This window comes from Heloderma suspectum, chromosome 17, assembly GCF_057233095.1.
Source record: "Heloderma suspectum isolate Gila_16-S chromosome 17, 16-S_ref, whole genome shotgun sequence".
NCBI lineage: Eukaryota > Metazoa > Chordata > Lepidosauria > Squamata > Helodermatidae > Heloderma > Heloderma suspectum.
The window spans coordinates 3,926,325-4,068,125 of record NC_139474.1 but is presented as its reverse complement, the minus strand read 5'-3'; the positions used below and the strand labels follow the sequence as shown (position 1 = coordinate 4,068,125).

Here is a 141,801-nt window from a genome sequence, read left to right as displayed (position 1 = left end):
GTCCAGCGACGTTGATGTTGGAGAATCATTGTTTCAACGCTGGTGATCTTTGCTTCTTCCAGTACGCTGATGTTAGTCCATCTGTCTTCCCAAGTAATTTGCAGAATTTTTCGGAGGCAGCGTTGATGAAATCTTTCGAGAAATTGGAAGTGGCGTTTATAGATGGTCCATGTTTCACAGGCGTACAGGAAGGTCGGTAGTACAATGGCTTTGTAAACAAGCATTTTAGTCTCCCTGCGAATGTCCCGATCTTCAAACACTCTACGCTTCACTCGGGAGAATGCTACACTTGCAGAGCTCAGGCGATGCTGAATTTCAGCATCGATGTCAGCTTTTGTGGAGAGATGGCTGCCAAGATAAGAAAAGTGATCAACACTTTCCAGCATCACACCATTAAGCTGGATTGATGGCGCTATAGAGGGATTGGTTTGTGCTTGCTGGTAAAGCACTTTGGGTTTTTTGATGTTAAGCAAGAGGCCGAGCTTTTCATATGCTTCTGAGAAGATGTTTAGGATAGTTTGGAGATCTTCCTCTGAATGTGCGCAGATTATGTTATCATCAGCATACTGAAGTTCTATGCCAGAGGATGTAATTACCTCTTTTCAGAGATATACCATGATAAAGGGCTGCAGAAGAGACCTGATGAGAGATAAGGAAAGGGTTTCCTTTGCTTGTGCTAGTAAGAAAACCCCCACGCTCTTCATAGCCAGTGGCAGCGAGGGAATTCCATCCTTATCCCTTATCTCTCATCGGTGACTGGAGATAATGGATTCCCTTGCCAGCAATCATGCAGTAACCCCCAGGCAGTGCCAGCCTGATTTTATTATTCATTTATTATTACATTTATATCCTACCTTTTCCTCTAAGAAGCCCAGGGCAGCTTACCTGGCCCTTCTCCTCTCCACAGAGAAACAGTATGGTGGAGTGGTAACACCTTTATTATGGCAGAAGCGTTTGTGGACCTCTTTCGCTGCCCAGTTCCTCTTATCTCCTGACTGAGAGGAACTCCAAGAATTGCATGTTTGCTTTCCTCCTGGTGATGGCGGTTCAGATACCAACTAACTCTGCAGCCACCCACGGGTAAGTGGGTTCAGCCTGTTTCCCCCTTTACATCCCTTTTGTCTAAACCACAGGTGGGCAGACATCAGACTATGTTTTCTTTACTAGACTCTAAGAGTGTAGCATGAACTTGCCATCTGGCATGCAGACGTTTGTCTGTGGCTTCTCAACAGTATACAGTCAAAACCCAAGTTCCAAATGAAGAAGCTTTCTGAAGATTAGGGACTGAGATAAAAAAAAGGATGATGGAGAAAACAGGAAGCGCAGAAATAAATTAAAACTTTGCTCTCCAATGGTGCAGTCCTATGCACGTTTAGATAAAAGTTATACAACTCCCAGCATTTCAATGATGCATAAGTATTCCCTCGCATACTTGCTAAGAATAATCACATGAAAACATTCATTGCAGCTACCAAGCTTGACTAATATTGTAATTGCAATTGTTTGTAAAGAAATGATTAAATGGAAAGTTTTCTGTGGAATGCAAAGCACTGGAAAAATTCATCTTCCATTTGTAACCCTCCCGTGTTTTTCCACCGCTGCTTCCATCTTTTCTTCTTTCCATAAAAAACAGTTAAGGGCGGAAAGACAGAATTGCTGCCATGTCTTTTGAGCCCTCCATCTGGAATCACCCATAATCTTTTGTGGCATTTTGCTTAGTCCTAATAAAAGTATTGCCTAAATATAGATGCTGGATTCCCCACCCCCATCCCCCACCCTGGGATTTTGGGCCTTTTAGTCATGAACCAACACAGCTAACTTTGTTTTCTATGAATCTCAAATTTACTTACGAGAAGAGTCACCCATGTTGTTTGGTACATGAAACACTGTCATAAAGAATAATCCCCATTTTAACTCTGAAGAATCAGGGGAGGGGGTTGTAGAGGAGAGGATCTTTCGATCAGGAACCAAACAACCATGTATTGTACCTCTACTAAGTATGTTGGAGAAATTTGCAATGGATTCAAATGAGTTTGGATTCTGCAACCTGTGGATTCTGCAACAGACTCTCTTTTTCTGAGTCACGTGGACTTGTGGACTGGTTTTTTTACCTTCCAGACTTGTACACAAATTTAGTTGTATAAAAATACAGAGCATTTAAAAAAAACACCAGCTGAAAACATGCATTCCTCCCCCCCCCCCCCCCGGCTAAAGTGTGAAAATCCAAATTTGGAAGGGATTTGTGCATTTGTGCAAATGCACATTTTCAGAAGTGTGAAGAAAAGGCGGGATAGAAATACTTAAATAATAAATATAATAAGCAGGTGACTACTGATCATGATGACTATACATTACCTCCAGGATCAGGGGTGGTAGTGACAACCTTTCAAGTCCTTGAAGAGCGCTATCATATCTCCCCTCTGTCTTCTCTTCTCAAGGCTAAACAGGCCCAGTTCTTTCCATCTCTCCTCACAGGGCTTTGTTTCCATCCCCTGATCATCTTCGCTGCCCTCCTCTGAACCCTCTCCAGCTTGTCTGCATCCTTCTTCAAGTGTGGTGCCCAGAACTGGACACAGTACTCCAGATGAGGCCTAACCAGTGCTGAGTAGAGGGGAACTAGTACTTCCTGGGATTTGGAAGCTCTGCTTCTGTTAATGCAGCCCAAAATGCCATTTGCCTTGATATCTCTTCTGCAAAGAAGCCAGCAGAGAGCAGCAGAGAGCTGCGCTGAAGAGACAGAGCAAGAAAAAGGAATTCTGCACTCAAGACATCTGCCTTTCCTAGCCTGCACTTGGCTGCTCTCTGCTGGCTCCCTGGTAAAAGACTCCAGAAGAGACCAAGGTTCAAATCCCCACTCAGTCATGAAGTTCGCTAGATAACCTTGGGGCCATCACCATCTCTCCGCCTAACCTACCTCACTGGGTTGTTGCAAGGATAAAAATGGGGGGGTGGGGGGAGAATGAGGTATGTTGCCTTGAGCTCCTTAGAGAAAGAAAACAGGATACATATGTAACAAATCAGCTGCCTTGCATTTCCGTAATTTTACAAAAAATAATGAAACATTAACATGTGTTAATTACACTCTGCTAAGAAATGGTAGCTTTTCCCAGTAACGACTTTGCATCTTGTAAGTTCCCCTGCCTCGTGACCACTTGGGTCTAGTAAAGCTGTAGTGGCTGGAGTGTTGGACTGGGAGTCGGGAGATCCGGGTTCTAGTCCCCACTCGGCCACGGAAGCTCACTGGGTGACTCTGGGTCAGTCACAGACTCTCAGCCCAACCCACCTCACAGGGTTGTTGTTGTGACGATGAAATGGAGAGGAGGAGGATTATGTACGCCGTCTTGGGTTCCTTAAGGAGGAAAAAGGCGGGATATAAATGTAATAAATAACAATAAATAAAAAATAATAAATTAATCTCTATTAATCTCTATTAGTCTCCAACCCATCCGGATGCAGACGTTAATGGGGAGGGGCCAGGCCTCAGGGGAAGAGCACATGGTTTCCATGCAGAATCCCAGGTTCGATTTCCGGCATCTCTAGGCAGGTCTGGGAAAACTCCTGCCTGAAACCCTGGAGAGCCGCTGCGGCCAGTCAGCGTTGACTGGGCTACATGGACCCACAGTCTGAATCTGTATAACGCAGCTTCCAATATTCCTATATGGATCTAAGTGGTTCTCCCCGCCACATGCCCTGTGGGGGGGAAATCAGCCTGCTCTACCCCATGCGAACCCTTTCCTTCCTAGGGTAGTCTGAGCATCCTCCAATTATTTGGGGACAAGAGATAAAGGAAGAGGAAACAGAGAGGGACCCCCTTCTGCCAAGCGGGGCTTGTGTCTGCACATTTGCACACACACTTTTAAAAATAAGGATCCCCTAAGGATGCAGTTCATCAGATATATCAGAGTGACTAACAAAGCAGGGCAATGGAAATCTTCAAGCAAAACGTTTCGGCTTCCACCTTCTTCAGCTGCCCTGATATGAATCAAAGTGTGATGACATATGTGTGTGTCTCTACGCCCTTCAACATTTCAGTCGACAAAGTTACAAAAATATTACCAAAGATACAATTAAAAAGAGCAATCAGAAGCAGCTTAAATCAGAGAATTAAATTTTAAAAGCTCGAGAAATGTTGTTAAAGTCTTTGCCTGGTGTCCCAAAGGTTACCATGCAGGTGCCAGGCAAAATTCCCTGGGGTGAGAATTCCCCAACAGCTGCAAGTGAGAATGCCGATTACCTTAGTGCACAGACAGGTTGAGGTGGGACCAGGCATTCCTTCTGTTACCTGGGTCCCACACCGCAGGGAGCTCTACAGGTAAGCACCAGCACCTTGGATTGTGCTCGGAAACACAGCAGCAATAAGCAGAGTACTTTCGACACCAGGGAGAGGTGTTCCCAACAACTAGTCCCACGTAGTACCCTAGCAGCAGAATTCTGCCCTAGCTGCAGTTTCTGGGCTACAATGCATTGCAGTAGGAAGATAACTGGGACTCTGTCTAGAAGAGGTCGGAGTTGGCACACCAGTTTAAGATGGAACCAATTGCAACGGTGTTGGGGGCGCTCTCCCTCACTGGACACCTTCAGGCAAAGGGTGCATAGCTATCTGTTGGGGAAGTGCCATTTGTTTCTTTAATTATTTAATGCACAACCCTATGCATGTGAGGACAAGGGAGAAGGCCTTCTCTGTGGTGGCCCCCACTCTGTGGAACTCCCTCCCTAAGGAACTCCGTCATGCCCCCTCTTTAATGAGCTTCCACCACACTGAAAACTTGGTATTCAGGCAGGCATTTGGAATGGGTTAGGGTATTTTTAAATAATGTTTAATTTTCCTGTTTTAAATTGTACTGCTGTACATCGCCCAGAGTGGCCGGATGACCGGCCAGATGGGCGATTAAGAAATTTAATAAATAAGTGTTTCAGGCACAATCCTATGCATGTTTAAGGCACAATCCTATAGGATTTTTTCCCGTCTAAACACGCATAGCATTGCATCCTTATTCATTTCATACCTGGCCTTTCCACGAAGGAGCTCTGGGTTTCCTGTATGAAACAGGGGGTTGGACTGGATGACCTTTGAGTGCCCTTCCAATGATTCTGCCATCATGCAAAGGGCTCCCTGCTCTGAGCTGGGTGCTGTCTGTTAGAGGGGGGGCTCTTTGGACAGAGCTTCCTCACCCCCCCCCCAATATATGGCTCTTGTTTCTTTTGCCCCAGGGAACCTGGGGACCATTCGCTTATTTTGCACTGCATTGGGGAGGTCAAGCAGAAAAGGTGCAACGTTTCTTCTTCCACCGCCTCAGTCGTCTCGGACTGTAAAATGGGTCTGCTTGTCAAGACGGATGAGGCAAGGCGGCGAGTTGGGGGGCACGCCCCAGGCCCCCTATATCTGTGCACAGGTGTGCGTTTGGCCACTTGGAAGACCTTTCCGGCCGGGGTTCTGAGCAACCAGCGAAGGTAGAGGTTAAGTGTGCAGTCTTAGTCCTACTTACAGTAGATCCATTGAAACGAATGGGACTTAACTTAATCATGACTCACTGATGTCCCACGCATTTCCACGGGTCTACTCTAAGTAGGGCTTATGATGGATCTTGCCTTAAGACTGTAATGGCGAAACAGACGCGACGTTAAACGCGCGAATGCATCCCGTGTAACATTTTTGTAAAGGCAGTCGCGGGGAGGGGTCAGCAGGATCGGGGCCACGGTGGGCGGTAGGGAGATTTAACCCTCCCGCCGCCGCCCAGTGTTGCGGCCCACGGAAAATCTTCCGCTCCTTAGCTCCAGAGCCTTTGGCACGAGGACGCGAAACCCCGTCCGTTCACACGTGCAACAAGCGCCTCTGCGCCTTGGAGCGGAGCAAACGCGGCACCCGGACCGCGCGCCGCCAGGCGCCGGCGCTCCGCCTCCCTCCCCTGGAATGAATAGCTTAGGGGGCGGATTTGTCTGGCCCCCCTCTACTCACGTGATCCAGAAGGAGCCCAACATGGCGCAGTCCTAGGCAGCTTCATCCTCACTGAAGCCCAGGAGGGAGGTTGAGGCAAGGGGGGAGGGGGGCATTACACTGCATTGCATAGAATTGCATAGAGGAGACGCAGCCAGGAGCCCGGCCGGTGAGTGATCGGGGTCTGCTGGGCTGATCCAACGGGGGGGGGGGCTTTGCACGACCCCCAGCCCTCTCCCTGCCAGTCCAGAAACCAAAGCCTCGCACGTTTGCCCCCAAAGTGCGCCCTCCTCGCTCGCCCTTGGTCCTCAGCCCACCAGCAGGCTGCCATCCTTGCACCCTTCCGCATCGGGCCCCTCGGTCAGCCCCCCCCCCCCAACACCACCTTCCCTGGCCCCTGGAGAGGCTGAGCTCCGGCGGGGGGGGGGGAGAGAGAGAGCGGGGGCGACTCCAGAAAAATGAGTGGGCTGGAGCGAAGGCGAAGCCCCGTCCCGATTACAGGGGAGAGGAGGCGGGGATGTACATGAAGCCCTGCTAGGTAGGACTGACCTAGACCGAGACGCAGAGCTGGGTCATAATTTGGGGAGCAAACGGAGTGGGGGGGGGATGTTTCCAGAGAGTGCCTGCTGCCCCCTGGAGCCCGCCCCACGCTGAGCTCCCCATTCGAGCCAGGCTGCATTGGACCTAAGGCCTGCTTGGGCCAGTGTTTTGTTCCCACAGTGACCCACCAGCTGCCCCAATGAGAAACCCACAAGCCGGACAAATGTGCAACAGCACCCTCCTGCCCATGTTCCCCAGCAACTGGTATACATAGGCAGACTGCCTCTGGTACTGGAGGCAGCACATCGCCATCAGGACTAGTAGCCACGGATAGCCTTTTCCTCCAGGAATTTGGCTACCCCCCTCTCAGAGCCATCCAAATTGGATGCCATCGCTCCGTCTTGCGGAAGTGAATCCCAGAGATGAACTTTGTGCTGTGTGAAGATGTCCTTCCTTTTGTCTGTCCTGAATCTCCCACCCATCAGCATCATGACCCAATTTGGTCCTAGTATGATGGGAGGGGGAGAAAAATGTCTCCACATTCTCCACATCAGGCATCATTTTGTACACCTCTCTCATGTCTCCCCTGACCCTCCTTTTTTCCAAGCTCAACAATCCCAGTGGTTGTCACCTTCCCTCATAGGGGAGATGCGCCAGCCCCTTGGTAATTTGAGTTGCCCTTCTCGGGACTTTTCCCAACTCTACAGTATCGTTTTTTAGGTGTGGGAAGGCACTACAGGCAACCTGGCAAGAATGCTCCTTGGCCTGGCTTAGCTGGCCTCTGTCTAGCACTGTTAAGAAGGGTCCCGGACTGGTTGTGCCACCAGCCCTGAAACCCTCATGGTTTATCCCAGCTGTGAGGCCATCAGGGCTCCTGTCAGGCTTCACGAGGGGAGAGGGCAGGCTAGCTTTTTCAGGGTGCTTTTCTGCAGCAGTGGTAAGTTGGGAGCGGGGTGTGACAGCTCAGTGTGAGTTCACATGCTTTGCAAGCGGAAGATCCCAGGTCAATGGTCCAGGTCAGTAAGGGGAAACATGGTGGGACCGTTCAAAATTATGCCTGGTGTGGAGAAAGTGGACAGGGAGACATTTTTCTCCCGCTCTCTTAATACCAGAACCAAACTGGGTCATCCCATGAAGCCGATGGGTGGGAGACTCAGGACAGATGAAGGGAAGAGCTTCTTCACACGGTGCATCATTATGCTATGGGATGTGCTACCACAACACGTAGTGATGAGCACCAATTTGGATGGCTTTAAAAGAGGGCTGGACAAATTCCTGGAGGGAAGGCTATCAATGGCTACTAGTCCTGATGGCTATGTGCTTCCTCCAGTATCAGAGGCAGGATACCAGTTGTTGGGGAACATGGACGGGAGGGTGCTGTTGCATTCATGTCCTACTTGTGAGTTTCCCGCAGGCAGCTGGTTGGCAACTGTGAGCACAGAATTGGAGAGGTAGGTTTTTGGTCTGAACCAGCAGGGCCCTTCTGATATTCTAAGGATGCCACCCTATGCCTGTTTAGACAGAAAAAAGGGCACTCTCTCTATTTTCTCCTATCTAGCTACATCAGGACTACACAAGACTTTTTCATCCTAAACCTGAAGGTTGGTTGGAGAGTGAAGCCCTTCTGTGAAGGGAATCTAGGCCCATAGGAAACTGCCTTATGCTGAATCAGAGCTTGAGTCCATGTAGCCCAGTATGGTCGATACTGACTGGCAGGATCGAACCCGGGACCTTCTGCCTGCAAAGCAGGGGCTCTACCACTTAGCTACGGGCTCTCCCAGGGAAATACGGGTGGGTAGGTAATAGGAGTCTGTGTGTGTGTTTCTTTGGGCTACCCTCTTTCCCCTCTGTTTTCCTCCAAGTGAGTCCTGGCAGGGGGCCCCCGGTATCACCATGGTGAAGATCTTCGTGGGGGGCCTGTCTCCCGTCGTCACAGCCGAGGAGCTGAGGAAGCTCTTTGAGCAGTATGGGCAGGTGAACGAGTGCGACATCTTGAAGAACTTCGCTTTTGTGCACATGGAGAAAGAAGACGAGGCACACCAGGCCATCAGCGCCTTGCACAAGAGCGAGTTTTACGGGGCCCACCTAACCGTGGAGTATGCCACCTCCAAGATCCGCAATGCCACCAAAATCTATGTGGGCAACGTCTCAGCCAAAGCCACCACCTCCCAGATCCGGCAGCTCTTCGAGCGCTTCGGCAAAGTGGTGGAGTGCGACATTGTGAAGAACTACGCTTTCGTCCACATGGCCAAAGAGCGGGAAGCCATGGACGCCATCTTGAACCTGAACGACACCCCTCTGGAGGACCAGAAAATCTTCGTCACCCTCTCCAAGAGCAACAGCTCCCTCCGGGCTGCCAAGGGGGCTGCTGTGGCCACCCCGCCGCCCACAGCCCCAAGTTACTACTTTTCCCGGGGGCGTATCCCTGCTCCGGCCCCGGCCTACACCCCATACTGTCCCCGGGCATGGTATGACAGAGAATACTGCGACCGCTACTCCTACGAGCTCTACGACCGGGCCCGAGCAGCCTATGACCGGGCCTTGCCTCCCCCCCCTCCCCCAGCCGCCTATAGGGAAAGGAGCCCTGTGGGCAGGCGGACAGCTACCCCCACCGCCGTCGTGACCCAGTACACTGACCCTTATGCTGCTGCAGCTGCTGCTGCGGCCGCCGCCACTGCGGCCGCCAACCAGACATACAGCCAAGCCTACAGCCAGCCTGGGTATGCAGCTGCAGCTGCCGCAGCCGCCACATACTCCCAGTACAGCATTGGCACGGCCTATAATGTGGCAGAATACTACGAGAGGTACGCCAGCGCCTATGCCGCCCAATACGCCCAGAGCTTCTGAGGGTGTTGCGTCCCTTCCAGCAGTAAGTGTCCAGAGATCCTTGTTTGTGTGGGTTGTGTGGGGCGTAGACGCAGGAGCTGGGGGCGGGCAGAAGCGTTGCTGGTGGAGGAGGGCCTGAATGCTCCTGGTTGGAGGGCTTCAGCTGTACAGTGCATCCCCACACACATCTCTGTCCACCTGATGTTGGTGGGAAAAAAATTATTGGGAGAAGGGATAAATAGCCAGCAATGCAACGAATGTCCCAGCTCTCTGCTGGAGTGAGGTACCTCAGGCTGCTGGCCAAATCCAGCCCTCCAGGGTTCCTCAGAGAGCTACGCCCCTTTCCCCGGGTCCCGTCTTCTTTCTCCCAACCAAAAGTCATTTGGCGGTTTCCCGTCTTTTCTGCATTCCCGCCACCCCCCTCTAAAAGGTTGAAATGCCTCTGGCAGTAAGAGCCTGAAACTAGAAGATGCTGGTATTCTTGTGTTTAGACCTCGCCCCTTTTGTCTTTGACTCCACCCACCACTAGAATGTGGGCCCCCAAGAGCTTCTTGAAATTTCATCCGCCCCTCCGCCTGAAAGAAGTTCAGCACCCCTGCTCTAACTTTTATCCCGCCATTCGCCCAAGCTGGAGCTATGCGCAAATGGCCTCCCAGAATTCTCCATCCTATTTGTGGGCAGAGAAATTGGGGGGACAGTCTCACTGAATTTCTCCTAGGGGACAAGAAATTCTCCAGCAGTTTCTCACAGACAGGGCTCACTATTGGCAGAGGTTGCCTCACAGGCCCTTTCTTTTTCCCTCAGGGTTTTTGGTTTGTTGCACTGCTCCTGCAGGTGGCAACAGCATCAACTGTGTTGAGGCTTCCACTCTTCCGAGGCAGAATTTCGAATGTCTTTTGCTGGTATTTTTGAGCTAATCACTGCGAGGGGGCTGAGGGGGCTGCGTGTGTTTTCTCTCTCCGTTGCACATCTTTCCGTTGCTCTGCAGCCTCCCAGGCCACCTGCACTTCCTGAACTGAGAAAGCCCCATGGGAGGAATTGCCTCAGGATGTCTTCCTCACCACGGCTTTAGCTGAAGTGTGGGAAGCTGAGGAGGCTGCAGGCTGCCACAGAGATTACTGTACAATGAATCTCTGTACACTCCATGGCCACCTCATAAGTAAATTAAGCTCCGTGGCCACCTCGTAAGTTAAAGTAATCACAAGAACCCCAAACCTAACCCATGAGAATTTCTCCGAAATTTCTTCTCCTTTGAATTTCTTTTCGAAAGCCATTTCTTTTCCATCAAATTGAATGAGGATGGTCGAAAAAAATGTGGGAGAAATGTTTGGCATAGCACTAGTTCAGGCAACTTAAGGAAGGCTCCTGGGTTCTCCCTCTCCCTGCTTTTTATCCTCACAACAACCCTGCGAGGTAGGTTAGGCTGAGAGATGTTAGCCGGCCTGATGTCACCCAGGGCATTTTGTGGCTCAGCAGCCATTTGGACACAGTTTCTAGTCCCACTAACCTAAGCCAAAAAAAAGGCTGGCATTTAGTTTTGTCGTTTGGGCCCTGCCCCGGTTCACTTTGGCCCTGCACACAACCAGATGTGGCCCCTGAGAGTTTCTCTGAAACGGGATACAACTCCCAGGCTGGAAGGGGTTTCCACCCTGCTGTATTGTCCCCAGCCTGTGTGTATGTATATGCGTGGTGTGGATATACATATATGACTGCACACACCTGAACTGTGTAGATTTCTTTGCAGGTTCCTCCCAGGCAGCGCCGGAGCAGTGTCTCTGAGGCCCTTTGCTGAGCACACTCTAACCTGCACTGACATTTTCCTTCGGCTTCCTTCCAAGGTTGGTGATGCGGCATTTTTGGGTTTTGCCTCCCCTCCCCTCCCGTCCCCTCCCCTCCCCTCCCCTTTCTCTTCCTCCCCTCTTCCCTTGTTTTTTTTTTTCCGTTTCGATCCGGTCGTTACCCAAAACCACCCCCTGCCTCGAAGAGCCGTCGTCTGCCTCGCCAACCCCGCCGTGCGAATCCGTGATGCCGCCGAAGACGGTTTTGCTTGTAGAAACCTGTCCGGTGTTTCCGAACTCTTTCCTCGTGCCCCGAGCCGCCGGCATTTGCAAACCTCCGCACCGTCTGCTCGCTGATTCTTTGCTTGCTCCATGTCTTTGCGTGCCGAGTTCTGATCCCTGCAGCCGAGTCACTGGGCTCCATAGCCAGGGAGGCTTCCTTTGCTTTGCTGTATTCCTGGGTACTCTATTTTATTTTATTTTTTGCCTTTGTACAACTGGTCAACAGTTTGTTCTTGCCGTGGCAACTTGTTCACTTTTTATTTTTCCAATGTTGATTAAATGGCTTTTACAGAACCTCTCGCGTCTCGTTGTAAAATCAGCGTCGCTTTAATTATATCTCCGTCCTCTGCCCCCCCCCCCGCCCTCCCGATCTGACCTCGCCTCTGCCTTCTCCGCCCCTCTTTCTGCATGGGGGAATCGGCCACTTCGACCTCCTGTGATTTCGTCTCTGGCGTTCGTACCGCATTCCTGCCTCGGTTAACTTCCTCCCCTCCCTGTGCTTTGCATAAAGAGCAGCATCTCCTCCTGTCTCTCTGTCCCTCTTGGCACTGCCACTAACTCCATTCCAAGACAGTTAGGGAACCCTTGCAAAACCTGAAGCCGTGGTCTTGTGCCAATTCTGGATTCCGCCTCTTCGGCTGTGCCTTTTAAAAACACGGGGCTGGCTAACGCACAGCCTGTGCCGAGCGTCGGATGTTTTTTTAATGCTGTCTTTTTCCCCATTGACTCTCTCTTTCTGTGGACAGCTGTTTCTGGAAGGAGCAAAGGGATCTGGGAAGCCCCCCAGAAGCAGGCAAAGCTGACCCTGAAGCAACGCCACGCCATCTGTTTCTGCCCACCGGCCTGCTGATGAGACCGTGAAGCTTCTCCATGCAACCTCTGAGTGAACATCCAGCGTCTTCCCCTACCCTTCTCTCTTGCTCTTAGGGCAGGCACTGGAAAGAGATGTGTGGTGGGTGGGAGGTCAGTGGGTGTTTCTTCCAGGCCGGTCCCTGGAAGGGAATTGTCCCTGTAGGATTCTTGCTTGTCTATATTGTGACATGTTTTTTCTTTGCCCCCCCCCCCCCCCGCAAAGTAGAGCAAGGGCGGGCAACCATGATCTGGTGGAGTGGCCAGATGACACCCCTCCCCCGCCCTCCATGGGCCATATGACATCACCCCCTGACATAATTTGTTTCCCTGCGGCCATGTCGCAAGGATGATCCCCGCCCAATGCAGCTCCCAGGAATCGATTTCCCCTGCCCCATGCCTTCTTCTGTGGGGAGAGGACATGGAACAGATGAAGCCACTACCCCTCCATGTCGCATGTTCTCTCCAACCTGCAATCTAGTTATCTCCAGATGTCTTGGACTACAACTCCCAAGCATTCCTGACCATTGGCCATGCTGATTGGGACTCATGGTAGATGAAGTCTTGGTTAGCTTGAAACAAAAGGAGGGTAAGGGGAGACATGAGAGAGGTCTACAGAATTATGCCTGGTGTGGAGAAAGTGGAGACAGAGACATTTTTCTCCCTCTCTCATAGCACTAGAACCCAGCGGGGTCACCCCATGAAGCTGATTGGTGGGAGATTCAGGACAGAGAAAAGGAAGGACATCTTCACACAGTGTGTAGTTAAACTATGGAATTCGCTACCACAGGATGCAGTGATGGCCACCAATTTGGATGGCTTTAAAAGGGGGTTGGACAAATTCCTAGAGGAAAAGGCTATCCATGGCTCCTAGTCCTGATGGCTCTGTGCTACCTCCAGAACCAGAGTCAGTGAGCCTCTGTACACCATTTGCTGGGGAACATGGGCGGGAGGGTGCTGTTGCGCTCGTGCCCTGCTTGTGGGTTCCTGGTCAACAGCTGGTTGACCACTGTGAACAGAATGCTGGACTAGGTGGACCCGTGGTCTGATGCAGCAGGGCTCTTCCGATGTTCTTATGCCAAGTGCTGTACCACTGAGCTACAGGCCCTCTGAAACAGGCTAACTGAAGGCTAGCAGGCAACCTTTTGGGGCCATAGGCACATTCGGCAATTGGAGAAGCTGTCTTGGGCACCACCACAAAATGGCTGCCATGGGAGGCATGGCAAAGGACAAGTCACCTGCCCAAAAGACTGGCAGAGGAAGAGTCTGAGCCCCAACACACTGAACGACTCCTTTGAACCCACAGTTTTCAGCTGCGACAGAAACCTCTTTTTACCAGCAGCGGGTAAGAAAATGTGTTCATTAAAAAGGAAAGTGGGAAATGTTGGGCACCTTGTTGGCTGCCATGTGAGGTGTCCAGGGGGTGCACGAGTGCTCACGGGCACATTTGCTTACCTCTGGTCTAGCAGAGAGCAGGGCACTAGGACATCCGAGTGGTGGTTTCTCGGCACACACACACGCCCCGGTCGCATTGATGCTGTTGCTGCGGGGACATTTTCTGGGGAAACTTTGGAAGCTGCCTCAGCCTGGGTCAGACGCTTTTGTGTCCAGCGAGCTGGTGGCAGCTCTCACGGGTTGTGGGCAGCGAAGGCCCTTTCCGTCGCTGCCACCTGATCTTCTTTTAACGGGAGATGCTTGGGATTGAACCTGAGACCTTCTGCGTGCCAAGCGGGTGCTGTGCCGCTGCTCTGCCTTCTCTCCTGTGTGCACACTCAGCTCGGGCCCTCTCGCCGTCCACCAGGACCAAACACTTGCTTTGCCTCTGGGCCTCGGAGACGCAACGCCAGCTGGCCGCCTCCCGGTCCCGCCCTGGTTCGTTTTCAATCCTCCCGCCACTCCCCTCCCGCCCTGCTCCCTTCCTCAGTGATGTGCGGCCAGGGGAACTGAGCTGTCCGCTGACGGAATCCCTGTGAGCAGGACTGGATTCGAACGGGAGGCCTTGTGTGTGGAAGCCAGCAGGGTGAGGTCGGCGAGGTCAGCACTCTGTCCTGTCCGATTGCGGGTGATCCTGAGGGCTGGGCCAGACGCTGGGCGCCCCGCAGCCCAGGGATCCCCCAGATGACCACCCAAGAGATACAGTTGATAGGGGCAGGCAAGCCGGCCGGAGGGCAGCACCCACAGTGCCGTGTTTATGCCGCAGCTCACGGGGGTGCAGTTGCTCTCCGGAGCGTCCTCGCTTCCTTAGTATTTTTTAAAGGATTGTATCTAACGAGGGGCTAGCCAGCCCAGAATTTACATGGTTCCAGATGGCTCGTTTTATTATTTGTACTTTAAAAATACATTCTCCTCTTCTGCAACAAAATGGTGCTACTTCCCAAGCAAATGTAGTTGGCATAAAGGCGGCGGAAGCCAACTCCCATTTCTTCTCGCAGTTGTGATGGTGCTATGGCTTAAGGGATGCAAAACTGCACATGCTCAGAGTATTTCTTTATATAGTAGCAAACAGTTTTGCTTGTTTTTTTTACTCTTAACGGATTTTATTATTTTATTACATTATTTTTAATTTTTTAATTTTTAATTTAATTTAATTTGCGTTTTTATTATTTCATTTTACTTTATTTTTTGTCCGTCTCTCAAGGCAGCCCATGACCATTAAGTAGACCGATACAGTAATAAAACAATTAAAATTGCATTAAAGCAACAAACACCAGCAATAAAACATCTGGCTTGTTTCTGGCTGGGTCAGGCTTGGCTTTCCTTCTGTATGGCCCTAATTCTTTAACTCTGCCTGCAGCGTCAGTCTGGGACCTTAAGGCAGAGTGGGCAACCTACAGCTCTCGGCTTAATTTCAAAAGTCCTCTGCGAGCAATTAGTTCAGACGTCTAGCAAGAGCAATCTGTCCCTCCTGCTAGCCAAGAGGGAAAAGAGGGTGGAAGCAGGGCCAGCCCTCCCATGAGACAGGGTGAAGCCCTCACCTCAGGTGGTAGATCAGGAGGGATAGTGCCGCCCATCCCTCTTCCACTATCAGGAGGACAGCCTGCTGGGGGAGGCATAGAGAGGGAGGCAGCAGTCCTGCCTCTGGCAGTGTGTCCTCTTGCACCACCAGTGGGTGGCAGAGAGAGAGAAAGAAAGAGGATGCCCTGTTCACTTTGAGCTGTGATGCCACCCATCACTGGTTTCAGCCCTTCCCATGGAAACCCCCCCCCCAACTGATTGCCCTCTCAAGGGAATGTGGCCCCCAACAGAAAACAGGTTCCCCGTCCCTGCTTTAAGAGAATAGGTAAGCAAGGAGATGGCAGGGGTAAGAAAAGCAAGAGGCTTCCTTTCTGCTTATATAGTTTCATGGCAGGGGTCCCCAACCCTCTGGGATTGGTGGGCACATTTGGAATTTTGAGTGGGTGCTCTCATAAAATGGCTGCCAAAGGGCCACCTTGCCTATGGGCAAAATGATGGTCACGGCCGGTCATAGAACACTCGTTTCCCAGAAGGCAAACTGGTAAGAAGCAAAGAAAAGTCACTTGCCCAAGAACGGAAGTCCACGGCAGAAGTGGGGTCTGAGCTACTAAATGCAGAACCGCACCATTTGAACCCAAAAGGAAGATGGTGTGGGGGCGGGGGAGAGCGCTGTTTTGTGGCATGCTGGTCTCCCCATTTTTAATAATTTAAAATTCTTGAGAAGATGGAAATCAGGCGTGGCAGGGAGTCTGGGCAGGCACCGAGAGGTGCCTGTGGGCACGTTGGCACCCACAGCCACCATGTTGGTGACCCCTGTTCTGTGTGGTTTCCTTCCCTCAAAGGGATGACCACATGAGGTACTTCTGTGGGCTGTTGGGTTTGCTTGGAGTTATCTGGACTGTGCTGGGTTAACTTTCAGTAGGGAACATTTTCTGGCCTCGGTTACATCTCCACATGGCAAAGCAGATGGTGAGTGGGGTTATCTGCTCCACTTGCCTGCCCCCCTGCTCTCCCTCCCTCACACTCACACTCACACACACACACTCACACTCTTTCTTACTTTACCCCATTGGAGCCAGTTGCCACACAAGTGGTGATTTGGGTCGGGGGGTGTCACAGTGTGCGAAGAGAGGTGAACAAGGATATAAGCCATTGCTCTCAGGCAGGGGCCTCGGACGTCTGGCCCCAATCTGGTTTTGCACAGTTGAGTTCACTTGAACCAACCGAGACTAATTGGAACAAAAACTGCAAGTACAGCAATGAGAAAACTGCAAGGAAGTGTGTTTCCCGCAGGAAGCAAACTAAAGAAAGGTTTGCTTGAAGAAGTGTTTGAGGGATGTTTTTCTGAAGGAGTTTTGAAACAAGTTATTAACCGGTGACGTTAAATATATATAAAAAAATATTCATCCTTAGCCATATTTTTGTGAAATGCTTCGATAGTGACTTCTAGGGTTCCTTGTGCTTTCTGCACTTGTTTGCTGTCCTGCTGCTGAAAAGACAGAAAGGACGGCAGAACGATGCGCCTTAAACCCCAGGATGGGAGAAACCAGGTCAGCTGCAGCTGAGCAAAGTCATCGGAAGAACACTGGAGACTGCATTGGCCCCAGCATGCCCTTTGTCCATCCAGCCCAGTAGCGTCGTTTTTGACCCAGAGGGGTCCAGACAGAGAAGGGTCTTTCCCATCAGCTGCTAACTGATTCTTCTAACCTGAGATGGGGGGAATAGAACCTGGGGCCAATGGAGGCTGGTGGATCCGCTCCAGGTTTCAGTCTGAACTCTAAAGGAGCTGACCTTGGACAGCTACTTCAGCGGTCTGACTGAAACCCAGAGCGGCTTGAATGCCCCACTGACATCAGAGCCACCAACCTCCCCTGCCTGAGCCCTTCTGCACGCAAAGCTGCACTCTTCCACTCAGCTGTGCTCCTGTTGACTAATATAGGAACATAGCCCAGTATTATCTGCTCTGGACGGCAGCGGTGCTGAAGCCCTTTCAGCCAGCAGGTGAGCTCCGTTGGAGTCCGCTGGGAGAGCTGAAGAGCTGGATGGTGGAGCACACGACTGGTCTCGGGTGACGAGATGGTGTGGTGGGGGGCACAGGGATGAAAAGGGGCCTGATTTTCTGCACTCCGCTGAGGTGTCCCAGGAAAAGCACCCCTCAAAGGTCCAAAGTCCTCCCCAAGCGCTGCCTAAACTCTTTTGAGGTGGCTGGAGGAGAGCGTGTGGCCCAAGGTGCCCCGCGAGTGCTGAAGACGTTCAAGCATCGTTAAAAAAAAAAATCCAGTTCAGACTTGCGGGGTGTGTGTGTGTTTTTCCTGTTTCCCTTGGTCACTGGTGGAGAAATAGACCCTGATATGGTTCTCTTGCTCATAACTCAAAGGAGCATCGGAAGCTGCTTTATCAAAGGAACATGGGAAGCTGGTCAGACCCTTGGCCCATCTAGTCCAGTACAGCCAACACTGACCGGCAGCAAAGGCTCTCCAGGGTTTCAGGCAGGCATATTTCCAGCCCTATCTGGAGATGCCAGGAATCGAACCCAGGACCTTCTGCGTGCAAAGTGGGGGCTCAACCATGGAGACCCTGCCCTCATGTTACAAGGACGGAGCAATTCTTGTGATGTGGGGGCTTGGAACTGGTCTTTCCTGATTTGTGGAGTAAACTGCTCCATTTTTTGCAGGGTCGGGAAAAAGCCTAGGAGGAGGTTTCCAGACTGGGTGCTGTCAGTCCCCAAAATAAGTGGGCATGGACCTGGTTCACGTTGCAACAACCCAGGGTGACACACATTCTTTCCCTCCCCAACAGTGTCTGTTTGCCCACAGCTCAGGGAGAGAACTTATAAACACATGGCCTTTTTGCAAAGCCTCTTAGGGCACAATCCTATGGCCACTAGTCAGCGGCTAGACAGCCATAGGATAGATCGGTTCCCTGAGAACCGACCCCCACCCACTCCTGCACTGCCTCGTACGCAGCGTGGATCGGCCCCGCGCTCCACGCTTGTAAGAGTTCCAGGGGGCAGGCCGGGGCAGGGAGGGCGGAAGTGCCTTTCCGACGCTTCCTGTGCATTGTCTGGCATCTGCCCCTCACTCCGACTTCCCACAGCTAGACAGCCGAAATCGGCTGTCTAGCCATGAATGCAGGGTGGCTGAAGCACAGAGGCGACAATTCCCCATGGCAACCTGCGTCTTCACCTGCCTCTCACTCCAGCCCAAACAACAGTGGTGGTGAGAAGGAAGAGCAGGAGACGCCACGGCCCACTTGCTCCCTGGCTCCCCGCCTGCCAAGCAAGCAAGTGGCAGCCATGATGAGGAACAGAAGCAAGAGCTGCTGGGGACTGCGGCAGGGTGAAGGCGGACTCACGGAGGGAGGGGACCCAGTGGGGGCTCCCCAGAACATGGCACTGGCACTATTCCCGATCTAAGCTTAGTGGTGGGGAGGAGTCCTCTGTGCCCTCCCCATGTTGAGGTTTGGGGTCGCCCAACTCTGGAACCTGTGAGTGACCGAGACCCGGCCACCCACCAAACAGCAAAGAGCCCCGAAGCCAAAGCGGTGAGCATCATCTGAAAGAAGATTTACAAACGTGTATTTTACAGGGTGGATTGAATGCCCAGCATACGTGGGGTGCAAGGACCGTGAAGTTGAGCTCCCCAATCCACTTCAGCCAGCCAATGCCAGGATGAGGCCGCTGGCAGCTGAAGAGGCAGGCGGCTATTCCGCTGACGGCCAACAGATGCCCATGGCGGGTCGCAGGCGTCTGTCTGTCAGCTTCGGTCACAGCTGTAGGTGCTTCAGATGTTGCTGAAAGATTTCCTCAGCTCTCTGTAGGTACTCTGCCGTCTTCTTCTTCACAGCCTCCCTGCGGGCCACGTCTGGGTCCCCTGAAAGAAGAAAGACATATGCGATCTTGCCATAATTTTGCTTGCTGCACGTGGCCCCTTTTTGTGGCTGTCCCTGACCCATGCAGCCCTCCGAACAAACAAAGGGAAGCCTGATTTGAGCCATCCCCAACAGCAACTAGAAGGCCTCCCCAACCTTTTTTGGGTCAATGGGCATGTTCAGAATTTTGAGGGATGGTTACGGGCACTCTCACAAAATGGCTGCCATGAGGGGGGTGCGCTTGCCCAACCACAAATTGGCTGCCATCGTGGGCACGGCGAACTGGTGAGGCTATTAAAAAAAACAACTCGCCCCAAAACAAGTGCCAGGCAAAGGTGGGAGCGGAGCTCCGAAACACAAAACTACTCTGCTGAGCCCTCACTTTTCTGGACAAAAGGATGAGGCTCAGAGTCAAGTAACTTGGCCATGAATGCCATGTGAGGCCTCGAAGCATTCTGGGAAATAAAGATGGAGCTGAAGGCCAGAGCCTCACTTTACAGCACCTCAGCCTCCCAGCTATTTTTTCTTAAATTAAAAGCTATCTAAAATAATATAAAAATCAGGAGGAGCAGGTAGCCTAGCCGGTACTAAGAAGGCTGTATCCGGGTTCAGTATCCACCATGCTGGAGACCCCAGGCCTAGACTGAAATTGCTCTGCTATCGAGGGAAAACCAGGAGACATGGCTCTTCTTTATTACTGCGTTTATATCCCACTTTCTTTCCCCTTGCAAGGAACCCAAGGCGGCTGACGTGATCCTCCTCCTCTCCATTTTATCCTCGTAACAACACGCCGTGAGGTGGGTTGGGCTGAGAGTCTGTGACGGGCCCAAAGTCACCCAGTGAGCTTCCATGGCCGAGTGGGGACTAAAACACGGATCTCCCGGTCCAACGCTTTCGCCACTACTCCACACTGGCCCTTGCTTGGACAAGCCCCACACTCAGGGGTCAAGCTGCACTACCCTGGCCCCCAGCCCCTCTGCATGGGGAGAAGACAGAGGCCCAGCCGTCCGAATCATCCAGGGGCGTTTGCAGCCCAGGTTACCTTGCAGCCCCTGGAGCAATAAGTCCACGCCGCTGCGGTAGCCGCAGAAAGCTGCTTTGTAGTCCTCGGTCGCTTCACTCTCCAAGGCCTGCCTGATGCGCTCCGTGGCCAGGGGCAAGTACCCACCGGGGTCTGCCGTGGCTGCTGCTTCCTCGGCTACCTGCCCCACTCCTGCACTGGGGGGAGACCCATGGACCACAGCAGCAAGAACAGCCAGCTCTTCCCCATGGGAGACGCTCGCAGCACCAGAAGCTAAGCAACAAAGGAAAAGTCTGATGAAAGGACGAGCCACTGTCTTTCTCTGCCTCCCCCCCTCGCTCCCCCAAACACACTCCTGGCCAGTTCATGAGCAACGGCTTGATAGGAACAGCGTGGGGACAGCACAGGAGGGGGGGAAACCTGAAAAGCATGGCGTTCCCTAGCAGTCACGTGGCGGTAAATGCGGAAATGCCTCATGACCGTCCTCATCGCCACGCTCCCAGAGAGATTCCAAACTCGCAGGCAACTGGGTTGATCCGGATCAACAAACCAGTTCTAGTTTCCACGTCCACCAGGAGGAGCAGGTCTTTTGCCCGTCAAATGGGTCTCAATTGCCCACTCCAAGCCACCCCAAAATACCTGGCAATACAACAGGGAACAAAATATTGCTCCTTGGAAAAGTCATTTCCCCCCAGCTGCCGTGAGGCTTGCAGCTAAACGAAGAGGGAGCAGGGAAGTCGGGCAGGGGGGCAGATAACATCAGCGTCCCTGCTCATAAAGAAGTATCAGGGCCGCGTCTTGGAGAGCCCAGGCTCCACGCCACCACTGTCCCCCAGGTATCTCCTCACTTTCCCAAGCCAAATTGGGCCAGTGCCCACAACTATGGAGGGACCCACACTTGGCTTCCTGCCCCCTATGTTACACCAGCTGCCCCACCACTGGTGCCCGCCAACCCACCTACCTTCCTTGGAGAAGGGGTCAAAGAGTGCTAACTCCTGGACTGACAAGAGGCAGCGGGGAGGCGACCCCAGGCACTTCTCCTCCTCCTCCTCTTCTTCCCCGACAAAGGCAAAGAGTGCGTCCAGGGCCTCGTCCTCATCCGACTCCGTGGGTAGGAAGGCCCCCCCTGTGCCAAGGGGATTCGGTTAGGGTAAGGGACGAGGGGAGGGACCACAGGCTTCTCACTATCATTGTGAGAAGCCTCCCTCCTCTTCCTCATCGTGGCTCCCGCTTGCTTGCTTGGCAGGCAGGCAGAGAGCCAGGGAGCAAGTGGGCCGTGGCATCTCCCGCTCCTCCTCCTCGCCACCTCCAAGTCTGGGCCAGAGTGAGAGGCAGGTGAGCAAGCAGGTTGCAATGGGGAAGAGGAGGAGCAGATCCAGGGGGCTGGGGTGTAGGCCCTCGACATGTGCCCAACCAAGCCTACCCTTGATGCCGGCCCTGCCCATGGGCCCAGGCCTAGCAACGCCCCTGCCTCCATCCCTGCGATTCCTGGACAGTGGCTACGAGGAAGAGGGCCTTTTCTGCTGAGGCACCCCAGTTGTGGGCTTCCCAGAAAGGTTTAGTTGGTGTTGTGCTTGTTTCAGCACCAGGTGAAGACCTTTTAATTCTCCGGGGCATTTTAGTTTGTTTTTAATCTAGTGCTGTATTTTAAATCTCTTGCTGCTGGCTTCTGTTTGATTATTTAATTTTGATACTGTCCTTTTAAACGTTTATTGCGTTTTTTCTATATTTTATTTGTTTCGTATTTTATTGTTTTCATTGTTGTGAAACGCCCAGAGAGCTTCGGCTATTGGGAAGTATAAAAATGGAATAAATAAGTCCCCTCCCCACTCGAAGCTCAAAGTTCCTGCTGTGCTTAAGACCGAAGCTCTCCCCTTTAAGGGTCTTGAGACCCTTAAGACTGATGCTCACCCCTTCAGGTAGTGGATTCCGGAGCGGCCAAATCCATCTGAACTAGCAAACCCCATGCAAAACGGCCAAGGAGAACAGGAACCAAAATACCAGAGCCATTGTCCCAAATGAGGAACCCAGTCGTCCTAGCTCCAGGCCTCACATACTTTGGGTGGGGTGAGGGGCTGTGTAACCAGCACCAGAGGGGCACGTGTGCTGTTTCGGGTACAAATATAAAGGAAGGAACAAGGCAAGCCTTCCGCTGGGGGTTGGAAGAAGGAATTGGCCATGGACACTGGGCAAGTCCCCTCTGGAACTTAAAAAGGATCCTTTGGGAGGGAGCGGGGAGATTTGGGCTCAGAGAATGTGTGCCCAGAACACACGCTCCTGACTTTGGATCCTAGGTAAAAGAGAAGGGAACCAAATGTACCATGACCAAATCCAGTTGGAGCTGCTGTTGCCAGAACTGGGCCACATGGGTGAAGCTGGAGGAGGATAGAAAGAAGTGGGGGACGATTCCTTTTTTCTGTCCTACCCAGCTTCTCCCCAGCCCATACACACATAGGGCTATATGAGAATTTCATTTCAGTTTGCAAATCATTTGAAAATGCCCCTTTCACAACCCCAAATGTAAACAGGAGTGCACATTTTTGGAAAATGTTTGCAAAGGCCCAAACGTAAGTTCGCAAAATGCACTCTTTTAAAAACACACAATTTTTGAAAAAAAGTACCACTCAAAGTGTGTATTTTTAAAATATGCAGAACTTGAAAAATGCATGGCTTTTGAAAACCATCTGAAAAATGTGCACTTTTCCCATTCGAATGAACCGAAAAGCAGGTTGCAAACAAGAACAGGAGTGAGCCAAAGCAAGCTTTGAAGTAAGATTCGGAGAATTTCAGCAAGCTCAAGCAGCCTTGGTTCTCTCATCACACACACACTTTTTGTTGTTGTTGACAAGTCCCAACTTGTGTTAGGAAATTGGCAAGGATGCACGTGAGCATCTGCAGAGTGCCTTTCTCTCAGTCATGGAGATAACAGGTGTTTCACACAAACTGAACAGGAGAGAAACTGGAACCCCACCCCTCTCGTTTTTGAAAACAAGCAACAGAAAGCCGTACCTCTTTCCTCCCTTTCGGGCTCCGAGCCACATTCTTGGCTTGTGGTCTCCGCAGCTCCACACGAGCCCTGCTTCCACTCTGGGAGTCCCTGCTCCGCGACAGATCCCAGCGCATCTTCCCCTGGTTCAACTCCTTCCGACGGCACCGGGATCAGAGGGGGAGGCAGGGACAGCAGGCCAGAGCTCTGTGAGGGGCTCGTTCCCTCCCCACCCTACAAGACAGAAGCAGCAGCAGCAAAATGGGTCCAGAGGTCAAAATATCAGGGTGAAACCTGGATCCTCCCATCCAGGGACTAGGGCAAGATGTGAGCCCAGCTCCACTTCTGCAGCCAGGGATGGGACCCAGCAGTCACAGCGAAAGGGGGTGAAATCCCCAGCCCCTCTAAGGATGCACACTGGGGCCGCCTGGGAGGAGACCAGCATCCCGGGAACCTCTCAGCGCCCTCCCACCCGAACGACCGGAATACCCGGAAGAATTCCTTGAGCTGAGGGCTGTTGTTCAAAGCAGGGATGTGGACCGTGAAACGCAGCATGACTTCGGCTGCCTTGCGCCGCTCCTCGATCACCTCAGGATCAAAACGGCCTGCAGGGAGGAACAGCTTTGCATCAAACGAGGATTGCCCCCACCATCTTTGCATATGCGCCGGTGGTAAATTTTGAAGCGCAGGAATTTATCACGACAGTGTGTACATAGAATCATAGAAAAGTAGAGTTGGAAGGGGCCTCTAAGACCATCGAGTCCAACCCCCAAGCAACAGCGCAGACCAGCACCAGTACACACCAGCACAGACCATGATACCCAATTTATTAGGATCAGCAGGACTGCGATCCCTTGCCTCGTCACCACTGAACTCACTGGCGCTGACTCCTGACGGCAGAGGTTCAGCTAGTACAACACTGAGCTTTAATCCAGGGGTGGGAATCTCAGCCTTGGGGGTCAAATCCGGCCCTCTAGGATGGCCACACCCTTTCCCCCAGCCACAAATGGTTTGGTGGTTTCACAGCTTTGGTGCAGTTTTCCCCCCATTCTAAAAGGCTGAAAGGCCTCACCAAAGGGTTTGTCGCTGGCAGTGAGAGCTGTGAGCTACAATACGCTGGTATTGAGCTTCTCGGAGCTTCTCAGAAAGTGAATCTGGCCCACAGACTGGAAGAGGTTCCCCACCCCTGCTTTAACTGAAGATCTGCAGCTAGCTGAAATGCTTCAGCTTGTAATTATTATTATTAGAGATGCAGACAATCTTGCAAAGACGTGTTACCATCTAAATTGCTCGTGTTAGGTAGGAAACCCACCCAAGAAAATGAAAGGACCATCCAGACTCTGCTCAATTATTGTTTTCCTCATTCCTCCCAACTTCCTCTGTGCTAATCTCTCCCAAACAATAATAAAATTTGAAAGCCTCGTTATCACCTCATTCACTTAAAGTCCTGGAGCTTCTCTCCCCTAGATTTCCACTACACTCTGATACACACACACATTTCCAGGAGGCCGCAACTTTTCCATCCTGGCAAAAATTCATTGAACCCTCAACCCCCAGCCAGAGACCTCCAAAGATGCACTCAGTGCCTTCTTCCTTTTGGGGAGCCATCTGTTCCAGCACCCTGTCTCCAACAGTGGTCAGCAGATGTCTGTGGAAAGTTTCCAGGAAAGTCCCAGGCAATGCAGGAGAGGAATTTATTTTTTGGCTGCAGTGCTCCAATTGTGCAACTCCATTGCCAAGGAAGTTTGCCTGGCACTTTCAGTCACCAGGAAAGGCTTTTTAAAAACAAAAAATCTCCCAGGCCTTTTAAGTGTTTAAGGATGCAATTGTATGCATGTTTAGACAGAAAAAAGTCCTACAATTCCAAGGACTATAGGACTCTTTTCTGTCTAAACATGCATAGGTTTGCACCCTAAAATACCTTTTGATAATTCATTCCTAACTTTGGTTTTATTGCTGTTTGGACTTGTTATTTTTCCTTATTGCATTTAATATATCGTTAGCTGCCCCAGAATCAATAAGAACATAAAAAGAGCCCTGCTGGATCAGACCGAGGGTCCATCTAGTCCAGCCTTCTGGTCACACAGCCAGCTGCCCACAGGAAACCCACAAACAGGACAGGAGTGCAACGGCACCCTCCCGCCCATGTTCCCCAGCAACTGGTGTAGCTCTGATACTGGAGGCAGCCATCAGGACCAGTAGCCATTGGTAGCCTCCTCCTCCAGGAATTTGCCTAACCCCCTTTTAAAGCCATCCAAATTGGTGGCCATCGCTACATCTTCTGGTAGCGAATTTCATCCAAATGATGAAGGACTATACCAAAATCCTTTTGGTATAAAGGTATATTTGGTATTTGGTATATCCTTTGTTTAAAAGGACATTTAAATCCTTAAATGGAAATTAAAAAAAATAATTTAATTTGACAACGGACAACTCCTGCTCTTTGTGCCAGCATTTAGTATTTGGCAGGAACATGGGCATCCCTTTGGGCTACTGTGGCCAACAAGCCCCAACAAGAACAAGCCTTCATAAAGGCCAGCAAAACAGTCGCTCAGGAGGGGCCACACAGCCCGTACCCCTCCAAAACGATCCAGGTACGGCATCAGCGAGGTCAGGCATTGTTGGGGACTCAAACGTTGGCTGGGAGTGGCCCTCCTCCCGCCCAACCCCAGCCTCTCACCAAACACTTGGGCCTTGGGGAAGGAGGGGAAGTCCTCCAGGCGCCGGAAGAGGTTGCGGTGAATGTAGGCCAGGTCTCCATGCAGCTTCTTGAAGTCGCTGTACCGTTTCCAGACCACAATCTGTAGGACGGAACAGAGGTGAGAGAGGCCGCTAGAACCATTGTGGTACCCGCCCCTTCGCAGGACATAGGCAGCTGGTCCATCCCAACTCAGACCACCGGTCTATCTTGTCTGCACCGACTGGCAGCAGCTTTTCTGGGTTTCAGCCCTACCTGGAGATGCCAGGGATTGAACCTGGGACCGTTGCATGCAAAGCAACTGCTCTACCCACTGAGCTATGGTTCCCTCCCCTTCCAAGAGAGAATGCCTCCAGAAATACCCCTCCGCCGCCACCACCACTCCATCCCTTTGCAGAGTCAACCTGTTTGACGAGTCCCACCTACATCCCCCTCTTTGGCAATTCTTCCCAGGCATTTGGCAGCACATGACGAGTTTTAATCGGTCCTGGATGTGTCTTTAGTTATGACCAACTGTTCAAAGTTGTTTTTAGTTATATGATGTTTGTGTATATTGTCTGTGTGCTGTTATGTAAATGGCTTTTCAACTTTGTATCTTGTGTTTTAATGTTTTGATTTCTATAAACTGCCCAGAGATATGGGGTGGTATAGAAATGCAATAAATAATAATAAATAATAAAACAACTGGTGCACAAACCCATTCCTGTTTACTATATTTATATCTCGCCTCTAAGGGTACGTCTGTCCCCCACTTCTATTTTGCACCCAGCTCTCGTTGGCGGCCCTTGGGGATCTAGTAAAAAACAAAGTTGATCCCTGAAGCCTGAGATCTGCCCACCTGGGATGTACATAGCACTGACCTCTTTGGAGGAACAGAGGAATACAAATGAAATTTTTCACATATATTTTCTGAGCGGGCTGGTGATGAATGGGCCTCCCTCTCTCCCTGCCACGCACTGGACATACCTCTTTGATATCTTCTGGATTCACCTTTGACACAAACTGGAAAGAAGAAGAAAAGTGACCGGTCAAGAACGAGCCATGGGTCTCCGGGGCCTGCAAGGGCGTGGCAGAAGATCCTTCCCCCTTTCCGTTCTTCTCGACTGCAACGTGCCCCCTGCCAGCCCGTGCTCCCTTCCCACGCACGCCACCCCCCAGGGGTGGTGCATCACCCAAAATATCAGTGAACCACCTCATCTTTCCGGGGTCTGCCCGCAAAGGTGGCCTGAAAATAATTCTAAATAGATCAGTAAAATAAAGATCGCATCTGTTCCACGTTCCGAGAGGCCCGACAGGGCTCCTGCCCAGGTGCAGAGGACGCGCAGCCCTGCCAAGGCGCGACTGCTCAGCCAAGAGCCCCCGAGGTCAGCCAGGCTTGCTCCCAGGTAAGCCAGAGCACGCAAAGGGTCGCACCCCTAAAGTATTTCACCCAAGAGGGGCTGACTAGAGGCGGGTGCCGCCGCCCGCGTGACCCTGCGCAGGTGGCACTCTGCACGTGCCCAGAGGCTCGAGCGTGGTTCGGTTTCTCCCCATGCTCCGGGCGCCAGGGTGGGCCAGGGCCGAGCCCCGGCTCAGATCTTCGCCCCCGCGCCCCTGCTGCAAGGCCGAGCGGGGTGGGGTCCCTGCAGCGCCCTCCTCACCTGGGCGGTGACCCTGTACTCGGTGTAGCCCTTGGGGTGGCTGCGGGGGTCGCTGACCGTGTAATGCCGCCGGCGCTCCTCCTTGGCCCGGCGGGACATCCCGCCGCCCCCGGAGCCGTCGCGGCCCCTTTCGATCCAGGGCTGCCGCGGGCCAGCCGCGCCGGCCGGACAGTCGTCCGCGCCCGGGCTCCCCCTCCGCGCCGGGGAGCGTCCGCACAGGGCCCGGCCGGGCGCGCGCTCCGGGCGCGCGTGCACGAAATAAAGAGTCACGAAGCGGGAGGGAGGAGGGAGGAAGAGGAGGTGCTGGAGGGCGGGGATCGCTGGCCCCACGCAGTTTACTTGCAGCTGAGCGTTCTGCTTTGGGCGCATGGGGCTCAATAAGGAGTGGGATGGTTGCCTTACAAAAAAGGGAAAGGGAAAGGGAAAGGGAAAGGGGCGGGCAGGGAAGGGAGGGAAAGAGAGAGCTCTAGCGTTCCCTTTCAGTTTCCATAATCCTAGGCTAACAATATTAGCAAAACTGGGGCAGGCAGGATGAGGAAGAGGAAGGCGCACCCCTGTGCTTTTCAAGGCGCTTTCGGTTTTCTTCCTCTTTTTCTTTCTCGCTTGCTCTCCTCTCCGGGCTCGCGTTCCTCTGCATCTAGCTATCGCCCTTCCTGCCCCTCCGTTTTCCCTCTGTTCATTCTCATGCCTTTTTCCCTCTATTTTTATTTTTGTTTGTTTGTTTATTTCAAATTTAACAAAAAAAATATTTTATTTATTTATTAAATTTATTAATCGCCTGTCTGGCCGGTCACCCAGCCACTCTGAGCGATGTACAAAATGTATAATTAAAACAATGAAATACACTATATTTCTAAAAATACCCTAACCTACCCCAAATGCCTGCCTGAACAACCATGTTTTTAATGCGCGGTGGAAGTTTATTAAAGAGGGGGCATGGCGGAGTTCCATTCTCTATTCATTCTCTATTCATTTTTTCATTCTCATTCCCCTTTCCTCCCGTATTATCTGCCATTTTCATTTTCTCTTTTTCTTCCAGGACAAAGTTCCAGGGTGCTCTAATTGGGGGTGTGAGGCTCCCGCAGTGGCTTGTGCAACAGGGGGGAAATCCTCTTTTTCTCTCTCTCCCCAACCCCTTTCAAATTTTCAGCACCAGACCTAGGTCCTGGCCCAGGAGCAGGCACGCTAAAGACAAGCATACACAGAGTACAGTAATGATGATAATGACAAATTGTACTCTGAGCGTGCGCAGACTTCCTGCCCTTCATTCTTGAGTAACCTCAGTCACTTGAAAGGTTGTCGCAGAGAGGAAGGCCAGGATCTCTTCTCGATCATCCCAGAGTACAGGACACGGAATAATGGGCTCAACTTACAGGAAGCCAGATTCCGGCTGAACATCGGGAGAAACTTCCTGACTGTTAGCAGTACGACAATGGAACCGAGTACCTGGGGAGGCGGTGGGCTCTCCCACACCGGAGGCATTCAAGACGAGGGTGGACAGCCATCTGTCAGGGATGCTCTGACTTGGATTCCTGTGTTGAGCAGGGCTTGGACTCGATGGTCTTATAGGCCCCTTCCAACCCCATTCTATGATTCTATGATTGTCACCTGCACACCCACAACTGTGGGAAGAGGGAATTTCAGCAGGTGTCACTTGCATGACAAAGAACACTTGCTCAAATGTCCCTTTTCTACAGAAGGAGAAGTGCCTCTTTTGCATCTGCCTACCTTAGTTAGACAGGATTACAATGGATCATCAAGTCACCCACCACACATGGATGCTCGATGTGTGTTTTTTTCAGGAAAAAACTTTTTTTTCTCATTTTTCCCAAGGACTGTTTTTGTTTGTTTTTCTGAAAAATTGGAAAAATTGAACAGCTTTGGATTATGAAATATTTTCTTTTAGAATTTAAGACAAAGTATTTATATATTGTTACCCAGCCTTTCCTGCCCGCAAAATGATTTCTAAAAACTATGTAATAAGAACACTTTTCTAGAAAGACTAGAGATGTAAAATGCCTGGAAATAATCAAACCATGGGGGAAATTATTTGCTTGAATTCTCTCTGTAAGATTTCCAGCATAGTTAGCTCTTTCATTCCGTATTAAAATTATTGATCTAAAGTATATTTTACTGATAGACATTTATGCTCAGTTTCCCAACATGTGAGCAGAGTCACCATTGTGCATTCTTGGCAGTAAATGTGCATTCTTGGCAGCTTGGGTTTTGTTCTATAGAGTCCTGTGTTTCTGATGCTGTAGCAGTCATTTAATGTTGTTCTAATCTATTCAGACCATAATTACAAATTTGCTAATTTTTCTTTTTAAAGTTTAAAAATATAATGATGTTATGAACGAAATAAGTCATACATAAAATACCTTTAGGCACAGAAATGCTGCTTTATGTTCCTAAAGCAGCCCTCCCCAACCTGGTGCCCTCTGGATGTTTTGGACTACAGTGCCCAGCATTCCTGACCATTGGCCATGCTGCCTGGTGACTTTAGATCTGTAAAGAGCACTAAAAAAAAAAGTATTGCTTATTTTTCAAATTTACCAAAATTTTCACTTTTCCAGAAAAAAAATACCCAACAACATTTTTTTCCATGGCCTCAAAGTTTCAGGAAATTTTATATCTCTTGCTCGATGTCAGGGGTCTCCACCCTTTTTTGGAACAGTGAGCATTCTCACAAGATGGCTGCCATGGGGGGAGGGGCTTACCCATTCATAACATAGTTCCCAGGGTGGGCGTGGCTGATCACAAAACTCTTTTTCCGGGGGACGAGCTCATGAGGCTCAAAGACAAGTAACATAGCCAAGAAATCGAGAAACACACAAATAAGAACAGAAGAGCCGTACTGGATCAGACCAAGGGTCTATCTAGTCCAGCATTCTGTTCACACAGTGGCCAACCAGCTGCCCATGGGAAACCCGCAGCAGGACAGGAGTGCAACAGCACCCTCCCGCCCATGTTCCCCAGCAACTGGTGCACATAGCCATACTGCCTCTGAGACTGGAGGTAGCATAGAGCCATCAGGACTAGTAGCCATTGATAGCTTTCTCCTCCAGGAACAAACACACATTTTCGAGCGTGATTCAGCTGCCTTAGACAGCTGATTTGGGGTGTCATGCAAAAGCAGCAAATTATTTATTATTTAATGTATTAATTATTATTGTCTTTTTACTGCCAGGATGGGGGAGAGGTGCTTGTAGGGTTTTTTCCTAAGGGCCCCAAACACCTTGACTGGCTTTAAGTACTACTATGCCCCTTGCTGGGGGTGGGGTGAGGGGTAGCTAATATGGTACAGGAAATTATGTGGGGTAGGGAAACAACTGGGGGTACACAGAGAACTGTGGATGGGGGAAAATGTGCAGGATTACATCAGACTTATTGTGTAATCCTAAACATGTTTCATCAGAGCTAAGTCATACTGAATTCAATGGGATTTACTGACCTGTATGTAGGACTGGAATCTTAATGTTTAATAAATGTGCTCAGAGCTGCAACCTGTCTCATCCACCCTGAAGACAGTCCGAAAATCAGAATTGTGGTAAAAAGATGTAACCTAATGCCATTGTATGTGCCTTAAGCAGGCGCAGCATTGTAAGAGCTGTGCATGCCTGGAATGGGCGGACAGTAACCCTAAGATAAAGTAGCCAGGCAAACCGCTGGCAACCAATCAAAAGTAACACGCTGGCTGAGGAATGCAAGCTAAGTGATAAAACTGTAGTGCGGGGTTGCCCAGGGTCGACTCTGCTTTTGAGCGTGAGCTCCTTTGTCAAACTGTTTGCAAACAATAAAATCGAGTTGGACCCAGCCTGCAGTTGACTCTCCTCTTTGGGGCAAATTGGACTAGCCTCCAGGGGGCGAAACTGGCATTTTGTGCAACAGAATCTAGAAAGAAGCATGGGGACTGATAACTTTGGTAATTTAAAAAACAAACAACCAAAAACAAAGGGGAGCTGTGCTGGTCCCTGAGAAATAAAAACCCCAAATCCACAGTTGGGCAACAGCTTTATTAGGAATTTTGTCTGGTCCTAATAAAGGTGTCCAACTATGTATTTTGGTACTTAAACAGCACAATCCTGTGCATGCATTAAAGACTCTATTATTCTGGCAGGCCTTCCCTTTTAGAAGTGTTGTTCCTTTTGCTGACTTTTGTATACTGTTTTTAAGCTGTGTTGTTTTACTGTTGGCTTTTTAAAAAATTGTTTTTAGTTCAAAGTTGTTTTTAGATATATGTTGTTTGTACATATATTGCCCATATGCTTTTATGTAAATGGTTTTTAAATTGTGTATACTGTATTTTAATGTTTTAACTTCTGAGAACCGCCCAGAGAGCTTCGGGTATGGGGTAGTACATAAATGTTAATAATAACAATAACAATAATGTTTAGACAGAAAAAAGCCCTCCAAGTCCCAGCCATGCTGGGAGTTGAAGGACTTTTTTTCTGTCTAAACATGCATAGGATTGCACCTTAAGAGACTTATGATAAAGGGTGCTAGAAACTTAATATTGCAACATTGGTGTGGATTTTAGGATTGCAAGAAGTTAGAACTCAAGAACTGTACAAGAAATGTATTCTAGAATCCCAAAAACAAACAAAATATTTGTAATAAAATGAGGAGCTGCTTTTGATGGTGGCTCTCTCTGCCTCTTCTCCGCTTGGTCGGAGGACCGGGAGCAGCAAAGCATTGTCCTCCCGTCCCGAGATCTCTGTCCGGTGCTGTTGTGCTTGCTGGTGACGGGTGGGAGAGGTGAGCGAGGATTTACCCAGAAGTAAATCCTACCACATGTAATGGGGCTTCCTCCCTCGTAATGGTGTGAGTTTGCAGCCTAAGAGCACAGGTTATTATAGTCTACCAATGTACTGGTGTAATGGCAGTTAAAACTATCATCATTATTAGGGCCTTTAATTACTGGCTCAAGATTTTTTTCTCACTTCCAACCAGATTACCCAGACAGTGTCTTTTAGAGCAAAGGAGAGCTAATCCATCAAATATAGCACCTTGGTTTCGGAGATTAATTTCCCAAATTAATTCTTATGGCTTCTCTATCCAATATTTTACCATCTTAAATATAGCAGTAAAGAGGTTTTTAAGGAGAGGGTTTACAGTGTCTCTGTCAGATTGGATCTTTGTGCAGTTTCCAGTAATAACATAGCACCCTGGTTTGCAAAGACCATGGTTAAATTTGAATGCAAAAGTTATCTGACTCTTATTTCTAATCCTTGCCTCAGGTCAGCTTTAAAGTGATTAAGGATGCAGCAGATGAAAATGGCCGTTTTGGAAGGGCACTTCAATAAAATGCCTTAGGTGCAGTCTGAGCCTCAAACCCCAAATCACAGATTTGCCCCTGCAAAGCACAACTTATTTCCTAAAAACAAACTGGTGATGCTCAGAGAAATGAAGCCCATACCCAGGCACATACATACCAGGCTAGACACACAGTACAACCCATCCGGCAAAACGCCCCTCTCGCCTCCCAGGATATTCCTTGCTGCACCCCCCTCAGCTTACTTTTCAGTTACATAGAATTCTTTGCTAGCCTGTACTGTAAGGGAAAAACTGGAGGCTAAAATTTCAGGGTCCCTGGTATTGGATACCTGGGCACACTTACTTTAAACAGCCTCAGCTTGGCCCTGATGTTGTAGGCAAAGCTCTTTCGGAAAACTGAGATGGAGTGTCCACATGGACTCGGATTGACTTAAACTCTACAAATAAGGACTAAAACAAAGACATAAACTGGATGCATTTATTAACGAAAGATAAAGACAGTTTAACAAACACACAAACCTTCAGCCAAGCCAAGCAAAGACATTACTCACACATCCTGTCACTGTATGCCTCCCATACACCACTGTACTTTACCAGCAAGGGTAAACGGACTCTCTCCTTCCCCAAGCATGAGCTGGAGTCACTGATGCCTCAGTGACAGTCTCAGAGTAACGTCTCTCGTTCAGGGTGAAAGAAGAAAGACAGACTCGGATCTCTTCCATGTATCCACCTATATATTCCATGTATCCACTTTTCACGTCTGGCAGTTCAAGCCAACACGTCTTTGCTCAGAACTCAGTACGTAGGACTGCAGCCTATTTCCAACGGGAACAACATAAATTTTTACTATCTACCTAGCATGGTGTAGCGGTTACAGTGCTAGGACTTGGGAGACCTGGGTTCAAATCCTCATTTTGACAAGGCCAGTCAATAGCCTAACCTACCTCACAAGGCTGTTGAGAGCATAAAATGGTGGGACGTAGGAAGCCATCTCTACTCCCCTGTGCTCCTTGGAGGAAAAGTGGGTATAAATGTAATGAGTAAAAGCAATAATGTCCTCCTTCGTACATTCTCGGAGATTTTTGCCAGGGGCTCACATGAGTCATGTATGGTTGTCAGTTAATTAACACTAATATAAAGCAATCGGCCAGATGTTGCAAAATTAAATTCTGAATGACGTTCACAAATGTTAGCATGTGAGCCCACCGAAAGATCTCCACCTGGGCCAACGCAAAATACATGCCTCTCCCACCCCTGCCCAAGACGGGATGTTGCAAAAACCGGATCTCTGCTATGTTCCACACCAGCAGAAGCTGGAGGTAGCCACAGCAGTCCAATCCAGGAAGAAAGCAGCCTGCACCACAACCTAGAAAGCCACGAATATGCCAAACCTTTCAGCAACAGCTTTATTAGTATGCTCTCAATTCAGCCCTAGACAGAGAACTGGGGGTGGGAAGACCCCAATTTCCCTCTCCCCGGTGCTCCGTCAGCACAGCCTGAACCCAGGGACCGCACTTGGCAGAAACAGTGAGGCCTTAGGAGCTGAGTGGATCCACAAAGGAGGGCCACGCTCCGTCCAGGGACAAAGGCAGGCCCGAAGCCACCTGGGGGAAAAAACCAGTCCAAGCTGCTAGCCACACAGAGGGTGTTGGGGGGAGGGCAGGAGGGGCAGGAGCCACAAATCCCCTCCCGCTGCTCAGTCCGCTGTGAATATCCGCCTGGAGATGTCGTCCAGCAGCCAGTCCACGCCCGCCAGCAGGTTCTCTCCGGTGTACGCGCTGCAGCCCTGGATGCCCCAGTGGTGGCTCTGGATGCTGTCGAGGTCCAAAGCCTGGAGAGGCAGAAAGATAGGGATGGGGTGATGCTCCCGTGAGGCCTGGGAAGCCCTCCAACGGGGGAGGCCTTCGGGGAGGGCCCCATCACCGCATGCTGATGGGCGAGGAGGGCAGTGGCGAGGAGGGGCCATCAGAAGCGCAGGCCTCATCACGGCAGCCCCAGTGCCACACCCCCACGGAGAGGCCAAAGATGCAGACAGCTGCATGGATCCGTATCAACAAACCTGTTCTAGCACTCATTTATGTATTTGGAAATGATACTATTTAAACTATAGATAGTACAAAATACATTAGTGATTGTATTTTTTTCCTTCTATTTTTTATCCTGTATATTTTTTTCTCTTTAATTATTATTATTATTAATAATATTATCAATAGTATGATACTAGGATTAGTAATGTTTATGGCTGGTTGATTTTAAGCTTTATTATTATATAACAGTATAAAATGTATTAGTGATTTGTTATTATTATTACTTATCCTTTCTAATTTCCCTCCTTTTTATTATTATTACTATCATTATGAGACTTTGGTTAGTAATATTTTTGGCTGGTTAAATTGTTAAGCTCTACTATTATATGTTAACTGAAGGGCAATATATGGTTATTGGAAATGAATTGTAGGCCTGCTCCCTTGCTATGAGACTGACGATATGATATTGAAATGTAAGGTTGATTATCTATGCTGTACTGAATTGTAATATTGGTAATGTTATAGGTATAATTTTTAAGGAGAATGGTATTTGAAGTTTGTGTGTAATGGAGTTTAAATTTAATCCTTTTAAGTAACTTTTTAAATATTTTTTCTTTTTTTTTTTCTTGCTTTCTTCTTCCTTCTTCTGTTCCCCCCCCCCCCTTTCTCATTACTGCTGTGTCCTCCTAAGAATACTGTATTGTTGGGAAACTGTAGATAATGATTAGGTTGTTGGTACTGTTTATTTCATTTATAAAGATAAAAAATAGAATAAAAACTTAAAAAAAAACCCCAACTGTTCTAGCAGTGTTTGTCTCTGACAGGAGCAGGTCTTTGGTAAAGCAAATGGGGCTGAATGGCCCATTCACGTCCAAGCCACCCCAAAAGGCCCTAAGAACATCAGAAGAGCCCTGCTGGGTCAGACCCGGGGCCCATCTCTCGAGCCCAACAGCACCCTCCCGCCCATGTTCCCCAGCAACTGGAAGACACAGGCATACTGCCCCTCTTACCGGAGGCAGCATAGAGGCATCAGGACCAGTCGCCCTTGAGAGCCTTCTGCTCCAGGAATTATCTAACTCACTTTCAAAGCCCTCCAAATCGGCAGCCATCACTGCTGTCAATTCAGCGGCACTGCATTACAACAGCGAACAACATCGTCTTGCTGGGAAAATTCCTTTCCTCCGAACTACGGTGAGGATTGCAGCTAAGCTCAGAGGGAACAGGGAATTCTGAGAGGGGTGGCGAATGATGCCTGCCTGCACGACACCACTGAAGGGCTCTGTGTTTGCCAGCAGGGCTTGGCTATTTCCACTTTCCCCCCAGTCCTGGGAGCCTTCTTAAGGGAGCTGCTGCTAATGAATGAGAGAGAAGGGTTTGTGCTGTCTCTGGGACAGCTTGTGGACATCTGTTCAGAGAAAGGCTATGTCCACCTTTCCTCTGTTGCCAAGAGAGAGTGAAGCGGGGGTGGGGGAGATGCTGTGAGAATGGGGGTTCCCTTTCTGGTGAGAGGAGGGTCTCTCTCTGCTGCCTGCAGGTGAGATGCTTGAAACATAGAATAGTAGGGTTGGAAGGGGCGTATAAGACCATCAAGTCCGACCCCTGCTCAGTGCAGGAATCCAAGTCAGCGCATCCCTGACAGATGGCTGTCCAGCCTCGTCTTGAATGTCTCCAGTGTGGGAGAGCCTACCACCTCCCCAGGTCATGGGTTCCATTGTCGTATGGCTCTAACAGTCAGGAAGTTTTCCCTGGTGTTCAGCCAGAATCTGGCTTCCTGTCACTTGAGCCCGTTATTCCATGTCCTGCACTCTGCGATGATCAAGAAGAGGTCCTGGCCTTCCTCTCTGGGACAGCCTTTCAAGGACTTGAAGAGCACCATCATGTCTCCCCTCAGTCTTCTCTTCTCAAGGCTAAACATGCCCAGTTCTTTCAGTCTCTCCTCACAGGGTTTGTTTCCAGTCCCCTGATCATCTGCGTTGCCCTCCTCTGAACCCTCCCTAGTTTGTCTGCATCCTTCTTAAAGTGTGGTGAAGTACCTGATTGTTTTTTTCATTCCTTTTTTCACTGCGAGTGTGATGTGGAGGAAGTATCTTACCATCTCCTAACATGAACCGTTTAGTGAATCATTTAATGCGATTATAGGTTCTTCTTGGTACTGGATATTGTTAACTGGCCTACTGGTGTGTTCTTGCACTTATTTCAATGTTTATATGTTTTAAATAAACAGCAGCTGAGCTAATGGCGTATTATGGTGACGAGGATTGCATTTGTTTCGTGAAACCACTTTAAGCACAATGTATTGCAGAAAATGCGGTACGCCGATGAATGGGCTATGGCTCACTGCCTTCTGTGGATTCTGCACCCGTGGGTGGGCACCCTGCAGAGCCGGAGAAGGCTACGGGCTGGCAGCCCATGGGAAAAACAAAGCTAAACTTTTCAGGTTGTAGAATTGGGCCAAGAACCCACAAGAGGGGGTCGCCACCTTCTCCAGCGCCAAACCACCCTTCTGTCCTTGGGCAGCCCAGGCAGCAACGCTGCCCCCACCTGTGACCGACAGGCAACAACGCTGCCCCCTCTCTCCAACCCTGGTTCTTACCTCCTGGAGGGCACTGGAGCTTAGGGCACCCGGAAGGTCCTGCTTGTTGGCAAAGATGAGCAAGGTGGCTCCGGCCAAGCGCTGTTGGGAGAGAAACAACCGGTTAAACATGTAATCTAAGAAGCAGCCTAACCCCAAGAGAGACCCTCAGCCCAGCTGGGAGGCGGGGAACAGACTGCTACTTGCAGTGGGGATTTAGGATTGCAGGGGCGGCGGGAACAGAGGCTTTGCCTTTGTCCCCTCCCCAGTGAAACTGATGAATATCAGTGGGGAAACAGTGAACTTGAGCAGATTTGGTGGGGGGAGAATTGAGATTAACCCCTCCTGGGGAGGGGGAGGTATTCAACAGTCATCTTGATGAGTTTGCTGAAAGGGGCAGGACAGGTTAAAGTCTCTCTCTTTCCCCCAGGGATCCAGATGAAGACTGACCGGGAGAGGAGAAGAGGGTGTCTCTGTATGTGTGTGTGCATAACAGTGTAGGGGTGTATGGGGTGCAGGCCTGAGCCGCTACCCATCACCACACGTGGCCCGGGGGGCAGAGGGAAGGCACATCGGAAGCTTCCTTACACTGAGTCAGACCCTGGGTCCATCTAGTACGGTCAACATGGTCCGGCAGTGGCGATCCAGGGTTTATGGCTTATTTATTAATAATACTTGTATGCTGCTTAATAATAAAATCTCCAAGGGTGCAATCCTATGCATATTTAGACAGAAAACAGTCTGACAACTCCCAGCATGCCCTGGCCAGCACCCTAAGCGGTTTACATATAAACATGAAAAATCCCATTTAAAGGACACGACTGACGCATCATCGACTGCAATAGCAACGCCAGCAGGAGTGTCAGGCAGGAGTTCCTCCTGCTCTGCTTGGAGATGCCAGCGATCAAGCCAGGGCCCTTTCTGCGTGCAAAGCAAAGGTTGCCGGCTCCTGCCTTACCCGGGGCACTGCTCCGAGGAAGGAGGCCTCCCGTCTCCTCTCCTCTCTTACCTCTTCCACCAGAAGGCTCTGCAGTTCCCGCTTGCAGTCTTCCAGCCGCTGGCGGTCAGCGCTGTCGACCACCCAGATGAGGCCATCCGTGCTCTCGAAGTAGTTCCGCCAGTAGGAGCGCAGGGACTTCTGGCCCCCCACGTCCCAGATGTTCAGCTTGAACCTGGAAAACAGATGAGACGTGGGGCTGCGTGGGAAGGAAAAGCAGGGTGTGTGTGGAGGGGGTGTCTGTGTGCCTGGGCTAGGCTGGAGGCAAGGAGCTGAAGGGCAAAGGAAGGCCTCACTTGGCCATTTCTTTGTCCTGCCACCACAGCTTGGGACAACGTGCTGGACTGAAGGGGGGGCCTCACCCACGATGTTCCAGAGTCTTGATGTTGAACCCCAGCGTGGGTGAGATGGTGTCAATCTCGTCCCCGTTGAACTTCTTCAGGATCGTGGTTTTGCCGGCATTGTCCAGGCCCCTGGTAGCGGAAGACGTTAAGAGCGACTACCGCAGCGGAGGAGAAGGCGGGAGCGGGGGAATGGAACGCCTTAACGTCTTCCCTGAAATTGCCCATCCTTGCCAGGAAGCCTGTGCCGTGCACCCAGGAGCATGCATACAAGGTTGCTGGCTGCAGCGGAGGCAAGGGCACTCTGCACATGCACAGCAGCACTCTCTACCCTCTTGAGTTAACATCAGATGCTGCATGGAAATGCCAGACCAAGCCAGGCCCGGTTTTCTCGGGGAGGCAGAGTCATGCATGAAGCTCAGCCCAACTAAGGCGCTGCCCTCCTCGTCCCCCTCCCCCAAGTCCGCCCCCCGTCTCTCTCCCCGCCCTCCTTTTCCCCGCGGAAGGATACAGCATCAGCAGCCGCAGCTCGCGCTCCTTCTGCCGCATCTTCTTCAGGATGCTGAGCAGCCCCATCGCACAGGCGGACGGACCCGCCCGCTCTCCCTCCCGCCCCCTGCTGGGGTTCCTCGGCTCCGCCCTCTGCCGGGCTCCGCCTGCGCCAATCAGGAAGGCCGGGGGCTCGTTTGGCCAAAGAGAAGCAGAGAGAGAGGGTGGCTCATAACTCGCGCTTCCAAGCGGCCTTCTTGAAAATCCTTCCTATGCAGGGCCGGAGTGGTGGTGGCGGCGGCATTGTGCCCACGTAAGGGTCGATGGCAAAAATTAAGTAAAAGAGGGTTGCGTAAGAGGCTTTCGTTGCAGAGCTTGGAAATAACGTGCTCTTGGGGGAAACTCCAACAGAAATCCTACTTGGAGTAGACTCATTGAAATGAATGGGCCTTGTTAGTCATGCCTAACCAAAGTCCCATTCATTTCAATGGGTCTACTCTCAGAAGGACTTATGTTGGATTTTTATCTTAGGTTTCCTTGCTGGACAATTTCCAGGGGTGAAATTCAGGGCAGGCCTGGCCCGCTTAAGGCGCAATCTTACGCATGGTCAGACGGGAAAAAAGTCCTACATCTCCCAGCATTCCCCAGCCAGCCATGCTGGCTGGGGAATGCTGGGAGATGTAGGACTTTTTTCCCGTCTGACCATGCGTAAGATTGCACCCTTAGTGATTTTAAAGGGTGGGCCAATCTTTTTATTCTATTTGGACCGCAGCATTTAACCTTTTACTTGTGTTAGGTTGACAGAAAAGAATAGAAATCTTTCAGAAAGTTAAACTTCACTGAGTTTTGTATGAAACGGGTTCGTTTTTTTTCTGGCCCATCTAGAAAAATTGCCCCATTTTGCCAATGCGAATACATGCATGCTGCGTCAACGAAAAGTCTCAGAGAGTAATAACTCGTTCAAGGCGCAATCCTATGCGTGTTTGGACAGGGGAAAAAAAGTCACAGGATTCCCCAGCGGTGGCTGGGGCACGCTGCAAGTTGTAAGGGCTTTTTTTCTGTCTAAGCATGCATAGGGTTGCGCCGTTTGCGATTCTGGCTGCAATCCTACGCCCACTTAGCTGGGACTAAGCTCCACTGAACTCAGTGGGGCTTAATTTTGAGTAGCCATGTACAGGTTTGCACCGTCCACCCACTACTCTTGCCCCGCACATGGAAGCTTACAGCAACGAGAGAAGAACCGGAAGTCGAGATAGAGAACGAGTCAGACGGCTCCCCCTTCCTTTTTGTCGCCAAGACCCGCCCCTTTCCGGGAAGAGAAAGTAACTTGCCGGATATGGTGGCTGCAGCATAGACTCATACAATGTTAGAAATGAGACCCAGGGTCAGGTTCCGCGTTCGATGCAAAGTTTCTGATTCGAGGCGGAAGTGAACTGCCCATAAGCAATCGATGAAGAAATCCAAGGAAGAGACAGGAAGGGGGGAGGTTTGGATATGTAAAAGCAATATTCTAAACATATATTGAATGCAGCAAGAGGCTTCTGGCTGCAACTGCACGCTGGATTTGGGCTGGGAGGGGGCAACTGAAAAAACTGACGCTACTTGCAACTTGAGGGGTACTTTGTTCTGGGGGCTGCAAACCCAAACCAGCCTCCAGAACGAAGTACCCCTCAAGGTGCAAGTACTTCTGTCGTGCAGTATTAACCACGGGCTGCATTGCAGGGCTGTTGTACACCGCTCTTGCTGAACCTCCGCCCCGAAAAACTCATCCAGGTTGCGCCTGCTCAGAAGCCAGTCCCGGGAAGTCGATCGGGACTGACTCCCAGGTCAGGGTACGACTGCAAGCTTCAGGGGCGTCTGGGGTGGAGAGAAGGAAGGACAAATTCTTTGGACACCGGTCGGCGCCCTCCAGATGCGTGGGGCTACAGCCTCCAGCATCCTCCAGCCAGCAGACCTGAACTGGCTGGGGGATGCTGGGAACTGTAGTCTTGGACATTCGTGCGCAGTCCAACGCAAAAATGTGTAGGACTACAACTCCTAGCTTCCCCCAGATAGCTCCGATTTTTTTCTTGTGTAGTCCAACACAAAGCGCAAAATTCTTTGGACACCGGTCGGCGCCCTCCAGATGCGTGCGACTACAGCCTCCAGCATCCCCCAGCCTGCAGACCTGAACTGGCTGGGGGATGCTGGGAACGGTAGTCTTGGCCATTCGTGCGCAGTCCAACGCAAAAATGTGTAAGACTACAGCCGCCAGCATCCCCCAGCCAGCAGAGCAGAGCAGCGCAGAGCGGGCTGGAGCTGCGGCCCTGGCCATTCCTGCGCCGCCCAACACAGCAGCGACGCGCTTCGGAGCGCCGCCGCAGAGGCGCAGAGCGGGCCGGCGGGTGCGGGCGCCGCCGTGCCACGCAGCTGGAGGGCGCGGCAGGCCGCCCTGCCAGCGCCGCGGCGCGGGAGCCTCGGCGCGCCCGGCGCCGCCCCGCTCGCCCGCGGCATGGAGGGCGCGGCGGCGGGCCCGGGGGAGGCGGGCGCGCCGCGGGGCACGTGCCCGGGGATGTGCCCGGCCGAGGAGTTCGCGCGGCGGCGGCGCCAGGGCCGGCTGCACCGCCTGGAGCTGGGCCCGCCGCCGGCGCGGGCCGTGAAGGAGTACTCGCGGCCGGCCGCCGGCAAGCCCGCGCCGCGGCCCGAGGAGCTGCGCCCGCCGGCCGTGCTGCTGGCCACGGCGCGGCACCTGCTGGGCGCGGCGGACGGCGGCGCCGAGGGCGCGGCGGCGGCGGCCGAGCGCGCCGCCTTCGTGGCCGACCGCCTGCGCGCCGTGCGCCTCGACCTGGCGCTGCAGCGCGTCCCCGGCCGGCCCGCCGCCGCGCTGCTGGAGCGCGCGCTCGTCTTCCTGCTGCGCGCCGCCGCCCGCGCGCCCGCCGGCCCCGACGCGCCCCTGCTCCGCGCCCAGGCGCAGGAGAGCTTCGCCTCCCTGCGCCGCGCCTACCGCCGCGCCGGCGCCGCCGCCGCCCCCGCGCAGCCCCGCTTCCAGGCGCTCTTCCTGCTCCACAACCTGGGTGAGCCGAGGCGCGGAGCGCGGCCGGCGGTTGGCCTGCCGCTCCCGGCCGGGCGGGGGGCGCTGGGAGTTGCAGCCCGACGCCTCTGGGGGGCCCCCGGGTGGGGAGGCTGGGAGTTGTAGTCCAACGCCTCTGGGCCTCCCCAGGTTGGGGAGGATGGGAGTTGCAGTCCAACGCCTCTGGAGGGCCCCAGGTTGGGGAGGCTGGGAGTTGTAGTCCAACACTTCGGGGGGGGCCCGGGTGGGGGAGGCTGGGAGTTGTAGCCCGACGCCTCTGGGGGGCCCCTGGGCGGGGGAGGCTGGGAGTTGTAGTCCGACGCCTCTGGGGGGCCCCCGGGTGGGGAGGCTGGGAGTTGTAGCCCGACGCCTCTGGGGGGCCCCTGGGCGGGGGAGGCTGGGAGTTGTAGTCCGACGCCTCTGGGGGGCCCCCGGGTGGGGAGGCTGGGAGTTGTAGCCCGACGCCTCTGGGGGGCCCCTGGGCGGGGGAGGCTGGGAGTTGTAGTCCGACGCCTCTGGGGGGGCCCCGGGTGGGGAGGCTGGGAGTTGTAGCCCGACGCCTCTGGGGGGCCCCCAGGTGGGGAGGCTGGGAGTTGTAGCCCGACGCCTCTGGGGGGCCCCTGGGCGGGGGAGGCTGGGAGTTGTAGTCCGACGCCTCTGGGGGGCCCCTAGGTGGGGAGGCTGGGAGTTGTAGCCCGACGCCTCTGGGGGGGCCCGGGGGGGGAGGCTGGGAGTTGTAGCCCGACGCCTCTGGGGGGGCCCGGGGGGGGAGGCTGGGAGTTGTAGTCCGACGCCTCTGGGGGGGCCCCGGGTGGGGAGGCTGGGAGTTGTAGCCCGACGCCTCTGGGGGGCCCCCAGGTGGGGAGGCTGGGAGTTGTAGCCCGACGCCTCTGGGGGGCCCCTGGGCGGGGGAGGCTGGGAGTTGTAGTCCGACGCCTCTGGGGGGCCCCTAGGTGGGGAGGCTGGGAGTTGTAGCCCGACGCCTCTGGGGGGGCCCGGGGGGGGAGGCTGGGAGTTGTAGCCCGACGCCTCTGGGGGGGCCCGGGGGGGGAGGCTGGGAGTTGTAGCCTGACGCCTCTGGGTCTCCCCAGGTTGGGGAGGATGGGAGTTGCAGTCCAACGCCTCTGGAGGGCCCCAGGTTGGGGAGGCTGGGAGTTGTAGCCCGACGCCTCTGGGGGGGCCCGGGGGGGGAGGCTGGGAGTTGTAGCCTGACGCCTCTGGGTCTCCCCAGGTTGGGGAGGATGGGAGTTGCAGTCCAACGCCTCTGGAGGGCCCCAGGTTGGGGAGGCTGGGAGTTGTAGTCCAACACCTCTGGAGGGCCCCAGGTTGGGGAGGCTGGGAGTTGTAGTCCAACGCTTCTTGGGGGCCCCCGGGTGGGGGAGGCTGGGAGTTGCAGTCCAACGCCTCTGGGGGGCCCCAGCTGAGGGAGGCTGGGAGTTGTAGTCCAACGCTTCTTGGGGGCCCCCGGGTGGGGGAGGCTGGGAGTTGCAGTCCAACGCCTCTGGAGGGCCCCAGCTTGGGAGATGCTGGGATTGTTAACACACATCTGGAGGGCGACTAGTTGCAGAAGGCTGGTGCAGTCCCCGTATTCCAGTAGACCCCGGGATGCGTGGGACCTCAATTCCCATCATTCCCGACCATTGGCCATGGTGGCAGGAGCTTCTGGGAGTTGAAGTCCAAACCTGCCGGAGATCTATTTTCTGCCCATGTCTGCTATAGTGGTTAGAGCAGGCTTTACTAACTAGGTGCCCTCCCAGTATTTTGAGACTACGCCTCCCAGCATTCCTGACCAATCCTATGCTTGTTTATGCAGAAGTAAGCCCCACTAAATTCAGTGGGACTTATTCTCAGCTACATACATGGTATTGCAGCTCAGATGCACTTTATTGATTTTTATATTATTATTAAATCCGCTCCTCTCCTAAATAAAATACTTTAGTTCAGCTGTGTTTGGCTACTGGAAAAACGTCATTGAGATACTGATGCTGCTCATAACATTTAACATGGCATCATTTTGAAAGTTTTTGTTAGTAGATATAAACCAAACAGACATTTTAAAACAGGTCCCAATCAATTTAGGCTATTATAAAAAAAAACCCCACCCCAATTCAGATGTTCTGGAAAATCTATGTTATTGCTTTTATCACAGTGTTCAGTACAGTGTGGCGGGCGGGGGGGTGAATCTCAGGATCAGACCAGTTCTTCAGGTACCCATTGTGACTAGGCCCCCATTGGTTAGCTGCAGGGACTGCAAGGTGGGAATGATTGGCCTGGTTCGCACATAACACTAAGCCATAGCGTGGTTTGTTGAAATCTAGGTTGTTGTGTCTGAACCCACCCATGCAAACAAACTGGTTTGTTAGCCAGCTATAAACCACAAACAGAACCCATGGTTTGGTGCTGGCTTATAGAGACTGGGTTTGCATAATCGCAGAGGGAAAATAAGCCAAGGTGGCTTATTTCCCCTCCCAAGTTTGCCAGTCAGAAGCCGCCTCATTAGCATAGTTACCCTCACTGGGTAGTGGTTGTTGTGACATCTGAACCTAGCGAGGGTGGCTGGCTGGGATGGTTTACAAACCACCCTGAAACCCATGGCTTGATCTAGGGATTCAGGGTGGTTTGTAAACCACCCCAGCCACCCAACCTCACTGAGTTCAGACGTCACAACAGCCTGCGTCTGGAAATTGTAATTATGCTAATTAGGCAGCTCACAACCTGCACACATGGGGAGGGAAAATAAGCCGCTGTTGCTTATTTTTCCTCTGTGATGGTGCAAACTTGCCTATAGTCTGGCTTGTTGAAACCATGGCTTGTTGTGACATCTGAACCCAGAACCATGGCTTACCCCTGGCTTGTTTGTTCTGCTGTCCACCCTGAAACAAAGCTGCCCAGCAAAAGCAGCCTGAAAGCTAACTTTCTCTGAAGGCTGGCAAAATGAGTGGGAGGGAAACAACTCCGAAACAGGGAAAACAAGCTGTAGTTTATCTGGTCGTTTGCAAGACAGTTCATGGCTAAAGTAACAAACCATGGTTAAAGTAAACCATGGCTTAGCGTTATGTGCAAATGCAGCCATTGTGACCATGTGCTTCTTTTTCCTCCTTTTCCTCTTCCTGCTCCCCACCTCCACCCCAAACAGGTTCACCGGAAGCTCTCTGGCAGATCCTCCAACTCCCGGATGACATCCGAGCTGCCCCAGAACTCTGCACAGCCCTGGCTATCAACTGGGCTTTCCTGGAGCGAAATTTCGCCCGCTTCTTCCGCCTGGCCCGGGCGCTGCCCTACCTACAAAGCTGTGCCCTGCATCAGCATGTGGGGAGAGCCCGTCGTCTGGCCCTTCTTACCTTCAGCCACGGCTTCAGTGCCCGGAATTGCCGCTACCCTTTGGCGAAGCTGGCCCAGCTCCTGGCCACAGACTCCCTTGAGGAGGCCGCTGAGCTGTGCCGGGCGCACGGCCTGGCCGTCGGGGACGGGGACGTCGTTGTCTTCCAGAAGGGCTCCTTCAGGGACTCCGGGCCCCTGGAGCACAGGCCTTCTCAGCTGCTTGTAGACGGGAAGTCGGGGGAGGCGACTCTGCTGGAGCTGTCGGAAATGGTCTGCAGCTGATGGGGACGTGTGTGAGGGGAAGGTTCCTGGGTTCAGGTTTCCCACCCCTCTGAGAAGCAGAATGAGCCGTGGGCTTCTCCCCTCCCCGAGCCAGATTGTGGCTGGCTCTCCACATGCAGCCGAAAAAGGGCAGGGGGGAGAGAATGGATTGTACTATTTCATAACACTGCCCAGACCCTAAATTAATCTTCAGAGGCTCTTCTTCAAGTTCCCCTGTTGAATGATGTGAAGCAGGCGGCTGCTAAGGAGAGGGCCTTTTTAGTGGTGGCTCCCCCATTGTTAACTGTCCTCACCTGGCCGCCTACGTTGTAGTCTTGTTTGGTGCTAGGCGAAGACTTTTTTATTTCCACAGGCTTTTTAGTCCTGGGAAATGGTGTCATTGCGTTTTTACATCTTCGCACTGCAGCTGGCTTTGATCTTGGGTTTTACTTTGGTTTCACTCTGTTTTTAACTTACAGTTTTTAATGTTATGTTGTATTATGTTATTGTGTCTTATGGTTTCAGGGCAGAAGACCTCCCATTTAAATGCTGCCCTCCAGTAAAACCACAACAAACCTCTCCCTGTATGTAGAAAGCTAGCACATCTGGGAGAGAAGTTCCAGCAAAGCCCTTTGCCCTCTCTGCTGGTTTCCTTTCTGTGCGGAGTTCTCAACAGAGGAGAGCATTAAAAAATGTGATTCTCTCCCCCACCTGGAAGTGGTGCAGTCCATTCTCCTTTCTCTCTCCCCCTACCCCCCAGTCTGCTGCATGTGTAGTCCCAGCCTGTCTTTGCTCCTTTTGCTGAAGTGCTCTGTGGGAGGGGGCTGGTTACAGGCCGCAAATGCCATTTACAGTGTATTTTGTCAGTCCTAAGTGCCTTTTGCCTCACTGAGGCAATTTTGCAAATAAAAATTCAGGGGGAGCTGCTAGAGCTCCGCACCGCAGGCACACTGCACACTATGGTGCACTCTTTTCACAGTGTTAAGCCAGCCCACAGAGAAGCAGCCATAGGCAGCTGGGATGGCCTCCATGTCTGGGCACATGCACGCGCTCTGTATGCGTGGGTCTCTGTTTCCTTAGTGCCTGGTTGTGGGAGAGCATTTGTACTCCCTGAAGGCAGCCAGCTAACAGGTAAAGTCAGGCTGCTTGGGCTGGGGTATGCTTCCTACTAAGAAGGTGGAGTAGAAGGAAATAAAGCCCCCTCCTTTTATGGGAAGGAGTATTCAGTACTGAGCAGTGGAGGCTGGTAGCTCTGATGTCAGTGGGGCAAAGGAGCTATTGGAGAGGTCCTTTAGAGTTCTGACTGGTTCTGAATGAAACCCGGAGCGGATTCAACGCCCTTCTGATATTGGAGCCAGGAGCCTCCACTGGTATTCAGCAACGCTTTTAGGTGCTGAACCAATACCGGCATCTGGGTGGTTCGCACAAACACACGTGGTGGCTTGATCCTTCAACGGCAGCAGGTTTTCCTGGACCTGAATGTAACGAGGGCCATAGCTCAGTTGTAGATAACCTGCCTTGGTTGCAGAAGGTCCCAGCTTTAATCCCCAGCCTGTCCGAGTTGGGCCGAGAAACTAAAACCCTGGGAGCGGCTGTTAGTCACTGTAGACTCTACCAGGATGAAATGCCCATCATCCCTGAATATTGACCATGCTGGCTGGGCTGATGGGTGTTGGGAGTCCCAGCAATGTCTGGAGGGCCACGGGTTGTACACAGACTAGCACAGGCTTCAGACAGGGTCCTTTCTCAGCCCGACCTGGAGACTGAATCCTTGGCCTTCTGCACGCAAAGCAGTTGCACGACTGCCATGGTATGGCCCTTCCCTAAACATAGGAAGCTGCCCTAGACCAAGCCAGACCGCTGGTTTGTCCAGCTCCGTATCTTCCACGCTCTGCTGAGCTGCATGGATCCTACCAAAGGCGAGGGGGGAGAACTTCTGTGTGTTCTTGAGGTGGCCGCCGTGGGTCTTCATGTTGGCTAATAGTACCCCCAAGAGTGATGGAAGTGGTTCAAGAGTTTGGGAGTACAGTTTCTCCCATCACGGGAACCCTATTCAGGTGTTCTATATCTGAATAGGATAAATGCACGACAAGAAGGAATGAGCTAATGAGGGTAACAGCTTCCCCAAAAGTGATGGAATTGGTTCAAGAGCTTGGGAGTACGGTTTCTCCCATCACAAGAAGCCTGTTCAGGCGTTCTATATCTGAATAGGGTAAACACACAACGAGAAGGAATGAGCTAATGAGGGTAACAGCTTCCCCAAGAGTGATGGAAGTGGTTCAAGAGCTTGGGAGTACAGTTTCTCCCATCACGGGAACCCTATTCAGGCATTCTATATCTGAATAGGATAAATGCACGACAAGAAGGAATGAGCTAATGAGGGTAACAGCTTCCCCAAAAGTGATGGAATTGGTTCAAGAGCTTGGGAGTACAGTTTCTCCCATCACAAGAAGCCTATTCAGGCGTTCTATATCTGAATAGGGTAAACACACGACGAGAAGGAATGAGCTAATGAGGGTAACAGCTTCCCCAAGAGTGATGGAAGTGGTTCAACAGCTTGGGAGTACAGTTTCTCCCATCACAGGAAGCCTATTCAGGCATTCTGTACCTGAACAGGGTAAACACATGACGAGAAGGAATGAGCTAGACCCACCCATGTCCTTCCTTGCATCTGTCGCCTTCTACTCCTCTGCAGAGGAGAGTCCCCTGTGTCCACGGGGGCTCTCTCTGTGAGCCAGAACACAATTTTTTCAGTGTTCTGACTCATGGAGCGCCTCAGTCACCTTCCATGCGTAGAGGGCCACGGATGCAACGATGGAGGGGGAATAGGCGTCTCTTGCTTGGTGGTAGAGACAGCAAACAGAAAGACTTGTCATTCCTTTATCAGTCCCGACACAGAAGGGCGAAGTGCGTGTTAATTGGGGGATGTGGGAGGAATTCTTCATAGGTAGAATTGGATGCTGAGGTCCTGTTGAGTTCTGTGACAACCACAGTGGGGCAATATATGGTAATTCTTCCTGGTAGTGTCTGTGAGGTCCTATGGAAGTTGGGGATGGGTCCGCTTTGACTACTATCGCCAGATGAGGGAGCTCTGTTGTTTGTGTAGTGTAATTATGTATGTTGTTATGAAACATGTTTATTAGTTATTTTTAGCATCAGTCCAAGTGCAAGATGAAGCAAATGTTGGGTGTCTTATTTTCAAACATGCCATGTGTCATATGCTCTGGCCTTCTTCTGTGGAAATCCCAGCTGCAAATCCCAACGTAATAAAACATTTGCATTTATTTATTTGCTGCATCAGCAAGTGGAACTCTCTGTTCAAGCTTTTATTGAAAGAAGCAGCTTTAAATGCTGACAAATGGCTTTGAGAAATTCGGTATTTCCTGCAGGAGCCAACCCTTCTCAGAGCATTTCGTTACTTTGATCTTTCCCTCTTCTGGCCTTGTGCCTTATTCAAGAGGGGTTCTCTGGCTGGTTCCATCCTCTTGGCCATTTAACGATGGACTCCAAAGTCTGGTAGCCGTATCTTGTAGCCCAGATGTCCAGTAGCTCCCAGTGGGTTTTCTGGAAAATTTTGCATTGGAAAATTTTCCAGTGCAGATTAGGCTAATTTGCATAAGACGATTTGCATTGGAAAATTTTCTGATTGGCTGGCTGTGGATGCTGGGAGTTCTAATCCAGCACAAATTGAGGTTACCATGGTGGGGAAGGCTGCACTAATTAATTTTTAGCAGTCTAAAACCGGGTATTCTGCATGGTATTCTGACAACCGTTCATCTATTTCATCAGAGCTCAGTTTTCTTCCACTAAGGTTGTTGGGGCATATTCAGTTTTGCAGTCACTACTTTTTAGTTCTGTTTTACATTTAGACATATCTGTATTTCAGTGACATCTGTGTATTCTGTCACATGCTTGCCAAGCACGTGAAGAGCATGATAGATTTGAAACTGTCAAGCTTGCTTAATTTTGTATTTAAAATTGGCATACATTCATTGTTACTAATGAACCTATGAAATGGAAAACGTTTCGTGGCAAAACGAAGTACTGGAAAACGTTCCAGTCCCATCCCATCTCTGGGTGCTCCTAATCGTCCAAGTTGCCTTAGTTACCCAGGGACACTATGCCCCCATCACACTAGGAACACAGGTGCCCCAAGCCCACCCTGTCCCAGGACTCACTCCCATGGTCTGAGCTTTATGGGTTGTTGCACTAACCCCTGCTGGTTGGCCAAGAGCCAGATGGCACGGTAGTAGTGTGTGACTGGGGCCACCTTGGAAGCACAGGATGTTTGGTGGATGGCCAAAGGCATCATTTTTTTCATACATTAATACAGGTATTATTAATACCTTAGGTCTTTATAGACCCCTTTACACCATACAGGCCTACAGTGATCTATAAGTCTACAGGGATCTGTGGAAGGTCTGCTCATGGAATTTCCTACACACACACAACCTCATCGCAAATTCTCTGACATCCGCAGCACTCATTGCATGTTGGTGAAAGAAATCCCATTTAGTTATTGGTTGGAAACTGGAACTGAAATTGAAACTGTATTAATACACATTTTAACTACACGGGGTTGGATCCACATTTAGAGCTTCTTCACATGGAACTTTTATCTTGCTATTGAGATTGCCCACTCATGGAAGTTTGTGCATCCTTCTCATGACATCAACCTCCAGGGCACACCCAGAGGTATTTCCTAGTTATTCCATCTCAAAAAGATCTGGAAATAATGAACTCTCAAATTAAGTTGGATTGTAATGCTATTAAAACTGCCATGAGATGGTGCTGTTGCATTGAGCTCTATGGAACCTTGAAAATTAAAAACTTCCCTTCTCAGCAATCATGTGGTCGCCATCTGGGAGCCCGCTGTAAGCACGGAAAGGCTCCACAACGGGAGAGCTGCGGGGGTTTTCTTCAATGTAAAGGTAGCCTTAATCAGCCTTGAGAGGAGACCCATTGAGATCAATGGGACTAGTCATGGTGAACACATATTGTTCAGGGTAAGGGAGCTCACCTCAGTTTCTAGACCTCACATTTTATCGCCTAGAACTGGAAGCTGTTCAGTAGCTCATCCATTCCGACTCATGAAGACATAGGATGACCTGACATGCCTGCCCCAAGTCTTTCTTGAAACTGTCTCAGGCGATTCCCTAATCTGCCAAGGTTGTGGAAGGTTTCCTTAATACATATGTGCTAGATGTTTTCTCTTTTAAGAGGTTCACGTTAGAACAACAACTGGAGATGTCAAATAAGGGAAGTTAATTGTAACCCTTTTACATAATGCTCTTAAGCGATTGCCTAGAACATAAGATAAACCCTGCTGGATCTGAACACAGTGGGACTTAGGTCTGAGTAAACATGCATAGGATCACACAGGATACAAAACCGGATCAGTAAATTTTGGAGGGGCTGTGACTCAGTGGCAGAACAGGTCCGAGATTTAATCCCTCATCGCCAGGTAGCAGGTAAGGGGAAGGCACTGTTCAAAGTATCTAATGTCCATGAGGCGCTTTTACACTACAAACATTTGCCGATTCAAAATTTACATCTCACTTAAATATATTTTTAAAAAACACTGTTGTGGTGTTTAGTGTTTTTCACTTTGGGGGGCTTTAGTTCTCATGAGACAACCAACCTTTTTAAATTTGTATCCATCAGGTACCAACCCGGTATTCCTGGGAAGTTCACAAGCAAGATTGAAAGTAATGGTTGTATGTTTAGATAGACAGCTTCTGACCATGGAAGATCCATTTCACAAACTTGCTTAGGGCACAATTCTATGCAAGTTTAGACAGAAAAACGACCTACCACTCCCAGCATTCCCCAGTAGTGGCTGGGGCATGCTGGGAGTTGTAGGGCTTTTTTTTCCTATATAAACAGCCATGGAGAATCCCCTAATCTCCTTTAAAAGCTATATAAACCAGTGGTCATCGACATGCTGGCTGGGGAATGCTGGGAGTTGTAGTATTTTTTTTCCCTGTCTAAACATGCATAAGATTGCACCCCTAATCTCCTTTTAAGGCCATATAAACCAGTGGTCATCAACATACAAAGTAGTGAATTTCATAAGGAAGTGTCCCATGAAAATCTGGAGGAAATTATTCTTGCTGCTGTAAAAGAAGAGGTGACCTGTAAGTAGAGAAATAAAAGGCCCAGGGTTCAAAAGGTTAATAAACAGTTTATTTGCATTTTACAAGATCAGTCTCCATACATTCTCAATTAATTTGCCATTAAAGTGCTGACAGAGTTTTCCTTTTATTGTTTTGTTTTGTTTAAAATCAAGATACATTTGTTAACAGTAACAAAAAAGATAACAAATAGCATCTGTGGGGTGGGAAGGAATAAAGTAGCTGTCAAAAAATGTTTGCTCCGCAACTAAGAGAACTTCTGTCTTATTATACAAAAAATAACAAATATACAGAGACAACTAAGATGATGTCAGAATGTACACATAGTTACGTTTCCAATTAATTTATTTTAGAATTAACCAAACAAAACTTAAATAAAACCATAGATGCTTTATTACATATGTATTTTTTCTGTCCCTTACCAGGTTAATAAGAACTTTGGCTTTTTTTTTTTTTTTTTTTTGCAGTAACATAAGACGTTTTGTGAAATACCAAATTTGACACATCTCAGTTGCATCTATATATTTTTACAGTGTTTTTTCTTTTTAATAGATCCACTTTTAAAATGATTTTTTTAACCCCCTAGCAGATAAAAGCAAAAAAAGTAGTTAAAATGGACACATTTCCATAGATCGACACTGAAGATACTCAGCAAATTGAAAATTATATATATTTATATATATTTAAAAGCTTGCTTAAGTAAACGTAAAGCTCTCAGCGTACAAAGCGCAAACCCTAAGCCTGAACACAAGATAGAACTTTCAAAATACGTCCGAGGAACTGTACACCCATCTTCCATATGGCACAGCTTTAAATATCACATAAAATCCAGGCTCTGTCTTTAACTGGTAGTCAATAAAAGTGCCCCTCACTCAGCAATAGCCCTGGCACAAGTTATACTGATTAATTCAAACTGATACAGCTGATTTACCAAGCAGCGTGCTTTTTTGGGTATATATTGCTGCTTTTAATTTTGTTTTAATTTGACACAACTTGCAGTTCTTATAGGTGCAGTGCATTGTGGGAAGCAGGACGGTGCATTCTGGGATATTAGTAAGGCCTTCACTGCCACATCACTGCTTGAGGACTTAACCAAAAGAGCAGCTGTATCAGTTTCTGTCAGATATATATCTATATCTATAGAGGATAGAAACATGTCAGGGGACACCTGCCTGATCACAGTAAAACATTAGTCATTTTTCCGTTAAGGCCTACCATTTCACGGGGCTTCACCTGTTTTATTGCTGAGTATTTCAAGCTAGGAAATTTATATACACACACAGAGAGGTGGGGAGAGAGATATATACAGGGACAGTATGTACATGAGAATTTTCCATGTTACTCTTTCTTCTTTGCCACAGTCAACTCTACTGCCGGCATTCGGAAACCAGGTTTCGTCCCGCTGTCATTACTCGAAGAGGAAGACAGACGAGACTTCTTAGACGCTAGTGAGGCCCCGCTCCCCTGCATCTTTCCTGCCTCATCATCACTCCCTGTTACCTCATAAGAACCTTTAGTTTTCGACCCTATCCCTCCAAAGGTACCAAATTTCAGTTTGGCATGCTTGCCTTTGTCTCCCTCATGCTCCAGCGTGCCGGTCGGCGTTGAGTGTGACGAGTGCTCGTCACTGAAGGATGATGACCGGTGTCGTGACTTTTTAGTCTTAAAGAAGGAGAACTTCCCTTTGGGAGAAGCAGACCCTTCGCCTACTTCCAGATCACCCTCCAAGGAACCCAGACTTGCCTTTAACTCTCCTTCACATCCTGAAACAGATGCTGAGACCTCTGGGGACCCAACAGTGCCTTTGGCCTTAGGTTTCGAGAAAGCAAACTTTGGCATTTTAATTTTAGATTTCTTAAGCTTAATGTCTGGCTCTTCCAGTTCAACATTCACTGCCCCAGCATGGAGGCTTGCTTCTGGTGCCTGAGGAAACTCAACATCAACTCCAACTTCCCTTCCTGTGAGCTCCTGCCCTGAAACCACAAATTTTGGTATTTTCATCTTAGGGAACGATACCTTCCCAGATGGGCTTTCTAAATGGCCTTGTGGAGCATCCACCCCAATGGAAGAACCTTTGAGCTCTAATTTGTGTCCTTTGAGATCACCCCCTGCCTTTGGTCCAGAAAACTGAAGGCCTCCTGCCCCTTGGATGCCAACATTTAGTGCTGGAGTTTTGACATCCCTAGAAATATCGAGATCTCCTTTGACCTTAGGCCCTTTCAGACTGATGTCGAAGTCTGGTCCAGAAACTTTGGGAGCTGACACGTTGAGTGAAGGTCCTCTCAAGCTAACATCAGGAGCACCAGTGTCTAAGCCCATGCCAGACATTTTCACGCCTGGAAGTCCCATTCTGATTTGTTGACCTTTCAGTTCACCAGCAATATGAGCATCACCCTTCAAACTTGGTCCTTTCACATTCAAGTCAAAGTCTGGGGCAGAAATGTTAGGCCCTCTGAAATCTACTTCAGGTCCTTTGATCTGTGGTCCTGAAATATTCACTCCTTCATCATGAGAGCTGGAGATGCCAAACTGGGGAATCTTCATGCAAGGAAGTTTAATTCCACCTCCAGAACCTTCCAAGTTAACGTTGGGTGCCTCGACAGCAACCTTTGGAGATGTAATGCCATAGGACATGCCAAGATCTCCTTTAATCTGTGGTCCTGAATAATTCACTCCTTCACCATGAGGGCTGGAGATGCCAAACTGGGGAATCTTCATGCAAGGAAGTTTAATTTCACCTCCAGAACCTTCCAAGTTAACATTGGGTGCCTCAACAGCCACCTTGGGAGATGTAATGCCACTGGAAATGCCGAGATCTCCTTTGATCTTTGGTCCTTTCAGATTCACATCAAATTCAGGTGCAGAAATGCCTCCTCCAGAGGACATTTTCACTGTCGGCCCTTTCACGTCTAGGTCTGGAGCACTCACGTTGACATCTAGACCTGGGGACTTTGGCATTTTAAGTTTCCCTTCAAAACTACTCATGTCAACATCCGGTGTGCCAAATCCAATCTTTGGACCTTTACCATCACCAGAAAGACCCAAGTCTCCTCCTAATTTTGGTCCTTTCAAGCTTACGTCCACTGCGGGAACACTCACGCCTCCTCCAATACTTGGGCCAGAAACATCGATATCTGCAGATGGCAATTGTCCTTGAAGGTCTACCTCAGGCCCCTCCAGTTTCATGCCTGGCTTCCCAATTTTTGGCAAGCTGAATTTGGGGAATTTTACTTTCCCTTCTGGGCCTTGCAGTCCTCCTTTGGGAAGCTCGACATCACCTTTTAGCTTTGGCCCTTTCAAGTTAATGTCAAGATCAGGGGCTGAAATGGAAGGAGCAGAAATATCCACAGAGGGCAGGTTCACCGAGGGACCTTTCAGGCTGATGTCAGGAGCGCTCACGTTTGCATCAGTACTAGGCATCTTAAGATCTCCTTCCAATTTGGGACCAGCCAGATCAACATTTCCACTTGAGAGTTTGAACTCTGGTTTCTTAAGACTGATGTCAGGACCTCCAATGTTAACGTCAGGGAGACTGGTGCTTCCACCGGGAACAGTCATGTCAAGACCTGGTGCTTTTAGGTTTGGTGCTGAAACGTCTATGCCTGGCGCTTTGATTTCTCCTTCCACTTTGGGCAAAGAAGCATCAGCCTTGAACTTGGGCGATTTTATATCAAACTCAACATCAGGAAAGGAGATTTTCCCAAACACAGGTTTCTTTCCCTTGGGCGACTTGATGTTAACGTCTCCTTTCAGGGTTGCTTCGGGGATGGAGAGGCTTCCTTCTAAATCCGGTGCTTTCACATTTGCATCCATCTCTCCACTCACATCAAAGCCACCCTTCTTGCCTTTAATTTTAGGTCCGCTCATGTGGAGTTTGGGCATTTTAAACTTGCTTTTCTTTCCTTTACCAGAAATGGCAATGTCAGGTGACTCAATATTCAGTTCGCCTTCTGGAAGAGAAACATCCAGGGTGGGAGATTTTACATCGGCCTTAGGGCTTTTTGCTCCAAACCCAAATTTTGGCATCTTAAACTTGGGAAGTTTAACATTGCCCTCTGGCCCTTCAATATTCACATCTGGACACTCCAAGTCAATCTCTGGACCTTTTAAGTTGCCTTCAATCTTGGGAACAGAGACATCAACATCGCCTTTCATTTTGTGTCCTTTCAGATTTAAGTCAATCTCTGGTATGGAGATTTGAGGTGTCTTGAAATGCATTTCTGGCATCTTGACCTTGGAGCCTTTCAGTTTTCCTTCTGGCCCTTCAAAGTCTAAGCTGGGTGCTTCAACGCTGACCGTGGGACCTGATAATTCTAATTCTCCTTTGGGTAGATTTACATCTACATTAGGTCCTTCTCCTTTGAATCCAGGCATACCAAACTTGGGTAGCTTCATCTTGGGGAATTTCACTTTTCCATCTGGACCATGAATATCAACATCAGGCACATCAATGTCTAGTTTAGGGCCTTTGATGTCAATTTCAGGGCCTTTCAAATCCCCTTCAAGTTTTGGCCTAGAAATGTTCAGGTCACCTTTCATCTGAGGTCCTTTCAGATTGAGATCTACATCAGGCATGGATATTTTGGGTGCTTTGATGTGCATTTCAGGCATCTTAAATTTAGGGCCTTTCCACTTTCCTTCTGGGCCTTCAAGTTCAACATCAGGAACGTTGACATCTAGTTTTGGTCCTTTGATATCTATGTCCGGGCCCTTCAGATCACCTTCCAACTTTGGTACAGACACATCCGTGTCACCCTTCACCTTGGGACCTTTCAGGTTCAAGTCAAAATCTGGCATGGAAATTTTGGGGGTTTTAAAATGCATTTCAGGCATCTTAAACTTGGGACCTTTAAGTTTTCCTTCAGGACATTCCAACTCAACATCAGGTACTGCAACATCCAAGTTGGGGCCTGTTATATCAACACTTGGTCCCTTGAAATCACCACCTATCTTAGGGACAGATACATCCACATCCACATCTCCTTTAACTTTCGGGCCCTTCAAGTTGAAGTCAACATCAGGCATAGAGATTTTCGGACCTTTGATGTTCATTTCAGGCATTTTAAATTTGGGTCCTTTCAGTTTTCCATCCGGTCCCTCAATATCAATGTCAGGAGCATCAATCTGAGGACCTCTGATGTCTATTTCGGGACCTCGTAGATCCCCTTCCATCTTTGGGATGGAAACATCCACATCGCCTTTAACTTTTGGACCTTTCAGATTCAGGCTCATATCTGGCATGGAGATTTTAGGTGATTTAAAATGCATGTCCGGCATTTTAAATTTAGGGCCTTTCCACTTTCCTTCCGGACCTTCGAGTTCAACATCAGGAACGTCAACATCTAGTTTCGGTCCTTTGATATCAATGTCAGGACCCTTCAGATCACCTTCCAACTTCGGCACAGAAACATCCACATCCCCCTTCACTTTGGGACCTTTCAAATTCAAGTCAAAATCTGGCATGGAAATCTTGGGGGTTTTAAAATGCATATCAGGCATCTTAAACTTAGGGCCTTTCCATTTTCCGTCTGGGCCTTCAATCTCAACATCAGGTGCTTCAATGTCCAATTTGGGACCCTTGATATCAATACCTGGGCCTTTCAGGCCACCTTCCAGCTGAGGAACTGAAAGGTCAACATCACCCTTCAGTTTAGGGCCCTTCAGATTCAAATCAATGTCTGGCATGGAGATTTTGGGAGCTTTCATGTGCATGTCAGGCATCTTAAACTTGGGTCCTTTCAGTTTTCCTTCTGGGCCTTCAACATCCAAGCTTGGTGCAGCAATGTCTACTTTGGGAAGAGAAACATCAAGGTCTGCTTTGGGGAGACTTACGTCCACATCTGGGCCTTCCCCTTTGAAGCTGGGCATTCCAAACTTGGGCATCTTGAACTTTGGCATTTTAAGTCTCCCTTCTGGCCCATGAAGGTCAACATCTGGGGCATCGATATCTAGTTTGGGACCTTTGATGTTGATGTCGGGTCCTTTTAAATCACCTTCCAGCCCGGGTGCTGACACATCCAGATCTCCTTTCATTTTGGGGCCCTTGAGATTGAAATCTATATCAGGCATAGAGATTTTAGGTGCTTTGATGTTCATTTCAGGCATTTTAAATTTAGGGCCTTTCCACTTTCCTTCTGGACCTTCAAGTTCAACATCAGGAACATCTACATCTAGTTTTGGTCCTTTGATATCAATGTCAGGACCCTTCAGATCACCTTCCAGCTTTGGCACAGAAACATCCACATCCCCCTTCACTTTGGGACCTTTCAAATTCAAGTCAAAATCTGGCATGGAGATTTTGGGTGCCTTGAAATGCATATCAGGCATCTTAAACTTAGGGCCTTTCCACTTTCCATCAGGGCCTTCAATCTCAACATCAGGTGCATCAATGTCCAATTTGGGACCCTTGATATCTACATCTGGGCCTTTCAGGTCACCTTCCAGCTTGGGAATGGAAAGGTCAACATCACCCTTCAATTTAGGGCCCTTCAGATTCAAATCAATGTCTGGCATGGAGATTTTGGGAGCCTTCATGTGCATGTCAGGCATCTTAAACTTGGGCCCTTTCAGTTTTCCTTCTGGGCCTTCTATGTCCAAGCTTGGTGCAGCAATGTCTACTTTGGGAAGAGAAACGTCAAGGTCTGCTTTGGGGAGGCTTACGTCCACATCTGGGCCTTCCCCTTTGAGGCTGGGCATTCCAAACTTGGGCATCTTGAACTTTGGCATTTTTAGTCTCCCTTCTGGCCCATGAAGGTCAACATCTGGGGCATCAATATCCAGTTTTGGACCTTTGATGTCAATATCAGGCCCTTTCAAATCACCTTCTAATCCTGGTGCCGAAACATCCAGATCTCCTTTAATTTTGGGGCCTTTGAGGTTGAAATCCACATCAGGCATAGAGATTTTAGGTGCTTTAAAGTGCATGTCTGGCATCTTAAATTTAGGGCCTTTCCACTTCCCTTCTGGACCTTCAAGTTCAACATCAGGAACATCTACATCTAGTTTCGGTCCTTTGATATCAATGTCAGGGCCCTTCAGATCACCTTCCAGCTTCGGCACAGAAACATCCACATCCCCCTTCAGTTTGGGACCTTTCAAATTCAAGTCAAAATCTGGCATGGAGATTTTGGGTGCCTTGAAATGCATATCAGGCATCTTAAACTTAGGGCCTTTCCACTTTCCATCAGGGCCTTCAATCTCAACATCAGGTGCATCAATGTCCAATTTCGGACCCTTAATATCCACATCTGGGCCTTTCAGGTCACCTTCAAGCTTGGGAACTGAAACGTCAACATCACCCTTCAGTTTAGGGCCCTTCAGATTCAAATCAATGTCCGGCATGGAGATTTTGGGAGCCTTCATATGCATGTCAGGCATTTTAAATTTAGGCCCTTTCAGTTTTCCTTCCGGGCCTTCTATGTCCAAGCTTGGTGCTTCAATGTCTACTTTGGGAAGAGAAACATCAAGGTCTGCTTTGGGGAGGCTTACATCCACATCTGGGCCTTCCCCTTTGAAGCTGGGCATTCCAAACTTGGGCATCTTGAACTTTGGCATTTTTAGTCTCCCTTCTGGCCCATGAAGATCAACATCTGGGGCATCAATATCCAGTTTGGGACCTTTGATGTCTATGTCGGGTCCTTTTAAATCACCTTCCAGCCCTGGTGCTGACACATCCAGATCTCCTTTTAGTTTGGGGCCTTTGAGGTTGAAATCTACATCAGGCATAGAGATTTTAGGTGCTTTAATATTCATTTCAGGCATCTTAAATTTCGGGCCTTTCCACTTTCCTTCTGGACCTTCGAGTTCAACATCAGGAACATCTACATCTAGTTTTGGTCCTTTGATATCAATGTTGGGACCCTTCAGATCACCTTCTAACTTTGGTATAGACATATCCACGTCTCCTTTCAGTTTGGGGCCTTTCAGATTTAAATCAAAATCTGGCATGGAGATTTTGGGGGCTTTAAAATGCATATCAGGCATCTTAAACTTGGGCCCTTTCAGTTTTCCATCAGGCCCTTCTATGTCAACATCAGGGACATCAACATCCAATTTGGGAGCTTTGATATCAACGTCCATACCTTTCAAATCACCTTCCAGTTTTGGCATTGAAACATCCACATCCCCTTTCACTTTGGGGCCTTTTAGGTTCAAATCAAAATCTGGCATGGAGATTTTTGGGGTTTTAAAATGCATGTCAGGCATCTTAAATTTGGGACCTTTCAGTTTTCCTTCTGGGCCTTCAATCTCAACATCAGGAAGATCAACATCTAATTTTGGACTCTTGATATCAACATCTGGACCTTTCAGGTCACCTTCCAGCTTTGGAACTGAAACATCAAAGTCTCCTTTCAGTTTAGGACCCTTTAAATTCAAATCTATGTCTGGCATTGAAATCTTGGGAACATTGAAATGCATTTCAGGCATCTTAAATTTGGGGCCTTTGAGCTTGCCCTCTGGGCCTTCTATTTCCATGTCAGGGGTTTCAATGTCCATTTTGGGGCCTGATACATCAATGTCTGCTTTGGGGAGGTTCAGATCCACCTCAGGCCCCTCCGCTTTGATTCCTGGCATTCCAAATTTGGGCATTTTAAATTTAGGCATCTTGAGTTTGCCCTCCGGTCCATGGAGATCAACATCTGGTGCATCAATGTCTAACTTGGGGCCTTTGATGTCAATGTCAGGCCCTTTCAAATCCCCTTCCAGGCTTGGGGCAGAAAGATCCAGGTCACCTTTCAATTTAGGCCCTTTCAAATTTAATTCCACATCAGGCATTGAAACTTTAGGTGATGAAATGTTCAAGGAGGGCATTTTAAATTTAGGACCTTTTGCTTTTCCCTGGATGTCAACATCTGGTCCTTGAACATCAACTTTGGGTCCTGATATATCAACATCTGGTTTCTTAAGCTTCACATCAACTTCTGGGGTATGACCTTTGGAGCCAGAAAAATTGAACTTCGGAAGCTTAAATCTTGATTTCTTTGGCTTTGCTTCAATATCTGCTTTTGGCATCTCCAGGTCAATGTCAGGTCCTTTCAATTCAACATTTGGACCTTTAATGTCACCTTCTAGATCTCCCTTTAATTTTGGACCTTTCAAGTTCAAGTCAATGTCTGGCATTGAGATTTTCGGAACATTAAAATGCATTTCAGGCTTCTTAAACTTAGGGCCCTTTAATTTTCCTTCAGGCCCTTCAATTTCAAAATCAGGCATTTCAATATCTAGTTTAGGGCCAGATATATCCATTTCTCCCTTGGGTAAATTCACATCCACTGACGGGCCTTCTCCTTTAAAACCAGGCATTCCGAACTTGGGCATTTTAAATTTGGGCAGTTTGAGCTTGGCCTCTGGACCATGAAGGTCAACATCTGGTGTGTCAATGTCCAACTTGGGGCCTTTGATGTCAAAGTCAGGCCCTTTCAATTCACCTTCAACCTTTGGTAGTGAAACATCCATATCTCCTTTCAGTTTTGGACTCTTCAAATTTAAGTCAACATTTGGCGTGGAGATCTTGGATGTCTTGATGTGCATTTCTGGCATCTTAAACTTGGGGCCTTTAATTTTGCCTTCTGGACTTTCAATGTCTAATTCAGAACCTTCGATGTTCACCTTTGGAGCAGATATGTCAATGTCTCCCTTTGGGATAGTTACATCCAGTTCAGGGGCTTCTCCTTTGAAACCAGGCATTCCGAACTTGGGCATTTTAAACTTGGGCAGTTTGAGCTTCCCCTCTGGACCATGCAAGTCAACATCTGGTGTCTCAATGTCCAATTTGGGGCCTTTGATTTCAATGTCAGGGCCTTCTGCCTTTGGTAGTGAAACATCCATATCTCCTTTCCACTGGGGGCCTTTCAGGTTGAAATCAACATCTGGCATTGAAATCTTGGGGGCTTTAATGTTCATTTCAGGCATCTTAAATTTAGGGCCTTTCCACTTTCCTTCCGGACCTTCAAGTTCAACATCAGGAACGTCTACATCTAATTTCGGTCCTTTGATATCAATGTCAGGGCCCTTCAGATCACCTTCCAGCTTCGGCACAGAAACATCCATATCCCCCTTCACTTTGGGACCTTTCAAATTCAAGTCAAAATCTGGCATGGAGATTTTGGGTGCCTTGAAATGCATATCAGGCATCTTAAATTTAGGGCCTTTCCACTTTCCTTCCGGACCTTCAAGTTCAACATCAGGAACGTCTACATCTAATTTCGGTCCTTTGATATCAATGTCAGGGCCCTTCAGATCACCTTCCAGCTTCGGCACAGAAACATCCACATCCCCCTTCACTTTGGGACCTTTCAAATTCAAGTCAAAATCTGGCATGGAGATTTTGGGTGCCTTGAAATGCATATCAGGCATCTTAAATTTAGGGCCTTTCCACTTTCCGTCAGGGCCTTCAATTTCAACATCAGGTGCTTCAATGTCCAATTTGGGACCCTTAATATCAACATCTGGGCCTTTCAGGTCACCTTCCAGCTTGGGAATGGAAAGGTCAACATCACCCTTCAGTTTAGGGCCCTTCAGATTCAAATCAATGTCGGGCATGGAGATTTTGGGAGCCTTAATATGCATTTCAGGCATCTTAAATTTCGGACCTTTAACCTTTCCCTCTGGACCCTCTATATTTACGTCAGGAGCATCAATGTCTAACTTAGGGCCTTTAATATCAAGATCTGGTCCTTTGAGATCTCCCTCTAATTTTGGCAAAGAAAGATCAACATCCCCTTTCAGTTTAGGACCCTTCAAGTTCAGGTCAAAATCTGGCATTGAGATTTTGGGTGCCTTTATGTTCATTTCAGGCATTTTAAATTTGGGACTCTTCCATTTTCCATCAGGGCCTTCAATCTCAACATCAGGAACGTCAACATCCAGTTTTGGACCCTTGATATCAACATCTGGGCCTTTCAAGTCTCCCTCCAGTTTTGGTACAGAAACATCAGCATCCCCTTTAATTTTAGGCCCTCTCCAGTTCAAGTCAATGTCTGGCATAGAGATTTTAGGAACATTAAAATGCATTTCAGGCATCTTAAATTTGGGCCCTTTAAGTTTTCCCTCAGGTCCTTCTAGATCAACATCAGGAATGTCAACACCAACTTTGGGGCCCTTGATATCAATATCAGGACCTTTCAAATCACCTTCCAGCTTCGGCACAGAAATGTCCACATCCCCCTTCACTTTGGGACCTTTCAAATTCAAGTCAAAATCTGGCATGGAGATTTTGGGTGCCTTGAAATGCATATCAGGCATCTTAAACTTAGGGCCTTTCCACTTTCCATCAGGGCCTTCAATCTCAACATCAGGTGCATCAATGTCCAATTTGGGACCCTTGAAATCTACATCTGGGCCTTTCAGGTCACCTTCCAGCTTAGGAACCGAAACGTCAACATCACCCTTCAGTTTCGGGCCCTTCAGATTCAAATCAATGTCTGGCATGGAGATTTTGGGAGCCTTAATATGCATTTCAGGCATCTTAAATTTCGGACCTTTAACCTTTCCCTCTGGACCCTCAATATTTATGTCAGGCGCATCAATGTCTAATTTGGGGCCTTTAATATCGACATCTGGTCCTTTCAAGTCTCCCTCTAACTTTGGCAAAGAAAGATCAACATCCCCTTTCAGTTTAGGACCCTTCAAGTTCAGGTCAAAATCTGGCATTGAGATTTCGGGTGCTTTGACATCTGGCATGGAGATCTTTGGAGCCTTGATGTGCATGTCAGGCATCTTAAACCTGGGCCCTTTCAGTTTTCCTTCTGGGCCTTCAATGTCTAAACTTGGTGCTTCAACATCAACTTTCGGAATGGAAATGTCAAGGTCTGCTTTGGGAAGGCTTACATCCATGTCTGGGCCTTCCCCTTTGAATCCAGGCATTCCAAACTTGGGCATTTTTAATTTTGGCATCTTCAGTCTACCTTCTGGCCCATGGAGGTCAACATCTGGGACATCAAAATCCAATTTTGGGCCCTTGATGTCAATATCTGGTCCCTTCAAATCACCTTCCAGTTTGGGAATGGAGACATCTACATCACCCTTGATTTTGGGACCTTTTAGGTTTAGATCAATGTCTGGCATGGAGATTTTTGGAGCCTTGATATGCATTTCAGGCATCTTAAACTTTGGACTCTTCCACTTTCCTTCAGGACCTCCAATGTCAACATCAGGGGCATCTATGTCCAGTTTAGGGCCCTTTACATTGAAGTCTGGGCCTTTCAGGTCACCTTCCAGCTTTGGAACTGAAATATCCACATCTCCCTTCAGTTTTGGGCCTTTCATATTCAAATCAACATCTGGCATTGATATCTTTGGAGCTTTGATATGCATCTCAGGCATCTTAAACCTGGGCCCTTTCAGTTTTCCTTCTGGGCCTTCAATGTCTAAACTTGGTGCTTCAACATCAACTTTTGGAAAAGAAACGTCAAGGTCTGCTTTAGGGAGGCTTAAATCCACGTCCGGGCCTTCCCCTTTGAATCCAGGCATTCCAAACTTGGGCATTTTGAATTTTGGCATCTTCAGTCTACCTTCTGGCCCATGGAGGTCAACATCTGGAGCATCAATATCCAATTTCGGGCCCTTGATATCAATATCTGGTCCTTTCAAATCACCTTCCAGTTTCGGGACAGAGACATCTACATCACCCTTGATTTTGGGACCTTTTAAGTTTAGATCAATGTCTGGCATGGAGATTTTTGGAGCCTTGATATGCATTTCAGGCATCTTAAACTTTGGACTCTTCCACTTTCCTTCAGGGCCTCCAATGTCAACATCAGGAGCATCAATATCCAGTTTGGGGCCCTTGATATCAATTTGGGGTCCTCTGAGATTGCCTTCAACATTTGGAACAGTTATATCCATCTCCCCTCTCGTTCCTGGGCCCTTGAGGTGCAAGTCTACATCAGGCATGGAGATCTTGGGTGCTTTGATATTTAGTTTTGGCATCTTAAACTTTGAACCTTTCAGCTTTCCTTCCGGACCTTCAATATCTACATCTGGCACTCCCACATCTACCTTTGGACCTGCAATGTCAACATGTCCTTTTGGCAAGCTCAGATCTACGTCAGGGCCTTCAAGTTTGGGGCCTGAGACACTAAAGTGTGGCATCTTCAATTTGGGCGTTTTCAGTTTCCCTTCAGTTTGAAAACCAGCATCTGGACCACTTAGATCTAATGCAGGGCCCTTGATGTCGATGTTGGGGCCCTTCAGTTCTCCTTCTAGTTTTGGGATGGAAACATCGACATCTCCTTTTAGCTTCAGTCCTTTCAAATTTAAGTCAATATCTGGCATGGAGATTTTGGGTGTTTTGAAATGCATTTCAGGGATTTTAAACTTTGGGCCTTTCAGTTTTCCTTCCGGGCCTTCAGCATCTACAGTCGGCATATCAACATCCAGGTTTGGTCCTGAAACTTTAAGATCTCCCTTGGAAAGGCTCACATCAACATCAGGGCCTTCCCCTTTGAACCCAGGCATCCCAAACTTTGGTAGCTTCATTTTGGGCATCTTTAACTTGGCATCTGGGCCTTCGAGATCAACATCTGGGATATCTACATCAAGTTTTGGACCCTTGATATCAATGCTGGGTCCTTTCAGGTCACCCTCAATCTTTGGAACTGTCACATCCATTTCACCTTTCATTTTGGGGACCTTTAGATCCAGGTCTACATCTGGCATGGAGATTTTAGGAGCTTTAATATTCAGTTTTGGCATCTTGAATTTGGAACCCTTAATTTTTCCTTCAGGACCTTCCAGTTCCACATCAGGGACATCAACATCCAATTTAGGATCTTCAAGGTTGACCTGAGGGCCTTTCAGTTCACCTTCTATCTTTGGCCCAGAAATATCCACATCCCCTTTCAACTTAGGCCCCTTCAGATTCAAATCTACATCTGGCATGGAGATCTTTGGTGCATGGATACTCAGGTCAGGCATCTTAAACTTGGGCCCTTTCAGTTTTCCTTCTGGGCATTCAATGTCTAAACCTGGGGCTTCAATATCTACTTTGGGCACAGAAACATCAACATCTGCCCTTGGAAGGTTTACATCCACTTCTGGGCCTTCTGTTTTGAAGCTGGGCATTCCAAATTTTGGCATTTTGAATTTTGGCATTTTCAGTTTCCCTTCTGGCCCATGAAGGTCAACATCAGGTACGTCAATGTTCATTTGGGGGCCTTTGATATCAACATCAGGGCCTTTCAAGCCTGCTTGTATTTTTGGAATAGAAACGTCCACATCTCCCTTGAGTTTGGGCCCTTTTAGATTTAGATCAATGTCTGGCATGGAGATTTTAGGAGCTTTGATATGCATTTCTGGCATCTTGAATTTGGGACCTTTAATTTTGCCCTCAGGACCTTCAATGTCCAGCTCAGGAGCTTCAATGTCTAGAGTGGGACCTGAAATGTTAATATCTCCCTTAGGCAGGCTGACATCAACATCAGGGGCTTCCCCTTTGAAGCCTGGCATTCCAAATTTGGGCATTTTCATTTTGGGCATCCTCAGTCTTCCTTCAGGACCATGAAGTTCAACATCTGGCACATCAACATCCAGCTTGGGCCCCTTTATATCAATCCCAGGAGCTTTCAAGTCACCTTCTACTTTTGGCACAGAAACATCAAAGTCCCCTTTCACTTTAGGCCCTTTCAGGTTCAAGTCAATGTCCGGAATGGAAATTTTGGGAGTTTTAAAGTGCATTTCAGGCATCTTAAATTTGGAACCTTTAATTTTGCCTTCTGGTCCTTCAAGGTTCAACCCAGGGGCTTCAATGTCTACCTGAGGGCCTGAAATGTCAATGCTGCCCTTTGGAAGACTGACATCCATGCCAGGAACTTCACCTTTCAAGCCAGGCACTCCGAATTTAGGCAATTTCATTTTGGGCATTTTGAGTTCTGGTCCATGAAGTCCAACATCTGGTGTGCCAATGTCCAGTTTGGGGCCCTTGACATCAACAGACGGGCCCTTTAATTCTCCTTCCACTTTTGGAATGGAAACATCCATGTCCCCCTTGATTTGGGGGCCTTTCAAGTTCAGATCAATGTTTGGCATGGATATATGAGGGGTCTTGATATGCATTTCTGGCATCTTGACATGGGGACCTTTCAGTTGTCCTCCAGGGCCTTTGATGTCCAATGTTGGAGCTTCAATATCTAATTTAGGGCCAGAAATGTCTATGCTGCCCTTTGGAAGTCTGACGTCCACATCAGGAACTTCACCTTTCAACCCAGGCACTCCAAATTTAGGCAATTTCATTTTGGGCATTTTGAGTTCTGGTCCATGAAGGTCAACATCTGGTGCACCAATGCCCAATTTGGGGCCCTTGATATCAACAGCTGGGCCCTTTAATTCTCCTTCTACTTTCGGAATGGAAACATCCATGTCCCCCTTGATTTGGGGGCCTTTCAAGTTCAGGTCAATGTCTGGCATGGATATTTGAGGGGTCTTGAAATGCATTTCTGGCATCTCGACATGGGGACCTTTCAGTTGTCCTCCAGGGCCTTTGATGTCCAACGCTGGAGCTTCAATATCTAATTTAGGGCCTGAAATATCAATGCTGCCTTTTGGAAGACTGACGTCCACATCAGGAACTTCACCTTTCAACCCAGGCACTCCAAATTTAGGTAATTTCATTTTGGGCATTTTGAGTTCTGGCCCATGAAGTTCAACATCTGGTGCGCCAATGTCCAATTTGGGGCCCTTGATTTCAACAGCTGGGCCCTTTAATTCTCCTTCCACTTTCGGAATGGAAACATCTATGTCCCCCTTGATTTTGGGGCCTTTCAAGTTCAGGTCAATGTCCGGCATGGATATTTGAGGGGTCTTGACATGCATTTCTGGCATCTTGACATGAGGACCTTTCAGTTGGCCTCCAGGGCCTTTAATACCGATACTGGGTGCAGCTATGTCCACTTTGGGGGCGTTGATATCCACCTGGGGCCCCTTGAGGCCACCTTCTATCTTTGGCACAGAAACATCCACGTCACCCTTTAGCTTTGGCCCCTTCAGGTTCAAGTCCACATCTGGCACTGAGATCTTTGGTGCCTGGATATTTAGTTCAGGCGTCTTGAATTTTGGACCTTTAATTCGGCCCTCTGGTCCTTCAATGTCAAGTCCAGGTGCTACAATGCCTACTTTGGGACCTGAAATATCAACACTGCCCTTCGGAAGATTGACACCCATATCAGGGACCTCAGCTCTGAAGCCTGGCATGCTGAATTTGGGCACTTTTAGTTTAGGCATCTTGAGTTCTGGCCCATGAAGTTCAACATCTGGTGTTGCAATGTCTAATTTGGGGCCCTTGGTGTCAACAGCTGTGCCCTTTAATTCACCTTCCACTTCTGGAATGGAAACATCCATGTCCTCCTTGATTTGGGGGCCTTTCAAGTTCAGGTCAATGTCCGGCATGGATATTTGAGGGGTCTTGATATGCATTTCTGGCATCTTGACATGGGGACCTTTCAGTTGTCCTCCAGGGCCTTTGATGTCCAACGTTGGAGCTTCAATATCTAATTTAGGGCCTGAAATATCAATGCTGCCCTTTGGAAGAGTGACGTCCACATCAGGAACTTCACCTTTCAACCCAGGCACCCCGAATTTAGGTAATTTCATTTTGGGCATTTTGAGTTCTGGCCCATGAAGTTCAACATCTGGTGCGCCAATGTCCAATTTGGGGCCCTTGATATCAACAGCCGGGCCCTTTAATTCTCCTTCCACTTTTGGAATGGAAACATCTATGTCCCCCTTGATTTGGGGGCCTTTCAAGTTCAGGTCAATGTCCGGCATGGATATATGAGGGGTCTTGACATGCATTTCTGGCATCTTGACATGGGGACCTTTCAGTTGGCCTCCGGGGCCTTTAATACCGATACTGGGTGCAGCTATGTCCACTTTGGGGCCTTTTATGTCCACCTGGGGCCCCTTGAGGCCACCTTCTATCTTTGGCACAGAAACATCCACATCACCCTTTAGCTTTGGCCCCTTCAGGTTCAAGTCCACATCTGGCACAGCTATTTTTACTGGTGATGTTTTCAAGGACGGCACTGAGACTTTTGGACCTTTTAAGCTACCCTCAATATCTAGCTTGGGGCCCTTAATATCCACACTGGGCCCTTTCAAGTCACCTTCTGGTTTTGTCCCTGAAAAGGCTCCTTTCACTTTAGGGCCCTTAAGGTTCAAGTCAACATCTGACATAGAGATTTGGGGTATCTGACCAACTATTTCAGGCTTGCCAAACTTGGGTCCTTTCACATGTGCTTCAAGAGCCACAGCTGGGGCATGTATATCCACTTTAGGTCCTGAGATGTCCACTCCCCCTTTGGGAACAGTCACATCCACTGCAGGGCCTGATGCAGAAAATTTTGGAAGTTTCATGTGGGGTATTTTAATTTTTCCTTCACCCCCTTCAAGTCCAATGTCTGGGGCCCCAACATCTACCTTGAGCCCTTTGATATCCACCTTGGGGCCTTCCAATGCTGGAGAGGTAACTTTCACACCACCCTTCAAGTCCAGTCCTTTTAGGCCCACATCAACTTGTGGTTGTGCAATTCCAGGGCCTCCTACTGTACATTTGGGGCCTTTTAGGGATCCTTCCAGGCCTTTGATCGTCACTGATGGAGCAGTTGTATCAAGCTGAGGAACCTCAACATCAGAAACTGGAGACGATATACCAAATTTCGGCATTTTCATGGCAGGAAATGCAATCTTTCCTTTGCTTTCAATGTCAATATCTGGAGCTTTAATGTTGCCTTCAACCCTTGACGCTGGAATATCCACTTTCGGACCTTTCAGTTCACCACTTATTTGGGGCCCTGAAATGCCAACAGAAGGGCCCTTGAAGTGTGGCAGTGACAAATCAGCTTGTAACCCTCCCACACCTCCTTGTATTTTAGGGCCTGAGATACCTCCCGGAACTCCTGCTTTCAAGTCTATGCCAGCAACACCTCCTGTTTTCCCATTTATTTCTGGCCTTGTAACATGGAAACCAGCTTCCCGGCCTTCTGGTTTAAAGTCTGTCTGGGCTCTCAGATCTACACCTGTAACATGAGGTCCGGAGATACGGATATCACTTTTCCCCACCTTAGGCTTTTCCATGTGGATATCAGGAACACCAAACTCCAACTTGCGGGAGGGCGATTCAGCAGTTGGTCCAGAATATGTAACGTCAGGTCTTCCTCTCACCCCAGCATGGGAGTCTCTTATTTGAGTGGTTCTCCCTGACAAATCCATATGTGGGATCTTGATTACAGTTTTCCCAGGTTCTGTTTCAATCTCAGATTTAGAAATGTGGGTGAGTTCATGTTTCGGAATCTTGATTTTAAACTCTGGACTGGTGATGTCAATCTCTTTGGCGCCTTCATGACCTGTGACATCGACAGTATAAGCAGTAACTCTCTTGGTAACTGTAATCGTTCTGCTCTGAGTTCCCGTGTGCTCAACTTCCATACCATCTTCTGATTTAAGGCGAGGCTTAATTTTCGTTGTGTAAATCCGTCTGTACTCTTCATCGTCTCCACTCTAGAACAGAGAGAAATGGGTTGTCAATGTTAAGGCTAGTCTAAACACGAAACACATACCATCTATGCCCATACAGATCGATATCTGTATCTACATCCATCTAGCTGTTTATATCTAAATCTATAAACACACGATGGTTTGAGGCACACGCAAAAAGTGAGCCTATCTATCTATCTATCTATCTATCTATCTATCAGTTATTTGGTACCCCACTCTTCAGTCCCAAGAAGCTCCGAGAACAATAAATGGCATAATTGGCTCTGATTTGTAGTTTGATTCTCTGATTAATTCTGTTGGTGCATGTGTGTGTTTTAACTGTATAGTGTTTTTCGCTGATGTTATGAGCTACCTTGAGGACTCCATACAGAACTAAAGGCAGGATATAAACATTTTAAATAAATAAATAAACAAATACCAATAAAATACAATAAATTAAATCAGTACAGACTTCTCATAAAAACATAGTAAAAAGACTAAAAGTATCTAACTCAGAACTGTCTATTCTGAATGGCAGCTGCTGTCCTGGGCTAAGAAAAAAAAGAGAGAGAAAAAATGTGAAGATATCAGGAACTGAACCTGAGACCTTCTAACACTCATCATGGGTGCTTGATCACGGAGCTTGGCCAAAGAACAGTGATGTGGGGGTCTTTTACACACTCATTCAGGCTGTAATCCTACATACATTCACTAGGAAGCAAGCTCTGTTGACACACTGCTTCACAGTAAACATGTATAGGATGGTGCTGTAAATGGATTTTGCACACAAGAGATGATGCATGTTACCTTTTTCAGATAATACAAATGCCATTTAGTTCTTATTTCACATACAGAGAAGAATGGGGAGTGAATAATGTCAACATCACAAATGCCTAGCTATGGCTTAGTTCCCCCACTAAATGATAAACTTTGTGTCTGGGCTGTACCACTTCAAATTGGAATACTCCTCCCTGCTAAATAAATAAATAAAATAAATCCCTGCACACAGAAAATTGGATGTCAGCAAGAACAGTTCTAGCATAGCTTCTCCCTAATATACTAGTTTTCTATATGCAGGGCATTTTGAAGTAGCATTCAGTCACATGAGTCCCCACCAGTCATTTGAAGTGGTACAGTCCAGACACGGATGGGCCACTTCCATGAGAAGTAGGTCCCCCCTTTTGAAAAAATAACCTTTCAGTACATGTTGTCAAATGCCTCACTGATCATGCACTGATTGCGATTTTAAATTTGAGGAAGCTCTTGTCTGGTATCCCAGAATGCTCAAGGCTCCAAGAAGGCCAGGACCTCTTCTCGATCATCCCAGAGTGCAGGACATGGAATAATAGGCTTAAGTGACAGGAAGCCAGATTCCAGATGGACATCAGGAGAAACTTCCAGACTGTTAGAGCAATATGACAATGGAACCGATAACCTAGGGAGGTGGAGGGCTCTCCCACACTGGAGGTGTTCAAGGCGAGGCTGGACGGCCATCTGTCAGGGATGCTTTGACTTGGATTCCTGCACTGAGCAGGGGGTTGGACTCGACAGCCTTGTAGGCCCCTTCCAACCCTACTCTTCTATGATTCTGAGATTCTATGGATCAGTGTGTTTGAACCCAGTTCATTCCTTCAAAGTTCCTTGAGCAATCCATCTCTGATTCTTCCTCCATCCCCTGAAGAAGTGGATTCTCCATTTTGGAACTCACCAGTACAACCTCTGGACTCCTCGGAGCAAACACGTCATGGGACCAAGACTGTCCTGGCAATGGAGAACGGTCACCTTTCCTCTGCAGCCGAAGACCGACCGTGTGGTGGCCCACGTTTTTCAGGAGCTCTGTGACTTCCCCGGACTGCAGGTTGTCAAAGTAGATTGTGGCACTCACTATCTGATCGCCTGGACAAAAAAAGAAAGAAAGATGCACACACACACCCCTACATGCTGAGAAGGCATTTTAATCCCATAATAGTCAGGTTACCACAGTATGTCTGAAGGGATGATGACGAAACTGCAGTCATAGCTCTTGAAGTTACAGGTCTTTGTGTGTTGTGTCATGAGGGGGCTCGGCACAGAGTGCAAATAAGTGGTTTTTAAGGTGTAAAATTACCCCAAATAGCTTTCATTTTTATTTTTTACATCCGTCTATACCTTCCCTGTGACAAAAAGTTCTCAGTTCTCACACAATGAAACAGGTTAAAAATGCGTTAAAAACAGAGACGATAATAAAAATTAAAACATGTCTGGGAGAAGGAGATAACAGCTTGAGCGGCCACAACTCAGAAGGTGCCAGAACTCACAAGGCCACCTGCTTTACTCCATTCAGCAGGGGCACCTGATCATATCGACCAATCCCAGTTAGTCTGTTTTGGACTACGGGAAGTTTCCAACCCATTTTCAAAGATAGCCCCACATGCAACACACTGCAGTAATCCAATCAGGAGGGTTACCAGACCATGAATAACTGTCAGCAAGCTATCTCTGTCCAGATAAGAGCGAGCGTGGTGTAGTGGTGAGAGTGTTGGACTGGGACTCAGAAATCCAGGTTCTAGTCCCCACTTGGCTACGAAGCCACTGGGTGTCTTTGGACCAGTCCCTAACTCTCCACCTGACCAATGTGTGAGGATAAAATGGAGAAGGGAGGAGGAGAATCATGTAAACTGCCTCCGGTTCCTTGCAAGAGGAAAAAAGGCAGGATAGAAATGTAATAATAAATTTTTTTTAAAGGGTTGCAGCTGATCTATCAAGTGACGGTAATTGATTTAGGTGCACCCTGCAAACTGGGCACCTCATCCTTCAAGGGGAGTGAAACCCCCTCCAGAACAAGCACAATTGGCTGTACTGATACGCATGCCCACATATTAACCGCTTGGTAAATTGGCCATCTCTAGTCACCCATAGGGATTAGCCCCAGGGTCACCCAGGGAGCTGCATGACCGGGTGGAGATTGAACCCACATCTTCCCAGTTTTAATCGGGCACTCTAACCACTATACATCACTGCATTTGAAACCAGTCCTCTACTTTCGATGTGGATGCAGTGAATCTTGCTGCCAAATTGGCCTTATGTATTATTATTTAGAGTAAAATCCTATGCATGCTTAGTCAGAAAAAATTCAGCTGGGAGGGACATGCTGGGAGTTGTAGGCCTTTTTTCTGACAAAACATGCATAGGATTGCACCTTTAAAGTTTTTTTTATTCTGCTCCTCAGCCAAAGAAGGCTCAATAAAACAAGACAGGCCCTGCTTGCGACCTGCAATCTAAAAAGACATAACACACAAAGAAAAAGGAATGGGGAAGGAAGAGGGGGGAAAGTAAATCTTTCAGCAGGGCTGATAGAATGGCCGTGCGTTCCTCTCTCATCTCCCTGAGTACAGCCCACTGGCTGTATTCACATCCTTCTCCGGCTTCCTTTAATCTCATGCCTGTACACAAGTATAAAATCTAGCAACTGGGATGGTGACATCAGGGACTATCTCCTTCCAGATGTGCAATACACACACACTGGCATTTCCCTGACGTTTGAATTTTCCTGATGAGATCCCGCTCCAGTTTCCATAATAATGCTGCCGCCTTTGGGGTTGGGACAGGGAGGTAAAGCACTTCCCCTTTCAGAAAGCTTTCTGGGAATAGATGACCACTACATTTGCTGCACTCTGAACTGGGATTGCTAGATTGCGATATTGCTGGATTTATTGTTGATTCTTTTATCGTTGATTGGCTTTTTTGTTTCAGTGCTGGTTCTTGTAGGGATTTCTTTAAAAATGGTACTCTGCTGTGAAGTTTTATATGAAGGGCGGTATAACGTTAAAAAAAAAAACATGAGGACTAGAAGCTTGCTGGCTATAAACATGATGACAAACAACAGGGAGGAAGTGGGATAAAAGCTAGGGCTTTCTCTGTCCAAAGATTATGGTCATGCCCAGACGAGCCCCACACACCACTCCACTGACCTTCCTTCACGACACCCGTTTTGGCAGCAGGCGAGTCCTGCTGAACCTGTTTCACAAAAACGCCTTCGTCTGTCTGGTCAATGGTGATGCCGTGAGAACCACTGCCTTGCCAGTCGGGGAGCAAAATCTCCCGGGTGTCTTCTTCCTCCTTCTCCATCTTAAGAAAGAAAGAAAGTGCATAAACAAGTGGACAAGAAATCTACAGATGGTACTGTGAATACTCTGTGCTTAAAAATAAAATTCCTGCCCTGCAGGAATCCAAATTCTGCACCCCAAAAGGCTGAGGTGTAGTAGATTTGTACAGAGAACATACTTTTATTCCTGTTATTTTTATCCCATTCTTCTTCCAAGGAGCTCAGTCAGGGCTATATAGATTTATTTATTTATTGCATTTATACCCCGCCTTTTTTTCCTCCTGCAAGGAACCCAAGGCGGCTTACATTATCCTCCTCCTCTCCATTTTATCCTCACAACAACAACCCTGTGAGGTGGGTTGGGCTGAGAGTCTGTGACTGGCCCAAAATCACCCAGTGAGTTTCCATGGCCGAGTGGGGACTAGAACCCGGATCTCCCAGCTCCTAGTCCAACACTCTTGCCACTACACCACACTGGCTCTCATATAGATGTCTACCTTCCATTATTATCCGCACAACAATCTGGTGAGGCAGGCCAGGGTGACAGCAACTGGCCCAAAGCCAGCCAGTGAGTTGAATGGCTACGTGATATTTTCCGACCCTGGATTTCTGCTCTACCCACTAACCTGCACTCCTTATATAGCCGTTGTCCACAACTAGGAGAATCCGCTAAACATTGCAAAATAGCAATGCATCTTTGTTGCTCTGCATTTCTCCAAAAACTAGATCAATTAATCAATCAGTTAGATTAGCACCTTAAAAATATTTTGACTGATTAACAACAGTGCCCCCAAATTAACTGGGCAGCAGATTTATACAAACCCAGGCTATTTCTCCATCTATCCCAGAACTGTCTGTTCTAATTCAAAGTAGCAACTGGTGTCTCAATCGGGGTCTTTCCGCACTACCTGCTACCTGCCACTTTTTAAACTGAAGATGCCAGGGATGGAATCTGGGACCTTCTGCATGCAAAGCAGGTACTGTACCACTAAGTCCTGGAGAATGCCTCTAAGATGCTGTCTCCATGCATCATCTTAAAACTAAAAAAATGCCCCCCTCCGTTGGGACAATACTTTGAATCTGCATAGGTTTGAATATCAGTCAATCAATCATTCATTTAATAAATTCAGAGGAGCAGAAACTCTTTCAGCTCAAGGGCCAAATTCCATTTGAGAGAAGCCTGGGCAGCGAGGGCGGGGGGGTGGGCATTCCACTGGTGGGCGGGTCTGAAGGCAAAAAAGGGCAGGACCAAAGACAAAAGGGATGGGGCCATAAAATGCCAAAAATACTAGCCTATTTTAGTGTAAAACTCTTCTTGGCAGTAACTAAGTCAACCTTTTAGAATGGGGAGAAAACTGCACAAAAACTAGGAAACCACCAAATGAAATGTGGTTGGGGGTAAGAGGTTAAGGCCAGGGGGACACCCCAGGAGGGCTAGATTTTGTCCCCTGTGCCTGAGGTTCTTCATCCCTGAATTAATTGGTTATATGAGTAAAAGCGCAATGCTATGCATATTTAGACAGGAAAAAGTCCTACAACTCCCAGCATTCCCCAGCCAGCCCTGCAGTTGTAGGACTTCTTTTCTGTCTAAACATGCATAGCATTACACCCTAAATAGTTATGATTTCTTTAATTGGGTGACAATTCTAATAAAAACCGCATAAACCAAAAACGTTGTGTGGGTGTTTAATGAAGGTGAAAGCAAGAACAGACTGGACCACTGTTCAGTCACCCACCTTTCTAGGACTTTGGTCCAGGCAGGAACCGCCCCAGGAATTCCTTCCTTGTCACTTGCCAGTCCTTTGGTAATGTTGGTTCCAACTTCCCAACCTAGAAAGAAATCAACACAAAATCTGTTGGTGAATGAGATCACTTCAAATGTTATGGGATGTGTGTGCTTTCTACAAATCCACACAAGCGCAGGGGGGGAAGTCAGAATTCTATTTGGCACATGTCAGCTTTCACACACACACTTTTTTTTTTTTAATAAGTCTCTATTTCCTCACGGCTGCAAAGGTAGGCTTTAAACTATTTCAAGCATGCCTGGTGAAATTTCAACAGCCAGAACAGGACTAAGTAGGACTATTGAAAGAAGAGGAATCAGAACTATTTTTAAAAGGTAATCAGGAATGTGGCTTTTGCGTTCTGCTTGGTAAAACTATTCTCTGTGCTTGGAAGCTTACACATGTCGACACGCTAATACCAGCCAGCCCAGTAGAAAGATGACCCTTTTTCTGCCAGCCAAGACACAGGGCTGGTTTGCACACCACGCTAACCCAGGGTTTGTTTAATCCAGGGTTTGTCTGGCAGACAATCAAACAAACCATGGTTTGTTTTCTCAATCCCTGGCTCTTTTATTTCCCTTCTTCATCTGTTCCCTTCCCAGTATCCCAAATGCCTTTGCGTTCCATTTGGAGGTAGCAAATTCCTGCATGGATTTCCCTAACCCTTAAAAAAGAAAAGAAACTGCCATCTAAAGCAGCCAATCGTGTGTGGTGTGAGGAAGTACTTTCTTTTGCCTGCCTTGAACCTACAGCCAAGCAATGACATAGGGTGACTATGCATATTATAAGCGAGGGCAAAAAGATTCTTCCTCTCTATTTATGATTATTTGTTTATTTCATTTCTATACTGCCTTTCAGGAACAAACAAAGATGGGTTTCAAAAACTCAGAAAACAAGCATGATAAAGAAATAAAGACATAGTCCAATGTTAAGAACAGCCTTCAAAACTATAAGAACGCTAAAAAAGCAAGTTTAAAAGATGCGTCTTTACCCCCTTCCTTAATGCAAAGAGAGTGGGGACTAGTCGCAACTCGAACAGGAGTGCATTGCAGAATTTGGGAGCAACACAAGAGAAAGCCCTTTCCCGTGTAGCCGACAAGCAGGACTCTGCAAGCAAGGGTGTCTTCGAAAGAACCTCTCCTGCTGGTGTTAATAACATGCAGGTTCATACCGAGACAAGTGATCCCTTAGATAGCCAGGCCCTAAGCTATTTAGGGCTTCAAAGGTTAAAACCGACACCTTGAATTGAGTCTGGAAAACAACTGGCAACCAGTGCAGATCTCTGCACCACTCATGATCTTGTACTGGGCAGAATCCAACGGAACTAATTCCGTTGCACAAGCAGCCCCCACTGCTTGAGCAATGGTGATTTAGCACTTCTGGGGCAACTCGAAATGAGCAGAAATGCTCATTTCTGGAAGGAGGCAGGTCGGTGGAGCTTGCAAGGGAGCCCTGCTGACCTGCCTCCTTCCAGAAATGAGCATTTCCACTCATTTCAGGGTGTCCCTTAGGAAGCGCTAAACCTTTGTTTCATAAGCTTGCTTGCACAATGGAAGTAGCAGGACTCACCGCTTGTGGAAGGGAATTGGCGGTGCCCTGTTGGATTGTGCCCATTATCTTTACATTCCTAACCCCCTCACACACACACACACACACACACACACACAGAAATAATCTTTTTCTAAATTAAAAATCCCCCAATGCATTATCCTTTCCTAGCGGGAAAGATGCCCCAACCCCATGAACATTTTTGTTGCCCTTCTTTATACCCTTTGCTGCAGTATTACCAGTGCCAGCCCATGATGGTCCAATTTTGCAGCCTGACATTGAGCCCAAATGCCTCCTGCCCCATCTGAACTGGAGCCCAAATGGCGCCAACCACCCCGCTCCAGCTGGCGCTTTAAAAAGTCTTGCTGCACCACACAGGCACCTACTCCTGCCTTAATCTACACCACCACCACCACCACCCCGCATCCCTTCACGGTGCCGCCTGAAGCAGATTGCTTCACTCTGCTGCACAGCAGAGCCAGCCTTCGTTACAACGCCCGCCTTGAGACGGGGCGACATGACCTCTAAACTGTTTCAAAGCCGGTGATACCGTAGGACTTCAACACACTAAAAAGGTTGTATGCTGGAAAGTGGATGAAGCAGGATTAACACAGCCCCTTTCCCTTACCCGTTCCGACCTGCTCTCTTTGGGTGGCTCTGTCTCATGCCTGTGCATGCTTCTACGCTGGCTGAGCATGCCACATGCCAGTCAACCGCTCCCAGAGCCTGAGCATGCAAGGTATGGTACATATGCTGGTGGGAATGTGAAGGCTGTGCTCTCCCTACTCCTGGACTCTAAAAGGAGGAACCATCAGGGGACAAACTACCTTGAAACATAAAGAGACAATAAGAACCATCCACATTGCTCCAAGCAGAGAAACGGATAGAGAAGCTTTTGTAGAATACATACTTTGCATGCAGGAAGTCCCAGGTTCAATCCAGTTAAAAGCATCTTGAGTTCAAAGGATCAAGGAGCAGGAGATGAGAAAGTCCTCTCTCTGCTCTGCTTCATGTTGTAAGGCGCTTAAAAGATTTGGGTCCCAGAGGACGCAGATCTGCCTAAAAATTGCATTTGTTGATTTATATCTATATATGCAACAGTAGCAAAGATGACTAGGGTTTCTTTAAATTTCACAGGAGGCAATGCCTCCTGTGATTACTTGGATTATCTGGATTAATTTCTAATCCAAATAATCTGAAATAAAAGAAATTGTTCAATTAGTTTGCACACTGCCAGAAATCATCCCAAACCACTGGAAAACATTTTTTTAAGCTTAATTGCCATGCAGGGAGAGATTCGGGGGGGGGGGAGGTAGAGCAGCATGTGGGGAGGGAGGTGTTAACCCTCCCCTCCCCAGGTACACCCTCCTTGAAAATTGCCCCCTGCATGGCAATTAAGCTAAGCAAAAAAAACTTCCACTGACACCAGTAGACATTCAGGGCTCTGGGAAATAGATCCGGGGCCTTGGGAAATAGATCCGGGGACCCATGGGGCCAGGCCTAGCAACATCCTGATGCACATGAACAGAATAACAGCAGTCCCCTTGGAAGAGACGAAAGGGTTCATTAATGCGCAAAGTGCTTTATGCTGAGTAAGGTCTTTGGTCCAGTTTTGCTGGTAGAGGCTCACCAGGCTCTCAGACAAAGAAGGGTCTTTCCTATCTTCTGTTACCTGCTTCTCATCCCCAGAGATCTTTTTAAACTAGAGATGACGGAGATTGAACTGGGGATCTTGTACATGCAGATCAGGTGTCCTACCACTGCGCTGCGGTCTCTCCCACTGCTGGCACCAGGTTTTGAAGGGCCCTCCGTGGGCCCCCTCTTCAGCGAGTCTTCCTTCTCACCACCATTGTCACCGGCAGCTCTTGCCCCTCAGCCTCCTTCTCCTCATGGCTCCCACTTGCTTGCTTGGCAGGCAGAGAGCCGGAGAGCAAGGAGGCCCTGGCAGCTCCCGCTCCTCCTTCTCGCCACCACCGTTGTCTGGGCCGGAGTAAGAGGCAGGTGAGCAAGCAGGTTGCGACGGCGAAGAGGAGGAGCAACTCCAGGGGCTCTTGTCAGGGGGCCTCTGCTGGGGCGTGGGCCCTCTGCATGTGCCCAACCATGCCTACCCTTGACGCCAGTCCCGGTTTCTGCCCACGCAAACTGAAGTGACAAAGGCTGGCCACCTTTGTCTCCTTAAAATCTGCCTATCGAATCTACCTATCTGCAGAGTGGGAAGGAGTTCATCCCTTGTTACAAAAAAAGACAAACAGGGAGAAAAGACGGGACGCAACTGGACACGTTGCATAATTTTTTAAAACGGTACAGCCAGGGGGCAGTGCTGCCTTCACAAGCAGTGCTTTGCATGCTTTGGCTTGCACACCCGCCCCAGCTGCGATGCCCCGCCTTTCGCACCGTGCCAACTTTTCGAGGAGGCAAGAAGAAAGTTTTCCATTTTCAAACAGCTACAGACATGCATGCTCAGGTCATGCCTGAAACCTGATTGGCCCAGACAGGAGGAGGGGGAAAACTGAGGAAGGCTGCTGCTGACATCAACGCTAGGCCTGATCCAGAGAACCCTCAAGAGCCAACATTTGAAATGGGAATGTAACACCAACGCCCGCCTGACAAGATGGCAAATGACAACACGAGGCTTTATCGGTTTTCTTACTTTTGGCCATCTTGCAAACCGACCCCACAATACTTCACAGATGGAAATTGTTACACAGATCTAACAAGGACTCTTGTGTACTTGTGTACCTATTCTCACAACGATAATCAGTAAATACGCACACACACAGAGATTGTAATAATATAATTGGGCTTTAAATGGTGTAATTCTGTATCTTGATTCTTTTTTTTTTTAATTGTTCACCGCTCCAGAATCTTGTTAGATATAGAGCAGTATATAAATATTTAAATAGATTTTTAAACATGATCACACAATGCTACACTGTACTCTGTAGCAATTTACTCTGCAATGTCCTCTCCCATGCGGGTTTTAAAAAGCAAAAAGGGTGTTGGTTGGTTTGGTTAAAGATAGTCCAGTAAATATATAAACTGTCCTATAGGGTGCTATCAACATTCCAAAAGGAGCCTTCTATCACCATTAGCTTTCATGCACCTTGAACATGTCGCATAAAATGGATAGCACTGACAGGCATGCACACCAGGGATAAAATGCAGCTCCCACCCACTTTTAAAGGCTTGTCTTAGACCCAGTGATCCTTTGCCCTTACGGTACCATCACCCACCGCCGTTACTCTATGTTTTCTCTTTCTCTTTGCTGTCTACCATCTCTATTTTTTTCAGAACTTCTGGAAATCTCTAAAACTACAGATCCTGCCATTCGATTGTGGAAACTTTATTTACTTATTTAATTTTGAAAAGTTCTAGACTGCCCTTTATCCTAACAGGTTCTAGGCTGGTGTACAATAATAAAAGTACAATATAATAAAATGGATGTGCATAATGCACTGCATAAATGGAGCAGCAACCACCAAACTTTGTTGGTTCCCAGCGCTTCCTAAGGACAGAGTTCTTATATGCTGGGTTCTTCCACAACATTACAAAATGGCAAAACAAGAAATCCACACTTCATAGCGCTTAAGGATGAAACAAAGTGAAAGAAAAGCAAACAGAAGAAGCATTTGCATCTAAGGCTGGGGCTTACATGCCAGGTCCCTTCCTCTCTCTCTTTTTTCATCAACCATTGTATTTGAGAATCAGACGGGGCCAGTGTCAAGGGTGGGCATGGTCGGGCATCAGCCAAGGGCCCACACCTCAGCAGGGGTCCACTGACAAGAGACCCCTGGAATTGCTTTTCCTCTTCCCAATTGCAACCTGCTTCTTCGCCTGCCTCTTGCTCTCAAAAACCTGGAGACGGCACTGTTTGGAGGGAGGGGCTATTCATCATGACCAGTGCTGCAGGACAATTCCTCCTCCTCCATAGGATTGTGCCCTTAGTGAGTCATTGGGTAAAATACTGAGTGCATGCTCTCCCCTATATCTCTACAATTAAAAGGGACTAGAAACTTGCGTGTTAAATGGAAGCTGAAAATTCAGGAAAGAGCATGGAACATCCCTGAGGTAACCATCCCTCTTCCCCAGCTACAGTGCTGTTGAAATATAGCAACACCTAACATTCCTTAAGGGAGAAAAATATACTCTGTATATGGGAAAAGTAGGGAAACAGCATTGCTGGTGCATCTTGTTACCATGCTTTTTTGGGGCAGGTTCATGTGACTTATGAAATACTGTCAAACAATCAAAGATTTATTATGGTCGTGAACCAGCATAAATACAGCAACACCCCAAATTTAGGCCATTAAGTCAGCATTTGTCCAATTTTATTCTCACTGTATTCTCATGACAACATTTTTGGCAGAAACATCAATGTTTTTCTTGTTTGCAGAAGTATAACACTTAATTAGCTCATTCAAAGACAAATGTATTTATCTTAAATCTATCTATAGTTTTGATCTAATCTCTTCATAAAATGAACAACATACTAAAACAGGTGTCCCACAAGGACATAAACATGCAGCAGAAGGAAAATCCTTATAACGGTACAGAAGGTAAATATTGAACCTAGCTAATGTTAAAGCATGTCTATATTTTGGAACATCGAACACTTCTCTTTTGCCACTTTAATCCCATGATCAGGATTCGCATCCACAAATAACAAATGCTAGAGAACTAAGGAGGGCAACAAAGATGATCAGGGGACTGGAAACAAAGCCCTATGAAGAGAGACTGAAAGAACTGGGCATGTTTAGCCTTGAGAAGAGAAGAGCGAGGGGAGATAGGAGAGTGCTCTTCAAGTACTTGAAAGGTTGTCACAGAGAGGAAGGCCAGGATCTCTTCTCCATCATCCCAGAGTGCAGGACACGGAATAATGGGCTGAAGTTACAGGAAGCCAGATTCCGGCTGAACACCAGGAGAAACTTCCTGACTGTTAGCAGTATGACAATGGAACCAATTACCTGGGGAGGTGGTGGGCTCTCCCACACTGGAGGCATTCAAGATGAGGCTGGACAGCCACCTGTCAGGGATGCTCTGACTTGGATTCCTGCACTGAGCAGGGGGCTGGACTCGATGGTTTTGTAGGCCACTTCCAACCCTACTATTCTATTATTCTATGAGGTCTCTTGAAACAGCAATTTTTTTAATTAGCCCCCATCACCAAAAACGTGCAGGAAAACAAATGTATTTATCTTATTCCAAAGCAGTTTAACCCATGCAGAAAGGTATTATGTAGTTGACCCCACCCACCTGCCCGCTCGCTCCAATAACCTATGGCTTCAGAACCATATAGCCAAAATAAAATAGTGTAAGAGAGAGATGAGAGAAGCTGGTCTCCCCAAAACAGCAGGATTGGTCCTGGAGAAACACTTCTCTTCTCAACAGCTGTTTTGACTGATTTTGCAAAATTCACTAGGGAATCTAGTTCAGCTGCTATCATCTGGGGTTTCCAGCACACCCTGGAAAACAGGATCTGCCAATAGAGAAAAGGACATGGTGTGGATGTGGGCTGATTTCCACTGAATTCCCACCCCCCTCCTCACACGCGTATTTTAAATTTGCACTGAAAGAAGGGATTTGGGGAAGAGTTTGCAAAACATGCTATTTTGCAGACTCTTCCAAATGGAAGCCCAGGGCATTTTTTTAAAGGAGCAAACCTTTGGCTGTTTGCTGGCCCAGCAAACAAAAGGGGCCTTTTCTTCCCCAGTACTCCTCTGAGCCAAGGATCTGAGACCTGTATGCAGTGGAAGCTGGTGACTCCGAGGACTGTGGGGCAGTGTATCTGCTCCAGGTTTCAGTCAGAACTCTAAAAGAGCTATTCAAGGTGCCAAGCAGATCAAGGCTGCAAAGCACCTTCGATAGCTCCTTCAGAGTGCTGACTGGTTCTGACTGAAACCCGGAGCGGATTCACTGCCCGCTGATGTCAGAGCCACCAGCCTCCACTGCCTGTATGTATTTATAATTATTCACAAACACTTTGAACAGATTCTCTAATCCACCTCTTGAACAACTACACCACGCTGCCCTCATAGAATGCTGCCGAGTACATCCAGTCCTGTTCCATCCAGGGTAAGAGAGCCAGTGTTTGGGGTCACAGGTACACTTGAACCCCAGCATCTCTTTAGTGTTGTTATTTTTAAAAAGGAAAATCAAAAGGAGCCAGTGTGGTGTGGTGGCTAGAGTGTTAGACTGGGAGTTGGGAGATCCGGGTTCTAGTCCCCACTTGACCATGGAAGCTCACTTTGTGACTTTGGGCCAGCCACAGACTCTCAGCCCTACCCACCTCATAGGGTTGTTGTTGTGAGGATAAAATGGAAGAGGAGGAGGAGAAAGTAAGCCGCCTTGGGTTCCTTGCAAGAGGAAAAAAGGCGGGATATAAATGCAATAAATAAATAAACTGTTCCAATGCAGTGGACTGACAAACTGGACTTCTATACATGATGGGCTGTAGTCTTTATAACGTTACAGAACTGTGCCACGGTTTATGCAGTGGTCCCCAACCTCGGGTCCCCAAATGCTGCTGGACTACAACTCCCATCATCCCTGACCACCGGCCATGCTGGCTGGGGATGATCAGAATTGGAGTCCAACATCATCTGGGAACCCCAGGCTGGGGAAGGCAAAGCTGAGACATACACGTGCGCACATTATATTATGCCTTCGTAATACATCTGCAGGGTACCAGGTTGGGGAATGCTGCAATATACAATACATAGCGGTGCAAAAGCTCAGGCCCACAGGACAAACTCAACCCACCAAAGTTCCAATCCAGCCCTCCAGGGATGGCCCCACCCACCCCCTTTCCCCCAACCACCCATCATTTGGTCATTTCCCTGTTTTTGTACAGCTCCCCCCCCCCCCATTCTAAAAGGTTGAAATGCCTCTCCTAAGGCTTCATTCCCGGCAGTGAGAGCATTAAGCTTTAGTATGGTTTGGTATTTTGGTTTCGTATTGGTTAGGTTTGGTATTTTGACTCCGCCCCTGTTGCCTTTGGCTATGCCCACCACTGTAATGTGGCCCGCAAGAGCGTCTCCAAAATGAAATATGGCCCTTGGGCAGAAAGAGGTTCAATCCCTTGCCGTAGATAGATACATACCCTTATTTACTCATTCGCTTCAGTACAATGGTGACCTACAGCCATCATAACCCACAAAATCAGGTAAGATGGAGGAAGAAGCACCATGAGATGCAAGGACTTCAGGGACCAGTGAGCGGTGGGGTGGGGCGGCTATTTAAAATATTTCGCCTCTGGCACTCCAAATGCTGAAGGGACGTCTCCAAAAGCATTAAAGGGCAGCCCTGGCTGTAGGAATGCCCTTGGTTTATGTGTCTTTCAGATCTGGAAACTCCCAGATAATTATGATGCCCTGGGAGGGTTTTTTTTCCCCCTAGAGGTGTTCCAGCTGCAGACCAAGAGAGTTGCCCCACCATACCCCACACACGGGTGATGGAAAGATTCTCTGAACAGCTGAAGAACCCCTTTAAAAAGCCCTCTTTTTTAAAAAAGAAAAGAACCCCTTTTAAATAGCCCTCTGGTGCTGGACACTGCTTTGAGACCCCTTGATTGGTACAGCACTGAGCAGACTCTCCGGACTGTCCCAGAAGCTGACAATGCCATCTCCTCCAAGCCCTCCTGCCATGCCATAAAGTCCTCTTTGGCAAGAGACTGCCTTGGGCAACTGGCAATCTCAATCCTAAACATAAACTAAGGCCCAGGTCTCAGCTGAATCTCCTTCATGCATAACGAGAGATTACAAAAGTAAATCTCTGCAGCTTGAAAGCTAGCCTGTCAAGGAGAGCTCTTGTCCCTGACAGGCTTTCTTTGTGGATGGGATTTTTCCATAATGGAGGACAGCCACTAATGTGAGGTGAGGCTTGTAATCTGAAGTGGTACAGCCTAGACATAGGTTGACCACTTTAGTGAGCTGTAGTCTATGCCATAGGACGCATGCAAATGTACTTATATTTTATTTATTTATTTATTTATTTATTGCATTTATATCCCACCCTTTTTCCTTTGGCAAGGAACCCAAGGCGGCTTACATTATCCTCCTCCTCTCCATTTTATCCTCACAACAACCACCCTGTGAGGTAGGTTGGGCTGAGAGTCTGCATCTGGCCCAAAGTCCCCAGTGAGCTTCCATGGCCGAGTGGGGACTCATACCCGGACCTCCCAGCTCCCAGTCCAACACTTTCACCACTACACCACACTGCCACAGTTTTCTTTTCCTCCTACAGACGTTCCCCCAGCAGGGCCTATTTTGTCAGACCTTGACACTTGTGGGGAACAGAGATGTCTGTACACAATGTGACGAGTGTATTTCTGCAGAGCCTCATCTGCCCAAATTAATGTTTGTTTGCATGCACTGTTATTAGGAAGAAAATCCCATTGAACTCACCAGGATGTACTTCTGAGTAAACAAGTTAAGGGATGGGCTGGCTGCCCCAGTTCCTCAACCGTATCTTGACATCTGTTCCTCTGCACCTACAACAACAGCCGCTCAACATCTTGGACCACCGTGACTTTTAAGTCAAAGAAAGGCAGGTTTACTTAACACAACAATAAAATAAAATGAATGAATGAATGAATGAATGAATAAAACCATAAAACAGGGATAACAGAGCATGACCTCTCTCCTGGGGTTGTTGAGAAAACACACAAGATCAAGACAAAAAGTGCCGTGATACCTCAAAAACGAAGGAGTGAAATGGCCAACCGTTTCTAGGATCATTCTGAGGTGAAGTTTCTTGCTCAGAAACCACACAGTCGGTACAGGCCTGTTCCCACCACATGTAAACTGTCACATTGCATGTTGTGAAGCATGTTAGAAAACAAGCGTCTTTCAGAACACGCAAATCTCCAGCCTTAAAGGGAAGTTTCCACAAGATCAGTTTGACCTGTGAAAGTGAAAAGAAACAAAATGGCGCCTCAAATATGGCTGACCATATAGGTCTGAAACGATTTAGCCCTACGTTTCCTCAGGGGACAGCCTGCTCTGTCAGATGCCAGGCAAACATGATACATCGGGGTGGGCCCAATCCGCCCCTTTGGGGTCCCCCAGACAGCCACGCCCTTTCCCCGGCCATCTCCCATTCCCACGGTCGCCGATCATTTCGTGGCTTTCCAGCTTTTTCCCATTCTAAAAGGTTGAAATGCTTCTGCTAAGGTTTAGTTACTGACAGAAAGAGTTGTAAGCTACAATATGCTGGTATTCTTTGGGTTTTGGGCCCTGGCTCTTTTGCCTCCAAGAACTTCTCTGAAATGGAATCCAGCCCTTGGAAGAGACTTGCCACTCCGTGATAGGTAAATCATACATTGTACTCATCACTTCTAAGGAAAACAGATGAAGAGAAGGGGGGGGAAAACGCAAAACAAAATGCCAGAAATTACCAGGCAAGTGGGCTGAAACTGGCACTAATGGGGTGAGAGGTGTTGGCTGGGTACTTCTGTATTAGGAAAAGGGCGATACGCAAATAAAGAGGAGATTGAGGCATTGTAAAACCTAAATGGCAAATACAACAACGCGATAAGAGAGGAAACAGCACCAAGTGATTTCAGCGCTCAAACTACAGGAACTTTGTTTTGTCTGCCTTGGGATGAGATAAAGCATGACCAATGTTTGTACATGATTGCTTGCTAATAAGAAGATGCTCGCTCAAGAGCTCTGGACCACTGTTTCTTCAATGGACACTGAGCTGGGAGCCATCTTGCGTGCTCAGGTTAGGGTTGGAGAAGCAACTGGGGGGCTGTAATCCTCCAGATTACAGAAGGGTGAGCTTTGCAGCAGGCTGCGTCTGGAAGGGCTTGAGGCAAGCGCTCTTTGCTCCTGAGGAAAGTGGGGGTGCTTTACGGACTAGCACCGTCGGTCCAAATGTTTGCCGACTCCTCCGTGTTTAGCACTCATATGCACCATGTTTCCCTTACTGGGAAACAGCCGCTGTAGCAGCTGACACCGGAACCGCCTTCTGCTTGGGGAAACCAGGAGCCACATCTGTGTGAAACAGGCCTTCTTTGCAAAATCCGAGCAAGAGAGAATACGCCGATTGTTCGTCCTTCCAGCCTCCTGCAGTGAATTCTTGGCCTCTCGGAAGAGGCTCGAACCCCCTCCCAGCAAACCACAAAAGGTGAAGCTACCAACAGAAAGTGGTTAAAGCCAAAGAAGCATTAAAAAATAAAATAAAAATTTTCCTGCTGCCAGTTCTCTGCGGTGCCTGCTCCAACACAGTTAACTCAGAGGCTTGTCTAGACAAGAAAAGTGCGCTGGTTTTAATAGAAAGTGTTTCCTTCTTTAAATGTCTCCCTCCTCTCCCCCAACACCGCTCTCACCCCACTATGTTATGGCTCCACCACAGTTCTCCAAGGTCTTTCCCTGCTCTGCCATCTCATACATTTGAACTGAAGATACTGGGGAATCAAATTTAGCCTTTCTTTATTATTGCAGTTCATTATTTATATGCAGTCTTGGACAGTTTCCCAAGTGAAAAATGATAATAAAGGTTCCCACGCACCCAACCCCCAGAAAGCTTACAGTTTAAAAGCAACCCGTGACAGCCAATACGTTGTGGTGATTAAGCAGCCTTCTCCACCCAGAGGTGTCAGAATACAACTCCCATCATCCCCCAGTGTCTGGGGATGATGGGAGGGGTAGTCCAACATCCCTGGGGGGTGTTGGTTTGGGGGCAGCTGCTGTAGACAATGCTGGGTTAAATTAATAGGTTGGGTTCCTGTGCTCTTTACATCCAACACTGCTTCTGTTCCAGCTGTAGAACAACTCTGTAACTAAGAACTAGCATCCGAGTTTGCGTTCTCTTTCCTCCTCCCTCGCAATGTCTTTTCCTTTTGTGTCGTGTCTTTTAGATTGTAAGCCTGCGAGGGAAGGAACTGACTTAGTGTTGCTCTTTGCACACTGCTCTGGAAGCCTTCTTCATCCGCAGACAGAGGTTAAAAAAATAACAACACACCCTTCGAACAGATCAACACAGGCAAAGAGTTTCATTCATTTCACATTCCATAGGGCACATTCGTGGTAAAGCAATGACAGAACTAAAAAGTGATTTCATGCTGTCACTTTCCCCTCTCACCTGCAACACCCTGAAATTGACACTACCCCATGTTTTGAGGCATGAATACAGGAACACACACACACACACACACACACACACACACGGCCAGAACTGTTCAGTTGCTGAATTCTTGGGAAAAGTGGAAACAAAAGAGCCACACCCGGCTTTGTTCCTCTGGACAGGAGCCTGAGGCCTGGGCGTGATCGCCTACAAAGATGACTCATAACACACAGCCAGGCTGGATGAGAGCAAAGGCAGAGGCTGTGCAACTTTTGCAGAGTCTTGGAGCCAGCTAGAGCTGACAGAGAACGGTCGGAAATGGAACCCGAGATTTTTTCTCAATTTAGCTGTTACATTTATATCCTACATGGTTGCTTCCCCCTTCATTTTTATTCTCACAACAACCCTGTGAGGTAGGTGAGAGAGAGAAAGTGTGTGAGTGGCCCAAGGTCACCCAGTGAGTGAGCTTCATGGCTGAGTGGGGATTCGAACCCAGGTCTCCCCACACTCCTGGTTTGACACTCTAAGAACTATGCCACACGGCTCGCATACAGTAAGAGCAGCCCTTTCTGCATTTCTGATAGCACATTTCACTTACACACACCCAAAAAGGTCTACTTTGGGAGGGTGCGCAACAGGAAGAAAAACCTACCCCCAGTGGTGTGCTTCTGCCTGAGTCACTTTTCCAAGCATGCACTCCTAAAGCAGTGACTCATCCAAAGATGCAACAGGGTAGCCTCCTCTAAGAATAGATGATTCTGCTGATGCAGAAGAATTACCTGCCTCTCCCAGCAAAGGCCCAAAGAAAGGCAGTACATCTAGAGTAGTACATCACTCAGGGTTACAACAGACAGCCTCCTCTCCGGCTTTGGGGCTCACCAGAGTCTTTAATTATTTGCTTAACTGATTTCTCACGGTCCGTGACATGAGCAGTTTTCTTGTGCCACACAGGCAGAGGTGAAAGGCTCTCCAGGTGAGCAGTTCTGTGTCAACTCAAAAACTTGCCTGCTCCTAAGAACGCAAGAAGCACCCTGCTGGATCAGACCAAGGGCCCTTCTAGTCCAGCATTCTGCCCACACAGTGGCCAACCAGCTGCCCATGAGAAACCCACAAGCAGGACATGAGCGCAACAGTACCCTCCCGCCCATGTTCCCCAGCAACAGGTGTACACAGGCATAGTGCCTCTGGTACTGGAGGTCACACATAGCCATCAGGACTAGTAGCCACCGATAGCCTTCTCCTCCATGAATTTGCCTAACCCCCTTTTAAAGCTAGCCAAATTGGTGGCCATCACTACATCCTGTGGTGGCGAATTCCATAGTTTCCCTCTGCACTGTGTGAAGAAGTCCTTCCTTTGAACTGTTCTGAATCTCCCACCTATCAGCTTCATGGGGTGACTCCGCTGGGTTCTGGTGTTACGAGAGAGGGAGAAAAATGTCCCTGTCTCCACTTTCTCCACATCAGGCATAATTTGGTACACCCCTGTCATGTCTCCCCGTACTCGCCTTTTCCCCATGCTAAAAAAACCTAACTGTTGTAACCTTTCCTCGTAGGGGAATTGTTCCAGCCCCTTGATCATTTTAGTTGCTCTTTTCTGCCCCTTTTCCAGCTCTACAATATCCTTTTTAGGTGTGGCAACTAGAACTGTACACAGTATCCCAAATGTGGTTGCACCACAGATTTGTATATAGGCAATAACTAGAGATCAAATCACCAACATTCGCTGGATCATGGAGAAAGCAAGAGAATTCCAGAAAAACATCTATTTCTGCTTCATTGACTATGCTAAAGCCTTTGATTGTGTGGATCACAACAAACTCCGGCAAATTCTTAAAGAGATGGGAGTACCAGACCACCTTACCTGTCTCCTGAGAAGTCTGTACGAGGGTCAAGAAGCAACAGTAAGAACCGGACATGGAACAACCGATTGGTTCAAAACTGGGAAAGGAGTACGACAAGGCTGCATATTGTCGCCCTGCTTATTTAACTTATATGCAGAGTACATCAAGAGAAATGCTGGGTTGGATGAATCGCAGGTTGGAATTAAGATTGCAGGGAGAATTATCAACAACCTCAGATACGCAGACGATACCACCCTAATGGCAGAAAGCGAAGAGGATCTAAAGAGCCTCTTGTTGAGGGTGAAAGAGGAGAGTGCAAAAGCTGGTTTGAAACTCAACGTTAAAAAAACGAAGATCGTGGCATCTGGCCCCATCACTTCCTGGCATATAGAAGGGGAAGAAATGGAAGCAGTGACAGATGTTATTTTCTTGGGCTCCAAGATCACCGCAGACGGTGACTGTAGCCATGAAATTAAAAGACGCTTGCTCCTTGGGAGGAAAGCTATGGCCAACCTAGACAGCATAGTAAGAAGCAGAGACATCACCTTGCCGACAAAGGTCCGTATAATCAAAGCTATGGTTTTCCCAGTAGTAATGTATGGCTGTGAGAACTGGACTATAAGGAAGGCTGAGTGCCGAAGAATTGATGCTTTCGAACTGTGGTGCTGGAGAAGACTCTCACGAGTCCCCTGGACTGCAAGGAGGTCAAATCAGTCAATCCTAAAGGAAATCAACCCTGACTGCTCATTGGAAGGACAGATACTGAAGCTGAAGCTCAAATATTTTGGCCACCTAATGCGAAGAGAAAAATCACTGGAAAAGACCCTGATGCTGGGAAAGACTGAAGGCAAAATGAGAAGGGGACGGCAGAGGATGAGATGGCTAGATAGCATCACCGATGCAATGAAGATGAACTTGAGCACGCTCCAGGAGAGAGCGGAGGACAGGAAGGCCTGGCGTGCTATGGTCCATGGGGTCACGAAGAGTCGGACACGACTGAACAACAACAACAATATGATATTGGCAGGTTTATTCTCAATTCATTTCTTAATTCTGCTCCCATTTTACCATGTTACAGGTTTTATATCAGTTAAGGGCACAATCCTATGCATGTTTAGACATTTGAAAAGTCATACAACTGGCTGAGGAATGCTGGGGATGTAAGACTTTTTTCTGCCTAAACGTGCATAAGATTGCACCCTAGAAGTCTGAACCAGCAGAAACTCGAGTTGTGCCACCCATCTGCTGGTTGCACAGCCCACGGTCAACAAAACGCACCTTACGTAGCCAAGGAATACAACCCTCAGCAACAGCAGCCAGTTAGTGACCAATGAACGTTGTTCAGAGCGTATTGCAAAATGTAACGCACCCACACAGGCCTGTGGGTGTCTTGTGGCTAAGACAGGTCCCTTCTGTTGCACCTACGATTCTAACTGAAATAGCCATATTACAATGCTGAGAAACCACATCCCTTCGCTAAGGTGAAGACAAGGACTGCTGAAATAAATATTTCAGCGATCCTCAGGGTGGGGCGGGTGAGAGATAGAGCAAAACCTTCCTTCTGAAGAGTGGGAGGGGGGCTGGTGAAATGGAAGTGGCATTATGCCCCCCCCCGCCATATCCTGGAGCAACACCGCATCCATTGCACCCCGAGGTCAGGAAAATTATGACCAAGCTGCCAAGGATCAAGGCCTGCTGTTGTCGCCAGAGCCAGTACAGAGAACAGCAAAACGGAGGAGGGAGAGTAGGAGGCGTTCTCCAACAACACTGGTCGAGATGAGCAGCCCGTCCCTTCAAACAGTGCCATCTCCAGGTTTCTGAGGGGCCTTGGACAAGGCCCGCCCCCAGTGGGTCCCCGCCTTCAATTAATCTACTTTTCACTGCCCTTATCACCAGCTGCTCTGGCCCCTCTTCCTCTTCCTCATCACTTGCTTGAGAGGCAGAGAGCCAGGGAGCAAGCAGGCCGCGGCATCTGCTGCTCCTCCTTCCCACCACCACCATTGTCCGGACCAGAGCAGGAGGCAGGCGAACAAGCAGGTTGCAGTGGGGAAGAGGGGGAGCAGGACCAGGGGGCTCTTGTTAGGGGGGCCCTGCTGGGGTATGGGCCCTCGACAGGCGCCCCACCATGCCAGCTATGCCCTGCCGCCAAACCTACCAGTGATTTTTCACTGGGCTGTGAACACAGAATCATAGAATCATAGAACAGCAGGGTTGGAAGGGGCCTACAAGACCATCGAGCCCAACCCCCTGCTCAACGCAGGAAACCAGGTCAAAGCATCCCTGACAGGTGGCTGTCCAGCTTCACCTTGAATGCCTCCAGTGTGGGAGAGCCCACCGCCTCCCTTGGGAATTGATTCCATTGTCGTATTGCTTTAACAGTCAGGACTGTTTTCCTGATGTTCAGCCGGAATCTGGCTTCCTGTACCTGGAGCCCATTATGCCGTGTCCTGCACTCTGGGATGATCAAGAAGAGACCCTGGCCTTCCTCTCTGTGACAACCTTTCAAGTCCTTGAAGAGCGCTATCCTGTCTCCCCTCAGTCTTCTCTTCTCAAGGCTAAACATGCCCGGTTCTTTCAGTCTCTTCTCACAGGGCTTTGTTTCCAGTCCCCTGATCATCTTTGTTGCCCTCCTCTGAACCCTCTCCAGTTTGTCTGCATCCTTCTTAAAGTGTGGTGCCCAGAACTGGACACAGTACTCCAGATGAGGCCTAACCAGTGCTGAGGAGAGGGGAACCAGTACTTCATGGGATTTGGAAGCTATACTTGTATTAACGTAGCCAACAGCCAAATGCCTCCACAATTTGCCCTCCCTAAATAGGGCTGCAAAAGTTGGCCAGGGAGCTATTTAGGTCCATCCCTATAACAAACAGGCCCCAAGACACCATGCATAAATGCAAAGGAGAGCTGCATCTAACCCAAACGCTGGTTCATATATTTTGATGTTAAAAAACCATGCGGTGCAGCGGTTAGACTAATGGGATCCAGATGATCTCAGCTCAGATGTGAAGCTCCTTGAGTGATCTTGGCTACTCAACTGCTTATTGTAAGAATAAAGTGTGCATGGGGGGCGTCACCCTTTATGTTATCCTGAGCTCCCTGATTGAAGGGCGAGATAGAAAGGCAATAAACACTTCTTAGATAGGAATGTACGTGAACTGGTGCCTTTCAATCAGGCATATGTGGTACCTGAGACATGTGGTCCCAGATTACAACTTCCATCATCGCCCAGTATTGCCTATCTTGGTTAGGGCTGATGGGAATTGCAGTCCAATAACATCTGGACAGCCACATGTTACCCTCCCCTGCTTTAGACAAATTGCTACAATGTCTTCTGTGTGAACAGGGCTGGCCCTCCCTTTAGAGAGAGCGAGGCGGCTGCCTCAGGCAGCAAATCTTTGGTGTAAGGAAGAGGCAGGAAAACGTTAGTTATTAAAGTATTGTTACTGGGTTGGATCCAGACTTGGTGAGAGTAGACCCACTGAAAGCAACTGAAGGGAAGTTTACCATACATTTAAACTGCCCAGTATCCGAAGTTCTCTAGGCAGTAAATACATTGAAAACATTACAAACAAAAAAATAAAAACAGTACAGAATAACACCAAAGTTAGTCATGACTTACATCTAATGGCGCAATCCTATGCATGTTTAGACAGAAAAAAAGTCCTACAATTTCCAGCTGGGAGTTGTAGAACTTTTTTCTGTCTAAACATGCATAGGATTGCACCCTAAGTTTGGAGCCAATGCATTGAATTATTTATTTATTACATTTATATCCCCCCTTTCTTCCATCATGGAACTCAAGGTGGCTACATGTGGTTCCAAGGGGGTCTCCTCTCCAAGCAGTGACCAGACCCAAACCTGCTTAGCTTCAGCAAGGTGGCTGCCTCCTGTGCCTTCAGACCAAGCTCTGGGACCTGAAAAGGCACTTGCGGGATTTTCTGCATCCAAGGGCCAAAATAACTTGGGTGGCCTTGGGTATGATGCACCTTGACTGCGGAGGGCATCTACTGCTCCGCCTCCGGGAGCAAAATGTCTCGTGCTGGCCCTGTGTGTGAAGCTACCCCGAGGGGCTCCTACTCTCACCAAAAACACACCAAGAAACTCTGCCATCCCTCCAGCCGTCCTTCCTCTCCCCTCATATTGTCCGTATCCCCGGGTTCAGCACCAGCTGCTTCGAGGCCTTGGCAGAAAGCAGAGCCATTGAGTGAGGCAGGGTCCTGGCGCATGTCTGCCCGTCCCCGACTTTGAAAGAGGAGACCGGCCATTGCAGGGAGCTATGCCAACCACAAGGGCTAAGGGCAGTTGCTTCTATTCGCAGGTTGGCCACATGTTTTCATTCTCTGTATTTTTAGCACCATCTGCTTTGCCTCGCAAGCTGTGAGCGGCTCGGTCTTTCTCGGGATGGGCCAGGTTATTACTGGAAAAGCAGGCGGGGGAAAGGAGCAAGAGATGGCGGAACGAGCATAGCTTTCCCGCGACGTCACGGAAGAGAGCGGTTCTCCAGCTGAATACTGCTGGACGTGAGGGAAGAACAGGCTGCCCCATTTCTGCAGTAAACAGTGGCGTGGCACGAGCCCAGAGGCAACCCAGAGGGGCAAGGGAGACCGTTCAGGGACTTGGGATGGATGCTGTTTGAGCAGTCATCTGTGCTGGCTGTTACACATGGGGCCTCTGCATCACAGCCTTCCCCCAACTGGCTGGGTATGATGGCAGCTGTAGTCGAACACGTCTGGAGAGCACCAGCTTGGGGAAAGGTGCTATACCGAGAGATCAACTCTGGGAACATATCAGAGCTTTAGCACTCCTGGAGTCTGGGGTAGCGGTCACAGTGTTGGACTGAGACTCAGGAGACCTGGGTTCAAATCCCCATACAGCTATAAAGCTCACTGAGTGACCTTTTGGCCAGTCACTCTCTTTCAGCCTAACCTACTTCACAAGGTTGTTGTGAGGAGGCAACAGGGGCTGAGCCCTTGCATGCTGCCCGGGTCTCCTTGAAAGAAAAGTTCAGCAAAAATGTAATAAACAAATGCATTTATTTGTCCAAATATTTATGTAGTTAGTTGTTACATTTGCATCCCACCTTTTGATCCAGGGAGCCCAAGGCTGCATACATGATCCTCTTCCTCTCCATTTTTATCCTCACAACAACCCTGTGGGGTAGGTTAGGCGGAGAGTCAGTGACTAGCCGAAATTCACCCAATCCAACATTCTAACCCCGACACCATACTGCCTCTCCAGAAATAAGGCATTGGTTGTAGCCATGAGATGTGAGTGTTTTACCACGACTGGCACATTCTGAATGATATCTGCTCCCTTATACATGTGTGGTAAGGCAGACTTTGAGGGAAAAGAAACCCCACAAGGAAATAAAAACAAGGGATAACTCCCAAGTAGCCAACTCTAAGAAAACATTCTCTACCTGAAAAGAAGGCTGCACGAGAGCATAACCTTCACCCCTTCGGGTGTGCAACGTACCCAAGTGTCCCTTGAGGGGAGAAGAGCGTGAGCGCAGGTCCTCAGCCAAACGTTCTATGGTCTATTTGGCACTGGTGCAGAACCCATATGCGGGACTGCCCAGAAACTACACAGAAGAGGTGGAGGCAGTGGACTTTAAGGGTGGCGGAGCGGGAGACCAACAGGCCTGAATAAAGAGGCACAATCCACCAGGAAGTTCTCCTAGGCAAGCCCCACTGAAATGAGCAGAAGCTGTGCAATGGGATTTGCACACGAGAACTTTCCGGTGGATTGTGCCCTGAGTTAATGAGGAGGGAGGCGCCGTTTGGATCTTCCGTCTCCAGCAACGAAGTCTCTGCGGTGGAATATTCTCCACCCTGCCCTGGAATTCGTAGCGCTTCTCTCCAATCCCAGAAGTGTGAAGGAGGGGTTCTGGCAATTCGGTGGAGCACACGAAGCTCTCTATACATGCTTGGAAGTGCTCAGTTCTTTGGCATCATGTCACGCTTAGCAGAGCTGAGCCGTAGCACTGGAAATGATTCCCAAAGCTAAGCGATGACAGGCTCTGGATGTCTTGCAATAAAAGACAGGGCATGCGTAGAAATACATTCCAAATGCAAAAAATCGGTACATTGAAGTACAGCGTTCAAACGTCACTGCCAAGGCATGTCTTCCGACCCCAGGGAGGTGGCTCGTCCACTTGGCTGGTGGTTCAGCACACCCCTTGTTCACTGAATATTAAAACAAATATGCTGGTTTTCCTTGGCTATATGTTTATTTGTAGAGATACAAAGAAAAGGGCATGCAGGCAGAATTCTTCACCAAGGAACAAACCTGGTTCCGCCTTCCAATGAGCACAAAGGTACTGGTATAAATTCATTTTCATGTATTAATCACAATTTTCCAGTTCAATCCTATACATATTTACTCAGAAGTAAAGCTCACTGTGTTTCATGGGGCTTACTCTCAGGGAAGTTTCCACAGGATTGCAGCCTTAATGTATTAATATGGGGAACGCTGGGAGTTATAGGACTTTTTCCTATCTAAGCATGCACAGGACTCTCTGTGCCCAAAGACATACTTGCAACCTTTTCATGTCTACTCAGAAGTAAATCATATTGCATTCAATGGCACTTAGTCCCAGGTAAATGGGTATAGGACTGCAGCCTAAGTAACTTTAGACATTTTAGGGCTATCTGTATTTATGTTCTTGCTCTTCTGCATTGATTTCCTCCCATCTGCCCAGTGAGCCCTGTCTCTTTCACTCCCTTGCACATTTCTGGCTAACGGCTTCAGGTTTCTGCCCCAAATCCTGCAGTTTGCATGGCATCTAGCAGAATTTTCTGAACTCACCTACCTTCCTCTTACTGCCCCATCGATTCCTGGCCTGTTTCCTGCCTTTCAGATCCACTCTCTCCTTTCTTCCTGACCAGGAGGAGTTCTAAGAATTATCTGCTGATACGGTGCTTGCCCAAGTTGAGTTCCCAAGTCTCTGCCCCAAGGAGTTTCCAATCTATATTTTGCCAGAGTAGGAGAAAATAATAGGGACAGGGAACATTGTAATAATGTGATGAAGGTGGGGTGACTGTATTTAGTTTTTAGAAGCTTTGTTTTGATTGGGGATGTGGACTAAGGGTTTCATAGAATCATAGAATAGTACGGTTGGAAGGGGCCTACAGGGCCATCGAGTCCAACCCCCTGCTCAATGCAGGAATCCAAGTCAGAGCATCCCTGACAGATGGCTGTCCAGCCTCGTCTTGAATGCCTCCAGTGTGGGAGAGCCCACCACCTCCCCAGGGAATTGGTTCCATTGTCGTATTGCTCTTACAGTTAGGACGTTTTTCCTGATGTTCAGCCGGAATCTGGCTTCCTGTAACTTGAGCCCATTATTCCATGTCCTGCACTCTGGGATGATCAAGAAGAGATCTTGGCTTCTTCTCTGTGACAACCTTTCAAGTACTTGAAGAGTGCTATCATATCTCCCCTCAGTCTTCTCTTCTCAAGGCTAAACATGCCCAGTTCTTTCGGTCTCTCCTCATAGGGCTTTGTTTCCAGTCCCCTGATCATCTTTGTTGCCCTCCTCTGAACCCTCTCCAGTTTGTCTGCATCCTTCTTCAAGTGTGGTGCCCAGAAGTGGACACAGTACTCCAGATGAGGCCTAACCAGTGCTGAGTAGAGGGGAACTAGTACTTCCCGGGATTTGGAAGCTATGCTTCTATTAATGCAGCCCAAAAGAGCATTGGCCTTTTTTGCAGCCACATCACATTGTTGGCTCATATTCCGCTTGTGATCGACAACAATTCCAAGATTGGGTTTAAGCCAAAGGTTTCAAGAAGACGTGGGTAGGAGGAATAAGAGGGAAAGCACAGCCTTCCCCAGCCCACAACTCTCATTATCCCCAGTGAGCGAGGCTATTTGGGCATGGTGGGAATCTGGGAGGCACCAGGTAGGGGACGCCTGTTATAGTACACAAACATAGCAGCATCAGGGAGAGAAAAGCTTTCATAGCGCAGTAGAAAGACTAATACAGGGTCCTTGACGAGGCGTTTCAGATTCTGCCACAGGAACTTTGTGGTTGCACTCAAACACATATTACTTTTGTTTGCAAAATAATAATAATAATAATAATATTAGGCTGTCAAGGAGACTAGCAGCCCCTATGACTTATTGTGGCATAGGTTTCCATGGACTCTAGTCTACAGAATCACCTGCCACAATAACACCGATAGCCTTGAAAGTGCTTCAAGACTCTGTGTCGTTTTCATTGCAACTGACTAACATGGAACCCCTCCACTTGTTTGCGAAGACGTGGCTTTCCTGCTCAATGCAAAACCTGAACCTTTTGAGGGTTACAGATCCCTGACGGGGTCTCCTTATCTGTACACACCAACATGTGGGATTCTGATTCTGTGGATACTTTTTCCTAGGGGTTCCAGACATGAGAAACCAGGTGCAACTGCCAGGATGTTATACCTGTGAAAGGGTTGGTTTCACAACTGCTAATCCCAGCTCCAGGGGTTTGTCCCTTGCCACTAAAACAAGAAGAGCAAATAAACCCAAGGCCGCAAACCACCTGTGATATCTTCCTGGGAATAGAATTGGTCTATTGTATATCACCTTCAGTAAAATCCCAATTAGGAATGATTGGGAAAGGATTAACAACATAACACCTAGTCTCATAATGCCTTTGTCGAAATCAGTGATATGGCCAGTGTTGGTCATCCCATTTCAAAAAGTGTGATGTGGAACTCAAAAAGGGGCAGAAAAGAGTGGTCAAATTGTTCAAGAGTCAGAACAGCTTCCCTATGAAGAAACACGAACTAATTTGGGGCTCTCTAGGTTGGGGAGCGGGGGGTGACACAGAGGGGACAAGAAAGAGAAGCCTTCTCCCAGCTGGTGTGCTCCAGTTGTGCTGGACTGAAACTGCCATTGTCCCAAGCCAGCATGGTTTTTTGCCTGTTCTTAGCCAGTACTCACCAGGCCATGGCACAGGTAATGGTTCCCAAAGATCCACCCATCTTTTTTTCTCGTCTGTATGCTTCCCCTGCTCCCTGCAAGATGACCAAGGGACATCTTTCATTGTCACAAATTATTATCCCTCAATGGGTGTTTCCAGACAAGATCTTATCACACCATCACCTTGCCTCATTCATGGAATTTTACAGTGACGTCTCCCACTCGCAACCATCCTGCATCTCCTCACCTCTTCTGTCTTTTCCCATAGTGCAGAAAATCCATTAAGGCGGGAAGGAGAAGGACGGAATTCCCCGCAAGTCTTCTGAGTGGTAGAGCTAGGAGCCCTCCGTTTGGAAGCATCGCACAACAGGATGCTTCAACAAGGGCCCATCATTATACCAGCCTAAAACCCTGCATTTAAAACGAGGCATTCTGCTTCCGTTTTAAACGCAGGATCACGATGACTCCCATTTTCACGTGCTTCTTTTCCCCACACCCGCTTCCCCCTCCTCCTCCCCGCTTCTGAGTCTTCCATTATCTTGCATTGATCTCGCTCCACTTCTTGCCGCTTTTACTCTTTTCACAGAGGAAACTGAAGCGGAACACAAGGGGGTAATAATCCCTTTATCCCAGCTGGACATTTTTAATTGTTGCTGTGTACACCAGGATGACAGACAGATGCAATTACTGACTGATGCTCCAGAACAGACAGAACACATAAGAGAAAAATGAGGGCTGCAGTTTCAGCTAATCCTGACCACCGTGCCAAGGAACACTTTCAAAGCACCGGTAAAAGTCTGTCTATTGGGTAAGTACCACGTAGAGGCAAACGACCACTAAGACTGCAGAACCACAAATCCTACAAGTGTTTTTGCTTTTCCTGGAGGGAAAAAACGCCTTCAACAGAGCATGGCTGGCTGGGGAATGCTGGGAATTGTAGGATTTTTTTCTGTCTAACCATGCATAGGATTGCGCCCTCAATCTTTCACTGGCTGACCACCTTTTTTACAGACATGTCCAAAAAGTGCTTGTATGACCCTTTGAATCCTATGGGGGTTGGACTCGATGGTCTTACAGGCCCCTTCCAACCCTACTATTCTATGATTCTATGATCCCTGAACACTTTGGCACCAGCGTACTCAAAAGAATCCCTGCTCCTGCGTGCGTCTGCCCAACCATTAAGATATCCTACTGAAGCTCTGTACAGAGGGCCCCTGGAGACAGAGCCTTTTTGTGCATGGCACCTCATTTTATTTTATTTTAATTAATTTATTTCATTTCTATACCACCCAACAGCCACATCTCTCAAATACCTTTCCTCTGCCCACTTAATGGGTTTCCTCTCTACTTAGAGCAAGACTGAAGACACCATTCTTCTGCCTTTAATATGGGTTGAGCTTCTGCACCTTGGAGAGCTCCTTTAGATTTCTGACTGAAACCCAGAGTGGATTCACCGCCCCACTGACATCAGAGCCCCCAGCCTCCACTGAGTCTATTTCTGACACCACGTCCACACCAGGATTCTGGAAAATCTGGCCTTCCCATGAACGAGCTGCGTGCTGCCTCCTGCAAGCGGAACTGGCTCAACAAACCACAAATGGTTTGTTTAGCACGTTGTCTGAACCCATGGATCCTGGCTTCTTGCTCCCAAACAAGCCAGAATGCAGAACCCAGGAACAACCCCTGTTTTACGATCCTGGCTTGTAAAACAGAGCAACAAGCCAGGATTCCCCGGTTGTGCCAGTGGAAGAAGCCAAGCAGGCTGTGTGGGTACTGCTTGCTCACAGGAAGCCAAAGTTCTCCAGAATCCTGGCTTATCATTCTGAGCGAACATGGGCCAAAAGTCAACAGGGGAGGGCTTTTGTTTCCATGCCCTGCTGTGGACTTTTCCAGAGGCATCTGGTTTCCCACTGTGGGAAACAGGAAGCTGGACTACATGGACTTTTGGTCCAGTCCAGCTTCGGGGCTCTTCCTATGACCATCCAGCGCCTAACAACCCATCTCTCCTTTCCTTTCCACAGAGTAAGAACTGCTTCCACTTACACACTTTGGATTTGGGATTGTAATTACAGCTAGGACAGTATCTTCTCCAGCAGACAAAGAGACAGACCTCTACATTTTGCATGATCCAGAACAATGTACGAAAGAATCCACACTGGCGCTTGACATGGCTGCATTTATCTTGATTGCAGCATGATGTCAGCTTAAGAGGAATGTCAACATTTTTGGCAAGGGCCAGGCTGCCAGAGGAAGACGGGGAGGGGTGGGCCTGGGAGACAGCGGCTAAAATTTAAGGGGGAAAGGCAGCTCCTTTGCCTTTGTCAAATGTCATGTGGTTCCACCCAGTACTGGCTCCAGGGTTCTGAAGGCCCTTGGGCAAGACCCCCTCCATGGAATCCCTCCTACAGTGAGACCACCTTCTCACCGTCATTGTCACCAGCTGCTCTTCTCTTCCTCCTCCTCTTCATCATTGTGGTCTTGCCGGTTCCACATGAACCCATGGCCCGACTGAAGTCCACCAGGAGAAGAGCCTTCAGTGTGGTGGCCCCCTTCCTATGGAATTCCCTGCCTTTGGAGGTCAGGCAGGCACTGAAGCTGTGTTGTTTCTTGCGCCTCCTGAACACATTATTATTTTAGGAAGCCTTCCTTGAGCTTTATCAGAATTCGGTTTTATCAGAACTCTGTTTCTTTTTTAAAATAAAGAAAACAGAAGGAGGTGAGTATCCAAAGTAGATCACAAAGAAGAGAAATGGATTCTCAGGATGCAAGATCTAATTTATAAGAAGCCCAACGCGTTTCAGCCTTTTTTTCTTTTTTCTTTTTTTCTTATTCTAGGCCTTCTTCAGGGAGTAGAGAAAAAAGTCTGCAGGATTTTTTCAGCAAAAGATTGCCTCCTGTGTCAATCTTTTGCTGAAAGAAAAGATTGGGCTTCTTGTAATAAATTCAGTCTTGCCTCCTGAGAACCCGTTTCTCTTCTTTGTGATCTTTTTAAAAATAGTAATTATTTTAACATGGTCTTTATTCTTTTCTCCTACCTACTGTTCGCCGCTCCAAAATCTCTGGATGTGGAGTGGTATACAAATATTGTAAATAAATAAATAACAATCATTGCTCCCACTGGCTTGCTTGTGAGGCAGAGAGCTAGGCAGCTAGGAGGCCATGACATTTCCTGTTCCTCCTTCTCACTGCCACCGTTGTCTGGGCCGGAGCGAGAGGCAGGGGAACAAGCAGGTTGCAGTGGAGAAGAGGAGGAGCAACTCCAGGGGGCTACCGTCAGTGGGCCCCTGCTGGGGGTGTGGTCCTCAGCTGCTGCCTGTCCATGCCACCCCTTGGCCCTGGTTCCCACCTCAGGCTTTGCTTAGGGGAAGGTTGGCACAGCTTACAGTCCAAACAGAGTGTGCCCTAACAGCCATATACAACAGCCCGCCTGCCCACCTGCCCAGAACCAGCTGAAATAGAATTGACAAGTGCCTGACAAGCCACAATATGCAGCTCATACCCCAGTCCAGGGTGCTGGATTTGCCCACTCTGTAAATTATTTGCTTAGCATGCAAATCGACAATTGCGTTGGGGAGGGCCGAAGCTTCGTCCCCCCTCCTTGCTTTTTCGCTCCAAATTCTGATGCACGGAAGAAACTAGCTATTGTGCTTTGCTTGCAAATGTCTGTGCCTGACAAGCACGGATGCGTTGCACGTCCATATCGATGAAATCCCACAGCCCCTCCAGCATGATAGCCCGACGCTGCCTTGAAACAGACCGGGCAAACTCCGCCGAGGCTGCTGGGCAGGAGTGAAGTCCTCGGAGTGCCTCGTTCTGCCGTCCAAAGCTGGGCTGTAGAACTTGCCGGGGCAGATTTTTCCTCCACCCCACCCCTGACACCTTGACGGGGAGGGGAGGTAATGAAAGGGAGCATGGAGAATGAGAATTTGCAGGCCTGGCTGCACCATGGAACTTACAAAGCTGCCTTATACGGTGGCAGCCTCCCAATTATGGAATGAACTCCCCAACAAGGCCCGCCTGGCACCAACATTGTTATCTTTTCGGCACCATGTTGAGACCTCTTTCTTCTCCCAGGCATTTGGCAGCATATAAGTTTTAATCGATCCTGGATTGTCTTATGGTTATGGTTGCTTGTTTGAGATTCCTTGTCTGAAGCTGTTTTATTATTTATTTATTGCATTTATATCCCGCCTTTCCCCCTCCTTAAGGAACCCAAGGCGGCGTACATAATCCTCCTCCTCCATTTTATCCTCACAACAACCCTGTGAGGTAGGTTGGGCTGAGAGTCTGTGACTGGCCCAAAGTCACCCAGGGAGCCTCCATGGCCGAGTGGGGACCAGAACCCAGATCTTCTGACTCCCAATCCAACACTCCAGCCACTGCCCCACACTGGTTTTAGATATATGTTCTCTTGTGTATATTGTCTATTTGTGTGTTTTTTATGTAAATGGCTTTGAGTCTCTGTATGCTGTATTTTTAACGGTTTTAATCTTTGTAAACCACCAAGAGAGCTTTGGCTATTGGGCAGTACAGAAATGTAAGAAATTATTATTACTCTTATACAGAGTAAGACCATTGCTCCATCTAGCTAGTACTGTCTCCTCCGTCCAGCAGCAGGAACCCAGGCAGAGAAATGTCTTCCCATCACCTGCTACCTGATCTTTCCAACTGGCAATGCCAGGGATGGAGCCTCTTCTGTATGCAAACCAGACAGAGGTCGGGTGTGGCTTTCAACACATGCTCATTTCAGCCTGTCTGGCAAGTGGCCCTTTCATCTCTGCGCACACAAGGCTTTTCCCCTCCCAGCCAGCCCCCATCCCTGTGGACAGAGCATTTTCTGCAAGGCACACTCTGCTCTGACCTTCTGCACGCAATGGGTGCTGGTCTTTATGGCATGTCAGCCCTGCTCTGTTTTCTGTCGGATTAATTATAAGTGGCAGCCAACACAGAGCAAAGGTTCCACCGCTGGAGGAGAGGGAAAAAAACGTCTAGGCTGGGAATACAGAGCAGATACTCAGCAGAGTTCCAGTTATGCCACTCTGTGTGGCTGAACACAGAGATGGGAATGCTCCCCCGTAGGTCAGCATTCCCCAACCTGGCGCCCTCCAGATGTGTTGGGCTACAACTCCCATCACCCCCCAGGCTGCCATAGCTGATCAGCCCACGGGCCAATGCTCAAGATCATTTAACATTCCCAATTTAACCACACGCCTACGAAGCAGAAATTCCTGCCTGAGGCCTCAGAGCTCGCCAAAGGAAAGTGCCAAAGTGCGGTCCCTTTGGCTGCAGCCCTTTGGCAGCGTCGCCTCGGGTTCTGGCCCGCTGCGAAACAGGCTTGAAGAGGGTGAGGGGCTGGATCCCTGCAAAACCTGATGGGGGCACAGAGTCTCAGGCTTGAGAAAGCCTTGGCTTCCAGCAGCACCTTCTGCGGGTGGGTGGGGCAAAATGAAATACATGCGCCCCAATGGCCCCTATTTATCCGGGGCAGTTCTTTTCTGGTGCATCACAGTTCTCTTTTCACCTCTATTTTGCCTTTGAGGGTTGGCTTTGGAAAATGTCGCTTGCATGTCTAGAGCTGCCATTCTTCAGCCGCCAGCCCCCTCCCCAGGGGCCCTACAACTTCAATCCCCGTGAAAGGGTGAGGTGCATACCTCTTACCTCCAACGCACATGCATGACAATGGACGCACATCAGTACCAAGGCCCCATGCCTCCAGAGACTCACACAGCAGCTTGCTAAGGTTGATTTTGTACCGCTGATAACATATTGCAACATGCCGCCCACAGCAGCTAGAACTTCCAGAGGCAGTGCTAGCAGGGTGAGTTTCCTTCAGATGTGAGAGTCCTGGAAGCTTAGGGTCCCCCCCTTGCGCTATCCCTTCTAGGCTCTTCACAGCTGCTCTCTCTCTCTGTCCCTTCCTCTTAGCAGGAGGGTCATAACCTTCTCTGATGGGTATGTCATTCAAGAACACAGAGAGATATCCAGTTATCAGGAGACAGTCTCTTACCCACCTAGCTGCCTGAGGAAAGATCAGTGGACCATCTTGGACTATTCACCAGCAATCTGACTAACCAAGGCCAGCTGCAATAACAATATTATAGGGCAATCATGTCATTCAGTCACATATTTGAACTGAGGAACAATCCCACTACCACCACCACTCTTCTTTTAAATTACTGCAGGGCTCTTGCGGAACAAACACAGCATCCAGCAGGCAGAGAGCAACAGGGGAGGGCAGCAAAGGGTCAGGGGGTGACTCTTGACATGGGAATGTGAGTGCTACAAGCATGTTCCTAGTTTTCACATGTAAAACTTTAGAGGGTGTGAACGTTCCCTGAGATCTCGTCTCTGTTAGAGGCTCTGCAACCTTCTCGTCTGCAGTTCATTTACTGCTATTTTCATTTACTGCTGTTTTCTGTGTATGCTCTGAAGGCTCTTTGAAAAATCCATTCATCAGCTTGAACCCTGCCTCCTATTACCAGGTGAGGCTTTTGAAATTTAGCCGAACACAACTGTGCAACAGGTAACATACCTATTACAGGTGCCAGTGGAATATAGCTCCAGATTTCTATCATCACTGGGATCTCTTTTTAACGTTCATTTTCTTCTTTTACAGAACGATACTAGTGGAAAGATACAAACCCCTCCTAGAACAGTCTGCTTAAGCAGCAGAGAGTGGGAAGGTGTTGATGTGAGGGTTGTCCAGTGGACAGGGTATGTGTGACGTTAGCAGCCTCCACAATTTCCCTTCCACCAACCTGTCTCCCACCCCTGCCTTTCTGCACTGCTCTTTATTCTCAGCATCTCAGCTTGTTGCAACCGTAGTGACCATCTAGAAATAGTTTTTAAAGGCTGCAAATATCTAAACTTTGCTCTCCGAGTCTGTACTTTCCTCCCCCACCCATTCCTCACCGGAAGAACACTGTGCAAGACAGCAAAATTCTCGGGTGCTGAGTTATCAGTCGTTACAACTGGGCTTTCTTGGTCTCATCCCCCACCCCAGCCCGATTCCCATACATTCAACTAGGAGAATAAAATTCAAAGCCACCCCCAACATCGAAAATCAACCAGAACACATATACTACACAAATGAAAGGGAGCTAGTTCTCATCAGACAGCGAGGAAAAGAAGAATTAATCAGGGAACACATAAAATCACCAAAAAGGGCTTCTCTGATGCATGGCCAAAGGTCATAAGTCAAACACTGTCATCAGAGGTCAGGCTTTGCATACCAGTCTCCCCCAACCTGGCGCCCTCCAAATATGTTGGACTACAACTCCCATAATCCCCTGGCCACCATAGCTGGGCACCAAGCTAGGGAAAGCTGCTGTACATAATGCACACAGACACACAGAAAAACTCAGCCTACCCTACCTCACAGACTTGTTGTGAAGATAAAATTGAAGCGGGAGAGATGGAAACAGAGAGACAGACAGACCATGTATCCCACCCTGAGCTCCTGGGCTCAGGATGGGAATTTCAAAGTTTAAAATACATATTATATTATCAGAAAAGGGGTTAATACCAAACCCCTTACCTACGACATGTTTTGCCCCACCCAGATTTTCTAATTGCTGCCACTTGGCAGACTTCTAAGGAGGAAGGGTCAAGCCATCAGCTACTGTTAGGTTTCTCTAGAGAATATCCATGACCCTTTGCTTTCACAAACACAACATTTTTCATAAACAGCAACTCTGCGTTGCTTGAGATTTGTGTAAAAATTAAAGCCACTTGAAAGAAATGCACAGGATAAATGAGAAATTACAGTTGGATTCCTACAAGCTGAAAACTGTAGCTCAATTTTAGGATGCAGGAAAAAATGGAATGGAAACGGGCGCCCACAAAGTTGTTGAGGAATCTCTCTTATAAACATAGGAAGAGCCCTACTGCATCAGACTAAAGGTGCATCTCGTCCAAAATCCTGTTTCCCACAGTGGAACATAGGAACATAATTGTATTTGATACATTTATATCCCGCTTTTCCTCCAAGGAGCCCAAGGCAGCATACATGATCCTGCTCCTCTGCAATTTATCCTCACAACAACCCTGTGAGGTAGGCTAGGCTGAGAATCAGTCACTGGCCCAAAGTCATCCAGTCATGGACGAGTGGGGACTAGAAGCCAGGCCTCCCCAGTCCTAGTCTAACACTCTAACCACTACACCACACTGTCTCTTGACATGAGAAGCTGCCTTACACCAAATCAGACCCTTGGTCCATCAAGCACAGTACTGGCAGCAACAGCTCTCCGGGGTTTCAGGCAGGCGTTTTTCCAGCCCTGCCTTGAAGATGCCAGGAATCGAACCCAGGACTTCCTGCAGGTGCTCTGCTGCTGAACGATGTCTCACCCTCAACCAAATGCCTCCAAATATCCCACACACAAAGCATAAGGACAAACAGCCTTGTCCCCTAGTAAACTGTTATTCGAAAAAACACCGCCTCTAAAACTGGAAGCTCCGTTTAGCTATCATGACTAATGGCTGCTAACGGATCTCTCCTCCACCTCCTTGAATCTGTCTGATCTTGAATCTGTCCTTGAATCTGTCTTGAATCTCCTTAAATCTGACTGAATCTGTCTGTCTGAATTTCCTCAAATCTGTCTGTCTGAATCTCCTCGAATCTGTCTCGAATCTGTCAGTTAAGTGCAGATCGCATGAAGGATTTTTCTTTTTGCATCCTGAATCTACTGTCAGTTCATTTCTTTGGGTTTCAGACTCGTCTAGCCCACGCTTCATAAGCCAGCCACTTGCCCCGGTCTCATCCTGCAGGGCTTTTCTGAGGAGATTGCCTAGATTTCTCAAGCCTGCTTCTGATCAGAGATTCTCTGTTCTCCAGCACTGCAAATAAAGGTCACACAGACCTAAGCTTTTCACGCATCTGTCCTGGCATGTTAGGAGCGTTCCCTGGCTGACAAGAACGCCGGGAAAGGGGGAGCTGCTTCTGAAGCGAGGACAACTGGAGCCAACGGTCCCGAACAAGTAGGACCCTGTTCCCTGCTCCGTGTCATGCCACTGCTCTCCAGTCAGCGCAGGAATTGAAAGTCGAGGATTGTGTAGGAGAAGCGGAAAAATTATATCTTTGTTCTACTGGCAAAGCAGAACAACACCAAACCATAAAGTCATATGAGTGGCTTGGAAAGTGCAATTAGAAGGACAAGAACTTGCCAAGCGCTTCAACTTGGGGGTAGGAGCAAGCGACCCAGTAAGACGAGGAGACGTGTGTGTGTGTGTTTCACACACACACACACACACACACGAAAGAGAGAGAGAATATTCAAGGTGAAAAGCAAAGGATAACTAACAACCCAGTGTGGTATAGTGGTTAGAGTGTTGGGCTGGGGCTTGGGAGACTGACTTGGCCATGAAGCTCACCGGGTGACTCTGGGCCAGTCAGCCTAACCTACCTCACAGGGGTGTTGTGAGGGTGAAATGCAGGAGGAGGACCATGTAAGCCAACTTGGGTTCCTTGCGAGAAGGAAAAAAGGTTGGATATAAATGTAATCCAGGCGGTGGTGAACGCCTCCCTTGAGGAGGGAGTGATGCCATCAGCCCCCAAGGAGGCAGTGACAAGACCGCTCTTAAAGAAGCCCTCCTTGGATCCTCAAGTTCTGAACAACTTTCGCCCAGTCTCAAATCAGCCATTTTAGGGCAAGGTGATTGAGCGGGTGGTGGCGGTGCAGTTGAAGGCACACTTGGAAGAAACCAATTATCTAGACCCATTTCAGTCGGGCTTCAGGCTTGGGCATGGGACAGAAACAGCCTTGGTCGCCTTGGTGGATGATATGAGGAGGGCTCTGGATAGGGGTGAATGCTCCTTCCTTGTTCTCCTCGACCTCTCAGCGGCTTTTGATACCGTTGACCACGGTATCCTCCTGGACCGCCTGGAGGGGTTGGGCATTGGAGACACTGTATTGCCGTGGTTCCGGTCCTTCCTCTCCAGCAGGTACCAGAGGGTAGCACTGGGAGAGGAGGTTTCGGACCCATGGCCACTTACTTGTGGGGTGCCACAGGGTTCCATCCTCTCCCCGATGCTATTTAACATCTATGTGAAGACGCTGGGGGCTATCATCAGGAGGTTTGGGGTGCAGTGTCATCAATATGCGGATGACACGCAGCTCTACCTCTCATTCAAATCTTCACCAAGGTTGGCCGTAGAATCCCTGTCCAAATGTCTGGAGATGGTGAGTGGCTGGATGGGGAGGAATAGGCTGAAGCTGAACCCTGACAAGACCGAGGTACTTTTGGTGGGAGACAAGAGGAGGCTGAGGGATGTTGACCTGGTGTTGAATGGGGTACGGCTACCCTTGAAAGACCAGGTCCGCAGCCTGGGGGTCATTTTGGACTCCCAGCTGTCCATGGAGGCTCAGGTGTCAGCTGTGAGCCGGACAGCGCTGTATCAACTCCATCTGATACGGCGGCTGCGCCCCTTCCTTCCCGACCATCTGCTCCCATCGGTAGTACATGCCCTGGTCTCCTCTCATTTAGACTACTGTAATGTGCTCTACGTGGGGTTACCCTTGAAGACGGTTCGGAAGCTGCAGCTGGTACAGAACGCGGCGGCTCGCCTGATTAAAGGCAGCCGCCAGCGAGATCACATCACTCCAGTGCTGAAGGAGTTGCACTGGTTACCAGTTGTTTTCCGGGCCAAATTCAAGGTGTTGGTTTTGACCTTTAAAACCCTATATGGTTCCGGCCCAGTCTATCTTAAGGAGCGCCTCCAGCAGCACCAGACAGGCCGCTTAACAAGATCAGCCTCGGATGGCCTTCTCTCTGTCCCATCAGCCAGGACAGCTAGACTGGTGGGGACGAGGGAGAGGGCCTTTTCTGTGGTGGCCCCCACTCTGTGGAACTCCCTCCCTAGGGAACTCCGTCATGCCCCCTCTTTAATGAGCTTCCGTCGTGCATTAAAAATGTGGTTGTTCAGGCAGGCATTTGGGGTGGGTTAGGGTATTTTTAAAAATTTTTTATGGTAGAATTTTATTGTTTTAAATTGTTTTATGGTGTGTTGTACATCGCCCAGAGTGGCTGGGTGACCAGCCAGATGGGCGATTAATAAATTTAATAAATAAATAAATAAATAAATAATCTAAAATGAAATTTAGAATCCTGCCCTTCGGCATTTAGGGGCACGTTTTGGGGGCTCCAATGAGATAAGAGTGGAATCTGGGAGGCAGACCCGCAGAAACAAAGTCACTGGAGATGCCAGGATGCAACTCTGGGGCAGCGTGGGGCAGTTGTTGCGGCCGCAGTGCGTTTTGGGAAGAAGACCCAAGCCTCATCCACTGACTCTTCTCCCACTGTCACCTCTACAAAACAAGCCTCGCAGGTTTTGGTATAGTTTTCCCCCACCTCACAAAACCTGCATAACGTATTTGTCTAGAGGTGACCCTGGGACAAAAGGAAGACACTTCTCAACCTCCCTTTGGGGAAGGGGCAGTTGCATCTCCCTCTTTGCCCACCAGTGCAGACCACATACATTTATTCCTCATTTATTCCCCAGAAGTACTTCTATCTTTGGTAATGATTGAGGTCTACGAAAAAGTAAGAACAAATGCTTCTAAAATACACCAGAACTTTCTTCCTTTTTTTTTTTGTAGTGCGATCTTTAATTGATCCAAGGGTAGGATGTTAATTTGACTCCCCAATACTGACTGGCCACTTTCTAGTGGGCCACTTAAACCTTGCCAAAGGGCACAGACCTCATGCAACCCTTATTAACACCTCCTACATTCAACTGATCTGATTTTCTATTCTAACTTCCAAGACAAGGTATCTGGCAGGAGCGGGGAAACTTTTTCAGCCAGAATTTGAATCTGGGAGGCATGGCCAAGGGCAAAGTGGGTGTGGCCAAATGTGATGGTTCCCCATCTCTCTATATCACGGTAAATAGGTACTTTCCAAACAGGTACCACACAACTTAAGGTTGCATCCACGACTCTTAACTTTTATTCTGCCTCTATAGTGCCTACTAGCACTTTGCAAGGAATTCTGGACTACGTGGACTTTGGATTAATTCACGTCTTGGTGTTCCTAAACAAAAGCATAACTTCCTGTAGATGTGTTATGTCTTCCTGATATAATAATTTCATTTTTAAAGAGAACAACAACATAAACACTCATACACTAAAATATGAGTTACGTCTTCCTGAGGACACGCCCCTGCTGTGTAAATTTAAAACCATGCTACCGTGGGCCAGAAATAAAAGATCATGCAAGAGTGAAGTTCATCCACTCCTGGCCTATAGCATTTATTTATTTAAAATATTTTTTAAACCCGCCTTTCAGCCACTTCTCTTATGAGGCAGCTGACAATATCATAAAAATATGAACATACAAATTACAATCAAACACACATACACTGTAGTCGCAGCTAATGATTTTCAAGCACCAAATGCAGACCACAGGACACACACCACACACATACACACACACGCCAGCAGTGTACAGGCCCACACAACATACGTCCTGTTCGTAGCATACAGAGAGCGCATGGATGCATGCGAGCGCATGCATTGTTGCAAACAGCTTCTGCCCATGCGCATGGCCCTAGGGGATGGCTGACTGCATGAGAACTTGGCCAGGCGACTGTATCCCGGCGTCTTTGTGGCCTTGCTTGTCCTGGCTTGTCTCCTGTAGAAGCTGCTGAAAGACCTGCGGGGCAGGAACAAACCCTTCGCCGATTTCCCTTTGTCTGTTTTCAGGCGCTGGGTAAACAGGCGGAACCGCCATGGAGGCGGTGTGTGGGGGCTGGCGCCTCCCCCAGCAGCACCCAGATCTTTGCACCCGTTGTGCTGGGGCAGGCCCGAAAAAGCTCAAGGGAGATCAGGCCGATATATTAAAAACAGGGACCAGCAAAAGAGGAGCTGCTACAGCTGGGTTGCCGTGCCTTGAGCACCTGGGGCCAGGCAGCCAGCGATCCAACATTCCAGCTGCACCCCAACCCTGTCCTGATCCACCCCCAGAATTCTCCTGGTCCCGTGTCCTCCAGCCATCGCCTCCACTCGCGGCAAATTCAGCGGTGCGTCACAGTCTTTATGGATGGGCTCAAGCTGTCCTTCATGCTCCTCACATCCCCATCTCGGCCCCTGTCTTAGCTGTAATGTTTCTCAAACGGTAGCGAGAGATATAGCTTCTCATTCCTCTGCCACAAGGCTGGCCCAAGACATTGCACTGCCTGAGGCAAGAACAAGATGGCACCCTCTCCCATTCCATGAACAAAAGATGACTGGACCAGCAGTTGAATCTTTCTTCCTCCAGCACACCTGGAGGCAGCAGGCTTGCTCAGGGGGTGCAGCTTTCTCCTCTAACACCTTGCTGCTGCCTCACAGTGTCTGCCGCCTGAGGCGACTGCCTCACACTGCTTAACAGTAGGGCCAGCCCTGCTCTGTCATTTCCCCCACTGTTAAAATTTAGATTGTAACCTCCTCAATGCAGGAATCTTTTTTTCCCCTCTCTTTTTTATGCTGCGAAGAAAGATGATTACTCATGAAACTAGAACTCAGGTCATCTAATGGAACAGTTGGGCCGCAGATTTAGGACAGACAAAAGGAACTAATTCTTCACACAGTGCATAATTAATTATTCCTGCATGAAGCTGCCTGGGTGTTAAGTTCAATCTCTGAGGCCCTGCTTCGAGTCCCATCACCTTCTGCGTGATGACAGGACACAGGGTCTTTTCTGCTGTGGCCCCCATCTCCAGAATTTCTTCTCCAAGAGATGCACCTGGCATTATCCTTTTCTTTTCGGTGCTAGGTTAAAAACTTTTTTTATTTGCCCAGGACTTTTAAGGCTTTATCTTCACACTTTATCTTACTCTTCCGCTGGAGTTTATAGTGACTTTTTTTTTCATGATCCGGTGTTTTCAATTTGTGGTTTTATTATTTTAACGTCAGCCACTCTGAGAGCATTGCAAGCTACAAATATTATAAATAAATATGTAAATAAATAAAATTAATGTATGGAAGTCACTGGCGCAAGATGTGGTGATAGCTGCTGACTTAGATTTTATTTATTCATTTCATTTCATTTCTTCCATTGTGGAACTCAAGGTGGCTACATGTGGTTCCCAGGTGGTCTCCCCTCCAAGCACCGACCAGACCCAGACCTGCTCAGCTTCAGCAAGGCAGCTGCCTCATGTGCCTTCAGACCAGGCCCTGGGACCTAGATGGCTTAACGTGGGGCTTAGACAAAGTTGAGGAGGAGACTCTGTCAATAGCTGTGATAGCTAAATGGAACCTCTAGGGAGAGGGCGTAGCTCAGTGGTAGAGCCCCTGCTTTGCATGCAGAATGTCCCATTCTGGAAGGTCCCAGGTTCGATTCCCGGCATTCCAGGTAGGGCTGGAAAAAATCCTCCCTGAAACCTGGAATGCTGCAGCTGCCAGTCAGTGTCAGTACTGGGCTAGATGGACCCAGGGTCTGACTCCGTATAAGGCAGTTCCCGATGTTCCCAGAGGCGGTCTGTTTCTGAAGGCAAGTTGTCGGGAGCTAACCATGAGAGAGGGTTATCCCCTTTAGGCCCTGCTCCTGGCCTTCTTAACAGCATCCGTTTTGGCCTCTGTTCACATCAGGATGCTCAACTCATCTAGTCGGGCTCCCCTTATGTTTTGCTACATTGTTAAGCACCATGTAGGTTGATGGTGCTATAGAAATAATAAACAAACAAACAAGAAAAGCAAGCAAGACAACCAAGCCACAGTCTCGGAACAATCTTCAAGGACAGCCCCCCTCGGGCACGCACTGCAGTACTAGTCAACAGTAGTCAAGCTAGATGCCTCTATCTTTCCAACAGAAATCGAATGCCAGCAAGTTCTACCAACCCAACCTGCAATGTGTCAAACTGATAAATCCTTCAAATAACCTAGCAATGTACCCACAGGCCTCCCACAACACATGGGCTGGTCCCTGTTTGTCATTCGGGAATCACCGGTTTGTGCAAATAAGGCACAGATCTTTTATCTCAATAGGCGAGGAACTCGCTGCTCCCTTGCCAAACTCCAACCAGCCACGGCCCCTCCATCTTCTTGGTGCAGGGAAGAGGTCCCTCACCGTCCTGACGGAGCAATCTTAAGCAAGGTCAACTGCCCATGAAACAAGGTGTTCAGGAAGCGCAGGAGAATGGAACAAGGCTCGAGATGCCAGAGACCTGTGGGGTGAGGAGTCCCTCCTCAGCCAAATGGGAACAGGTTTCCTTTCTCCAGAGGGCAGAAGCCCAAGGACCGAGTTGGCACAGAACAATAATCGCCAAGCTGTGTGCCCTGAGAGAACTGCTAGTGCGCTGGGAGAAATACAGTGAAATAATGACAGCATCCCGCAAGATCAAAGCAACCACCCACAGAGGAGGCTGCCCTCTGTGTCTCTGCATGAGTTGCTGGTCTCAGCCTTGCCTCCATCCAGTAGACCTTTGCCAGGGCAGACTCACTGTTCTGTTGCATCAGGTACAACTGGATCATTCTATTACTCCCAATGCAGAGATCCAATCAAACTGTCTGCCCTGAGCCGAGGCTGCCCGTCGCATCTCTGCACGCGTCTCTGCCTTTGGTTTCTGTTTCAGTCCTGTTCAAAATGCAAATAGTCCCTTTCCAGACGCAGGCTGCATTATGTTCTGTGCTAAAGAATTCCAACATCTGCACGCTGAAAACGGCTGCATCCTGAGCCCTGTGCTCCAAGCTAATTAGCCTATATTTGACATAATTTATTCCTGTTCTGGTAGTCATGGAAGGGCACAGAATGAGGCAGAGCACCCCTCTTGACCCACCATAACCTCTCCTCCCACCTTTCTCTTTGCAATCATAAGGACTAGGAACTTGCTTGCTAGCTTTTAAGTGAAACCTGAGGTTCTAAGGATGCTGAATGTGTGCTCCCAGTGCAAACTTCTGCTTTTATGTGACACCCACATAGAACTGTGGAACATCTACAGACCTGCGCAGGGAACTTACATTTTAAAGAGCCCATTCAGGGCTCAAACAGGAAAGAGGCAGGAGATTCATATTCGCACGTTCCAACATTTTCATTTTTACCTAAAAGTAGTGAGGTGGGGGTCACATTTTATTGGAGCAGTGACAGTGGAGGCAGGTGGTTTTATCCTTTTACCCTGCACCATTTCCCAGATCCAAATCTTCCCCGCTCCCCAACCCCAAGCTGTTAGTCCCAGAGCAGGAAACATTCAAGTACCAAATCCCCAGGAAAGGGAAGGGAAGCAGCTATGATTGTCAAAAGGCTTTGCAAAAGAATTGAGGTCTGAAGAGGAATTTGAAGCAGGGGGAAGGGGGCTCTTTCTTACAGAAGTTGCCACCACACTTCGCCCTGGAACAAAGGACCCTTGGCGACTGCTGGTCAGGAAGTCTGGAACCTCAGAAGTCTTCAAAGAGGATCATGGAGAATTTCACTCTTCCAGCCAGTTGTGCCCAAGGCAATGTATAGGCTCTGTACTCTACCCTGCTCCATCAAAAGCTGAATTCCGCAACGTGTATAATTATGCACACCCTTTCATTTTGCCAGAAAGAAAGAAAGAAAGAAAGAAAGAAAGAAAGAAAGAAAAGTTCTTAGACTAGTTATGGGGAAGGGCAAGGAACTATGCAGACCACAGATGCCCTGGCCTTGGAAATCTGAGTCAAGAACCCCTTTAAGATTCTGAGATTTCAACAGGCGTTGCTCAGATCCATTTAAGCATATATTAGCATCCATAAGGACTAGGGACTTGTAGTTGTTAACGGTTTAAAAATGAAAGCTGAGCTTCTCCAGAATCTTCAAATTTCACCCCAAACCATATTCTGTGCTTACTTGTTTCTGATCTTGCATGGAATTGCAACATAGGCTCAAGCCTAATTATGCTCTTAAAAAGAGTGGATCAAAGCCACACTGATCATCATAAGTATGTTCAGTTTTAGGCTGAGTTCTGACCTAGGTGGTTGACTTGCATTTGGACGATACCACTTTGGATTGGGCTATACCACTTTGGATTCAAACATTCAATGACTAAATGTTCAAAGCCTTTGACACCATCTCTTAAGTCAGCCTTTCCCAACTTAGTGCTCTGCAGATATGTCAGACTACATCTCTCATCATCCCCAACTAGCATGGTCATTGGCTGTCCTGGCCAAGGATTATGGGGTTGTAGTGCAACACATCTGGAGAGCACCAGGTTAAGTCCTCACCCCCTCCAACTGAAACTACTTCTAAGTACATGTAACTGAATTGCATGGATGCTCTTTCCCTGTTTGCTCTGATCTTCCCCTGTTTGTTTCTCCCCCACCCCCCACTCCCTATTGCCTCCCAAGTGTTAAATTTTGTAAACTCCTCAGAACAGGGATCTGATTGCTTATATGAGCCATGCACACCCATGGCAATACATAAAATTGTAACGATAATAACATTCACTGCACATCGAAAAACAGCATGCCAGGGAGAAAACTAAGCTAGAACCCTTTCTGCTGACCTGCTAGATTTCTATGTGCAGAGATGAATTTGTTTATTTCATGTGGAAGACCATTCAGTTATGTGAGCTGCAACCTGCAAATGGAAGCAGCACAGCCCAGATATGGGTTTACCACCTCAAGTGAGAACTAAGGTTTTGTTTGTTAATTATCATATTGGAGAGGAAAGGCTAAATAAGTCTTGTAGCTGTCTCCTCCTCCTTTGTCAACTTGGTAGGTATGGCGAAAAAAAGCAGAAAGAGAGAGAACACGAGGTTCACAGGTTTCTACACACCCACAAAAAACATGCAAAGTCCCCAGAACCACAAAGATAGGTTGTTGTTTTAAATTATGAGAGTGAAGAGATGGGCAGGTTGTACAGGAAGTTTAGCTGTACAGAGCTGTTTTCAAAGGCAGGACTGTGTTCATGCTGAGACTTTGCAGGAGTGTAGAAAAAGCACAAACTCGGGCAGCAGGTGCAGAATTGAGAATCAAAAATTTAAAAAAAGATCAAGTTTCTAGCCCTTATGGCTGCAAAGATATGCTTGAAATTATGTGGGCCAATTAAATTGATACACATTGCAGAAGTCTGCGGAATTTGGATGTTACTCACATCCCAAGCTCTTGAATGAGATGAAATGACTAAAGGGACCAGCCCATGCTTTCTGAATGTCCCAAGGGCAATGACCTTCCACTTACGGTTTCTCTCGTTCTCTCTCTTCCAAGACTTTTAGCCCCACTGGACACTTTCCTTCCCCGTCACACCAACAGCCCAGGTGCCGGCAGCATCCCTCCACTCCCACTCAGAATCAGACCCTAACTTTTTCCTTCCCCCTTTCAAAGATAACACAGCCTAGCAAGCAAAGCACTCCCTCTTCAAAACAGCATCCACAAAAAACTTGGACGGGACTCCTGGAAGAAGTCAGCCCCTGCAATGCATTCCGTAGCACATTTCCTTTAGGAACACGAATTAACTTTCCCCCTCACGTGTGCCAACATCGTGAGCGCAGAAGCCTTTGAGAGGAGGGCAGAGGCGTCCGAAGGACCCGAGCCCCCAGACATTTTTTGCAGAAGTCAAAAACAGCTCCTCCAGAAGCTGAGAAGACAATCCTGACATTCGGGGTTCTGAGCCCCAAAGCCCTTGCAGAGGAAAGTTGGGAACCTCAAGAGTTCTGAACCAGAGGTCCGGTTTCAGAATCACATAGCTCACCTCCAAAAATGTTTGCCAGCAACCCAAAATAATTTCACCCCCTGTTTTTGAGAAAGACTCCAGTGGAAGAGAGACCTTCTGATTTGACCGCAAACTAATGTAACCTCAACGTCTCATCTCTCTCTCATTGTGCCCTCGATGAACCCTCGTAGCAAAGGGACACGCGCAGTACGGGTGCAACAGCTGAAAGGCAAATTAACACGACATGCTTTGGAGAACAGAGCATGAACCAGCTATCAGAAAGAGCAAACTTGGAGCGGTGCAACACAGGCCTTGTAGACTGAGGTGCAGCAGACAAGAGAGAAGTGGGAAAATGCAGATTTCTCTCAGAGCACAGGGCGAGAAGACCAAGGAGGAAGCGTATGGGGCTTCAGCCAGGGCTGGCTTTGGGTTTTTGTGTGCAAATGACCAACAGTAAGCCCCCCTTGTCATCTGCTCCTATCCTTCCAACTATCTGCCTCCTCTCATCTTGCAAGAGGGGCGTCAAAGGTCTAGCTGTCACTGTGTCTGGGCTGTACCGCTTCAAACTACAGGATGGGGTTCGTGGGACTGAACCCTTGTCCATGCAAAAATAATAATAAAAAATAGAATTCCCTCCACATGGAAAGCAAGCATGTCAGGTCCTTGCCCAGCCTTCTCCCTGACATGCTAGATTTCTATATTAGTGTTTTTTTTTAATATATCAGGAATAAAGCCCAAACACAGGTTGACCAGGGCAGAGAGTAATAGTCTGAGCCTAGAAAGACACAACAGGGGATGCATTGAACCTGGAAAATTGTCTGTCTCCAGAATTAAATGGACTTCTCCCTTGCCAATTCAAATGAGCCCCCTCTGCCCCTGTGGATCAAAGCCCTGTGGCGCCAACCATGAATCTTGGCACCTTAAAATAGAGGGCACTGCCTCTTTCGCTCTTTTGTTGGACTTCTTGGCCTGGCCTGGCCTGGCCTGGCCTGGCCTGGCCTCCTTTGTGTGTGTTCTCTTTTGCTCGCCCATCAACTTGTTCCTCCCGGACATTTGGCTAGAGAGCCTCGTCCAAACCATGGGGTCAACCATCTCAAGCAGAGAGCAAAACATCTTGAAAAGCAGGGTGGGGGGAGCATCTCCGATCCAAGTCCCTTTTCAGGCCCCACACATTCAGACGGAGATTGAAGCAGAAAATGCGACAGCTTTGTGCCAGCCAACCTGGGCCTACGGCCGCGGGAGCCCCCCCCCCCCCCGGCGGGGGGAGGTAGTATTAATGTTCAGCGTCAACTAAATTCAAATAAACTTCTGTGGCCATCCTAGAGCCCCGAAGAGGCTTCCCTTGAAGGAGGGACAGCTCCAGAAAGCTTGCTGCTTCCCAAAGAGAGACGGAGGTGCCACACCCAAGCAAAACCCATGACCCAGCAACAGCATCCAAGCATGGGTGGAAGCAGCTATACAAAGCTACAGAACCAGTATGCTCCAGCCAGCCCTACCTGAAAGAGGAGGCCAACACCCTGTTTTCTAAATTGAATTCCTTCCTTTCCCAAGGCAGGGAGGAATGCAAACCCAAGTCCAGGTGGCTGGGAACCATTCTGTGGTCCTGGAGAAATGTTAAAGGGAGGGCGGCTAATCTCTGCATTACCCCCGCCCCCAGAGTGAGATCTCTAATGAGATGGGGCTCTGCCCCAAAGCGCTCCCACTCAGGCATCTCCAATGGAAAGCCATATCTACAGGGCAGTAGACGGATCTGAAGTGCACACATCGGAGGGGCCTTATTGCAAGTTATTTAAGGCACAATCCTATGCATGTTTAGACAGAAAAAAGTCCTACAAATCCCAGCTCCCAGAATGCTGGGAGTTGCGAGACTTCTTCCCTATCTAAACCTGCACCATAAAGAGGCGTATAGTGGAAGAATTAGTGGGGCACAGAGCTGCACAGCCCCACAGATTAGGTACACAGCCCCAGAAACACGCTATGAAGTTCCCTCAAAGAAGCAAACCCAGAAGCCATGAACATCAAAGCCACCAAGACTATATGGGAGACCTTCCCCTAATAGTTATTTCCCCCTAGAGCAGACACGTGCCCCCCCCCAATATGGCTCCATAAATCCTATTCCTAAAGACAAGGCTGGCCCCATAGCTGCAGAGGGGGAAAAATCTCTCCCCCACCTCCATACTATCCCAGAGAAGAGACACACCACCTTTACAAAGACACCCCACGGATTCACAAAGACCCACATTATCCAGGCCTAGAACATCCCATAGTTATCATTGAAAAGGCCACAAAATATCCCCCACGTCCTCTTGTAGGTCCCAAGAAAGGCCCTCCCCGCCAGAAGCCCGTGACATGAGACTCCCCCCACTCTTCCCCATAGAAGGGACACCCAGGCTTCTACCCATGGGTGCAGGTAGGCCAGAACCTTTGGGGTCAGAGTTCAGGACCCCCGCAGGCCAGGAGGGTGTCCCAAACAACCACTCAGAGGGCACCAGAAGCAAACTCCCATTTTATTCCCGCAGTCATGATGGTGCTATGATTTCAGTGAGCTTAAAATGCAAACAAAACAAATCTGCACATGCTCAGAGTATTTTTTTTTATATCAAGGTTGGCTTACTTTCCAACAGATCAGGACTGTAGAGGAAATTGTAAAGCATGGGGCCACAATTGTGCGTTGGGCGGAGGGCCGGAATATTAGTGGGAAATAAATATCAGTTAGTGCTTCACAACTGAAGTAATCTACACAGCTGTCTAAAGGACCCCCCCAATAAGACCTTTGAAGTCCAGAGTCCAAATGCAGCTAGCTGCACCCCAACCCCCACAGAGCCCCACAGACAGTGCGCACGAAGAAATGCCCCTCTCTCACATCTGTATAGGTTCAAGACTTCACCCTGCCCCACAGAAGCTCTATATACAGCTTCCGCTGAGCCCCCCGCCCCGCTTTTTACAGTTCTCTCTCCTTAACAGAGCCACAGAAACACCCCCCTCCTGCCTCACAGAAGAGGCATTTCTCACCCCTAGTGCAATTTTGCGCACATGTTGGGTTGTTTTGCTCTCGGGGCTCACCGCCAACAACCAGCGCCTTCGAAGTGATCTCTTCTCAGAGCCCCCCCACAACACCCAACACTCCTAGATCCACCCCCCCTCCACACACACACACACACACCCTCCCTCCCTTTCGGAACTGGGCTCAGCCCCTCCCAGCCCTGCTCTTGCCAGCCAAGCCGCCTGCTTCGCATTATTAGTCAGTTTCCCCAACCACCGCATTCCAGAGGCTGCTGGAGGGGGGCCAAGTGGGGAGGGGGGAGCGAGCTAGGGAGGGGGAGGAGGAGTTTCCCCACCCAGAGGGCCGGCCCTAGAGCGAGGCGGCTTCGGTACTTCCAGCCTCCCCCCCCCGCATCCCCACCCCGAGTGAAGCAAATTGCAAAAGGAGCGGGGCGCGCGCGGGGGGGGTGTTCAGCAATGTGGAGTGGACTGCGGAGCCGCTCCTGTTGCGGGTCGGATCCGAATGAGAGAGGCGGGGGTGGGGGCTCATAAGGCACACACCCCGCAACGCAACGCACCCCCCCCCCGCGCGCGCAGGGTGCCCCATAAGTGTGCAAGTCTCCCCGGGCAGCCAAGTCGACACCGTTTCTCGAAAAGCAGTGCAGAAGGGAGTCACTCCGGAATAAGCCCCCCGAAAGACCCTCGCTGGAGAGCGGTGGGAACGGGGGCTTCGAAGCCCATCAAGGCCCCAGAAACGCAGACGGGGTTCCGTCCTCTCTCGCGGGGGGCCTTTGTACAAGGCTGCGAAACGGGGCGCCTCCGTCCTCCGGAGTAGTCCGACGGAACGTGAAAGGGCGTCGCTCCCCAACGTAATGATTTTTAAAAACCACACACGTAGAAGACAGTCCGAGGACGGGTCCCCTACTCGACAACCCCATTTTTCTACGCACTGGATCTCGCGTCAATTATGACTTCCAGTCTGAATCTAGACACTCCAAAGAGGAGTTACTCCGGACTAAGCCAACGCCTTACGGGCATCCACATACGCCTCTTCTGCACAACCAACCCAGTGGCATGTGCATCTACAAGACACACCCTCACCTCCACACAGACACAACCCCTCTTCTTAACGCCCCCCCGCACAGCCCCATAAGCCCACTCCCCTATTAGACAAACCCACCACGTATAAACAAGCCCCTGGTCTCCCGACACGCAGGTGGCAGCCTTTGACTGCTGCGTAAATGCCCCCTCCACGGCACCAGGGGCTACTTGCACCCCCCAAAAACAATCCAGACGCAATGGGCACACCCTGTCCCTATTCCTCGCCCACACCACACGGGGTGGGGTGGGGGGTGAGTCACACCCCTCAGCAAGCAACCCAGGAAAAGTTCACAATAATAGGAATAAGAAGTGCATGGCGCTGGAAAAGTTTTTTCTTTTACTTCGGCTTTCTAAATGTACCGGGGGGGGGGGACATACACCACAACCTGTAGTACCCCCCCGACACCCCCCCGCTTTGGCACCCAAGACTCTCAGCACCCAAAGCAGACCAGATCCCGCCCCCCGAATTCGTCGCAAACTTTCCACCAACTCTGCAAAGAAACCTCAAGGCTGCAAGGGCAGATCCGTCTGTCCCGCCTCGTGTGCCAAGGGCGTTGTCCGGAGGTGCCCAGGGAGAGGGCCTCGGCAAATAGAGGGGGGGCACGGCAACCCCTATTCCGCAGGGCACTCAGATATATAGGGAGAGCTGGGCGGGGGGGTGAGTTTAGCTAGCACACTGCAAAAGCGTGCGCCAGGCTGCGCGTTTTTTCATGTGTGCGTTTTGGGGAGAGGGAGGCTACCTCGGAGGCACCCCACACACAGTCGTAGTGAAAGGGCCCCGACGGGTCCCCCCTCCATTTGTGGCACCAGACACGCATCTCCCCCCGCTGCCAATATCCCTCCTGCCCCCCTCCCATAGGTGGTACCTGTGGGTCAGAGGCTTTCAGCTGCCCGGCACTGCCATGCCAGGCGACGTCCCGGTGGCTGCCCAGAGAGAGAGAGAGAGAGACCCCGATCCGGTTCCTGGATTCCTGGAGGCGGTGGCGGAGCCCTGGCAAGCGGGCTCTGGTCGTGGTATCCCTGCAGCAGGAGCGCGCACAGAGTGGGTAGCTCCCAGCCCGGGGTTGGGCTCTTGTAACTCGGTCCGGGATGGGTGTGCCTTCTCTCTCTCTCCCTCTGCACTTCCCAGAGCCCCGGAGGGAGGGACCAAGCGAAGCAGGCGCGGCGCAAGAGCGTCTCAAGAGCCCTGGGCCAGCGCGCGCGCCGCCTGTCCTGCTCTGGCTGGGCAGCGCTGGCACAGAGGGTGTTCTTCCTACGCCAGAGGAGCCCCCTTGGGTCGCACCCGCAGGGGCCGACCAGATGCTTCCCCCCAAAATCAGGAAGCAGCCCTCCCCTGCTGTTCCTCCCGCAGAAACTGCTGTTCCGAGATAGACTGCCTTTGCACCTGGAAGCTCCGCTGAACTCTATTTATTTGTCACATTTCTGTACTGCCCAAGAGCCCAAACTCTCTGGGCGGTTCCCGGCCATCAAAACCGTAAAATACGACTCGAGGAAAGATCATATAAATGCTTAAACCTACAGTATAAAATAAAAATTAAAAAACAAAAGAAAATGGAGGAGTAGTGCCAAGCTTTATAATGCAGTAAGGGTGCAATCCTATGCATGTTTAGACAGAAAAAAGTCCTGCAACTCCCAGCATCTCCCAGACAGGGGATGCTGGGTGCTGAAGGACTTTTTTTCTGTCTAAACATGCATAGGATTCCATCCTATCCGATGTAAAACAACAGAAACTGAAAGACGAAAATGCTTGGGCGAATAGCTGTTGGCAGTGGTGCAACTAACCCATTTTAGACCCCTGGACTTCATAGTCTTATGGGAGGGGGGGGTCATCTTTAGATGGCCACGCGTATTACTTCAGTTGTGAAACACGCAACTCGCATTTCTCTTCTCCCCGCCCCTCCGCTACCATTCCATGCTTTTACAATCTGCTTCTACGTTCCTGATATGTTAGAGCAAAACAATAAAACCTGTTTGCCACTGGTACCAGTGTTAGCCATTAGCTTCAACTGAATAACAACAACAACAACAACTCTGAGCCAGGCTGGGGAACCAATAAGTATGTCTGCAAAAAGAAACTTAGGGCAGGGTTCAAATGACCTCCCCGTCCCACCCACCCCAAATTCTTGAGTAAAGGCTCCAGGTGAGAGGAGAAGCTGCTACAGAAGATAGACAAGGGATAGAGCTTAACGGTAGGAAGGATAGATGCCAGGCAAGACAAATGAGGCTTCTGGGCCGCAAACTTCCTCTTGGTTACCCATGTATGACCAAAACTCACCACCTTGCTCCTATGGGCCACAACAACAAGTCCTTTCCGCTGAAACATCTGCTCTGCTTACCGGCTATAAATACCCATCGAGTGCGACTTGTTTATATGTTATAAATATCACGAGAACTTCTCCAGTTCAATACTGGAATCCCTTCGGCTGCTGACTGGGGGCAAAACATCAAGCCACACCCTTGTTTAGAAAAGATGTGTCTCTCGCACACATAGGCATGTAGGAAGATGCCTTATACTGAGTCAAACCCTTGGTCCATCTAGCCCAGTGTGCTTGACACTGACTGGCAGCAGCGGCTCTCCAGGGTTTCAGGCAGGATTCTTTCCTAGCTTTCCCTGGAGATGTCTGGGAGTGAACCTGGAACCTTCTGCATGCAAAGCAGGGGCTCTACTACTGAGCTACACAGGAAGCTGCCTTATACTGAGTCTGACCCTTGATCCATCTAGCCCGGTACTGTCGACACGAACTGGCAGCAGCGGCTTTTCAGAGTTTCGGGCAGGGGTTTTGCCAAGCCCTACCTGGAGATGCCGGGGATCGAACCTGGGACCATCTACATGCAAAGCTTGTGGTATACCTGTGAGCCATGGCCCTTCCCTTAAACACGTAGCTGCCAGGCGTGGGATTCTTCTCCTTTCTCTTCAGTGGTTCTGTGGGTTTGCCTGTTGTACTTCACTGCCTTGCTAGATTTTGAAAGCTCTAAAATCTTCATATATTGTAGGGTCAAGCTAGCCCAGGCAGCAAGTGGCTGTAAGGCAGGGGTGCAGAACCTCAGGCTCAGAGGCCAAATACGGCCCTCCAGGGGTCCCCAGTAGGCCATGCTGCTTTCCCCAACCACAGATGGCTTGCTGGTTTCCCGGCTGTTGTGCATCCTAAAAGGCTGGAATGCCTCTCCTGAGGCTTAGTTACTGGGCAGAAGAGCTTTAACCTAAAGTACACTGGTAACATTGATATTTAGGCCTGCCCCTTTTGCCTTTGCCCTGCCCACTGCTGGAATGTGGCCCCCGAGAGCTTCCCCAAAATGGAACTTGGCCCTCGGACTGAAAGGGGTTCCCCACCCCTGCTCTCAGGTAAGAATTATATAGCCACCTCTGTACAGGGAGGGCCACAGTACAGTACAACCTTCTCCAACCTTTGCTGGCTGGGGAATGATGGGAGTTGTAGTCCAACACATCCAGGTTGGAGAAGACCTGCTTTGCATACCAAAGGTCCCAGGTTCAACCCCTTGTCTCTCCAGTTAGAAGGATCAGGTAGCAGGTGATGGCAAAGCCTGCTGTCTCTGTAACCCTGAAAAGGAGACAGTTCTGGACTAGATGGGCAAATAGCCAGTGTGGTGTAGAGTGTTAGACTGGGACTCAGACGATCCAGGTTCTAGTCCCCACTTGGCCATGAACCTCTCTCTGGGTGACTTTGGGCCAGTCACTGACTCTCAGCCTAACCTACCTTGCAGGGTTGTTGTGAGGATAAAAATTGAGAGCAGGAGGTTGACATAAGCCACTTAGGTAGCCTTCTATGCTCCGACCTGTTTAATTATAGACTGTAAGCTTTGGTTCCACTGAGTGCAATGCCAATCATTCTTGGTGTGCGCTGAATTAGCACCTGACATCAAACATAAGAAGTGGCCTGATGAATGAACTGTCTATCCACTCCAGCAGTCTGTTTCCAGCCATAACCAACCAGGTCCTTCTGACAGCTTGTCCATGGCATCTGTTATTCTCAGAGGTATACCATCTGTATTCGGGGAGATTCCCTCTGACTATTTATTGTTGATTGAAAGATCTTTCCTCTGCAGATTTGCCCACTCCTTAAAAAGAAAGAAATGACACATCATGTGACAGTGAGTTCCATACGCTAATTTTGCATGGAAATTTCATGCTTCCTTTGATGAGTCCTGATGTTACCAGTAATGAACTTCACTGAAAGAATACATTCCTGGTATTATGAGAGGGAGAACTCTCTCTCTCTCTCTCTTCCATGCAACCACTAATCACTCCTTTTCCTCAAGCAGCCTGGGAAGCATAAGCGAAGCCCACATCACTAACGAGAGCCTCTAATTACAACTGGAACCTTGCTCTGTAGTCATAACAGAAAGGCAGATTAAAGTCCAGGCCTCTGCAGAGAGGGAACCCTGAACAGACATCACCTCACACAGAGCATACGACAGGCAGACTATGTCCAGAGAAGGGAGGAGAAAATAGCTGTTGAGATAATATTATGTTTGGGGAAAGGATCCCTTGTTGTGAGTGCATACATGCAAACTGAAGATGGCAGCGCGTAATGTGCACCTTCTCTGCTCTGGCCAGTGCCGAACATCCTGATAAATTGGTTTGGAAGAAGAGAAAGAAGCGATGGTGGTAGCTGAAGGCAGAAGGGCTTCCTCAAACACTACACAACTAACTTATGGAACTCACTGCCACAAGATGTCCAGTGAGGATGGCCAGTGGCTTAGATGGCTTTAAAAAAGAGGAAGCAAACAAATTAAGGGAGGAAGAGGAGGAGGTATATGAGCTGCTATGGGCCATGACACCTAAACCGAGCCTCAATGTGTAGAGGCAGTCTATCTCAGCATACAAGAGACAGGGGAGGGCTATTGCCTTTGTGCCCCATTTGTGGCCTTCCTGGAAGGACCTGACTGGCCACTGTTGAAAACGGGATACTGGACTGCATGGTCACGAGCAGGCCATGAAGGCAACTGCGCTCCCCCACTGTCACCCCCACAACAAAACTGGTATTCAGAGGTACACTGCCTCTAAACATGGAGGTTCCATTGAGCTACTGTGGCTAATAGCTGTTGCTAGGTTTCTCCTCCATCCATTTGTTTAATAAGCACCTTTTAAAGCCATCTAAGCCGTCATCATCACAACGTGTCGAAGTGAATTCCATATACCAGGGCTGCTGAATCTCAGGGTTAAGGTGAGTGGGGATAATCTGCTCCCACCGGAATGTGGCCCCCAAGTGCTTCTCTGAAATTGAATTGTGTGTTGCATGAAGAACTGCTTTTCTTTCGCCCGTCCTGTGGCTCCTGTCCATCAATTTAATTGGGTGACCCTGCCTTCTAGTGCTAGGGGAGAGGAAGAAAAACTTATATCTCCAGTTTCTCCTTCCCATGTGTAACTGTATAAACCTCTTTCTTGTCCCCCATTTGGTCATCTTTTTCCACCTAAAAAATCCTGCCAATACTTTACCCTTTTCCTTATAAGGAAGATGCCACAAGCCCCGTTATCATTTTGACTGTCCTTTTCTATACCTTTTCCTCCTCTACGACATCCATCCTTTTTGGGATGGGATGACCAGAATGGTACTCCTGCTAATGCTTTAACCAGCTCAGAGGGTGCGAGTCCATTAATTGCTGTTTGCAAAGCACTCCAACATTCCCCAGAAGAGAGGCGCCAGAAAGTGGAACTTGTTCTTCTAATTATTACCTGGTTTGCAGGATGATTAATTAGCAAACATTGTCATCAAAGCCCCTTGAAGTCTGCAAGCAGACGGAGAAGGCTTGGTAGCAAATGCATGAAAATCCTAGGCCTGTGACAATGCATGAAAATCTTAAGCCCATAGGTAATCACTTAAAATTAGAGCAAAACTGTTGTTTTTTAAATTAGCTTTCCAGGGAGACATGACCAAATCAAGAAGAGGTGCTCAGTATTTGCAGCCACAATTTGCCTGTTGAAATGTATACCCCAAAACTGCAGACTTTTATACAGTACAGCATTCCTACACATAGATGAGCTGACTGGGAGGAACCATGCTTATGAAGCTTCCTTATACAAGTCAGATCATTAGCACATCTATCATCCACTCTGACTGACAATGGCTCTCCAGGAAGATGGGTAGAGAACGGACTTTCCCATCACCAGCTACCTGATCCTTTGAACTGGAGTTCCCTGCTATTAAAACCGTAATCTTCTGCATGCAAAGCAAAAGAATAACATTCATTAAAAGAGCCATGCTGGATCAGACCAAAAACCTATCTGCTCCAGCATTCTGTTCCCACAGTAGCTAACCAGGTGCCTACCGGGAAACCCAGGACATGTTCCTCAGCAACTGCTTTTGAGAGGCATACATCCTGCCTCTATATACTACAAGAGGTAATATATAGCCACCCTGACTAGCAGCCATCGATAGCCTTCTCCTCCATGCATCTGTCTAATCCCCTTTTCAAGCTGTCCAAGCTGGTGGCCATCACTGCATCTTGCGACCGCAAATTCCATAGTTCAACTATGTTCTGTGTGAAGTACTTCCTTCTATCTGTCTTGCGCTCTACTATGCAGCTACACCTTCCATTCCCCACTTAGAAATAGCAAGCATTCGAGGGCTGGCTGAAACACGCACGATTGAAAATTGTAAGCTGCTTTGGGTTTATTTGATAAAGAAAGCACTATTCTGTGTTGCTAAAGCTTCTGATCCAGCTGATGTATTGATGTACTTTGCCACAGCCCATCATCCATTCATGGTGTTTGTGCTTTGGGTTGAAGATATATTTAAAAAGCGCAATTGTCCCACAAGACATTATCTATTGACAATTTACAATATTTGAGAGAGAACCTTCTCCCTTACCAGCCTGCCCCATCACTAAGATCACAGATGAGGTTGTTCTCGGTGGTTCTGCATGGACCAGTTTCAAGTCTGCTCGGAGTACAACCTTCAGTGTATTAGCCCATTCACTGCTGAACTCCCTGCCTTTTGATGTTAGACAGGCACTGACGTTGTTTGGTTTTGGTGCCTGCTGAAGACATTTTTATTATTTATTTTATTATTTATTTATTTACAATATTTATATACCACTCCACATCAGAAGATTTCAGAGTGGTGAACAACATGATAAAAGAATGAAACAATGGTTAAAAGAGTAAAAACATTTTTTTTTTAAAGACAAACCCCAACAAAGTGGAGTTAACAATCCACGGCTGGTCATGCATGGAAGGCCTCTGGAAAGAACAATGTCTTCAGGAGGCGCCAGAAGGAACACAATGTTGGCGCCTGCCTGAACTCTAAAGGTAGGGAATTCCACAGGAAGGGGGCCACCACACTGAAGGCTCTTTTCCTGGTGGACTCCAACCGGGCCATGGGTCCATGTGGAACCACCAGGAACATGGTGGTTATTCAAACAAGCCTTCCCTGAGCCACCGTTTTATTAACATTGGCATAATTTGATTTTAAAGATTTTTATTCTGTACTTTGATTCTTCCCCACCCCCTTCCTTTTTATTGTTCATCGCTCAAGAATCGTATTGGATGCAGAACAGTATATAGTAAAGAAATAAAAATATGCTCAGCAACTGAAGTGTACCAAATTAATAGCAAGTTGTACACTGTGTTCCTGAATACGTTCATATATATATGTGCGCTAGAGACAAAATGCATCTGTTCCTCACTTGGAAAATTAACTTCTCAAGACCCTGGAAGGAAGCTAAAGAATTACAACACTTCCAATTCACACACAATAACAACGTTTTAATACAGACACATTCCAAAAGGTAAAAATAGGGTCCTCTGTGATTTACCAGAGAAATGTCCCACAGAATAGTCACATCTAATGCTCTTAAAATGCACCATTTTATCTGCAATGTAATCGTGAAGATGTCCAAGAGAAGAGTAGGGCTTTTAACTTTGCTCCCCTTCAGAAATAGCTTTCTTTCCCTCCCAATTCCAAAATGGCACCCTTGGGAACGAAGTCTTGCCTCACAGAAATTCTTTCCGGAGGCAGGTCTTCAAGTAACAGTACTGGGAGAAATCTTAACTGTCTCAGGCTGTCCTACACAGTCATGCCAAAATCATCTCACCAATGATTCCTCACCGTCCAGGCATCTCTAAGCTGTCACATTATGATTGAACATCCTTCAGTGCAACGATGCATAGTCATTTTGCCACAAGGCGCTGGGTACGGGGTTCCCCTTGCTTGCCGCTGTGGGCCTTGTGCTGTCATTTGCCTGGGTTCCCTGGCAACCCGATTGCAATATTTGCCTCTATTATGATCTGGTATCTGCAGCAACCATGCGCTAAGAGCGCATAAGCCCTGCTGCGGAGGCGGAGGAAGGGAACCCCATCTGCCTTGGAGCAAGAAAACCACAGCCGTATCTCCCAGGAGGAGCCCTAGGCAAGGCCTTGCTTTGCAGGGCGAGATTTTCAGGGTGTCTCATTGCTTCCTTGGTGAATTCAAGACGGAGCAGGGCGCGCCACATTCCCACTCCGATTTCTTGGCAGGGGAGAGGAGGAGTTTGATAAGAAACAGACTGAGTCATGCAGGGAGGGACTCATCTCCAGCTCCTCATGAGATCCGCCACTAAGCCACATTCCAGCCTTCTCTTTCTGAGTTACAGCTAAAGGCTTGCTTCGCCCACCCACCACTCAGAGGACCTGTTTATATCAGGACAGGTTTAAATCAGCCTGGGGCATTTTCTCTCATGTTTTCTCTCTCTTCCTTCTTTCTTTCTTTGAAGGCAGCAAGGCTTTACCGAGCTTCTTCCCCTTTTGGCTCAGCCACCCTCCCCAGAAAACCACAAACCACACAACCCACCCTATTTCCACAGTATGTTCTGTGCTCTCTCTCTCTATCTCGCTCTCTCTCTCTCTATACACACACACACACATACACACACATTTTGATTATGTGTGTGTGCGCGTTTGCACATTACACAAAAAAGCTGAATTCTGTTGAACTCATATAAATTAAGCATATTTACATTTTGTGCATCATGAATGCTACTTCTGCTAGTCATAGGGGAAGAGCAACAGGCTAGATACCGCACATTCTTTTACGCCTCTCTTTGCAGCCCGAAGGACTAGGAACTTGCTCTTTCTTTCTTAAATTCATGTTGAGAGTCTCAGGATGCTGAATTCTGGATCTAATGGCAATTTCTGCACTTGATCCAGAGTAGTTGTGGAATACAGCCAGCTCTGCCCTTTTCATTCTTATGGTGTGACAATCCAGAGTGGACGCACAAAACTTTAGAGTAATGCATTGGGAGATGTCAAGGGTTGGAGGGAGGACAGCATTTCCAAACCCCTCACTGTGAAATAATCAAAACAAGGAATTGGGGGATCAGAGGGAGGGGTTCAATGACAGAGCACAGGGGCATTGAGAAACATTCAGTTCAGTTCAGTTCAATTTTATTGCATTGACAACCAGTCCATAAAGCTAAAACATATATGACTAAAATACAACCACTGAGAAAAGAGAGGATTGGTTGCTCTGCAGGAAAATACAGTTGTTCAACCAGCCGGCATCTTTGTTCCTCCAGCTAATATGTTCTGTCAGGTTACCAGTTAGTGGGAGCTGAAAAGCCAACTAGATTATACTCTGGCTTCCTCCACAGCTGACCAGATACCATATTTACTCTGCTCCAGCTCATCAAATTCCTCCCAACTCAGGTTTTGCCCTGGATCTGCCTCCTGGCCTCCTTTCAGAGGGGCTGGAATTCTTGAAATAAGAACTGGTTGGCCCCTGTGTGAACAGAATGCTGGACTAGATGGACCCTTGGTCTGATCTTGCAGGGCTCTTCTGAGGTTCTTAGAACAGAATTGGCAACTCGATCGGAGGGCCAAAGACAAAGCATCTGCTTCTATCCCTCCCTGCTGTTGGGTTACGTGGTTCTGTTTTCTCCCTACCAGCGTAGGAAGCGACATAATCTACACACCACACCACCAACAGAGAAACAAAACTCAAGGTGATGGCCATCAAGGTTGCAGGGCCTACTACTAACATCTGCCCTGGAACCTCCTTTAATTCCCTCTCTCCCCCACCAGCTCTGAGTGTCGAGCCCTACTCTAGTGTGGTAAAAACAACTTTTCTCTTGGTGCAAGCAGGGAGCGGGCCGCACGGCAGAGCCTCACCCCTGACATCACACCCATCAGGTAGCGGCCCTCGCCCTGTGACTGTACAAAGCCTCCCTTCTGCAGACATTTGTGCTATACAGGTAAATGCCTGAAGCAGGGCCAGTGTCAAGGGCAGGCATAGTTGGGCATTGGCCAAGGGCCCACACCCCAGCAGGGGGCCCTGACAAAAGGCCCCTGGAGTTGCTCCTCCTCTTTACCATTGCAACCTGCTTGTTTTGCTGCCTCTTGCTCTACCGCAAGCAATGGTGGTAGTGAGAAAGGGGACCAACAGATGCCAGGCTGACTTGCTGTCAGAGAGAGACAATGAGGAGCAATAGCAGCTGGGGCAATGGCGGTGAGAAGGTAGCTGCACTCAGGGAAGAGGCCCACAGAGGCTGTCTTGCCCAAGGAACCTCCAAACCCTGGAGCCAGGACTGGCCCGAGAGTGGCCTATGTAGCATACGCGAAGGTGGGAGCGCGGCTACACGGCACAGCCCTGCTCTCTCCTCGTGTGGAGAAGTAAGGTTGTTTTGATATGCCTGAATACTAGGGCTTGGTTGCCATTTTAATTTCCCATAATACCCCTGAAGTAGCATTGGTCTGGGGCACTTTTTTCAGATGGCATCAGCACTGCTCAGAACGCCGCTGCTGGTTCCCACCGCTGCCAAAAAAACCCTGCCACAGCCCACCAGAATACACTTTGCCCAAGGTCACCTCAAATGTGTGCTTTCGTCCTTGGTAGCCATTTTAAGTTCCATTGTAGGAAGAGCAGCACCGAGTTAAGTAACATTTTGTCCACACTTCAGTTCTCCTGTGGCAGAATCCATTTATAACATTTGTGGCAGTGAATATTATACCCCATGCTGGATATTATTTTTTAGTGCCTAAAGTCAACTTGTGTTAAACACCAGCATCTTCAGATGGAGTAAACTCGGAGGAATTAAGGCAGGTCTGAGGATACCCTGCGAGCGACAGGGAGTTTTCAAAGGCAAGGACAGGACGAGGGATGTATTATTCAAAGGGTGTGAAACCAGAGCGCTGGGAACAGGGAATGTTTTGTGGAGCACGTGATTTGATACAAGTGACATGGATACAAGAGGACCCCACAGATTGAAAGAGTGTCATCCTTCTCTGTCTGCAATCTTGCCACAGCTTGTTAGCACGATGTAATAATATCTAGAATTACCGCTGCAGATCAAGACACAAAAGCATACTTCAGGATTTATGCCCCAAGAGTACTTATTTAAGAGGCACTTTAATAGTAATGAAGCTTATTTAATAGCTACAGTGTTTAGTTCCCCACTCGGACATCTACTCCGTTCTTTCGGTATTCCTTTTACTCTGAGTGATAGGAAAGTCCAGGCAGCCTTTCTAGGGATCAGATGTATTTGTGTCCTGGAGAAATATGGCTTTTCTATCATTATCTCATAATGTACAAAGTAACATTGGTGTGTGTCTGTGCAGAGGCAAGCACACAGGCAGAGCCAGAATCACAGCAGCATCAGTCCGGTATTCACAAATCAAATCCCTTTCTAAAAAGTACAGTTTTCAGCTCCTCCCTCAGGCCAGGCTTGTAGTGGGAGATCTTTGGGATCTCACAACATCTTCTGTATGTGTTAAAAGCAGCCACATAGGGGTAAGGTAGCATTTGGTTCAGGGCTGCAAACAGCATAACTCAAAACACCCTCCCACTTTACCTGTTTAATAGGGTATTGAACATTCATGATCTGTACTTATTTTTCCTACAGTGTTTGCTACCCTGAACTTGTTTCTACTACTGGGAATATACTCCAGATCAGGCCCCACATGGCCACCACTGGTCTGTTACTGAAATTAATGACAGCAACAAATAAAATTGGCTTTTTGCAGCCAAATTTATGTATTTAATTTCTATACTGCCCAATAGCCGAAGCTCTCTGGGCGGTTCACAAAAATTAAAACCACAGAGTGCAGCATAAAACAATATGAAATAGGCAATATAAAATAGAATTTAGGCAGCAAACTGCTACAGAAGGCTAAAATGGACACATTTCTTTTGTCTGCAATCTCAGTTTTGTCTGCTTTACCCCTCTGTAGTGGTTTTGCAGATATGCATATTTCCTTACACAAGACTTCTGGTTTGGGGCACATTAGGTGCGTGCGTGCGCATGCATGTATGTGTGTGAGAGTGTGAGTGAGTCTTTGCAGGCATGCAAGAGGCAGAATGGGATAGTAGTTATAATGCCAAGTTAAGACTGGAGAATCCCAGGTTCCAATCCCCATTCAGCCATCAAACTCACCTGCATGAACTTAGGCCTTGAAGCGACTTGAAGGAAAGGTGGGGTGAGATGCAATAAACAAATAAGGCTTCCTGGCTGGCTTTAGGGGAGGGGAAGTACCTGTTTTGTGCACAGGAATGTCCCCAGTTCAACACCTGGCCTTTCCAGATAGAAAGGATCAGGTAGCAGGTTATGGGGAAAACCCTTCTCTACCTGACTGAGACCCTCACCAGTCTGAACAGAGAGTGCTGGATGAGTCTCACCTGGTATACATGTTGGATTCCTTGGTCCTATGGGGCAGGGGTATACATTACTCATTTAAAAGTCTTCTGTCTGCTAGTCCCCAGCTGGCTTTGAACTTCTGCAGGCAAGCATTCCATCAGATCTGTGCCTGGGCTTGCTCAGAGCTGGGTTGCCCGCTGCCATGACAAGGCAAAGTCTGTGTCCCGCATTTTATGGGGCCAGATGAAAGAGACACAATCAGATAATTTGATCCTGTGATCACTGCTTGTTTGTTTTTTTTAGACATGAACTCCAGTCATCTGTTCCCATCCACAGCTGGGGTTTGAAGGTGGCCAAAATACAGGAGGGAGAGGAGGGGGGTGCCCCTGGTTGCCCTATAATTATTACCCTCCTCCTGTCCCAGTCTAACACTTTCTCCGTCTCCCATCCACACCCAGTAAATCCAGGTAGATCATTAGGAGAGGAGGCAGAGGGCAAGACAAAACCTGCACCGATCAGACAAGGAAAGAGATTGTAGAACAGGTTTCTGTCTGATCAAGAGGTGGAGGGCAGAAGGAGAAACTTGGCCCATCCCCTCAGTATTGCGACTCTTAAAATCTCTCAGCAGAGGGAGGGGAGGCGGGGAGAGGCAGCACAAATAATGCCCTGCCTGTATATGAACGGGGGTCCACACCCCAAAGCCTCCAGACCCTACAGTCCAGATTAATTTTGTATCAACATATTCAGCACTTTTGAATCTGAAAAAAAGGAAGATAAAAGTCTGAAATCCTGGCTGGAAGGCCTCTGAGAGTGTGCAGAGGGTTCTCCTCTGGTTAAGAGAAACTCACTTTTTCTCTTGCTGTGGAAACTAGCCTTTTCTCTGGTTAAGGAAACCAGCTTCTGCATATGCTCCAGCTGTCCCTATTTACCAGGGACAGCCCCTATTTCCTAGCTCTTAACCCTGTTCAGCTCTTTGCAGAGAGTTAAGTCCACCAAGCTAAATGGGACCTTATTCCAGAGTAGGAGCATGCATAAGACTGCAGCAGCTGTGATTGATTGATTTTGCTTACTATATCTGTACTATATCTATACAGCCATCAGTTCTCTGAGTGTCTCACCGAGCAAATATGACATTAAAATGCAATTTAAAACAATAAAAACTATTATTTGTTTGTTTATTAAATTTATTGATCGCCCATCTGGCTGGTCACCCAGCCACTCTGGGCGATGTACAACAATAAAAAAGTTCATACAATAAAATTCAACATTAAAAACATCACATTTCTAAAATTACCCTAGCCCACCCCAAATGCCTAACATGGAGTTTGTGTTTTTCATAGCAGCCCCACACTGAGTGCATCCTTTAGCCAGGAAGGCCCCATAGTAAATTCTTGGCATCGCCGGTTGAAAGAATCAGGTAGCCCCAAATATTAAAACTGTAACACAAGTAAAATACAACATTTAAGACTGAAGGTGCTCCCAGACTAGGCTTTTATCATGCAATTAGCCTGCCTCCATCAAGGAATTCTATGGGGAGTCCAGACTACTTTTTCTTCCATTTGTAACCCTCCCATGTTTTCCCACAACTTCTGTCTGTTTTCTTACCACAGAGAGTGCTCCCAGAATGCTTGTAATGCTACCAGTCAAAAGACATTCTGCAACTATTCTTTCTTTCCTTCACAGATTTTTTCTCAGAAGAAAGAAGATCGACGAAGTGGTGGGAAAACATGGGTGGGCTACAAGATGAACACCAAGAAAACTTGCAAAGGAGAGAAAGATGAAATAGCTGCATACGTGTCTTCTGACTGGTATCCGTAGGGGTTTTCTGCCTGGAAGCACCTTGACAGGCCCAGAATATGAGACGTAAATAGTTTAGGGAGCAATCCTATGTCCCCTAAACAGCATCTGGGGGAGCAGAATGACTAGCTACAATTCTCAGGCAGAGAAGAGCTTTTCCATTTTCCTGCTACCTGATCCTTTTAACCGGCGATGCCAAGAATGTACTATGGGGCCTTCCTGGCTTAAAGGATGCACTCAGTGTGGGGCTGCTGTGAAAAATGCAAACTCCATGTTAGGCATGATTAGGAAAGGAACTGAGAATAAAACTGCCAATCCCATACTGCCCTTATACAAACCTATGGTGCAACCACACTTGGAATACTGCTACACCTAAAAAAAGATATTGTAGAGCTGGAAAAAGTGCAGAAAAGGGAAACTAAACTGATCAAGGGGCTGGAGCATCTCCCCTAGCAGGAAATATTATAACACCTGGGACTATTTACCTTACAAAAAGGGTGGGTAAGGGGGAACTATGATAGAGGTGTACCAAATTATGCCTGCTGAGACATTTTCCTCCCTCTCTCATAATGTTAGAACCCAGTGGGGTTGGAGGGAGGTTCAGGGCAGATAAAAGGACAGAGGCCTTCACACAGCACACGGTTAAACCCTGGGGTTCATTTCCCAAAGATGTAGCGATGGGGACCAGTGTGGATGGCTTGAAAGGGAATTAGACAAAGTCGTGGAGAAGCCTTTAAAAGGCTACTAGTCCTGAGAGGTATGTGCTCCCTCCAGTATCAGCAGCAGGTTGCCTCTGTGTGCCAGGTGTTGGGGAACATGGGCAGGAGGGTGCTGTGGCACTCATGTCCTGCTTCTGGGTTTCTCCCAGGCAGCTGGGTGGCCGCCGTGGGAACAGAATGAGGAACTCAGTGGATTCTTGGTCTGATCCAGCAGGGTTTTTCTTAGGGTTTTATGTTCTCACTCTACCACTGAGCTATGGTCAGGGCTGGCCCAAGATGTGTTGCTGCGTGAGGCGAATGCCAAGATGGTGCACCCTCCACAGCCCATGTACAGAAGCAGACTGCAGAGCCAGCTCCAGGTTTTGGAGGGCCCTTTGGCAAAACACCCTCCATGACCCCCTGAGTCAACCTTCTCAGCACCATTGGCACCAGCCACTGTGGTCCCCCCTCCTCTTTCTCATCATGGCTGCCACTTGCTTGCCTGGCCAGCAGAGAACCAGGGAGCAAGCGGGCCGTGGCATCTCTGCTCCTCCTTCTCGCCACCACTAGGAGAGGTCGTGGGGCATACACAGCTCTGTCCCCCAACTGAGGGGAATAGGCGGGGAGTTCATGAGGAACAGCCAGGAGGCCACCCCTCATTGTCTGCCGCCTGAGGTAGACACCTCCCTCTGCCTAATGGTAGGGCCGTGCCTGGCCATGGCTCCTCCCTGCTTTGTTTTTAGAGCCAAGAAAAGCCCTGCAGTTTCGCTTTTTTAAAAAAGTGCATTTCTCACCTATCAGAAGTTTGTGAAACAATGAAGTAAGGCCCGAGGACTAGATTTCTGACAAATCACCTGGCATACGTAGCAGCAGAAAATAAGGCAACGCTCCATAACAGAAGGCCAGACAGCTGTGGGCACCTCATGAAGAGGGTGAGGGAGCGGAAATGCAGGATTGGAGCCAAGATAAGCAGAGAGAGGAAAACACTGTTCCTGTGGTCAGAGCACATGATCCCTTTTATGGGTGGAGGGGAGGCTGTCATAAGGGGGTGACTGTTTTGTTTGGTTGTCTATGTAACTGGGGATGTCTCCACCATGGGCCTCAGCAAGAACCAGTGTGGTGTAGTGGTTAGAGTCCCCACTCTGCCATGAAGCTCCCTGGGTGACTTTGGGCCCATCACTGACTCTCAGCCTAACCTACCTCACAGGGTTGTTGTGAGGACAAAATGGAGAGGAGGAGGGCCGTGCACATCACCTTGGACTCCTTGGAGGGATGGCGGGGTGTAAATGTAACAAATAAACATGCATCTTACATGTGTGTGCAACAGTGCAGCACCAGTACAGACCCATGGATAGATTCATGTGGCCTGGATCCAAAGGGCTGCAAAAAGCCTTCTGCACATGTACTGGAGCTTTTCAGTCCCCCCCCCCCCAAAGAAGCAGGCCCTCACGCCCCTCTAACAGCCACTCACAGAACAGGGATTTCTCTGGAGTGACATCTGTTGCAGCCAAGGCCAACCCTGGCATTAGTTGGAGTGACGTGACCCCCACATACTAAATTGTGGGGCACCCTTAGGGTGGGCACTTGTGAATCACCCAGAAAGAGGACATGCATCACCAAAAAATTTTATACCTATTTGCATAAAATGTGTATATGCTGATTTGTAGATGCAAATTTAGGGGGGGAAAGGTAAAGGTGTCCCCAGCCAGTCGTGTCTTACTCTAGGGTGTGGTGCTCATCTCCATTTCTAAGCCGAAGAGCCAGCGCTGTCCAAAGCCGCTTCCGTGGTCATGTGGCCGGCCTGACTGAATGCTGGTGCACGGAACGCTGTTACCTTTCCCACTGAAGCGGTGGCTATTTATCTACTTGCAATGTCTTGCTTTCGAACTGCTAGGTTGGCAGAAGCTGGGACTGAAGACGGGAGCTCACTCCGTCACACAGCACTCGGATCTCAAACTGCTGTCCTGCCGACCTTCCGGTCTGCAATTCAGCGTCTTAACCACTAAGCCATTTAGAAAGCACTATTATAATTTACATTGAAATATAATACACGGTCAACCTTGTGTGGAAGACCTGCATGCCTTGCACAGTCAAATTCAAGGCCCCTTTTCTTCCTTCTGATGGTTCTTATCTTTTTACTGGACTTGGAGGAGACAGCTCTTCAAACAGAGGACACCTTCAAAATTGTCCTCTGTTAAAGAGAATACCTGGCTACCCTAGGACAGTTGAACTGGAAATTATTAGTTTATCATGGTTGTTTCAGGGCCAGGACCTGAAACAACCATTAGGGTAAGGCAGGCTTATTGGCCAGTATGTTGCTATATGTATTATTCTTGTTGTTGTCAGGTAGGGGAAGAGGTGGTTGTGGGATTGAGTACTATGAACTTTGACTCAGGGGAGTTGGGGAGCAGACACCATTTGCTACCCTGCCTCATGCAACAAAATATCTCGGGCTGGCCCTGTTCATGACCATCCATTAGTTTATTTGTATGCTCCTTTTCCAGGTTCTTGGGATGCAAAAATAAATTTATGGTAGGAAGCCCAAAGTGTTCCAGCCTTTTTTCTTATTTTTACGCCTTCTTCAAGTGGTAAAGAAAAAAGTCTGCAGAATTTTTTCAGCAAAAGATTGTCTCCTGTGTCACCAGTAGATTGATACAGGAGACAATCTTTTGCTGAAAAAATTCTGCAGACCTTTTTCTTTACCCCCTGAAGAAGGCCTTAGAATAAGACAAAAGGCTGAAACGCGTTGGTCTTCCTAGCATAAATTTATTTTTGCATCCTAAGAACCTGTTTTTCTTCTTTGTGAAGTACTTTGGATGCTCACCTCCTTCTGTTTTCTATGCAGTGTTTCCACCAGATTGTGCCCAAAGTGGTTTACAATTAAAATATAACTTTACTGTGAACAACAGCAGTACATTTAAGTATCCAAAATATAACGTAATATAAAAAGGTAAAGGTGTCCCCAACCAGTCGTGTCCAAATCTAGGGTGCGGTGCTCATCTCCATTTCTAAGCCGAAGAGCCGGCGCTGTCCGAAGACGCTTCCGTGGTCATGTGGCACCGAGGTGCACGGAACGCTGTCACCTTTCCCGCCGAGGCGGTACCTATTTATCTACTTGCAATTTCTTGCTTTCGAACTGCTAGGTTGGCAGGGGCTGGGACTGAAGACAGGAGCTCACTCCGTCACGCGGCACTCGGGTCTCGAACTGCTGACCTGCTGACCTTGCGGTCTGCAATTCAGCATCTTAACCACTAAGCATCAATAAATCAATACAAATCAATATTGATAATAAACAATATCAATAAAACCCAAAGCAATTAAAGCAACCATACAAAATAACAATGCAAATAAATAATGGAGATCAGCCAATCCATCAGTTTAAAACTAGGAATGTGGGAGATAGTCATTCAGTTCACATTTTAATTTGAACTGACCGAATTTTGCATTTTCGAACTCCTGTGAGAAGTGAAACGAATGTTGGACTGGGAGCCGGGAGATCCAGGTTCTAGTCCCCACTCAGCCATGGAAGCTCACTGGGTGACTTTGGGCCCGTCACAGATGCCCAGCCTACCTCACAGGGCTGTTGTTGTGAGGATAAAATGGAGAGGAGGAGGATCATGTAAGCCGCCTCGGGCTCCTTGCAAGAGGGAAAGATAGAAATGCAATAAACAAAGAAATAAAAGTTAAGATTGGAAAAATTAGAACATGAGAGAAACTGAAATTGACAGATATATCCATCCCTGCATAAAACCATTCAGGAGAGGGACGTGTTTTACCACCATGAAAAGTACAATTAGGGTTGAAGTTATTGGACTTTCTCTCTCTAACTGGCCCTGTTTACCTGGGGCGTCCCCTGTTTTCGGGAATCCATCCCTGGAAAATCACAGTCCCTGTGTTTTTCTCTTTACTTTTGCTTTTTGATGATGCCTGCTAAACTGTTGTTCTTGCAAGGTGCCAGAGATGTCATTTTGGGTCCAAATACCACTCCAGAATCTTGAATCTACTTCATTGATCTATTTTACTGTAATCCCGAGATCAACCAATGTCAGGTGCAAAAAAAATACATTTAAAGCACAATCCGATTCATGTCTACTCTGAAGTAGGTTCCATAGAGTTCAATGGGACTTACTTTCAGGTAAGTGTGCGTAGGATTGCAGTCTTAAAATGTAAGAACAAGGTTCCACTGAACACATTCTGAGCCTAGGAATTTGTTTTCAGCACCAACACTGAGCTGAGACCAAATCCTTTCACAAAACGGTCCACTCCTGCTTATCCCCACACTTTCTTCATTGCAGCAGCCTAATTTAAGTGGGAAAGGTCATTTCATTGTTAGCAAATAACCTGGGTGTCAGTAACACTTGCTGATCTATTGCAAAGTTAAAGTCTCTTCCCCCCAGCAATTCTGCTGCTTCCCACCCAGCTGATGCTTTCCCCACTATGGTGAGATTTTTAAAATTTAAATTATAACTGTTTCCAAATTTGGAGTACACACACACACACACACACGATGTATGATATGCGACTTTTTTC

At 48.5% G+C, this 141,801-nt stretch overlaps 5 protein-coding genes across 7 annotated transcripts; 2 read left to right on the top strand and 3 right to left on the bottom strand.

Moving 5' to 3' along the window:
• The first annotated feature begins 5,950 nt into the window (after positions 1 to 5,950).
• On the top strand, positions 5,951 to 11,653 carry LOC146334249 (uncharacterized). 3 transcript variants are annotated; one of them, XM_084824651.1, is made up of 3 exons: positions 5,951 to 6,104; positions 8,338 to 9,344; positions 11,046 to 11,653. In XM_084824651.1, the coding sequence occupies exon 2, from the start codon at positions 8,369 to 8,371 to the stop codon at positions 9,320 to 9,322; it is 954 nt and encodes a 317-aa protein (XP_084680777.1). In that variant the 5' UTR covers positions 5,951 to 6,104; positions 8,338 to 8,368; the 3' UTR covers positions 9,323 to 9,344; positions 11,046 to 11,653. The 3 variants fall into 3 exon arrangements, with proteins under 3 accessions (XP_084680777.1, XP_084680778.1, XP_084680779.1); XM_084824652.1 differs by having other exon boundaries at positions 5,964 to 6,104; positions 11,140 to 11,653; XM_084824653.1 differs by lacking the exon at positions 5,951 to 6,104 and having other exon boundaries at positions 8,358 to 9,344; positions 11,034 to 11,653.
• A 3,181-nt stretch (positions 11,654 to 14,834) lies between these two features.
• On the bottom strand, positions 14,835 to 27,614 carry SNX15 (sorting nexin 15). The gene is made up of 8 exons (XM_084824817.1): positions 27,381 to 27,614; positions 26,707 to 26,742; positions 25,723 to 25,843; positions 23,532 to 23,647; positions 23,066 to 23,276; positions 21,018 to 21,182; positions 20,078 to 20,329; positions 14,835 to 19,037 (listed from the first exon to the last, which is right to left on the bottom strand). Exons 1-8 carry the CDS (start codon positions 27,477 to 27,479, stop codon positions 18,931 to 18,933), a joined length of 1,107 nt encoding a protein of 368 aa, XP_084680943.1. The 5' UTR covers positions 27,480 to 27,614; the 3' UTR covers positions 14,835 to 18,930.
• Positions 27,615 to 33,118: 5,504 nt separating this feature from the next.
• ARL2 (ARF like GTPase 2) lies at positions 33,119 to 39,196 on the bottom strand. The gene is made up of 5 exons (XM_084824819.1): positions 39,103 to 39,196; positions 38,613 to 38,723; positions 38,263 to 38,425; positions 37,275 to 37,355; positions 33,119 to 34,485 (listed from the first exon to the last, which is right to left on the bottom strand). Exons 1-5 carry the CDS (start codon positions 39,165 to 39,167, stop codon positions 34,351 to 34,353), a joined length of 555 nt encoding a protein of 184 aa, XP_084680945.1. The 5' UTR covers positions 39,168 to 39,196; the 3' UTR covers positions 33,119 to 34,350.
• Positions 39,197 to 41,371: 2,175 nt separating this feature from the next.
• On the top strand, positions 41,372 to 48,997 carry SAC3D1 (SAC3 domain containing 1). Its single transcript, XM_084824818.1, has 2 exons — positions 41,372 to 42,133; positions 45,266 to 48,997. The coding sequence occupies exons 1-2, from the start codon at positions 41,572 to 41,574 to the stop codon at positions 45,730 to 45,732; spliced, it is 1,029 nt and encodes a 342-aa protein (XP_084680944.1). The 5' UTR covers positions 41,372 to 41,571; the 3' UTR covers positions 45,733 to 48,997.
• Positions 48,998 to 51,875: 2,878 nt separating this feature from the next.
• On the bottom strand, positions 51,876 to 123,257 carry AHNAK (AHNAK nucleoprotein). The gene is made up of 5 exons (XM_084824816.1): positions 123,076 to 123,257; positions 76,134 to 76,227; positions 74,264 to 74,420; positions 72,022 to 72,209; positions 51,876 to 70,337 (listed from the first exon to the last, which is right to left on the bottom strand). The coding sequence occupies exons 3-5, from the start codon at positions 74,418 to 74,420 to the stop codon at positions 53,184 to 53,186; spliced, it is 17,499 nt and encodes a 5,832-aa protein (XP_084680942.1). The 5' UTR covers positions 76,134 to 76,227; positions 123,076 to 123,257; the 3' UTR covers positions 51,876 to 53,183.
• Between the last annotated feature and the right edge of the window lie 18,544 nt (positions 123,258 to 141,801).

Excerpts from the sequence above, each read along its gene's own strand:
- LOC146334249 (XM_084824651.1), top strand. The coding sequence starts at position 8,369 with ATGGTGAAGATCTTCGTGGGGGGCCTGTCTCCCGTCGTCACAGCCGAG.
- SNX15 (XM_084824817.1), bottom strand. The coding sequence starts at position 27,479 with ATGTCCCGCCGGGCCAAGGAGGAGCGCCGGCGGCATTACACGGTCAGC. Across the intron at positions 23,648-25,722 it reads CCCCAAGGCCCAAGTGTTTG|GCCGTTTTGATCCTGAGGTG; the intron begins GTGAGAGGCTGG and ends TCCTCCCTGCAG. Across the intron at positions 23,277-23,531 it reads AGCTCAAGGAATTCTTCCGG|GGTGGGGAGGGAACGAGCCC; the intron begins GTATTCCGGTCG and ends TCTGTCTTGTAG.
- ARL2 (XM_084824819.1), bottom strand. The coding sequence starts at position 39,167 with ATGGGGCTGCTCAGCATCCTGAAGAAGATGCGGCAGAAGGAGCGCGAG. Across the intron at positions 38,426-38,612 it reads AAGACTCTGGAACATCGTGG|GTTCAAGCTGAACATCTGGG; the intron begins GTGAGGCCCCCC and ends TCTGTTTTCCAG. Across the intron at positions 37,356-38,262 it reads AGAGCCTTCTGGTGGAAGAG|CGCTTGGCCGGAGCCACCTT; the intron begins GTAAGAGAGGAG and ends CTCTCCCAACAG.
- AHNAK (XM_084824816.1), bottom strand. The coding sequence starts at position 74,420 with ATGGAGAAGGAGGAAGAAGACACCCGGGAGATTTTGCTCCCCGACTGG. Across the intron at positions 72,210-74,263 it reads AACGGGTGTCGTGAAGGAAG|GCGATCAGATAGTGAGTGCC; the intron begins GTCAGTGGAGTG and ends TTTTTTGTCCAG. Across the intron at positions 70,338-72,021 it reads GGAGTCCAGAGGTTGTACTG|AGTGGAGACGATGAAGAGTA; the intron begins GTGAGTTCCAAA and ends TCTCTGTTCTAG.
- SAC3D1 (XM_084824818.1), top strand. The coding sequence starts at position 41,572 with ATGGAGGGCGCGGCGGCGGGCCCGGGGGAGGCGGGCGCGCCGCGGGGC. Across the intron at positions 42,134-45,265 it reads CTTCCTGCTCCACAACCTGG|GTTCACCGGAAGCTCTCTGG; the intron begins GTGAGCCGAGGC and ends CACCCCAAACAG.